Source organism: Schistocerca gregaria, chromosome 9 (genome assembly GCF_023897955.1).
Source record: "Schistocerca gregaria isolate iqSchGreg1 chromosome 9, iqSchGreg1.2, whole genome shotgun sequence".
In the NCBI taxonomy this organism is placed as follows: domain Eukaryota; kingdom Metazoa; phylum Arthropoda; class Insecta; order Orthoptera; family Acrididae; genus Schistocerca; species Schistocerca gregaria.
In genome coordinates, this window is record NC_064928.1 from 214503718 (window position 1) to 214647896 (window position 144179).

Consider the following 144179-nt stretch of genomic DNA (forward strand, 5'->3'; position numbering starts at 1 on the left):
GGGGACAACTCTCTCATATTTCACTGGGTTTCCCAAGTTTTCCTCTCATGTTTTGTTCTATAGGATAGGTTGGAAAAATTGAAGTTATGGAGAGAGCACTTGAACTTTTTCTGCATTTGAAGAAGTGTGTTAATGATGTATGTAAAAGACAAACAGAAAGTAGAAAATTTGAAAAAATTAAACATCACTTAGAAGACAAATTCTTTGCAGAAAACTTGTGTTTCTTATGTCATTATCAATTGAACTTTAGGAGTTTTTTACTGAGTATCAGTCAAATAACACTCTATTCCCCTTTGTGTGCAAAGATTTGTCCAGTTTAATATAGCATTGCTTGGTTCATAAAGAAAACTGTTCCAGAAATAGCAACAAATTCTAGCAAATGTTACCAAATCATGTAATCATAAAACAAGTCATTATAGTGTTTTGAATGAAGACCAGAAAAACAATAAGTCTCCATGGTAAGAAGTGATCAATATTTATCAGTTTTCCACCAGAATATCCAGCCCATAAGAAATAAAGTGAAACAACAAGAAGTGGAACTACAGACTATTGACAGCTCACTGTTTACAAAACGGAACATTGGTGTAGGGGATCTGAAATCACACATGTAGCTCTAAGCTCATGTAATCTGCATGCTATTATAGTATAACCACTATGAGAGACGGTGAATCACATATATACACGGTAAGCACATAGTCTTGCCTGGATTATAACATTTTATTACAGAATAGCCATTTTGACAATAATTTACATTTGATGCCGTTACATAGGTTAGTGTTACTAGTTTTTTTAAGGCCACTTACGTTAGTAAACCTCAACAGCAGCTCGCAGAATGTTGAGGCAGAATGATAAAATTATAGAAAATGCAGAAACCATAACAAAAGTAGCCTGGAAAGTCATCAAACAAGAAACACATAGAAAAAAAGACCAAACAGGTAAACATACAATTATAGCACAATGGTACCACAATAAAATTGCGAACCAATATTTCTACAATATAGCTACCAAGCTACAGTGCAAATTTGACAAAATAGAGCAGGTACAATCACTGAACTATGTTCCAAACACAATGACGCTATGACCCACCACTTCAGAAAAAATAAGAAAATGTTGTTCGGAATCTAAAAAATAAAACATCAGCAGCTATAGGTGAAGTACTCGTGTGCTTGCTGAAGGACTGTATTGACAGTATCAAAGAACCTTTAGCACAAATCATAAATGAATCATTCACTATATGTTGTTTCACAGAGGCACTGAAGCATGCAAAGGTCCTGTCCCTACATAAGGAATGGGACCCCAAAAATATAGAAAATTATAGGCCCATCTCGTTACTGTAATAATTTTCAAACGTAATGGAAGCCATAATGAAAATTGGATTCATGACGTCCTAACAAAGTACAATTTCTGAGTAAAGAACAGTTTGGGTTCAGGCTTGGTAAAAGCACACAATCAGCTATATCTCATTTTACATATATTGTTCCGGAAGCGCTAGGTAAAGGAGATCATGTAACAGGCATCTTCCTTGACTTCAGCAAAGCCTTTGATATAGTAGACTGCACAGCTCTGTTAAATAACCTCGAGGCTCTTATATATAAGAGGTGTAGCAAATAGTGGTTTCATACATACCTAAAAAACGAGTGCAACAGGCAGAGATCCCTCAAACTAACTCTAGTCATGCCATAAAACATCTTTCTGACCCAGAATACTTAATATTGGAGTCTCCTAAGGAAGTGTGCTTTGCCCAACACTCTCCTTGATATGTATCCAAAAATAATTCGTTAAAAGTGAAAGATGAACTCAGAATGTGTATCACAAACAAAATTTCTATGCTTGCTTGTCACAACTAAAATGGAATGCGTGTGTTACTGCCCTTGGGAAACGAATAGCTTCATCATGCTTTGTACATAAGAGTAATAAGTTCTGAACGTAGTAGCTCGTGCACCAGAACAACATATTTTGCATATGTTTATTCTGTGATGATTTGTGGAATAATGGTCTGGGGTAAAAATGAGCAGAATGGTCTGGGGTACAAATGAGCAGAACAGACAATCAGTCTTTAAGCTACAAAAATGGGCTGTATGAATTACAACAAAAAGTAGCAAGAGACTCATTGCACTGAGTTGTTTGAATATATGGAAAACTTGACTGCTGCATGTTAATACATGTTGAAAACAGTGATCCATATTAAAAAATCCATTGATCAGCACTCAACAAACAGATCTCTACACCAACATGTAATATATTATTCATTGTACAACCTATTATTATAAACAAATGTCTCAAATCTATATAAATGACACGTTCTACACCCAAGCGATTTATCGCTAATGGGTCTACAGAACACGAATGAAATAAATAAGTAAAATAAATTAAATTTACAGATGATTAAAGACCAAGAAAAAAAGGCTAGTGTTATGTCGCTTCTGAAAATAATTTGAATAAAAATTGGAGGTGTGTTGCCCAGAGCGTCAGGCATTAGATAAAAAGTGTCCGATCATATTTCTGTAAACAATAGGACACCTTAGGGAATATAATAATCCAAAAATTTATTAAGTGTGAGTATGAAAACTGTGGACGCATGTGCTATGGCGATTTAAAAGCATAAATGAGGAGCCTGACATCTGAACAAAAGAAGTTGTGGGTATGTGTAGCTGCTCAACGAACTACTAAAGGTAGAAATAAAGAACACTGATGATGCAAAAAATACGAAATTAAAAAAAAAACTCTGTTCTAGTGGATTCTGATTTCCATGAAATTCCCAAATTCGTCTAATCCGAGGCTGCTAATCTACATATATTTCATAATTAAATACATGACAAATTGAAAGTAAATTAACCGTCACGTAGCGACTAAGAATCTCCATTAAAAGTATTTCTCAGTTTCAGGAATGAACACTTTTATTTTTATTTATGTATTCGTCATTCGTTGGTCCAGTGTGCAAGAGGAATGAATGGACATGAAACGAGTCGTAATTACACATGAGAACAGTACTTTATATGTGTTAATAGATACAAATTGTATTATTGTACAGGAACAAAATATGCTCATAATTACAAGCTTTGGCATTTCCTACAATGAAAAGAGGTACAAAACAATCAAACAATAAATTACAAATATTCCACATTACAAGTTACAAATTTGATAGAATTGAAATACATCGTTCGAAATTAGGAATAGATAATTCAAAGGAGTATATAACAAAATTTTATTGCCAGCCTCAACGCTGCAGAAAAACTAAAATCTCGTCGTGACCTGAAATCTGAGACAAAACGTTGTCATCACTTTGTCTTTCTCGTACCTCTGTTGTTCATATACTTTTTTTATTACAGTCGCTCTTGCATTTTGTTTTCTGTCGCCTTTTTATCACAATAAACGCAACACAGACTCACAAGCAATAGATGCAGTTTCGTCGTACACTGCTTACGCAATGACGCAATGTGTGGATAGAACGCCCAAGCGTACTTGTTCTTTCCAACAACTTCATTCCCGTGCGTCTGCGATTGCGCATGACGAAAGAGGCATCGTGCGAACATGGCTTAATGGCATCAAAGCTAAAACAATTCAGTTACGGTAGTCGTGTAGCAAGACAAAACTGAAAGAAAAGATATGAAATTGATAAATAGCATTGTGAGTCATTTGAACGTTAACGCTCGGAAATTATTGTTCGGATTGAGAACATCAAAATGCAAGAATTGTGTCAGAATGCAACTGGTACGATACTACTACATGGTTATAGCCTGACAATAATCACTGTTTCTAATTAAAGAACGGAAACTGACAATTTTTGAAGTCTCGGAATCGTCCTATGAGAAAGAATTAATACCCCTGAGCTTGTTTATTTTTCTCAATGTTGGACGCCCTGACAGAGCGCACAGCCTTGAAGAACAAAAAAGGAATTATACGTATTGTTGAGTTGGGCAATGTGGTGGAGAGTAAAAATGGGTCCGATCAGAACAAAGAGTTGCGTTTTGGTTTAATAGTGATGTGAAGATCGAGGAGTAACATCGTATTGCTTTTGCTTAGTGTTCTGTGCGGCCAAGGTACAGTCTGAAAATACTAAAAAAAAAATTCTTATCTGTAGTCATTTAGGTTGTAGTTAGAGTAATCAGTAGTTCGTTATTTAAATGCATTCATCGACCTTAAGAAAGCACGAATCGTGGTAGGTTCGCTATATGTTTATAATTGTTTTGGTCAGTGATTATATGTAAATCTACCGTACCTTGTTGTGAAAGAAATTATGATAGCATGTAGAAGTTGCGTTTGTTGTTAACTTAGCCGAGCGGTTCTAGGCGTTACAGTCTGGAACCGCGCGATCTCTACGGTCGTAGGTTCGTATCCTGCCTCGGGCATGGATGTGTGTGATGTCCTTAGGCTAGTTAGGTTTAAGTAGTTTTAAGTTCTAGGGTACTGATGACCTCAAAAGTTAAGTCCCATAGAGGTCAGAGCCATTTGTTGCGACTTAGTGTGGTACAGGGACAGTGAATGGTCATATGATTGCAGTTGATTTGAAATAAATTGTGGGTTGAGGTTGAACCTTGTGAACATTTGGGTTTCTGAAATAATTTACTAGTTGAGCCAGTCAAGATTTTGTGTTGCGACTCGTAAATGATGCAATGAGAGCAGCTTAATTACTTGGCCTTACGTATTGTAAACCATGCATACTGAATAGCCTTTCAGGAACTACTGGAAGTTGGGGTAGCCGAATTCCACTTACGCTGTATGTCCAAATAAGTACGGATATATGCTTTATTTAAAATATTACTGACGGCAGTTGAGCTATTTTTGTAGGATGTCAAAAGAAAAACGTAAGTCTCAGCTTGAAATCAGTGAAAATTTGGCAACAGTGCAGCGCAGAAAGCTGTGTGCTATTTTTCTCTGTAATTACGTAAGTTGAGATTGGAAGGTTTTTTTTTTTTTTTTAAAAAAAGAAAACCTTCAGTCCGCTGTTTATTCAACTAGTACGCCGTACGCTGTGTAATACCACTTGAACCACTTGAAGTCTTGGTTGTGATGACGACCCTATATACAACTGTGAACATACACTGCAGGCTTTAGATGATGTAGTACTAAGTGCCCATGTGAAGCTTGAAGATAATAAAATAAATGAAATCTTATATATCATAAGAATTGTAGCAGTCATCCATGTTTGTTGTGTAACAAGTACACAGATAACTAGAAATGCTTGGACATCTACTAAACAATTTTTTGTAGTTCCTGTAATAACAATATATTATTATTATTTATATTATTATTGTTGTTTTAAAGCATGTTATATAATTTGTTTAACTCAGTGAGACCTTGAAAACGCTGTACTGATCCGTTTGCTGATGGAAACGCTCATATAAGCCACCGTGCTTAGCTTCCCACGAATAGCATTTCAGGTAAACACATCGTCAAAACGTATTTGCCCAAAATACTGCCATGCAGTTGTTTTAAACAGCTATAACAGTAATAAACTTAACAACATTATAAAATCGAAGTGTGCGCGCACAGTTACCTCCCATTAGCTCTACGACCTTGGATCTGCAGGCTAGTGCTAATGCGCAATAGCATAAATGGAGGGATTGCTGTATTTCTTGCTCTCTCTACATCGTTCTGCTTTTTTTAAGTGGAATTCTTGTCGTGCTTTTCCTCGCCTTGCTGTGATTTGCCTCATTTTCCACAATACTGTATTCTCCGAAAGCTAGCTGAAAATTTTTAAGATGTACTTGTATAAAAAAAGACTAGTCGCTTTTAGTAAATTATGGATTGAGAGGGATGAATTCTGGGTTTGTCGTTTACCCCTTTCTATCTTTTGATAGACGAGTGAGACGTAATAAGAGAGGATACCAAACCAGCTCTATAACACTCGTTACGAAGTTGATCTGTGGCGACTAATTCCTTTGTAGATACCAAGAATATCTTGCTTTTTCTCCACATTATCAATTTACGTAGTACAAGTGCCGTAGTTAATAAGCAGCAAAGGTTTCTTAACCTCTCGTTCATTAAAAAGCAAAGAAGAATGATTTTAGCAATAAGAAACTAGTGCCAGACATTTGTTCAGTTCATATTTCGAGTTTTTTTCGCACTAGAAGCTACAATATTTAGTAGACACTTTGGATACAATTTATTTATTCATTTCTAAGACCCCCAAGCAAGTGCTTATCCAACATTTGATAACTTCTATAACAGTGAAGTGTGCGGTGTTTGCTGCAGTGCAGAGTGATACAGGTACGAAGCTTTCATTGCGAACGTGTAAGAAATTTTCGTACCAGCTGAACAAAATACAACACAGCATGGAGCTTACGAGAGAGAGAGAGAGAGAATGAACGAACCACGTATTGCGGGGAGGGGGAGAGCAACTACGAGCGAATGCGCTGTATGTGCGATATGGGTGACATCTGCCGTGGGGCACGAAGAGTTTTGTTGACGCAGTTCGTTTGAACTCGGCACTACGAGATTACTGTTTTGGCAGATGGAGCCGACTGTCCGTTCGGAGCACGATAGAGTAGTACCGTAGGAAGACCAGTGCAGTTCTCACTCGTTTCACGTAGTTTTTGTGGTGGGATAGATCACATGTAATGTGACCATTGATCCGCACTCGATTCGTATAATGCGTAGTATAAGAGATAAAATATCGGATCTTTGCTAGTGAAAGCATACTTACCTGGCACAGGGGATACCGTGATCATGAAGGCGGTTCCTCCAGGACGAGGCTCTTCCATTGCACTTCGGTTAGGCTGACCCCTGCCATTACCCCTAATGTGGGTAACTCGGGTGCATAATTTTTGGTAGTCGGGACTGCGTTCGCGCAGACCCGGTCTAATCATAACCGAAACTTAATGTGCGGTAGTTTTTATTTCTTTGCGTTTCTTTAAATTTCAAAATTATGTTGTAATACCGCATATTCCTTCATATTTTTAATTTAATTTGGACCTCGTTTGTGATAACAGTGCATTCATTTCAGGTATTTACAAATTCCTTCAGGCGTTTGTTAACGTTATGTATTTCCTCAAGCAGGGTCGATGCCATTGTGAGTGATCTGTGTTTTAAGATACAGTTAGTGCATTGCAAATATGGAATGTTTTGTTGTACCCCCACCCCCAGGATACAAGAGAATTTATTTATTTTTAATAGAGGTATAGATCCAATGTAAACAGATATTTCAGTTAAAATATAGGTTGATAAAGCCCCAATTATCGATGAAAATTTAACAGTGCAAATGTGCATGTTATCACGGTTTTCATTATAGAACAATAAGTATTCTATATCTTGCATTTATTTTAATTTAGAATTTAGGTATAATACACAGTTATAACATTTTCTAGAATCATCAAAGTTGTCATTGTGTAAATGTTTTTATTAAAAAGTAATATATAAACAGCTTTTCGTTAAAAATATACAACAATAAAAAAATCATAAATCATTCATTTTTCTTCAGATCATGGTATAATGAGTGTTCACAGAAAATTAGAAGATAGTATGAGCATTACATGAACCGAGAAAATCAACTGTGAAGTTTGAAAATCTTTTTACTGTACCTTAATATAAGTTTTTTTGAACTAAAACTGCCCAGATGAATAAAACACTTCTTGCTCCTCTTCTTTCCTAGCTTCATTTTGTAACTGAGCCTCTTCATTGCTTTTCTTGATTCCTTTGTGGACCGTTTTTTAATCTGCCATCCATACCATCATTGTAAGTAACCACAGCATCATAAGTCCCAAATTGTCCTATTCTCCTTCCATAAAAGCCAGTCTTTGGGCGAACTTTCCAAATTTTTTAGTGGAATGGCTCATTGGGATTTTGAGTGAATCCACCCACACACCTTTTTAACAATTTTGGGTTACAAAGATCCTGAAAGATGGGCTTAATTGCTTCCATTACTGCAACTGGAAGGTTGTTTTAATGCTTATACATTTTCAAATATTTTCAATTAAAGAATCTGGCATGAACACCAGCTGTCAGCTCCTTTTGGGCAAAGTGAGTGCATTGGACTGTCATCTGTAGAAGATTTGTGAAACCAAACAGCCCATACAGTCCGTTTCATATTTTCAACAGATGAGCTATTAGCTCTGATTCATTGCTATAATAGCTGGTTAATGTTGCTATGGCACTATCAGTCAAGTGGCCTTTGACTGCAATTTTCCATCTGACAGTTTTGTTGCTTTACAGTCTGCCTTCAACTTTCTTAATCTTGTACCCATTCTCTTCTGTATGTGACCAACACATTCATACTTTACCACAGGAGTATCTGGACCATATGGTTGCATTTCAGAAATTGATTTAAAAGTTTTCGGATCACCATCTCCAATGAATTTACAATATTTTACACTATGCTTATTTTCAGGTCGCATGAAAATTGATTTCATCCCTTCTGCTTCCATACTGCCAGATGTTCCTGAATGATTAATGCTGCATTTACCTTCATGCTTCTCCATCCATTCAGCATATTCTACAGTGATCTTTTTATTTTTCAAATACTGACAAGATTTACAACTCAGAGACAGTACCTCTGTGTCAAGAACTTTACCACATTTTACCCCGATAACTGTCGACACTCTATGTTGTGATGTGTGTCCCTTTGTTAGCCATGAACTGTCACAACTAACAGCAGTCACCATTCCACAAAACAAGCTGATTCCTGTCAAACCTTGTCCTAAGCACCTCATAGCGTAAACAATTTCTTGATTGCATACGCTCTTTTCTTCTGTCCAATGATGGCACCGTTTCGGAATTTATCGCACATTATTGAGACTTTGCAGCCTAAACCTAAAAAACCGGCATTTAGTTTCACTTGTTCACCACACATACAATGTAGGCATCTCTCTCTTTCTTTAAACATTAGATCAATATTAAAAATTGGATTTCCAATCTTCTCTGGAGTTTACGAAGGCCTACAGTTGCTTTTCACTTTCTTCTTAGAAGCACTTGCTGTGTTACTGTGATTACCAGGGTTACTGTATGTATTCCATGAAAATACACATATTTTGTTTTCCTATTTGGTAGTGAAAAGGGTTACATCAGAAATCACTCTGTAGAAAATACTTGGTATCGATCCACACATACAATAATGCAAAACAAAAACCGTCGACTATCATTCCTTTGGCCCAAACGAAAGTTAAATATCACTTAACACGTATGAGAAACTTAGAGTGGCATTCTATGTCACAGAAGTATGAGAAAGTTGTGTCGAAGATAAAATTAGAAGTCACAAAAGTCATTTACCAACAAACAGCTGAGGTGGGCATGGAATTACCAAATGTCACCCATACATCTCTATACATATTAATCAATAACTCTGCAGCCAATCTAGATATTTTGATGAAATTTTCACATATGTAAAGGTAAAGAAATGACTAATATTATGGGTCTATTTCTGAACATTGTGATTTTTTGGCCATGATTAATGTATCTACCCCCTTAAATGTTCTTGAGCCAGCATTTCTTACGCCCCAAGATTTCTGGTCCTAGTAGGATACTGCTGTGTGTGAAGGAGCTATAACACATTGTCAATTAGAAAATGACATTAAAGACGCATGACACATGCCATTTCATCCAGCTCCAGTGATTTCTCGTGAATGGCAATCTTTCTCATTCTTCACATGCCTCTAAATGGAGAAGCTGCTTAGTATCAGTGAAGGTACATTTTCATTAAAAAAAAGTGTTTCTTAGTGTAAAAACGTTTCTTGCTGTTGACTCATTCAGCAATTGTACACTTGGTAAAATATGAGTAAATTATTTGAGCCTAGATCAGGCGAAAGAGGCAGACAATGAAAGTTCGAATATGAATGGAAGCAGTTTCGCTATTGTGATTTCTTTGTTGATTGGTGTTGTCAGATAGGACCCACCTAGCATGCCAGCCCTGGTCGTTCTTTGCTCAACTTCTGTTTGAATTTGTTTTATAATGGAACACAATAGGGCCTAGTTCATTGTCCATTTGTCCGAGGAATCTTACGACAACTACACTGTAGGAATCCCCAAAATACAGCATGCAACTTTTTTTTTCTCCCCCCCCCCCCCTGCTAAAAGTAAGAAATGTAACGATAGGTAAATGTTTGTGTCACAAATTTGCATATAAAGTCACGAGTTGTGTGCATAAACATTGCTTCGAAATGTTCTGCCACATTCCTTTTCGGCAAAAGCCAGTCAGGTTTCATGAGCTATAGGAATTTCTCCCGTTCAGTTTTTTCCGAGAAGAATGCAGTGCATTCGCCCAGCTGAACTGCCTATGATGTCAGCATTCTCACTCACTCTGATCTTCCATTATCATTCAGTGAACTTCCCACATTCTGGGGCATGCCTAACTTCTCATTGTGTGTGTGTGTGTGTGCATGTTTTAATTCATCAATTCGAAGATAAATTTAGTCTTCAGTGCAATACCAGAAACCACATGAATGTATTCCAGTTTGTTTTCATCTGTTCAGCTGTCGAACCCTTCAAATTCACATAAATAAAAAATAATAATTCTTGCGTGTTTGCCTAGCAACAACTCATTGTTACTACTTACGGCGTGATACCAAAATAATTGTACTTCGCATGTATATATTCTAAACGTTAGACACAGTCGTTACAAGACTCATGCCTTCCCCAGCACTGGCGTGATCAGTAGCTTCCCGCCCTTTCACACAAAGACCTCTAAACCTACACTCTCACATTCCTAGCGACGAAATTGAGCCTCTCCCTGGGCCAAAATAATGGCAAGGAAAATTACCTAAGCGTAAAATTTTCCATCACATTACCTCACACTGCCTGGCAGTATCATCAGATAAGTATAAGAGTGCACTAGAAACATAGCTTCAGTGTAGTGCAGTGCAAATTTGTGTGAAATTAATAATTAAAAATAATTTGCATATGCAATAAATTCGTTTTCAATTGTTATGTAAATAGGTTTGTTGTGTTAATGCAATTATGGTACAGATATGTGTGATTATGTTACAAAGCATAACTAGACTGCATACTTAAACTAGGATAATTCTATGAAAATGCTGATGGGTCAATAAATATTCTATTCTAATTGAGCTGCAATTTATTATCGAAGTTGATAATAACAGTCTTCTAAACATCAGTTAATGTCTATAAAACATAAAATTCATCTTCATTATCAGTTATTATTTCCAGTGATTCTGGAGCAGGTGGGTACAGTACCTTTAATACAGCCTTAGCTCTCTGTCAATGAAATGTTATAAGTCTTGAACACTGTTTATCTTGTTTTCATTTACCATCACAGGAAGAAAATCATCAGGGTGAAATTATTGGAGTGTTTGTATGTCAGATACACATAAAAGTCTGAAAGGAATTTAGCTTTGTGTGTAAGCTCCTGAAGCAAGTGATGTTCTGTCTGGTTTGTACTGTAGTTGTTCATATCCCTGAATTTAGAACGCATCATTTAGACAAAGGGGCCTGGCAAAAGAACTTGCTCATTAACCCACTCCAGTCTGTGATTATCTCAGCATCAAAGCAGACACTGAGTGGTGATTGGCATAAAATGATAGCCTGGAGGTATGGCTTAGCTGTAGGGATAATGGTTTGCTTCTTTCAAGCCGATTTCACTATGCCAAAATTTCTATCGCAATTGGAAAAAGTGTTCCATATACTGGGAAGAGAAGAGGTATAGTGATATTCTTTATATGTGAGAGGTATAAGCAAAAAGCAACAATGGCCTTATTCTTGTTTTGCACATGTACAGCATCAGAAAGAAAGAAATCGACTGGTAACATTAAGCTTTGGTACTGGAAAATTTTTGGCAGAATTGAATTGTGTGACAATAGGCCCCTCATTATCTTGAGCTTTCTCTAAAATTTCCCCCCCCCTCCCCCCCCCCCCCCCAGAGTATTGGCGAAACTTTTTCTTGTGAAGTAAATATTCAACACTGCAGCTATCAGTAGGAATACTTGCAAGTTTTGTTTCACATCGTGTACAGTAGTCACCTACATCACTTTTAGGGTTTCGGTTTGAGATTCGACATTTCTATGTTAACAGTTTGAAGCAGTATGTGCAATGTTTCACAGTATGGTAAGAGGTTTCCAAACTGGCCCTTAAAAATCCTCAGTGTCTTAAAGTGTTTTAACATTTAAATCTGGGTAATGAAAATGCTAATAGCTAGATTTAATTTGTCAGTAACAACTTTTTTGTGCAGTATCCACAGCATGTGATTTATCACCAGTTCCCAAACATTATGACTGAACTTAGATAACCTGTTAGTATGAGTACCTCTTCTTTCCACAAAAGATTTATTTAGAACAACTTTCGCCTGACTACTGTGCACTCTCATAACACTGAACTTAACTTCTGTCCCTTGCAGACATAACCCACAAGCCAGGTATGTCAGAGTCCTTGCAGCATTTAGAGCAATAGTTTTTGATTCATTAGCTGTCATAAATCAACCAGCATTGTATCTTGGATTTTTTTAAGCTCATTTAACCAAAAGTTATCGAATAACTCTTCTTCGTAATTATCATTTAAATGCTCCCGCATGTATCGTAACAATCCTTCTGCCAACAGCCCTGCATGCATTCTGACATTTTAGCTTGTTTTGCATCATTTGAAGCAGTAACATATTGTTTGCCCGTATATAGCAAAGCATTAAATTTTAAATTAAAAGCTACTGTAGATTACGCAACGTCGTTACGCAGCAGTAATCAACTCAAAGAGTTAATTGATTGAAACAGAAATTGCTGGCATTACAGATGAAAGTATGGCAGATGAATTAAACCAATGAGTGTAAAAAATACACGTATGCCCATGTGCTGTTTTTGCAGCCACAACCTCAACTGCAGATTGTCTACCATAACTCTGAGAGAAGTTGTATTTCAGACATTCTGCTTCACAGCTGTTTTTTTGGCAAGGAAATCTATCATGAGCAGGTTGCTTGAAATATGGGCCAAAGACACCAGCAGGAAACAAACTTAGTACAGCAATAGAAAACAACTTTGGTAAACAAACAAAACATCAGCAACCTTTTACACCTCCTGAATGTTTGTATAGAAATAAACTGAGCGAGGTGGCGCAGTGGTTAGCACACTAGACTCGCATTCGGGAGGACGACGGTTCAATCCCGTCTCTGGCCATCCTGATTTAGGTTTTCCGTGATTTCCCTCAATCGTTTCAGGCAAATGCCGGGATGGTTCCTTTGGAAGGGCACGGCCGATATCCTTCCCAATCCTTCCCTAACCCGAGCTTGCGCTCCGTCCCTAATGACCTCGTTGTCGACGGGACGTTAAACACTAACCACCACCTATAGAAATAAATCTGCAATATGTTGTTTTAACTTTTCAATATATGGAAATTTCTGAAGGGGTTATCTTTGTAATTGACATTACCAAATTAGAATACACTCCTTCAGCAACTTTTGCCATTGGCGTTTAATTGTGAACAGTAAAAAGCTGACACAGTCGAAGCTAGAGTTTACGAAGCACACATGCTGACAGAGGAACCGAAAACAAACTTTTCAAATTGTTTTGTTAAGTCACATCACACACCACACCACCATTACATCACGAGGCAAGGAAGACAGATGGAATGTGACGCTTCCATTGACCCAAGACGAGTTGTTTCAGTTTCATTTCTTCTCCTATTTTCATTCTGGGTACCCATGTGATTTTTCAGTATGAATGTGTAAACCACTTGTGACAATTACTACTAGCAGGTTCACTCGAAGTAATTCAACTTTTAAAACTGTTAATCTCTTCCTGAAACAAAATTAAATCAATCCGTCAGTAATATTTACCAGCAGACAGACTGCATAGGGCTTGTATGTAACAGTAAATGGAACCAGTTACTAGTTAAGTAATGAGTCTTAGCTCGTGTTGTGATCTCCCTAAACAATTTCTTTAATTTTCTGTTGTAACGAAATACATCGAGAACAGTGTTGTCTGCAAGAGGTGTACAAAAGGTCATAAAATGTTGTAGCTCATCAAAAATGAAGCTTCATTTGGAGTGAGCTTGTTTTCAGAATCAGTGTGCGCAGCTGAGAAAAATTTACGATTTCAATCTTCATTGGATCACTATTTATGTTTTTCGTCTTTCTTACATTGTGTAGTGTAGGCATACTACTCAAAATTCTCTTGTAGAAATAAACCCATTAATGAAAGGCAGTGGCTCAGTGGCTAAAAGATGACAATCAAACCTTTGTGATAACTGCTCCACAGACAATGTATGTTCTAATTAATAACTTAAAGTAGAGAGGACTTCTGCCTTTACCATTTTATAGTTTTGTTTTTGCGGAAACACATTTCAGCACGTTACATGCTGTCTTCGGTGGGATTTTATGTCTTTTTCTTTCTGAAAAACTATGACATGTTAACCTCTTGCGCTGGTTACAAGAATTTTTGACTCAAAATTATTTACATTTGCAAAGGAGCGATTGTTGTGTGTCTTTTTTTATTTTTTTAGCATTAATTTACATAAGGTACACAGTTAAGACAAATGTCACCGAGCTGAGGCTTTAACTTATATGTTATTCACTTACACAATGCTTAAAGGATGCTAAATATCGAACTGCTAGTTGTATATGCTGGTAGCTTTTTATGTCCCATGTATTCTACAGATTGACATTTGCAAAATATTGTGGTCTTGCTTCTCGTGTTTGTGACATCTTAAAACACCTACTCCATTTGCTGTTGTAAATTCCCGCTCTTACACATGGATTTGTTATAATTAATCAGTAAAGTGACGGGTTATGCAGCCGCAACACGTCTTGTGATTTAGCCTCATGTTTACTGTTTGGTGGGGTCAGGGAAGCGGACAGACAGCGCATGCGTAAGATCCACTATTTGAGTGACATCTACTGCCAGCACTCGGAGTTCGTTAGTCCAATTAGACTGAAGTTGGCACTCCCAGAATACTATATCTGTCAAATGTAGGCAGACTCCATGTTCGAGTATGCAATAGCTCAATACCATGGGATAGCCAATTTCGTTCTCTTCCGCTTCAGGTAGTGTGTATGGTGGGACAGATCGCAGGCAATGTGAACAACGATAAGCGCTCGCTTTGTATGATGTGCACAGTACGAAATAAAGTAGCGAGTTTTTCCAGCCAAAGGCATACTTACCTGGCACAGGGGATACCGTGATCATGAAAGCGGTTCCTCCAGGACGAGGCTCTTCCATTGCACTTCGGTTGGGCTGACATCTGCTATTACCCCTAATGTGGATAACTCGGGTGTATAATTTTTGGTAGTCGGGACTGCGTTCTAGCAGACCCGATGGAACTAATGCAGATACAGTACACATTACATATACGTTTCAGATCCACAAAAGCGGTCAGTAATGTTACAATATCTTTTCCACTAAATTTCATTAGAATTTTTCTTAATGTTACAGGAGAAGGAGGCACAAATTTTTTATCAAAACACAGAAATTGTTGCTTTTCAACCTATTTTATTGGAAAAAAACCAGTTGAATTTGCGGCCATTTTTAGTATTATATGCATTCATTTTTGTACTTTCATCGCGGGTTTTGAATCCTGACAGTCAGCTGTGTAATTCTCACACAGTTTAATTTCATAGGATCACAAGTAGTTGATATCAGTCCATGTGAGCATATATTTTCGATAGCTTTAATTCATTAATAATTTTAAGCTCCCAGCCAAGGTCGTGTTGTTGTCGGGGTTTGAGAGGAAGCAAGTATGAGTGATCCTGCAAAACTGTGGGGCGTTAACCTTCACACGGTATCACATCTGGAAGAAACATGTATGCTGTCTTTTTTTTGCCCCAAAGTGATTCTAGCAACTATATGGCGATAAAATGTAAAATATTTCCACAATAGTAATGACTTATTGTAAGACCCATGCACGTTGTAATTACAAACCAATTGCTGCATGCTGTAATTAAGTTGCAAACTTTAAAAAAAATCATAAGTGGAAATGTTCCTAGCACTGATCAACTAAATTAAATATCACAAGTTTCCCTTCATTTATTTACCTTCATTCAGCAGATTTTTCTGTGTACAGTTTGTGGTTAGATTAGATTAAATTAATACTTGTTCCATAGATCATGAATACGACACTTCGTAATCATGTGGAACGTGTCAGGTTAATAAAAGATGTCTGTACAAGATATTACATTACACAAAATATTGCAAGACACGAATGTTTAAGTTGGTTTTTTTTGCCCTCTCTTAAATTATATCTAAAAATTCAGCCAATGAGTAGGAGGAGTTGTCATCTAGAAATTCTTTTAATTTATTTTTAAATGTTTGATGCTGTTTGGTAGGTGACCAAAGACTTTTGTGGCAGCATAATTTACCCCCTACTGTGCCAAAGTCAGATTTAACCCTGCATAGTGAAGATCATCCTTTCTCCTGGTGTTATAGCAATGCACATTGCTATTACTTTTGAACTGGGCTGGATTATTAACAACACATTTCATAAGTGAATATATATACTGTGAGGATCCCTAGATCCTTAAATAGATGTCTGCAGGATGACCGTGGGTGGGCTCCAGCAATTATTCTGATTACACGTTTTTTAGCAATGAATACTTTTCTACTCAACGATGAATTACCCCAGAACATACCATACGAAAGCAGTGAATGAAAGTAGGCATAGTAAGCTAATTTACTGAGATTCTTATCACCAAAATTTGCAATAACCCTAATAGCATACAGACGTTTCAGCAGACCATCAATGTGTTGCTTCCAGTTTAACCTCTCATCAATGGACACACCTAAAAATTTTGAAAATTCTATCTTAGCTACAGACTTCTGTTCAAAGTCTATATTTATTACTGGAGTTGGGCCATATACTGTGTTTTATCAAAATTTAAAGAGAGTCCGTTTGCTGAGAACCACTTAATAATTTTGTGAAAAACATCATTTACAATTACATCACTTAGTTCTTGGTTTTTGGATGTTATTACTATACTTGTATCATCAGCAAAAAGAACTAACTTTGCATCTTCATCAATATGGAATGGTAAGTCATTAATGTATATCAAGAACAGTAAAGGACCTAAGACCGAACCCTGTGGGACCCCGTGCTTGATTAGCCCCCCCCCCCCAGTTTGAGGACTCAGCTGTTGTATTAACATTGCATGAACCACTTATTTCAACTTTCTGCATTCTGCCAGTTAAGTATGAATTAAACCATTTGTGCACTGCCCCCCTCAAACCATAATGATTTAGCTTGTCTAAAAGAATTCCATGATTTACATAGTCAAAGGCCTTTGAGAGATCACAAAAAATACCAATGGGTGATGTCCGGTTATTCAGAGCATTTCATATTTGATCAGTGAAAGCGTATATAGCATTTTCTGTTGAAAAGCCTTTCTGAAAACCAAACTGACATTTTGTTAGTACTTTATTTTTACACATGTGGGAGGCTACTCTTGAATACATTACTTTCTCAAAAATTTTTGATAGAGCTGTCAGAAGAGAGATTGGGCAATAGTTGTTGACATCCGACGTATCCCCCTTTTTATGCAATGGTTTTACAATGGCATATTTCAGTCTATCGGGGAAAACACCCTGCTCCAAAGAGGTATTACATACGTGGCTGAGAATCCTACTTATCTGTGGGGAACAAGCTTTAAGTATCTTGCTGGAAATGCCATCAATTCCGTAAGAGCTTTTACTTTTCAGTGAGTTTCTTATTTTACTGATTTCAGAGGGAGAGGTTCATGGAAATACAGTTGTTTCAAACTGCACAGGTATGGCCTCTTCTATTAGAAGCCTTGCCTCTTCTAGTGAAGATCTAGATCCTACTTTCTCTGTTATATGAGATAGTTGGTCTCACAATCTACAGCAGTGCATCACACTTTTATTGTGTACTGTCCAGATTTTGGAGGAATGTACACATTGAATGGGCACCGTCGCCTGGAAGTACACAGGCACCCATCAACTGTAATATAAGGCCCAGATATATAAGAGCAAGTGCATGCCTCAATATTTCAAACACAATCTGCTTTTCTTTCTTCCCGTGTAAGTTTTCATCAAACCAGAGGCGCATCAGGATATCATGAAACCTTGAAAAATCGTAGTGGGTCGAAAAATGAGTAAGCTATACTCACATGATCGAATTTCGCCCAAGAGTTTTCCACGTGCCTTGTTTAAACCAACTATTATTAATAGACCAAGGAATGCCTGTAGTTCTGTTGAGTCAAGTTCAGTCCAGCATTCAAGATACGGATGTAGAACTTTGCTGTCACTGCGTGAGTATTTGGTATGCATTACTATTACACCCTCCGTGTGACTGGTGATGAGAAATGTCTATCTTCACTTGTCTGTATTTTTGGTCTAAGGTGACTTGGAAAATGTGCAGTTTCACCGATTATACTCATGGAAGCCTGCTTGCACAAATCAGGTGGACTATGTCATATGTTATCTGTCTGTTTCTAGACAGAATAGTAGGTACATTATCTTCCTGAATTCATATTCATTTATATCCACTATATCTAAGACATGTATACCTTCCTGTCACATCAGCATCAGTCGCATACCCACTTCCAAAAATTGCTTCATTATCACTATCACTAGCTGCTAAAAACAGCTCAAGCCTGTAGTCCCTTTCAAATTGTATGTCATGATCCTTTGTGAATATAGTATAATACCACACCATTGTTTGTTTTTTATTTGGTCCTGTTGATTACATATTGTACAACCAGTGTTCAAGTAATATAGGACAAGTCAATTCATATATACAGTAGTACATGAACGCTTATGCATCACATTGCACAGACATTTGTTTATTTACCAAGAACAGTTCAGGTGACTGTTTAAAATAGGAGAATAAGTGATAGTGCATATTTTTATGCTACTGACATATATAAACAGGTAAATTTGCTACATGGTCACGGCTTGGATTAAATACAAATTTTGACTGCATTCCTTAAGAAGAGATTTTAGTGAATGCTCAAGACTGTGGGGTACATGGAAGTTCACATTTTCTTGTAATGAAATAAATAAATTTACATTTTATCACCATAATTTCAGTTTAACTAAAAGTAACAGCATCACACTTTATCTTTAAGGGAGTTTTTTCTTAGGCACTTTCCCCCACTCTTATACTTTATAACGCTAAAGTATTCATACATTTTATAGAAAGTTTGTTCGATGAGGAATAATTTTAGTTTTCTTTTGAAAACCTGTACATTGTTTACTCCTTTTTTTATATTGATAGAGAACTTATTGAAGACCTTCGTACCTGGCTCGGTAACTCCACTGTGTACTTTAGTGAGAGTTGCAGAGCCTTGGTGGAAGTTTTTCACCTGTCTTGTGTCATGGATCTGGATGTCACAATTTTTCTGAAACAATTCCCTGTTGTTGGCTACAAATAGCAACAGTGCGTATATATACTGACCTGTGATGGTAATTATGCTGAGGGATTTGAAGAGACCTCTACAAGATGCCCCATTTGGCACCCCACATATTAGTCGCACTTAAAGGGTCACAGTTTTTTGCTCGCCGTGCAGTCCAAGTGGCTTCTGAACTTCCTCTCTCACTACCTGACGAAGAACACTTGTGAAATCAGTTGCTGCCTCCATCACAGACATCAATACATTTGGACGCCGTTTAAACTTCTTGCGTGTAATTCTGTTTTCTACATCTACATCCATACTCCGCAAGCCACCTGACGGTGTGTGACGGAGGGTACCCTGAGTACCTCTATTGGTTCTCCCTTCTATTCCAGTCTCGTATTGTTCGTGGAAAGAAGGATTGTCGGTATGCCTCTGTGTGGGCTCTAATCTCTCTGATTTTATCCTCATGGTCTCTTCGCGAGATATACGTAGGAGGGATCAATATACTGCTCGAGTCTTCGATGAAGGTATGTTCTCGAAACTTTAACAAAAGCCCGTTCCGAGCTACTGAGCGTCTCTCCTGCAGAGTCTACCACTGGAGTTCATCTATCATCTCCGTAACGCTTTCGTGATTACTAAATGATCCTGTAACGAAGCGCACTGCTCTCCGTTGGATCTTCTCTATCTCTTATATCAACCCTATCTGGTACGGATCCCACACTGCTGAGCAGTATTCAAGCAGTGGGCGAACAAGTGTACTGTAACCTACTTCTTTTGTTTTCGGATTGCATTTCCTTAGGATTCTTCCAATGAATCTCAGTCTGGCATCTGCTTTACCGACGATCAACTTTATATGATCATTCCATTTTAAATCATTCCTAATGCATACTCCCAGGTAATTTATGGAATTAACTGCTTCCAGTTGCTGACCTGCTATTTTGTAGCTAAATGATAAGGGACCAATCTTTCTATGTATTCGCAGCACATTACACTTGTCTACTTGAGATTCAATTGCTATTCCCTGCACCATGCGTCAATTCGCTGCAGATCCTCCTGCATTTCAGTACAATTTTCCATTGTTACAACCTCTCGATACACCACAGCAACATCTGCAAAAAGCCTCAGTGAACTTCCGATGTCATCCACCTGGTCATTTATTTATATTGTGAATAGCAACGGTCCTATTACACTCCCCTGCGGCACACCTGAAATCACTCTTACTTCGGAAGACTTCTCTCCATTGAGAATGACATGCTGCGTTTTGTTATCTAGGAACTCCTCAATCCAATCACAAAATTGGTCTGATAGTCCATATGCTCTTACTTTGTTCATTAAACGACTGTGGGGAACTGTATCGAACGCCTTGCGGAAGTCAAGAAACACGGCATCTACCTGGGAACCCGTGTCTAAGGCCCTCTGAGTCTCGTGGACGAATAGCGCGAGCTGGGTTTCACACAACCGTCTTTTTCGAAACCCATGCTGATTCGTACAGAGTAGATTTCTAGTCTCCAGAAAAGTCATTATACTCGAACATAATGTGTTCCAACATTCTACAACTGATCGACGTTAGAGATACAGGTCTATAGTTATGCACATCTGTTCGGCGTCCCTTCTTGAAAACGGGGATGCATTGTCTCGGTATACTGGGACCATTTTATGAAGTCGTCTGCTGTCAAAACGTCTTTCAGGAGTAGGGCTTGATACATGTCCTCAGCAACACCTTTCATGAGATGTGCAACCTTATCCTCCTCCTTCATTCAGCTCCAAGACGTCTTCAATGTAGGATACTGTAGTTTCTCCTGGAGTGTTGTGCCCTGCACTTTAATTTACCTTCAGTCTTGCATTTCTGTCCTCGTGTGTGTCACCGAATACTTGCGCTGTTCCGCCTGGAATATTTCCCAGTTTGTGAACTTCTCCTTGTTGTTCTCATATCGTTGCTTGGCAGCACCTTCCAAGTAGAAAAATACGTTAGCCACGGTATCATCCCATTTGATAAATTTGGCTGTACGCTCGTATACTTTCAGCCACTTGTTTGCATCTAGGCCATCGTCACCAGAGAACCTGGAAGTATGTCTCATGTTGTGGCGCACAGTTGCTGTCATCGTAACGCCCTCTTCTTCTGTCTCGGGTTGATTGCGATCTGTTGAATGTGGCTCGAACTCGGGTTTCTCGCCACGTAAACGGCGGCACTGTCGTTGCCTGATGGGAGTCACAGTGTCGTCGAAAATGTGCGCTACGCTTTCAGCCGTTCCAATACCCAGCGTCTCCACCAGAATAATGTGACGTAGAAGAAGGTGTCATTAGATGAATGACGAACGCTAACTTCACTTAACGAAGGTTTATTCAGCACATGCACATAAAAGAACGCGGAGCGAACTGCCTCTGGGCATAACATATACAGTATACTGGGTGATCAAAAAGTCAGTATAAATTTGAAAACTTGATAAACCACGGAATAATGTAGATAGAGAGGTAAAAATTGACACACATGCTTGGGAGGACATGGAGTTTTATTGGGAAAAAAAAAAAAAAAACTAGACGCGTGAAAGATCTCTTGCGCGCGTCGTTTAGTGGTGATCGTGTGCTCAGCCGCCACTTTCGTCATGCTTAGCCTCCCATATCTCAGTCCGTGCAATTATTGGCTTCGGGATTACCTGAAGTCGCAAATGTATCGTGATCGGCCGACATCTCTAGGGATGCTGAAAGACAACATCCGACGCCAATGCCTCACCATAACTCCGGACATACTTTACAGTGCTGTTCACAACATTATTCCTCGACTACAGCTATTGTTTAGGAATGATGGTGGACATATTGAGCATCTTTGCTTTGTCATGCTAATTATTGCTATTCTGATCAGATGAAGCAGTATCTGTCGGGCATTTTTTGAACGTTTGTATTTTTTTGGTTCTAATAAAACCCATGTCATTCCAAGCATGTATGTCAATTTGTACCTCTCTATCTACAGTATTCCGTGATTTATTCAGTTTTCAAATTTATACCGACTTTTTGATCAGCCGGTGTATACAGCTATAGAACATTCCAGTACAATGAGTCCTGACATTTGTGGACGCTTCTATAATGTACTCGAACCGTATAGAAATTAAAATGGTACGGTCCATGTGAGTTCTGAACTCACGGCCCTCCATTCCACAGTTTAGTATGATAACCACTAACTACACCACACTACTACTCTGCTTCCTCTGCGACAATATTAATGGTTAATATTACACGGCTCCAGCACGCCTGCAGATCATACAGAATGTAGAAAGTGCTACATATCATAAGCAATGCTCCATAAAACACACACACAGACACACACACCGCGGACCTTCAGACTCTCATGGAGGTATTCAAAGAAACTTGCCACACGACTGTACAGGAATCGAGACACTCGAACAACCTCTTCATCCTTAACTTGGTAAACTACGAGCACAACCGTAGGTGGAAACACAACCCGCCCAAAAGCACTCCTAGCTAGGGACAGTTAGCCAACCTTTGAACAGCACAAGCTCACAGGCGTAGCAAATACTGGTGAACACCTCCATTACAGCAGAACTAACCGGCATTGTCAACTGCAAATAAGTAACCCACTAACCGGCAACGGAGTCGTATTGCACACTAAACGCAAACAACTCCAACCAAACCTGTTACACCGTGCTATCGATTTTTGGCCAATCGATCACTCGTGTACAGGTACGGACGTTGCAGCTGGTACAGTAGTCTCCCAGGTGCCCAACCCAGCAGTACCCCTTCTCAATAGCACTGTCACTCTTCGTGATGATCTAAACTATGACATCGGTACACGAAATTCACAACCTTGCACGAACTGTAGCCGGTAGCAAAAAACCGCTACTGCTCTTACTCCCGCCCAGTCTCTCGCAGTTTTTTTTTTTTTTTCTTGGCGTTTGCCTTGGTACTTCTTCATTTTTTTCCACCTCGGCCCTTAAATCGCTACCCTTCGTTCGCTCTCTGACCACTTCCGTCACCTCGATGTGACGTATTAGTGGGTCATCCTCTCCAGACTTACAGACATCACAGCTCCACATCCCGCGAACTCCTCGCTTGTAACTAACCAAACGGAGGTGACGGTAGAACTTTGGTGATGGGCACCACGTCGATATGAATGTGGAGGGGGATCCTCAAGTACGCCACCGCTGTAACAGGCAGGAATGCGGCTTGCGAAGTCCCTACCACGGGTTGAAGGTTGTGGTTTTGCAGCAGTAGACACCTAGAGTTGGCGGCAGCTTGTAGACACTTATTAAATTCACCATAGCTTCTTCAGTTTAATTTAACTGGTCTTCCATCGGTATGCTTAATGTAGGTGGAAAGGCCTAATTCTGACAATGAGTGTGAGGGCAGAGGTTTTATAGCAAGCGATGACGTGCCCGTTCACCCTGTATGGCCGTCAGGTATTGTGAACAAGTGTTTTGTGTTGGTGTTGCATTAATAACAACGGAGCAGTACCTCTGAATACGAGATTTTCAATAAAAGTGTCTTTCTTGGGCTGGGAAGATAACGTCCTGCTGCAAAACATTCCTCGGAATTCGACATTAGTAATGGACAAAACGCATTACCACTCTGTTGTGGTGCATAAAGCTGCGACAGTGCAGTGAAGGAAAGCGGATATTTTGCGGGTATAAAGAAATGTTCTATGAGAGAAAGGTGAACATAGCATGGATAAGGCGGTTGTAATGGAACTTGTAGCGCCGTATAGGCCAAACCTTCACGCTACCTAGTCGACGAACTGGCTAACGGTAAAGGAACAGTTTAATTATGCTTCCTCCGTATCGTGCTCATCTAAATTCGACAGAGTGTATGGGCCTAAGTGAAAAGTAATATGGAAAAAAAAACAAGAAATTTACGGTCAGTAAGGTTGAAATGCTGACCAAAGAAGACACTGGAAGTGTTGCACGACAGAACTGATCTTGATTTGTCAGTCACATCAAGAAGACAGTTCAGGAGACATTGATTCATGAAGGACTGGCGAGTTTTGATGAACGCGTAACTTATGTTGTTGCCTCGTTAAAACCTGCTTCTTTTGCTAAAACACAGAATAGTTCACACATATTCATCTTACTAAATTCGAATACAGTTGAAACTGCGACAGAAACGTGGAATAGTCTATTGTTGAACTAACAAACTGGGTGCTAGTCAGGTGAATAGTTATGAAACAGCCCATTTTTAGTACAAAAATAAATTGTACTTTCTTCACTTATTTTGTCACAAAACCCACAGCAGTTCTCGTTTCACCAGCTGTCGACGGCACTCGGTAATTACATAATTTCGTTGAAGAAATCGTAGCAGTTTGATTATAGCGGTAGATATGAAAGCTTCGCTTATTGATCGTATGGCAAAACACTCTCGTCTTTGAGTGCTATCATTTGACAAAATCGTGTTTCGTTATTACAAACCACTTATGAGATGAGAGGAATTTGTGAATATTTTATTCTAGATTTTTCACTGCCGCACTAGTTCGTGACAGAGCGCTTTAAAAACATTAAATTTTCTCGAAATTGGAAATAGACGGCGATATCATTACAAGTTTAAAGAATAATTCAATATATATCATCTACACTTAATACGCAGTAGCATGTAACCTATCACGCACCAAACAAATTCATTGTGATACGTATTTTTCACTACAAACTAAGAATTTCTTGCAGCGATTTACATACTATCGAAATATCACAACAACTTTGGCCATTAACGAAATGATAACCGGTTCAGAGTTTATTGCCGAATAATTTGTTTAAAAACGTAACTACGCTTCCCTTCAATCGCTTCGTACTGAACTGTCAAAAACTCGCAACTTATTTTAAATGCACTATAGTTTAAAATTTTTAGCGATACTAGCAGTTTATCATTCTATCTCAGTAGACTGCAGCTTTATTTCTGTGATAGCGTGAGGTTTTTAGCGGTCTACGAAAAACCAAATATTCGACATCAAGTGCAAGAATGAAAGAGATGAGTTAACATGCACTGCTCGAACGTTCATTAAATTATTCTACCTACTTGAATCATTAGCCATCTTGACCGGTAACAGTGTTGTCTAGAGAAACGTCTATCACGCTTTAAAATATACTTGATTTTAATATATTATAACAAACAAACAATGGCGCGTTTATTTACCAGAAGCTGTTCGTACCGTAAACATCAGCATAATGTTAAAAGAATCAACCATAAAATTTTTATTCTTAGTATTTAATTTATAACCAGTAATACGCTTCTATCATTTCCCTCGTGAAAATATACTATGTGATGAAAGGTATCCGGACACCCCCAAAAACATACGTTCTTCACATTAGGTGCATTGTGCTGCCAGGTACTCCGTAGCAGCGACCTCAGTAGTCAGTAGACATCGTGAGAGAGCAGAATGGGGCGCTCCGTGGAATTCACGGACTTCGAACATGGTCAGGCGATTGGGTCACTTGTGTCATACGTCTGTACACGAGATCACTCCGATACATCCCTAGGTCCACTGTTTCCGATGTGATAGTGAAGTGTAAACGTGTATGGACTCGTACAGCACGAAATCGTACAGGCAGATTTCGTCTATTTGACTGACAGTGACTGACATCTATCCAAACCATCACGGAGGAATTCTAGATTGCATTCAGGATCCCCTGCAAGTACTGTGATATTTAGGTGGGAGGTGAAAAAAACTTGGGATTTCATAGTCGAACGGCTGGCTCATTAGATCACGCCGGTAAATGCCAAGCGACGCCTCGCTTGGTGTAAGGAGCGTAAACATTAGACGATTGAACAATGGAAAAGCTTTGTTGGGGTGACGAATCACGGTACGCAATGTGGCAATTCGATGGCAAAGTGTGGGTGTGGCGAAAGCCCGGTGAACATCATCTGCCAGCGTGTGTAGTACCAACAATAAAATTCAGAGGCGGTGGCGTTATGGTATGGTCATGACTTTCATGGAGGGTGGCTTGCACCCCATGATGTTTTGCATGGCACTAATCACAGAACATACCTACACTGATGTTTTAAGCACCTTCTTGCTTCCCACTGTTTAAGAGCAATTCGGGGATGGCGATTACATGTTTCAAAACGATCGAGCACCTGTTCATAATGCACGCCCTGTGGCGAAGTGGTTACACGACAATAACATCCCTATAATGGACTGGGCTGCACAGAATCCTGACCACCACACTATAGAACACCTTTGGGATGTTTTGGAACGCCGACTTCGTGCCAGGCCTCGCCGACCGACATCGATACTTCTCCTCAGTGCAGCACTCCGTGAAGAATGGGCTGCCATTCCCCCCAAGAAATCTACCAGCACCTGATTGAACGTATGCCTGCGAGAGCGGGAGCTGTCATCAATGCTAAGGGTGGGCTAACTCATATTGAATTCCAGCATTACCGGTGGCGGGCGCCACGAACTTGTAAGTCATTCTCAGATAGGTGTATGGATACTTTTCATCACATATTGTGTATGGCGCCTTTTCCGAACAACTTTTCGACGTTTTCTCGAAAAATTTTATTGATGCGTATACTAAAAATATCATTCTAATCCTAGAAGAGTAATGGTGTAAAGTGTTTTCGTGTGTTGCAGTTTTAGACAGAACCAGTGAACCATCGATTTGTTAAAGAAGCGAGCTCTCGGCCTCTCACGTATAAAACAATTTCAAACATCTGATTACCTTACAGATGAATCAGTTCAGATGGTTCAAATTGCTCTGAGCACCATGCGACTTAACTTCTGAGGTCATCAGTCGCCTAGAACTTAGAACTAATTAAACCTAACTAACCTAAGGACATCACAGACATCCATGCCCGAGGCAGGATTCGAACCTGCGACCGTAGCGGTCGCTCGGCTCCAGATTGTAGCGCCTAGAACCGCATGGCCACTCCGGCTGGCGATGAATGAGTGTTAACGATATGACTTTAAGCGTGTAGGCGAAAAAAAGTTTGGTAAATGTTTGAAATTACGTTTAAAGTTTGTTGGAAGTTGCTACATGCACCGTCTGTGGTACGCATTTCAATATTTGTGATGCCTTATCTCGTGAACTGTAATATAATTTTGTAGGTAAATTTAGTGGTGTATGCGGATACTGTATGTAAAATGTGTTGCGAATAGAGTTAGTAGTAAAGACGTAATGAATTAAAACTTCATGCCCAATTCTTACGTTTCTCTGCAAGAACAGTCAAAATGTAGTAAACGATAAACTGCTTTCCTGCCATCATTTTGTGGGGTGTGTGTAGGAGAAAAGTTACATAACAGTGTGAAATTATGTTTAAAGTTCTGTGGAACTCACGAAGTATTCCCATTCTCCAATAGTGGATGATATAGTTGGGGTAATTGGTGCGTAGCGAGCTTCGCTGCCCCAAGACGTACTTCGTGTGTTGCAGTTTTAGACAGAACCAGTGAACCATCGAATTGTTAAAGAAGCGAGCTGTCGGGGCTCTCACGTATAAAACAATTTCAAACATCTGATTACTTTGCAGAGGAATCCGTGTTAACCCTATGACTTTAAGCGTGTAGTATGTATAGTGTGCCATCAATTTTAAAATTTTAAATTCGGTCAATAATTAAATCAAATATTGAAAATGATATTTTTGTTGCCCCTGAAAGTTATTCCATAGGCAATCTGTAACTGGACATTGTGATCAGTAAACTACTAAACTGGTTAGTCAGTGATTAGTGATATAGATGTTTTGTTTATTGAAATAGTTATGTATTTTGCGTTTAGTAAATTGAATGTTTCAAGAAAAATCTGTGCTGTGAAATTGTAGTAGCCCAGAACACTCGTGTCAGTACACTTTTTTAATCATAAAATACGGGTTCTTCGAACTTGGTTACTATGGTTTATTTATATAAAATCGGTAAAAGTATTTGTATATGAGTTTATGCCATTGGTCTCCTGCTTTTGGCATGAAAATAACTTTCGTGTTAATTTTAACTCATTTGCCTTCATTTCTTCTGCCAAAGCTTCTCCTCCCGTACTGTTGTCAGAGCTCAGCAGTGTGTTAATCGCACTGAAGTTAAGCCGCTTTTACCCAAGAACTATTTCTGCAAGTAGCCCGTCAGCAAAGCCTTAAGTTTGCATTTGCGAGTTTTGGATATAATATGTATCAGTGAAATCTATAGTTAACAAAGTAACATCCCCGAGAATTAATGGAATAGTACATCAGAAGATTTCAACGAAGATGTACCGAATATAAAGAAAAGAATAAATTATTTTTGCCCATCCTCCACAGCTGAAGTTTCGTGCGGCACAAACGTTTCGTACATACTTACCAGACGTTACGAAGAATTTAAGAGTGGGGGGAGGGGTATTTTCAAGATTTGTGTTCTGTGTTATCGTACCTTCGAAATTCGTCGTGATGGTGTGGCAGAATTTACAGTTGTCTGAACATAACGTAGTACTTTTGCAAATGAAATGATGTTCAGACTAATTTATCTCTTACATTTTAAACCTGCTGCATTTGCCCTTTTCTCACGCTACAAGGGCAAAGTGTGCTGCATTAGCTGTTGTGCAGAGTTGTACAGGTTTTACAGATGCGACACTTCCATTACAAGTTCACGTTAAAAAGATTTTAGAAATTTTATTAACTGAACAGTCTAAGCCAGGACGTAGAGCTTACGAGAGAGAGAGAGAGAGAGAGAGAGAGGGAGAGAGAGAGAGAGATATCGAAATACGTGTTTCGTGCGTCGAGGAAAAACGAGCGCTAGGCCAGAGAGAGAGAGAGAGAGAGAGATCGTAGTACGTATGTTGTGCGTCGCGGAAAAGAAGGGGGGGACTAACAACGCATGCGCTGGCTGTGCGTTATGGGTGACATCTACCGTCGGCACACACAGTTTAGTGGTCCAATTCGACTCAACTTGACGGGCCCACATTTTTATTTTTGTCAGATGAAGCCGACTGTCTGGAACACCACAGAGTAGTTTCTTGTTAATGCGAATGCAGTTCTCTCTCGTTTCATGTTGTGTGTGCCGTGGGGTAGATCACATGTAATGTAAACATTGATACGCACTCGATTCGTATAATGCGTACTATAAGAGATAAAGTATCGGATATTTGCTAGTGCAAGCATACTTACCTGGCACAGGGGATACCGTGATCACGAAGGCGGTTCCTCCAGGACGAGGCTCTTCCATTGCACTTCGGTTGGGCTGACCCCTGCGATTACCCCTAATGTGGGTAACTCGGGTGCATAATTTTTGGTAGTCGGGACTGCGTTCGCGCAGACCCGGTCTAATTTTAAAGAAGCATGATTTAAGAGGCTGTTTGCACTGATTCTTGACAATTGTGTTTCTATGTGTGTGTGTAGCACTCCAATGAAAGTAATAGGGTCTACTTCGCGCTTGCAGTATTTTAAATTCATACTATTTTGAACGTAGAGACAAACCTTAGTACGTACGCGATAGGTGCCATATCCGTGCTTGAAGCAAAATGCTTACGAAAAAGGCATGACCGACTTATTTTTATTTTCCTGTTGCAGTACTCGCTTTGCTCTCATGACTGGGTAACACACAGACACTGACTTATAGTATTAAAAATGTAAAACAAAATTTTGCTATCTCTACATACTCCCGTACAGACTGTTCACTAGATCAAGATTTCAATTATTTTATTCCATTGGACAAATCGTTTGTGTTGTATTCTGAAAATTACTTATGTGTATGGTGATCACATTGATACATTTTTCAAAGCATTGTTCATCATAAGGGACACAACACCAAGAAGAAAAAAATATTGGGTGTACATGAAGTCCGGGAACACTGTCAGACATTACAGATATAATACATTTGTCATTTTGTAGAGAAACCTTGAAAGTTTTCTTTTTCATGTATACCGCCACAGCGTAGTTTGGTAATTTGCCGATAGTCAGCGCTAGCCGCAAACCTGGCGAGTTCAGGTGCTGAGCGAGCTTCCTGTGTCTTGAAGTTCGACAAAAACAAGTGTGCTACAGCTGTTCGACGGATGTTAGAACCAAGTAAGAAGCCACCAAGAAGGAAGGCCATTTACCACTAGCACAACAAATTCGTTACGACGGGTTGCTTGTGCCCGGCAAAGAGAAACGGACGCCCGAGTGTGAGTCCCATAGTGCTCAGAGCCATTTTGAACCAGTGTGAGTGAAGTGAAGTGAATGTGGAGCCATTCATGAGGAGTCCAAAGAAATCGGTGCGTCGTGCATACCGTGAACTTTAAATGGCTCTAGTGACCGTGTAGAAAGACCTGCGACAGAAGCTGTCTATGAAACTATTCAAATTAGAACTAGTGCAGAAGCTCGGTGACGACAAGAAAAGTGGCAAGAATTCGATTACGCTATTGACGTTTGCCGGGTCACTCGTGGTTGTAAAAAAAAAAAAAAAAAAAAAAAAAAAAAAAAAAAAAAAAAAAAAAAAACACTTTAACAGTTTCTCTTCAAAATGCAATATGTACGACATCTGTGCTATGCTTAGTTCTTATGCAATAAATAATTGAAAGTGTTCCTGGCTTAATCTATACACTGTATAAAACAAATTGTGGCAACATTTGTTGCTGTAGTAGGAAAAAAAAAGTTTGTATCTGTTCGTGAAAAGTAGAACATAAAAGACAAGTTACAGGCCATTAGATTTAAACTGAGGGCAGTGGCTGTAGTGCACATGAAGAAGAAAAGTTAAACATAACGGAACATAAATTATGAAGACATGGAAAGGAAGTGGCATGGGTGACGGAAACAGAAAAAGGGAGAATGAAAGTAGGAGACAATGGAAGTGTGAACCTCATTCTTTGACACAGAGGATACGGCCATATATATTAAGGTTTTAGAGAAAAGCTTGGAGGTTGACAAAAGGATTTGCTTCATATTTCTCTTAAATACAAGAGGGCAATGAGTTTTGCAGAAAGTGCAGGCTAGCTTGTTCCAGAGGCAGACAACAGTGGTAAATAAGGAGTTTGTTAAAGCTTTTGTACTATGCCTGGGTGCAGCTGGCATACTGAATATGTGAGACTTTGTGTTAGTGATTACAATTACATGGCATGTACTTTATCCTCAATGAAAGGTGCTGGGGTGCGTGTGGGCTGATGAACTGATGAAGAGGGCATGGTGGGTGATGTTTGCGTAACATGTATGGCCGCAACCAACCTAAATCACACGGGCAAATGGGCTGACATTGTAGATGGGCAGTAGAACGAGTGATTACACAAGTTTACATTTCACATCCTGTGGAAACATGTCCAGATTCACTCATGGACATACATAAAGCTTGAGACAGCATTGAAATGATATTTATAGGACACCAGAATTGACAAGATGTCATTAACTTTCAAAGGGAACAATAGGGGTCCCTGGACTTGATCTGTTTGGTATTCCTGCAGAAGATGCGTCCAAGAAGACTTCAGTCTGTAGGCGTACTCTTAATCAGTTATATAAATGAACTGAAATCTTCATCGAAACATCACAGAACGTGGCAATCAGATTAAAAAGGAGACACTTTCCTTATGTTCTGCAAGTGTTTGCAGAATGGCAGGAAAGTGTTTCCTTTTTAATGATAATGGTATAAATGTTACCCAGTCACAAATGGCCCCTCTGACTATGATGCACAAACTTGCTGCTCACAGTAAAGTGGTACTGTGTGAAACAGAGTGCTAAATGAAAAGACAACTGTAAATGTAATGAATTCTGTCAGCCCTTAACAAATGCTTCCCCCCCCCCCCCCCCCACACACACACACACTATACAAAGGAGTATGATAAAAATAAAATGTCTAAAAAGCAAATTGATTACAAAAGGAATCAAAACTCCGTGTGTAAAGGAAAGGAAATGGCATGAGATACTCAGGAGAAGCAAAGAGGGGGATCTGATTTCATATTACCAACCGAGGTAGTGCAGTATTTAGCACACTGGACTTGGCATTCGGGAGGACTGTGACTCAGATTCTCGTCTCAGGTTCGCCACAATTTCCCTAAATCACTTTGGGCATATGTCGGGGTGGTTCCTTTAAAAGGGAATGGCTGATTTCCCTTGCCATCCTTCTCCTTAACTGTGTTTGTACTCCGTGTCTTTGACCCAATTGCCAGCAGGATGTGAAACACTAGTTTTCCTATTTTTATTTCATATTATGAGAAATACCCAGCTATCTTAAGGGATGTAATTGAAAAGTCAAAACGCCTCTGCTTAAGAGGCCTCGCCCCTGAACAGGCTGCATTTTTAGCGTCATCTTCACCCTCACAGTGCAGCTGCTCTATAAATGAGAGAGAGAGAGAGAGAGAGAGAGAGAGAGAGAGAGAGAGAGAGAGAGAGAGAGATCAAATGTCTTACACACAGTTAGGTTCATTTGTTACAGCATTTCCCAAAAAAAATCATTGAGATATTTATTATACTTTGGCACTGACAACAATATAATAGTATAAGAAACTGAATACTATTTCACTGTGGTACCATTTTCTTTGGAACCACTGACTGCACAGCTTGGAGAAAGAGTCAGAGTTCAGACAACATTCACATAAATGTTTTATGCCTGCAATTTCAATCTGTGATGCTGATCTGTGAAAAAGACGAGTAATTTATTTTACTACAACAAAAATATTTAAAAATATAGCTCAGATATTACCATCGTGTCATAATTTTCTCAGGAAATAGTAGGCAAGGGAGGTAGAGTAGGTCATTCTAAATATCTGTACCAATTTTTGTGAGTTTAACTTTACTCATTTAGCAGAAAAGTGTACCTGAATGGCGAAAATTCAGGTTTTCAGTAAATTGCATCCATTACACCCCCTGTCAGCCCAACAAATACGTATCCAGCTGTTGGAACTTTCATTTGAATTCTGAGAGAGACCATGCATACATTTCATAAGTAGACTTTTATTTGGCAGATCCCTATATATAGGCCTCCTAATTGCCTCCATTGTAGCAAGTGGTAAGGAGTGCTTGTGGGTATATTGTATGCCTGTAGCATTGTTCAACCAGTACTTGCACCACGAATCTTCACTTTTTGGACACAAATCATGCTGTGGGGTTTCATCTGTTGACACTCTGTGAAACCATGTTGCCCAAACAGCTCGTCTCATGTTCTTCAAATCTCCTACATTCCTCCTTATTGCTTGTCCACAATATTGTGTCAAAGAATCAATTTCACTTTTTGTAAGACGACCTGTACCATCCATGTGCTTCCCATCTGACAGTATTTTTCGAAATTTTTACGAAGTCCTTACATAATTTTCTCAGCCGAGTCCCATTCTTTTTTGTACATGCCCAACACATTCAAGCTTTTCTATCAGTGTGTCCCCATATGGTGAGTCATTAAAAAGAGTAGTGTGTCCTTTTACAGTCTCCATCCTGCAGGTAGCCTACATACCTCACACCACATCTGATCTCTGATCGTCTAAAAATGTTTAGAACGCCTTTCGTTTCCATATTTCCACTTGGGCCATCAAAGTTCTTTGCACAAACATGGGTGCCAATAATTTTACTTGAACAACCCTGGCAGTAATTTGTTAGACATTCATAATCTAGTATCTTACCAGTTTCAGTAAACGTAGCAGTTACAAACCCATTCAGAAGAGTATGGCCCCTCTTCTGCCAAGATCCATCAAATGCTGCTACAATGTCTGTATTCACAGACGAGGCTACTGCTTCTTCTGCTGCTCTTTTCAGTGAATGTTCACTTAAACCACATAAAGCGTTACATACTGATTTATTGCATGTCAAACCTCAGTGGAGGTGGAAGCAAATCCATCAGTAGACAAAAAGTCTGGGTAGCTCTCCTTCCCCTTTAATACATCGCATTGGATAACCAAGCTGAATATTTACACTGTAATGTCGACTGTCAGTTACTGGCGATGTCATAGTATCACTGTGCATCTTACGCGAGTTACAGGCAATCACTAACCGACTTGAAAGACCCTTCCTTGCTGAACTGTCCTCAGAAACGTCAATACTGTCTTCACAATTGCAGTATTGACATTTTACATTACTCTTCAAAAGTCTTGACAGCATATTTATGCTCACAATACTTTTAGGCTTGTTCTTATTACATTCAGAAAGCGAAAGTTTATGTTTAGAAGTGCTGCCTGTAGACACAGTTTCCGAAGGCGACTTTTGAAGCAACTGATGTGTATTATATGATTGTGTTTGGAACTGGTTGCCGTAAAACTTTCATTTGGGGCTAAATTTCTTTATTCTCGGCATTTGTACCACAGGAAACACACATGCAGAAACACAGTAACTACAAAACCATGTGCGTATGAAATTCCGAAATCATATATTTTCAGATCTTTGTTTACATTTGACCATAGCCTTATAGACGAGCCTGTACTTTGTAGCCTTGTAGACATGCCTGTACTTTGGTTCCAGGAGAAATTGCCTTCTAGAATACACCTGTGTTAACAATCTGTAACTAACGACAGAAAAAACAGAACAGCAAAATAATGCATCACGTATTTTGACTCACTTCAAACTGAGATATGGATGTGGCCCCTGTGCAACATTACGTTCAACCTCAATTTTTGAACAAACGGAAAATGATAATGCACATAAACTATACATTTTTGAAATCAGCATGACGTGCTCTTTTCTATAGACCAATTTTTTTTCCCGAATTTTTGGTCATTTTCGCGAGCATATCCCTTAATGTCTGAAAATAATCATTCACGTAATCAGACTTAATTCAGAAGAAGAATAGCAAACAAGAGAAACCAAAAATTTAGTTAAGGAAAAAAGATTTGGTTATTCAAGGAAACAATAAAATAATTAGTGATGGCAGTCTGGTAGACAACACACTTGATGGTCACATCCTAAAAGTAGCTGAGAAGCTTTATGCAGTCATTTCAAGGGATAAAGCAGTGGAATATAGGTAAAAAGCAATGCCATATAAACAAAACAAAACCTTGGTGACTTCATGGTCTGCTGAGAAAACTAAGAATGAAATTAACTCAAAAGCAAAAACACTTAGGCCTATAGGATTCTAGTAAAGTACTAAAATCCTGTTCTTCAGTATGTGACCTGTGTTTGAGTGATGTATGCAATACATCACCATCAAGGGCTATGTCTCCAGTCCTGCTCGATTACCAACCAGTGCCACCACTTGAAGCTGTTTGAAAAGAATATATACATGCAACAACAATAACACGCATGTCCCAAAATAAGATAACTTTATGACTAAATTTGCATTTTGAAAGTGTATTTAGCTAAAACATTCAATTTTTTCTTTCACATTTAAGGTTACACTGAATTTAAATGCAAAGTATAGCAAGCTTATGTTCACTGAGAGACTTGTCAAAAGCGTTTGACTGTACAGTAAGATTTTGTCCTCTATGAATTCTGTAATGAATGAAAGCTCTGTACTCTAGATTCTGGGAAGGGAGGGAGCAAGAGCACAGAAGTGTTGTTAGTACATCAGGTACTTAATTTTACTAGTCTGTATTTATGTTGCTCTGGGATGGGTGAATCAAGAAGTGTCTAGTGAGCTTAATTCAAACCTAGGAATTAAAGAAGTACAATTTGAAGACATTTCTGTTCACAAAATTCATATAAATTGTGTAAAATAAAGGTGGTCAGTGTTAAGATGTACAGCGCATTACCAACATTCCTGTTATAAAATTACATGGTATCACAGCTGAATAAGTATAACCATCTGTCTGTTCGCACAGAAAAGATGGTCGCACAGAAAAGATGGTTTGATTGTGCATATTGACATTTGAATTTTTAATAATTTTTTATTTATTTCATGTGTGGGTGACAGACTGAGAACCAATTGGCAACACATTTTTTCCCAACAAAAATGTCCTCTTTGTAGGCAGGTGCAGTTTAACAAAACATGGAAGTATTTATATTTAAATGTTCTAGTTTAAATATTTGATATTGAAGGTGAGCCTCCACTTGATAGTAAGCTCAGATATGTCAGCATTAGTATGCAGTCGTGAGTTTCCCAGTGTGAAATGGTTTAAATGCACTGACAAAACTAATAGGCTACATGCACTGCACCATTACACTCAGATGACACTGTGTATCTGCACTAAAAGACCATCTAATACATGTTGTTTCTATTTGTGTTTTTCAAGGTTAAGTTTCTTGAATTTTGACCAGTAGTAAACATCCCAGACATTCTGATTTCCTGCAGTTTGTCTGTCACAAGTGCCATCAAAATGAATGTTCCCTAGTTTTGCGGTGTTGTACATAAAATTATTGTTGCTTATAAGACAGTGTAGTCATCATGTGCTAACCACACAAACACAATTTTTGTTCTGTTAAATGATGTGAAATGTTTCATTTGATGTGTGTAGTCTGTTGTATCCATGTTACCACATAGGATTAGCAGCAATGTAATAACTACCATTATGCATACTGCTCTTCTTTAGAAGAATCAAAAGTGTTCGAGAGATCTAAGACTATGGCTGACAAAGCCGCCTCGATCAAAAGCATCACATTTATTACCTTTCATAGACTAGACAGTGACAGTTGTACTTCTCAAACCAGAGTATACTTCATTAGGTAGGTAGCAAGAAACAGCTCACATTTTGCAGTGTTTCCTAATTGGTTCTATAGTATTCTAGGATGTTTGCTACTGATAAGTAGGCCTGCATACTCTTCTTTAGTGTGGGACAATTCTTACTTGCTGCATACTTGGGGGGGGGGGGGGAGGGGGAGGGGGGGCTGAAGAGATCAGATTTGTTAACAGAGTTTGGGCACTGTATTTGAATAGCTTCCGTAAGTCGAATATGATTACTTCTTATAACATACAGTCATGAAGGAATAGTCAATGAAGTAATGTAGCACCCAAAATCCTCAATAAATAAGAACATTCTGAACTTAAAATTGAGTCATCAAGTATTTCAGATCTAATATATTTTTTTCTGCTGAACAGTCGCTCTCTAGAACTTCGTGGTAGATTAAAGCTGTATGCTGGACCAGGACTTGAATCTTGCCTTTGGCAGGCAGTGGTCTTAGCAACTAACCTACTTAAACGCATTGACTCTCTCGCTGCTCTATTCTGTCAGTACCTTATGCCTACTTTTCTTTCCATTTCATTGGTGTCTTCTTTTGTCCAGGACTAAAAACCCTGGAATCTAAGCATGAGAGCTTCTGTTAAGTTTAGAAAAGAGCGCACTTCGCCTCATGTACTTCACTATGAAATCAGACTCTTATACTCTGTATGGTTTATTGTTACCGTACTCCAGACATTACGTGTTAGGTACTGTAATAGTACTGTTGCTACATCTGTTTAAGAGACATTTCTTGTAAATACTGGAGTGAGTCATTTACACTGTTTGCTAATTTTAGCAGAATCTAGATTCACCTAACTGTCTCATCAATTCTTGTTTCTTGTCTTCGGCTGCTTTTCATGGTTTCATGATATTCAGAACTAACTACTGTCACCCTGTGAATCTTTTTGTAACTTTTCTACAAATGTTGGAAGGTAGTACTTCCCTAAGGAATTGAGATATGGGCAGGTTCAGGAGTAATACTTTCGTAAGGTTTTTGAAGATTTCATGCACTGCATGTTAAATTATTGCGTGAAACAAGGCAGGGTTAGAAAAAAGTATTCCATATTTTGAGAGTTGGTAGTATGAAATCAATCAAACAATGGTCCAGGAAACATGGATACTGAAATGCATACCTTATGATCTATGAGCATGTGTACTGTGTGTGTGTGTGTGTGTGTGTGTGTGTGTGTGTGTGTGTGTGTGTGGGTTGAGCAAACCAAAGACTGCAATTCATTGGCAGAAAACTTAGAAGGTGCAACAGCTCTACTAAAGAGACTGCTTACACTACACTTGTAGTATTGCTGTGCAGTGTGGGACCTGCATCATTTGGGACTGACGGATGACATCGAAAAAGTTCAAAGAAGAGCAGCTCGTTTTGTATTATCGCGAAATAGGGGGGATAGTGTCACAGACATGATACGTGAATTAGTGGCAATCATTAAAACAAAGGCGTTTTTCGTTGCAACGGGATCTTCTCATGAAATTTCGATCACTAGTTTTCTCCTCTAATTGTGAAAACATTCCGTTGGCACCCACCTACATAGGGAGAAATGATCATCACCATAAAATTAGAGAAATTAGGTATCGCACAGAAAAATTTAAGTGCTCATTTTTCCCATGTGCCATTCGAGAGTGGAACGGTAGAGAGGTGGTGGTTCATTGAACTCTCTGCCAGGCACTTTATTGTGAATAGCAGAGTAATCACGTAGGTGTGGGCAAAGTCCCATTATTGCATTGCAGCACATATGCAAGTTCCCAGCATTTGTTGATCTTATTGTGTACAGCTTTACCTCTCCCGGAGGCCCACATTGTATACATAAACATTAACAAAAAGTGGTCTCACCAATTTCTGTGGTATTCACTCCTATATGAGCCTGACGTTGGTGTGCTGTAGGCCCTTATTGTTCTCAAACCTCGTAGGAACACCATTTACTGCATTGTGTACTGTGTACTGTGTACAGTAGAGGAATAGGCCAAGGATGAGGATTTATTGTATCAGCATGATGTTGCTCCATGTCATAAAGCAGTGTCTGGAGGCAATTGTTTGTGAACAATAACATTACTGAAATGACCTGGCCTGCTCAGAGTCCCAACCTGATCCCAGTGGAACACCTCAGGATGCATTACAACTTCAGCTAGGCTCCAAACCCCAGCATCTTAAGTCACTACCTTCTCTGGATTAATCCATGCAGGGAGAGTTGGCTGCTGTTCCTCCACAGATATTCAGACACCTCACTGAAAGTGTCCTCAACACAGTTGAAGCCACCGTAAAAAGTGAAGGGCAGACACACCCCGTGTAAGTGTCCACTGGGCACCCTGATACTTTTGATCAGATAGTATACATGGGGATGTAAATGTATGAATTCCTATGTCCTGCAAGATGCTCCTGCAATGAACTTTTCTCGGTATTCTTAATGGACACTTTCATGGAATAAATACTTTCTTTGTCTTAGCTGCAATGCCCCTAGAAGGTTAAATCACAAAGATGTGGGATGAGTCAGACTTACAAGCATAGAGATGTAATAAACATATTTACAGTGACAAAAATATAGTTAGTGGTCAAAATGATGTAGTTCAAGTAACATGACATAATTACTGAAAATAGTTTTACAGAAGAAAAAAGAAATATTCATACACTGTCCATCTTACACAAGTAAGACAAATTTTGGCTAACACATTAAAAATAGGAAGCTTCAGAAACATAAAAAATGACAATACAAATTTACAAATCACTGATTTATTTGCTGGTATTCATCAAGAGGTAGGAGCCTCATCCATTGTATGGGCATTGATCTCTGGTTGTGGCACCTGTTTGTAATATTTATTGATTTGGAATTGTATAATTTGAGATTTCACAATACAGAGGATTAAGATGTTGGCTCTGAACCAGTTGTAAGTTGACCCATTATTCTCCTTGCTATATACCTGATATGGATGTGTGTGGACCTTTTGCCAATATATACTAGTGTTCCCAGAAAGGATTATAGTTTCTGAAGAGTCTTCAAACCACATGTGGTTTTATTCTAAATTTTGTAGAAGTGACAAGGGTATAAATTTTGTAAAAGTGACAAGGGTAACTGCTTCGTCTGCATCCTGCGTAGATAACATTGTTAATAGCTTAAATTATGGAGTAACAGAAAAATGTATAGTAAACTTAGGTATCTCAGACCACAGTGCTGTTAGTGCCATTACTTTGTGTTAGCCCAAAGAACACAAATAGGAAAGTCAGAAATTTTAGACAAGAATATATAGAAATATTAGTCAATAAAATCAGTCTCATCTCATAAGCATTTACTGCTCAGGTCTCAGTAAATGAAAATTTCGATAACTTCCTGGAGGCCTTCTTGATGGTGTTCAATGAATGCTGTCCTTTTATAATGTAAGATCTGACACACCTAAGAGGGTATCATGGATAACAAAGGATATTCAGATTTCAAGCAGAGGAAAAGAGAACTTCATGTGGAGGTAAAAGTCAGTAGACTCAGAATTCTTCAATTATGTAAGGCAATATATATTTAAAAAAAGCTTTGATAAAGCAGTCAGACAGACCAAAAAATTGGCAAATAATAATTACCTTTCAAGTGCTCAAAATCTGCCTAAGGCAATATGATTCATTGTGAAGAGTGAAATAGGTATCAGAAAAGAAAGACAACTAAAACTTGAACTAATAGTTGCAGGTGAGACTGTTTCAGACCCTGCACAGATTTGTGGCGCTTTTAACAGCTACTTCACAAATCCATATAAAAATGATGAGATTTCATCTCTAAACGTGTATCCTGTTTCCACTTTATGTAACTCCATTGAATTCAAATTCACCCATATATCCTATTCTGAAGTCGCTGAGATCATAAAGTCCTTGGAAGAAAATAAATTCTGTAGGGTGGGATGAAATATCCACAAAAATAATAAAGGCAGTCACCCACAGTATTGCATACCTTTTGTCCCTTTTAATCAGTCAGTCTTTTGAGGAAAGATGTTTTCAAATAGACTGAAGTATGACCCATTTATAAAAAAGGAAGACACGATGAAGTGGGATGAAATTCCTACAAAAATAATAAAGGCAGTCACCCACAGTATTGCTTACCCTCTGTCGCTTATCAGTCAATCTTTCAAGGAAAGATGTTTCCACGATAGACTGAAGTACTAACCGTTTATTAAAAAAAAGGCAGACACGATGAAGTGGATAATTATCGACCAATCTCATTGTTATCAATATTTGAAAGAGTAACTTGTAACCAGATAGTGAATTATAATAATCTGCATAATAATATTCAGAACAATGAGCATGGTTTCCAAAGAGGACACAGCACTGTGCAAGCCATCAATGAACTTATTTCTTAAATTAATAGTAGTTTAGATAATAAAATGAATGTATAGGCCACCTTTTGTGACTTAACCAAAGCCTTTGACACAATAGACCACAAAGTACTACTTCATAAGCTACAAGCATATGGTTCTAGTGAAAATTTGTCGAGTTGTATTTCATCTTGCCTGTTAAATGGGCAAAAAAAAGAGTAGTAATGGAAGAAATTGGTAAGAGACTTTTCTCAAGTTGGAAAAAGACAGAACAAGGTGTGCCACAAGGAGCTGTCCTTGGGTCACGACTGTTCTTGTATTATATAACTGTCATGCTGATTAACATATGTTCAAATACGATACTTTATGCAGATGTCTAGACAGTGATAGTCTGGTGCAAGAAAAGTGAAAATTTAATTAACCGTCTTCAGTAGACTCTTGCTAAAATCGAGACCTAGGTGAGAAATAATGGTCTGGAACGAAATCTAACAAAAACACAAATCATTCACTTTACCACGAACAAGCTGTACTGGATATTCTTGAAATATGATATGAGAACAATCACCTTGCCACCACAAACTGTACCAAATTTCTTGGTGTAAAACTGAACAAGAATTTAATGTGGTCAGACCATGTAGATGCCATGTGTCGCTGTCTAAATAGTGTAAAATTTGCAGTGAACGTTACTCGTAATATAATAAAAACATGAGTCAAAAAAGTTATATCATATATATTTTGTGTCTGTGATAAGATAGGGTGTAAGTTTCTGGGGATCAGAGAAAACACACATACAGAGAGTCTTTAGGCTACAAAAAAGGACAATCATGCAGACCTCTGTTCAAGGCATTTGATTTACGACTGTTCCTGGCCTCTTATATCTATGAGAGAATTAAGTTTTCTAACAAAACCCACAACTTTTTGAGAGTAACCTGTTTAAGCACGACTATGAAACAAGAAACACATTTCAGTATAGGTTATTAACTCATACACTGAAACTGCTGGAGAAGATGCCTTATTATATGGGTACGAGGTTGGGAAATAAAATTGGTGAAGAATTTAAAAATTATGAACTAGAAGAATTTGGACTTCATTTAAAAAAGTACCTAGCAAGTAAATACTACTTCAGTGTAGAAGAATTTAGGACTGATTATCACAAATAATAACTATGCCCAAAGTTTAATTATATTCTATTTCATGCTAAAAAAAGTACTTTAAGTAAAAATTTATTCTTAATTTTACTTTATTTTCAACATGTGTTGAAACATTTTGTGGTACTTAAAATTACAAAACAGCTGCATTTTTTTAATTTACAAAACAGATGTAACTTTTTCTGTATACTCACAATTAGAAAGTAGTTTTAACTGACGTGTTAACTATGTTCCAATCATTTGATTTTATGTGACTGTGACAATAAAGTTTCTATTCTATTCTGCTGCTTAAATTGGAGAGTTTAGCATATACACGGTCACATCCTATAGTGACAGTTTCTGTGCAAGAGGAAATCTGTTATTCCTATAGTTTGAGAATCAGGTGGTGTTGATAATCTGTGTTTATTATTGGCACTTGCTTTTTTTCTGCTCTTCCTTTTCTTATTGTCTGAGGATTTTGCCTTAGTTAAATGAAAAGTGTTAATCATGTTCATAAAAAGTGTTAACAAAGTTCATTGCTAACAGTTGCATACAGAATAATTACAGTTCTTTTTTATGCACTGATTAGATGGAGGAAACATTCTTTTGTAACACACCACTTTCAACAACTCTAGCCAATAGTGGAAATGTAAATGGGGTGAAATAAATGTTTATTAATTTTATTAATAACACTGGTAACGAAAATGAAAATTAAAAACTCGAATTAGCACACTCATTTCAAAGTTAAAGCAGGATGCAATTTTTTTTTTTTTAAGCGTTCACTGTCAGTCTCTTCCCACACAGGCTTCGAAAACATGCTGATGGTGGGCAGTGATGAAATTTCAGGCAACAATAGCTGTGTGTATTTTGTCGCTATTTTGGGCCCTGGCTTTTAGCAACCAGGGAAAGGGGAAGAGGAAAGAGGAAGCAGAGCTGTTTCATTTCAGTGTAGCTTCAGTTTGTTACAATCTTTGGTGGAAGAACGTGTTGATGAAGTGTAGTTAGTGCATGTGATCATTGTAATTTCTGTGATTCAATATGCCTCGTTAATGCGTAAACAGTGTTGACAGTTTTTGCTACATTAGCTGGCAAGCCACATTGAAATTGCAGTGGAAGCCAGTAATGGCATATATTAGGAAGGCGTACAGACTGGCCTTTTTCTATGAAATTGGAGACCAGGAGAAACCCTGGGCTTCTCGTGTATAATGTGTACCTTGCATGTCAAGTAAGAATCATAAAAGATCTTACACAGTTGTGGCTATGCCCATTATCTGGTGAGAATCACCAAACTATGTGAATGATGGTTAGTTTTGTGTGACAACTCCGTTAATACATGATATTACCAAGAAGAAAAAGTCTTCGTAGACATATCCCAACGTTCTGTCGGTCGTGCGACCAGTGCCTTGAGGAGAGAGGCTGCCTATACCTGTCCCATCTGATTGTGATAGTGATGAGGGTGGTAGTGAAATTAGTGCTGCACCATCACCTTCAAAACCCGTTCCTTCGAAAGATCCTGATTTTGTGTGTAACAACGACTGTACAGAAATTAACAGAATAACACAGCGTGAAGTTACTGACTTCATGAGAGACTCTGAATTGCCAACAGGTAAACCTGAATTGCTGGCGTCAAGACTATAACAATGGCACTGTCTTAATAAGATGGTAAGTGTGACAGCACCCTGTAATCCCCATATGCCATTCCTTCCATTTTTTGAATGTGAAAAGAACTTGGTATCTTGTGGCGATGTAGAGGGACTATGGCAGCTAAGGGCATTGACTAAAAAAGTGTTTGGTGGAGGTTGTTCATGGACTCCTCCAAAGAAAGTGTCTGCTACTGTATAATGGTTGTGTCTTGCTGTTGTTGTTGTTGTGGTCTTCAGTCCTGAGACTGGTTTGATGCAGCTCCCCATGCTACTCTATCCTGTGCAAACTTCTTCATCTCCCAGTACCTACTGCAAGCTACATCCTTCTGAATCTGCTTAGTGTATTCATCTCTTGGTCTCCCTCTACGATTTTTACCCTACACGCTGCCCTCCAATGCAAAATTTGTGATCCCTTGATGCCTCAGAACATGTCCTACCAACCGATCCCTTCTTCTTGTCAAGTTGTGCCACAAACTCCTCCTCTCCCCAATTCTATTCAATACCTCCTCATTAGTTATGTGATCTACCCATCTAATCTTGTCCCTGTTTCGCTTCCATACATGGCTACACTTCATACAAATACTTTCGGAAATGACTTCCTGACACTTAAATCTATACTCGATGTTAACAAATTTTTCTTCTTCAGAAACGCTTTCCTTGCCATTGCCAGTCTACATTTTATATCCTCTCTACTTCGACCATCATCAGTTATTTTGCTCCCCAAATAGCAAAACTCCTTTACCACTTTAAGTGTCTCATTTCCTAATCTAATTCTCTCAGCATCACCCGACTTAATTCGACTACATTCCATTATCCTCGTTTTGCTTTTGTCAATGTTCATCTTATATCCTCCTTTCAAGACACTATTCATTCCATTCAACTGCTCTTCCAAGTCCTTTGCTGTCTCTGACAGAATTACGATGTCATTGGCGAACCTCAAAAGTTTTTATTTCTTCTCCATGGATTTTAATACCTACTCTGAATTTTTCTTTTGTTTCCTTCGCTGCTTGCTCAATATACAGATTGAATAACATCGGGAAGAGACTACAACCCTGTCTCACTCCCTTCCCAACCACTGCCTCCCTTTCATGTCCCTCGACTTATTAAACTGCCATCTGGTTTCTATACAAATTGTAAATAGCCTATCGCTCCCTGCATTTTACCCCTGCCGCCTTCAGAATTTGAAAGAGAGTATTCCAGTCAACATTGTCAAAAGCTTTCTCTAAGTCTACAAATGCTAGAAACGTTGGTTTGCCCTTCCTTAATCTAGCTTCTAACAAAAGTCGTAGGATCAGTATTGCCTCAGGTGTTCCAACATTCCTACGGAATCCAAACTCGTCTTCCCCAAGGTCGGCTTCTACTAGTTTTTCCATTCGTCTGTAAAGAATTCGCATTAGTATTTTGCAGCTGTGACTTATTAACTGATAGTTCGGTAATTTTCACATCTGTCAACACCTGCTTTCTTTGGGATTGGAATTATTATATTCTTCTTGAAGTCTGAGGGTATTTCGCCTGTCTCATACATCTTGTCTTACTATAGTTTCCAATTGGGTATGTTTTACATGAAAGTAACATCTGATACATAAAACAGTTGATATAGCGATTAATGTGTGACAAGTTTTAGTAGCATATCTCTGGGGATACGAAAGTCATAGGCATATTACCCCGGCTAAAAATTCTGTAACTTTCTGTGACTCTGGGATAGCCACACCAAAGCACTTCATTATAAAAAGAAAGATTGACCTTCACATCAGTCACTTGAACCAGTGTGTCACAATGTCATGCACAAAGCACTTGTCAAATCCAAAAACATTATTCTTTCATGTAAAACTAGTCGTAGTGAAGAACTTTGTTAAGGTTATGAACGAAACTGAGGAAGCATTTCCCTATTTGTGTGAGAGTCTTCTACATCTTAGTGAGGTGAAAATAAAAGAGGGGATTGTTTTGATCTCCACTTACATGTACACCATCCTTGACAGGTGATGAAAACTTAGCTTGGGATTCCTTTGTTCAAATGTGAACAAACTCTAGGAAATTGGAGAGCAGAAAACTATAAGGATCTTGTGGCAAAACTTCTGCACTGCTACAATAGACTTGGGTGAATACGGCCTTAAAAGTTACATTTCCTAGATTCACACTAAGACTTCTTTCCTGGCAACTGTGATGCTGTAATCAATGAGCATGGAGAATGCTTACACCAGCAAATTTTGGACCTGGAAGTGAGATACCAGGAAATACGGAGTGTGTCACTGTTAGCTAATTACTGTTGGACACTAATCAGGGAGGCAATCAGAAAACAACGAACACCAGGCAAAGCCGTTGCATCTTCAGAAACAATCCTCCAAGGAGTAACACCAAAGCAAACAATAATATAAAGTTATCATAACTTCAAAACAAGAGCTAATCTTGCGTATTCATTACCATTTTTGCTATCACGACACCCGAAAACACAAAAATTATCTATTTTCCTGCCAGTTACAGAAAGAAAGCAAAATTTTGTTGGCTAGTGTAGTAGATCAGTCAGTCATTGAGAAATCAAATTACAGGCATCAATATGAGGAATTTTGAAAGTGGACATGTTCACACTAAATAGTTTTGATTATGGTGTGTAGCTGGTTTTGCATGTTGGCTTCATTGTCTTTCTCTTTGGGCATGGTTGCATGGGTGTTTTCCTGCATGGAAAAATCTGAAATTTTCCAGGATTGTTAAAATTTGGTATATTACTGCCTGCGAGATAAAAAAAAAATTCATTGTTTTAAGCTCTTGTATTTTAAATGCAAATTAAAACATCTGGTTGACAAAAATCATCTGCCTGTTCCCAAACTTCAACATGGCTATTCTTTACAATCATCTACACTCAGCCTTCTCTTATATCGCTAAAACATGTTCCTCACAACAACGACAACATAACTGCCATACCTCTTCTCATGTTGTATGAGCAAGAACAGAGAGAATAATACATGTGTAGGTGTTTAAACGGTCTTAACATAAAGTGACACAACTTCATAAAATTTATGTCTTTGTTAATGTAACTCCTTGAATGTTGAAATATATAAATTAAGTGGTAAATCAGAAGCAGAGTAATTCCAATACAGCACCTGTAAATTACTTTGAAAGCAACTTTAGATGAAAAGGACAAGACAGCAATCCCTGTGTTCATAATCATGTTAAAGCATCTGCTTTGAGGACACGTGGAGGCATGCTGGATCTATATCAATTCTGACCAGTGGGTTGGATTGTTTGGAGAAGGAGACCAGACAGCGCGGTCATCGGTTATGACCAGTGGATTAACAGTGTGAGGCAAGTGTGCCAGTCAGTCTGGACATGATTTTTAGGCAGTTTCCCTTATCCACATAGGTAAGTACCAGAGTGGCCATAGCTATAGGATATGCAAATGTTTAGAAAACAAGTGTCACATTTGAACATGAGATTTACTCAGATTCAATCCCAGAGGGATTGGCAACGCCAGAAAAGCATCTGGCCACCACTAACATTGCCACAAACCATACAACATTTTGTTTGAAGAAATGCGAATACTTGCTCACTCATTGACATGTTGGGACTTTGTGGTCTAGGAAACAGTTGCAATTGGACTTCTGGAAATGCACACTTAAAGAAAAAAACATGAGGAAGACTTCTTGCAGTTTACTGTCTGACGTGAGGGATAGTGTTGCAAGCAATGCTGGATACAGTGTGCAAACAAAATTGATGGGAGTGGATCGCACCACCTCAATATACACTATTTCTGTGTTGTCATCATGACATAATCCAACCAATCAGATGCTGTCCTGATGGTATAGAAGTGGGTGCCTCACCACTTGATGACAGTCAGTTCCCCCCCCCCCCCCCCCCCTGATGATGATGATGGAGGCAGTCATCAAAAGTTTGGAATTTTATCTGAATTTGATGCCGCAAGTAAACTGGACGTCTTATGTAAAGCCTTTGTCAAGAAAAATTTTAATAGACATGTAACATGTTGATCCTGTGGAGAAATGGAACAAGACAAAGCAGGTACACAAATCATACTCTGTGCATAATACCTCAGAAAAGACAATTTATGATAAGCATTTTAATGAAACTGTTAATATGAACAACACATGCTCACACTCATTTTACACTGTGCAGTTGATTGATTTGATTTGCACAGGGAGGTAAAACCAAAAGTGGTCCTAGCCCACTACTGCCTGTACAGAAACAGGTTTTTTGTTGGATTTTGCTCCCTAGGCAATTTGCTACTTCGTTATTAGACACAGTTACTGCAGGACTGAATGACCTGAATATTCTGTCTTTTTTTATCTTTTTGATGCATTTGAAGATATGATGTTTAGTTTAGTCACCATCACCACACAACCTACACATTGGGGCTTTTTTGCATATACCCACTGTGTGTAGGCATGTCTTAAAAGATCCCTTGGCCTGTCATTAGTCCTACCATGTGTCTTGTCTGTCTCCTGTTTAAGCACAGGATTTCATAACTTCTCTTAAAACATGGCTTTGGTGTTATGTGCTTTCCATGTTTTTGTTTTTGGATCATAACGTAATATTCTACATACTGCCTTCTGATCTAGCTGCATAGATTTGATTTATCCATCACATTAGTGATAGTTAGGGCAGGTTCCAGTCCCATAAATGGAGTTGTCATACCTGTCCTTGTCAGCCTATCAGCGTGTTTGTTGCTACAGAGTATAGAGTGACCAGGGACCCACAGCAGGTTTACCCTGTTGTTTTCCCTTAGTCTCACAAGGACTTTGTAGCATTCTGCTATTGTCTTTGAACTCTTTGTGAGGGCTGATACAGATTTCAGAGCTGCTTGACTTTCTGAATAAATGCAGATTTTCCAGTGTTTGTAGCACCTACGCAAATTCTCCTCTGTGCACACCCTGGAATACTGTGTCCAGTTTCCCTAGAGACACTACCACTATTGACTAGGCTGTACCCCAGCCCTAGTGACTTCGTTGGTTTTTGTTCCATTAGTAAACCAGCACAGGGTGTTGTGGTTTGCACTTCCACTGCTCCCTACTTTCAACTGTTACATGGAAAGGTTTATAGAACCAACTGGAAATTGTTATATAGTCAGCTGGCTTTCTCCAACCATTCCTGTATTTTCCTATGTTTTCCAAAGTCCCTGTATTGTTGTGGGAATCAGGAAATCCTAATAGCATCTGGTATTCAGAGTTTATAGCCTGCATGCACGAGACACTGCCTCCATTTTAACCCACTAGTTCAATGGTGGCATATCCAGCATGGTTATCACAGGCTGTATTACATTGATACATACACTTGGCATTTGGATCCCAGTTTTTTCAAAGTTTCTTCTAGTGCTCATAAGAGTACCTTTCACCTTGCAACACATATTCTTTATGTGAGGGGTGTGTGACAGTTTCGCATCCAGGGTTACCCGTAGATACTTCACTACCACCTCTCCAGGCAGAGTTTCATCAAAAAGCTTAAGCTTCCAGCACACGCTCTGGATATGCTACCTGGTAAATAGTATTACAACTGTTTTCTTGGGCCTGACCCTTAGATCCTGTTTCCTGCACCAGTTTTGCACGATGTTCAATGTGAATTGTGCCATAGTTCCAACAGTACTAGAAAATTTACCAAGCATTACTGTGACTTAAATCATCTGCGTATCCTGGGCAAAAGTAGCCTCTAGTGTTTAGCCCTTCAATTAGTTCATTCGCCACTATGTTCTGCAGTAGTGGGCCAAAATCCCTCCTTGCAGATACCTTCTGGTGGTGTTGATCACTTTTTTTTCCGTCATGGTGGCTTCTACCATTCTTCTGTTTGACAAGGTCTTAATCCATTTACAGATGATGGGCTCCATGCCATGCTCGTTTGCAGTTCTAACCATGGATTGGGAGGTTTTATTTCTAAAATCCCACTCGTGATTCAGGAAAATGCAGAGAGCAATTTCCTGAAAGTGTGGTGCTTTTTCCACCTTCCCAACAAGTTGATGAAGTGCTGTTATACAGGATTTGCCTGGTTGATTTGCATGTTCCTTTACATGTAGAAGTACCATAGTTACCCGCTTTACCCTAACATGCACAATTTTTTTTACTGTTTTTAAAAGAAAGGGGGACATGCTGATAGGTCTCATATCCCCTATCCTTGGTATGATCAGTTTTCCCTGGCTTTGGAATGAAAACAACCCTCACTATTGTGCCAGCATTAGGGATGATTCTTGAAGTGAGACTAACCCTGAACAGCCTACAGAGGAGTCCAATTAACCTCTCTACTCCTTGTTGCAGAAGAGCTGGGAAGATTTCATCGGCACCTGGTTAATTGAATGGCTGAAACATCCACAGCATCCACTGGATTTGTTTTTAGAAATCAGCCCATCACTGGCAGATTCACAGTTCTCCCCTTTGATTACCTATAAATCGGTTTCTGTTTTAGGGGCTAAATCTTTGTCTGTGTTATCTGCCAGAGTGCATTGAGGGAGTCTTGAGGAGCACTTCCAGCACCTCATTCACTATCCTTGTGTACTCACCACCTTCTTCCTTAGATAACTTCCTGGATTAATCGGTATTCTGGTTGTGGTTTTGTGAAGTCTGCTACAAGTAATGATGCCTTCCGCTTCCTCACAGAAAACCTTCCAATATGATAGTTTTGCTTGTTTAATTGCAAGGTTTTATTTATTTTGTCCATTGTCCTTTCCTTCTTGCAAGGTTGAATGTTTTCTTACCTGCCTCCTTTGCAGTTCCAGGTTATTGCTCCACCAAGATACATTCTGCATTCCTGTGTGTGCGCTTCTTGATGACATTGTAGTTTTCTAAATATAAGATCATAATGGCAGATGTCACTGCATTTGACATTTCCTCAAAATCTACTGCTCTACTACTAGATTTCGCACCCCGCATCCCCTCCCTCCCCGGCACTTTTTTATTTTACATGCTTAAATAAAACTGAAACTGTCGTAAGAAATCTTGCACTTTCTCATCAAATTATGTATTTTAAAACATAAATTGGAAAATATGTAGCCATGAAGAAATTGTTTACAAAAATGCTTTATATGATGGCTCAAGGACTGCTATGATGGGGATGCTTAATCCAAGTAGTGGGGATACTTGAGCTGGAAAAGAACTCATTTAAACCACCATTTGATTCTCAAAACACTTTTGTTTAGGACTTACACTCTCATGTTAATAACATTATGATGTCAAAAACAAACTCTTGAGAAACAGTCCTTCATAACCCATTATGAAAGTGAAGCTAGTCACACTATCGTTTTCAGTTATTGATAGTAGGAGATTGGAGAATCGTTTCTATTTTATCTTTGTTGACAAGAGTGGTGTCATCAATTGGAGGCCATTTAAACGTAGTCTGCAGTTCTTCTTGCAAACTTAACTTTCATTCCTTCCTCTCCTATGTTAATAACGTTTCCAACAAATTATGTAACACATTTCCCCCTCTAATTTTACCAACAACCAATCATTGGTGCTTGGCTTCCTGTCCACTACTGCAACTTCATAGTCACTCTGATCACTCTTTGCTTTTTGTGGAATAATAGTCAGATAGCAGAGTAGATGTTTCTGATGAAGGGCTTTAGTTTGGATTTCTGTGGGAGATGTTGTGCTTTGACTTTTTCTGTTTTGTGTAGGCCGGAGATTTTTCATTGACTTTTTCTGTTTGTTTTTATTTTTCTGCTGTTTCCACAGAGATTTCTCTATTTGTAACTTTTATGGAGTACATGTCAAATTTAGCAGTTTAGTTCATTTTCTGCTTTCATTCATCAAATGATTTTCTGACAAAATAATAGTTTCCACTTGTTGAGGGCTCTGGACAGATCATCAGCAAACATAGGACTTAGGTGACGTAGGCATAAGCCCACCCACACCAGTTTCAATTTACTCAGTATTGTTTGATTATTTGAAGAAGCCCAGTACTTTCCACAGGGACATGTGACTCCATAGTGCCCTATCAGTTACATATAAACTCAAATTCATCATCAATAAAAATATTTTCATTCAGAGCGAAAGTACCACAAATTTTTAAGCCTTTACAAATACTCAGACTCGTGAAAGCTAGTGTATAAGCCGTATCTGCTAACAGATTATACTATTTTATAACACGTAATCGCATAATGGCATTTATAAACATGTTTTTGTAATAACAGTTTATGTGTGGAAATTTCTTGTCTACAAAACGGGCCCACGACTGTAATTTTAGCTTAGGTATAGTTGAGCCGTGACTCAACTGTCACCAACCTGAGTGTCACGAGCATTTCTATATTCGACATTTATATTCAAGTGGCTACTTCTAGGTTATGTAAACAACTATTCAAGAATGAGTGGCTTAAGTATCCCACATGCTCAAGTATCCCCCCCTCTTCCTACAATAGGTCTGTTTCTCTCTTTCCTTCCTTGTCTTTTCCTGGGTGTAATTATCATGAGGAGTTGGAGTAATAAAACCCCTTCATTAGAGGTGGAAGAGTCTGTTTACCTCCTTCACTCTGAGAGAGCCATTTTTGGAGGTCTTAGGTTGTGAGAAGTCATTCTTTACCTTCCATTTGTTTCTGTTCTTCAAGAAACTTTCACTCTGAGCACCAGACAAGGATTTTATTGTGATCTGGTCCAACTTCCGTGTGAGGTATGGCTGTGGAAGTGGATAGGGGAGAGGGGAGAGATGGGGTGGGACACTTCTCGTCTGCTGAGGCATGTCTGGCATGGGAGACCCTGCCATTAGTTGTGCTACCAACTGCATAGCCCTTAGCTTCTTGCAAACATGCAGACATCTCTGACTGCACAGATAATGTGTTGTCAAGGTGGCATCTTCAGGAGAGGGCAAAATTGATACTGCAGTATTTTCCTTACACTCCAACTATGCATTTTCATGTGGCCTGGTAACCAAGGAAACCTAAAAGCCTTTGTTGGAAGAAGGAGATTTTAACTATTTTAATTTATTTCTGCAACAATAATATCCATTGTCCGTGTCAGGAATAAAAATAATGCTCATTTATAAGTACATGCAAAACAGAACAAATAAACGTCTGACGTGTTTGAAATGGCTGCAGATGTGGCAAACGGCATTGGAGATTGTCATTGCCTGATAGCATAGAAAGTGTGTCTTACTTTCCCACAGATAAATTTCTGATGGCAGTAGAACGTGTCCGAGCTCATAAAAAGTCCTGTTTCTCATGATGTCTGAGATATAGGATGTAATAATTTAGAACAGTCGTATCAGTGGGGTATTGAAAGATTTGAATATCACATTTTTCAGCCAGTCAGGAAGTAAGACTTCACAGTCCATCACATCAAGAAGTAACTGAATCACATTCAGTGTTTTCTGGCAATGTGGTATCTAATACTGTATGTGTCATTTGCATTTTCCATTAGAACCATTTTCCAGAAGGTCTAAAGTGAAAATGTATTTGTGAGTTGATGCCACTTAAAGCACTGCTTTATGTATCATCAAACTGGGTTTGTCATGGTAGTGTATATTGGTTACAGTCTGCCAATGTACTATCCCATAGAAAAAAAAGTGGGCTTGTGATTAACATATACCATTTTTGTAAAGAATATCTCTGCATATTAAGTAAATGAGTTGGTGCATCCATTGTGGCTAGATTGTGATAGTATAACCTATCCCCAAATTGAAATCTGGGCTGTGATGACAGACTAATATGAGTGTAAGTCACACCAGTGGAACAATGATCCTGTTGGAGCACCTCTTCAAAAGACTGACAGAAAAATGAGGAACCAGCTGCCCCGATCCTCATTCTGCCTTCCTCACCAAAAATTTTGGTATACTAAAATATTCATGTTCCTTTAACTCGAACATTCTAAATCCTTTTCATGGTCTCTCTTTGTAGTTACGCCTTCATACGCGGCATCTCTCTCTAACTGCCACTGTCTCATTGTCTATATATGTCTCTCTGCCACTGTGTCTCACTGAAAAGCAATATTTTCTTTACATCTTCATCTATACTCTGCAAACCACCATGAGGTGCAAGGCAGAGGATTCGTCCCATTGTACCGGATATTAGGGTTTTTGCCTGTTCCATTCTGAATGGAACGATTCACGTATGGAGTGTGGGAAGAATGATTGTTTGCATGCCTTTGTGCGTGCAGTAATTATTCTTATCTTCACAGTCCTTGCGTGAGTGATATGTAGGGGGTTGTAGTATATCCGTTGAGTAATCATTCAAAGCCTGGTTTTGAAAATTTGTTAATAGATACTCTCAGGTTAGTTCACATTTGTCTTCATGAGACTGCTATTCAGTTCCTTCAGTATCTTCGTGACACTCTCCCATGGATTAAACAAACCTGTGACTGTTCATGCTGCCTTCTTTGTACATGTTGAATATCCCCTGTTAGTCCTACCTGGTACGGGTCCCAGACACTTCAGCAATATTCTAGAGTGGGTCACATGATTGATTTGTAAGCAATCTCTTTAGTAGACTGGTTACATTTCCCCAGTATTCTGCAAATATACCGAAGTCTACACTTGCTTCACCCATGGCTGAACCTATTATTGAGCATTCCATTTCGTATTTCTACAAAGTATTAGACCCAGTTATTTGTATGAGTTCCTTTTTTTTTTTTTGTGCAGTACTCAGTTATACATTTAGAGCAAGTTGGCAATATCTGCATTATGTTAAAATCTTACCAAGATCTGACTGAATATCTATGCAGCTTCTCTCAGATAGTACTTCATTATAGATAACTACATTTATTTTACTATTAATATGTCTGTAAGGTCATATACAACATGAGCATCAAGGGTCCCAACATACTATCTTGGGGCACACCCGAGGTTACTTCTACATCCGACAATTACTCTCTATCTAAGATAACATGCTGTGTCCTCCCTACCAAAAAGTCCTCAATCTAGTCACAAATTTCAATTGATACCTCATACAATCATACTTTTTTCTCTCCCACCGTTACTGTTTCCTTTCCCTTTCACTCCCATCGGCACTGTCTACCCCATCTTTCACCGTCACTGTATCCCAGATACTGTCTTTCTGCACAAGAAAGTACAAATATGTTCACATGTGCCAAAATTTTTGGTGAAGAAGGCAGAATTAAGATTGAGGCAATTGGTTTATTACTTTTCTGTAATTCTTGTAAAGTGGAATATTAGCATTTTCTGAGCTCCAACAGAAGTGGGTTCCCTTTTTTCTACATCTGCATCTACATTCACACTCCGCAATCCACCATATGGTATGTGGCAGAGGGTATTCAATACTACTACTAGTCATTTCCTTTCCTGTTCACTCGCAGATAGAGGGGGGGGGGGGGGGGTATAATTTCTTGCGTCTATGTCCTTACATAAAATGTATGTTTGCGGTAGTCAGCTTCAAATGCTGGTTCTCTAAATTTTCTCAATAATGTTCTTCCCAAAGAATGTTGCATTGATTCCCATTTGTATGGCTGAAGTTTCTTCATAACACTTAATGTGTTGTTCGAACATACTGATAGCAAATCTAGCAGCCTTCTCTGAATTTCTTCGATGTCTTCCTTCAATCCAACGTGGTGCAGATCTCAAACACTTGAGCAGTACTCAAGAATGGATCACACTGTTGTTCTATATGCAATTTCTGTCACAGATTAACCACACTTCTCAAAAATCTCCCAATAAACTGAAGTCGTCCATTTGCCTTTCTTACTGCAATTCTCATATGCTCATTCCATTTCATATGAGTTTGCAACACTATGCTGAGATATTTAAACAATGTGACTGTGTCAAACAGCACACTGCTAATATTGTATCCAAACATTACAGGTTTGTTTTTCCTCCTCATCCGCATTAACGTACATTTTTCTATGTTTAGAGATAGCTGCCATTCATCCCATCAGTTTGTCTAAGTCATCCTGTATTGTCCTAAAGTCACTAAATTTTGTCACCTTCCTACACACCTGGCAACCAAGTCATTTATGTGTATGGAAAATAATAGTGGTCCCATCACACTTCCCTGTAGCACTCGCGACTATGCCTTTGTGACAAGCTCTCACTGTCGAGGAAAACGTACTAGGTTATATTACTTAGGAAGCCTTTGAGCCACTCAAATATCTGGGAACTTATTTTTTATGCCTGTAGCTCCATTAACAGTCTGCAGTGGGGCAACTTTTCACATGCTTCTTGGTTTTAGGAAATTTATTATATTCGAACTCAAGAATATGTTCTAGAATTCCACAGCAAACCAATTTTAAGGATTTTTTTTTGTAATTTGTGGTTCTGTTCTTTTACCTTTCTTATACACAGTAGTCACCTGTGCATTTTTCCCTTGCTTGTAGAGTACTATGTGTAAAACAGAATTGGGATACCATCTTGGAGCTGGTGACTTAATTGTTTTCAACACTTTCAGTTGTTTTTCTGTGCCAGGGATACTTATTACTGTGTCACCCATAGAGGAGTGTTCCGTGGTCAAACAGTGCTATGTTTTTACTATTCTTGTGTGTGAATGATTTCTTAAATGCAAAATTTACAACTCTGGCTTTTCCCTGCCACAGCAGGATGTGCTGTTTATGTAAAACAAATTCCGTAGGTCAATGAAGTTTAGACTATACATATACTTTGACGCACTAAAACTACAAACAACGACATGTAATATAAGGTTAACACAAAATCATTTGCTTAACATTTTAACTATATACTTTGCCCATCAACCACAATCAGAAACACCTGGCTTATGATTAGCATCTTAAAAGAGTAAAAATGTAATTAGAAATATGTTTGCCATCCTTTCACTTTTACATCATTTTTGACAGTCATTTTAAGTTCTTTTCAGGCAATTGAATCCTTTTTTGGCCCATTTTTTGTCACTGCAGTACCACTTTGGGCGTATTGGTATAGGCATGAAGTGTCCATTACACAGAGACAGCACTTCATAAAGTGGTCTAGACGCTCAGTGACATCAGAGACTGGAGAAGGTCTGTCCAGTCAGCTAACATGAAGATGGTTAACTCAAAGTTTGAAGGAGTTACAGAACTTGGTTGGGAAATAATCGAACAAACAAACTACAATCTTTAATAGCTTGTGTGAGCAAGAATTGGATAATGACTGGAATGAATGTACACTATTCCTGATTGCAACATCCCATGGAGGGAAGTGTATGGCTAAGTGTGAGCACAAGCAGAGCCACAGTAAATACCAAGTCCGAGCCACGGGCCTGGCCTACACAGACTTTCCTCCTGGACTGCTGTCTGTACTAAACTCCCTCACAGGCTTTGCTGCCTCCGCATTTATACTGTGCGGCAGGCCACACCGTCCCTTCCATGTTGGGACATCCAGACACCACCCCATGGGGCCTCAGGTATGACCATACAAAGTTGCCGCCAACACTTTTCCACACCTCACAGCTTGAAATGTGAGCTCACGTGATACTTACGTGAGTGTATGTAACATTCCTGGCCAACAACCTAGCTAACGCCCATCCTGTGGCATTTCTGTCGTATGTTTCTCATGATTAACTGTTTCCACTCCAGTGGCGAGTGGCACTAGACATCGCAAATTTTGTTTTCCATTCTGATGTCTGGTCTGATTCGACAATATTTTTCATAGCTCTCACCTGCTCCATTCTCGAATCTGACAGTGCTAGGCATCAGTGTGGCGTATTACTGCTATCTAGGGAAAACTGTTCATTCAAACTATTGCAGTTTTGTTGAGAGTAATTATTACATTCAAATTAGCAGGCACAAAATGGCTAGTTCTTCACGTACAATTCTTTCTGAGGAAGATATTTTAGAGCTATTAGAGGAACCTCTAAGTGAAAACGATTTTGATGACTACAGTGATTCATTTGTAAACATTACAGGGAAGGGTGTTTTAAAAAATGTCACACTATGAAAATTTTTTTATTCCAAGCCTTATGTGAATATATTTGAATGAAAACACACTTCTGTTTTTTCTTCTTCTATGTATGAGGAATGTTTCCTGAAAGTTTGGCCACTTTTTATTATCCCGTTTAAATAGTTACAGAGGTCAATTTAAAATACACTACTACTTGGTATGGAGCTACACAGTGAACATAGCTACTTGCCAAGTTGCTGACAGGAATTTTAAATGCTTGCACCAAGATAATAAAATGTTTTGTGAAAGGAGTGGCTAATGTATATTTTTAATTTTCTTTTGAATTGAATGGGTTTCTATTAAATGGGGATTTGTTGATTACATTTGCACCAAACTATATCTCTGCTCTGAATGGTGTACGAGAAGGCAAAGCCTATCTCAAAATTATTTCATGTGTGGTATTGTGACAGCACAAATTATAGTTCAGCAGAATCTGACTTTTAAAGAGGTATCTGTGAGATATGTAGTTATCTATTGCACAAAATATTCTTATTGCTAACTTCTGCCAGAATAAATTATTTACATAAGGTGCACAACCCTCGAAGATAGTTCTGTAAGACAGCAAGGGGTGAAAATAAGCTAATACCCTTGCACCTTTAGGTCAATGTGATGGGAAGTATTTCTAAGGGGGAAAAAATCTAAACAGAGGTAATTTACTATTGACTCCATTTCGAGTCTTTCAGGAAATAAGCTCCACCCACTGGCTGATAGCCACATAGGATAATCCTTCCAAATCAACACAAGATTTTCATACTATACAGGAATCATCATCATCATCATAGTCAGAAGAATGACTACTTTTTAGTGACCTGACTGCTAATGTAAATTACTTAGGGATTACATTTGTGAAACTAATGTCAGTTCGTGCATGCAGTGTGTGCTTAAGTAAATCTAATGAGTCTGTATGTGGGTTTAGTGGGTGCAATATTTATTGTTACTGTGGTGTCACTGCCAGACACCACAATTGCTAGGTGGTAGCCTTTAAATCGGCCGCAGTCCGTTAGTATACATCAGACCCGCGTGTCGCCACTATCAGTGATATGCAGACCAAGTGCTGCCACACGGCAGGTCTAGAGGGACTTCCTAGCACTCGCCCCAGTTGTACAGCTGACTTTGCTAGTGATGGTTCACTGACTTCTACGCTCTCATTTGCCGAGACGATAGTTAGCATAGCCTTCAGCTACGTCATTTGCTACGACCTAGGGTGTTTATAAATTAGCTATACATAAGTAATCTTTAATTGTGAAAAAGGTAATGACTTACAGAAATGTTCAATACAGCACCAAATGCAGTATATTTGGAAGTTATTTGCTAATGTTCAATGTGGCTGCCTTTCAAATGTTGTATCTGTAATCAGTTTCCTGACAAATCCTATGAAGCAGGCCCTGATTATCTGTTGTCACAACCATTGACATTTCCCAGAAGTAGGGTTAAACCAGCTGATTGTGGTGGCCAGGATATTATTTATTGTTCTACCATGTCTAACCCAAGTTGACACATTCCTATGGAGATACATGGCAACTTCATGATGATAATGCAGTGGCACGACATCTTGCTGAAAAATAAATTCTGTTCCCATATCCTTCTGTAATTGAGGCATTAAACAGTGTGCAAGTATATCCAGGTACAAAATGCCAGTTGCAGTTGATTCAGCAAAAAAGAAATGACAGTAATCTTGTTGCAGTTTACAGTGCAAAAACCTGTACCTTAGGCAAATCCTCTAGATGTTCAATTACTTGACGTGGTTTAGTCTTACCCCATATCCAAACATTGTGCTGATTCACTTTACCACAGGTACAGAAGGTGGATTTCTCACTAACATAATTTTATTAAGGAAATTGTCTTCAGTCTTTTTTTGCTAAACATTCCTACATAATCTCATCTTGTTTTTCTTTGTCACTTTCTCTTAAAGCTTGCAATAATTCTAATTTATAGGGTTTGAATGACAGGCATACTCATTTCTAAGCCAGCACATCTCATTGATTTACGACTGCTGTATATGTAAGACTGCTGAACTTAGCCAATTGCTGCATCAGAAACTGCTCAGTGACCCTGATCCGGTGTTCTGTGTGGTACACAGCCAGGTTTGGTGAAATGATTGTCCCAATTAATAACAGTTTGTCTTTGAAGTGGTTGCCTGTGATATTGAATTGACTCTGAGCTTTAGTAGTGGATGTGGATTCATGAAATCATAAACAACACTACACTCAATTTGCACCATTGTATGACTCCATGATAGCTGGTGCTGTATCAAACATTTCGGTAAGTTATTTACTTTTTTCACAATTAAAAGTTACTTTTGTGTAACTAATTTATAAACACCCTGTACTGTTCCTAATTCAGTTCAAACTCTTGGATGCAGCTTGTCCACATGAGTTATGTCGAGCTCTCTCTTCCTAGCAAAATGGTGTAGCTGCTTGATGAAGGCCCCAGACGTTGTTGATGGAAGCCTGTAACTACTGGTACTACTAGCTCGATTCAGAAACTCCGCACTGGTAGTTTGTTCACATACAGTTGTGTATATGCCTAATTTCTGTAAATGTGTTTTCTTGTGTACTGGTAATTTAACTGACTTAGTCTTATTAAAGCATTAATCATGAGTGAAAAATGCCTGACTTTTGTAGGATTGTTAAATCCAGGCTTTGGTGTGATGGGTGCCATAGTTTCTTCCATGTGGGTGGTTGTTGTGGGGGTGCGAATTAGGGAAGTAAATACAGCTCTTCAGTGGTTTTGTAGGATGTGTGGTAGAGGTAGAAGATTGTGGAACAGCAGGGGAAAATTGCTGCCCACCACACATGAATTAGACAAGTCTAGGAAAGATCTGTACAGGTTAAGCAGGATTGGGGTTGTTTGGGGGAAGAGACCAAACAGCGAGGTCATCGGTCTCGGGAAGGATGGGGAAGGAAGTGAGCCGTGCCCTTTCCGAGAAACCATCCTGGCATTTACCTGGAGCAATTTAGGGAAATCACGGAAAACCTAAATCGGGATGGCCATATGTGGGATTGAACCATCGTCCTCCCGAATGCGAGTCCAGTGAGCTAACCACTGCGCCACCATGCTTGGTATTAAGCAGGGTAAAGTGAAGAGGAAAGTGGCAATGGAAGGAACAGGCTTAAAACTTCATCTCGTGATTGTGAAACTGATGAGCCTCAAGCAGTTGCAAGTTTGCGAGAATACAACAGACTTTCAGCAGGAAATTGAAAGGTAAGAATGTACGGAAGCCAGTAATGAAAAAGAAAGATGTGTTGCTAGGTAGTTGTCATGATAGAGCTATTGGCCAACTTTTATGAGTTGAACTGTGATCTACCAGGTTTTCTTAGAACCTAGTGCTGGTCTGGAGCTAGTGACAGAGGATTTAGGGTCACTTCACAACACTTTACCAAGGAAGACATCTTGGTTGAAGTGGGTAGGCCAGGTAATAGCATTAACAGAGATCCTGGCTGACCCAGCAAAGGTTGCATCAAGACATACCAATGTTGGATTTGTATCTACTCTCAGGTGCTATGACAGTCTTCATTTCAATTTGGAGTTGGAATGGCTGCCTATTTATGGTACACGGCCTTATATTGCTGTGGTTCCTGTTGATTCTCTCAGTAGATGGGAGTAAACAAGTCATGACCTTCACCAAAAGGGAAGGATAAACTGGGTGGGCTAATAGCAGAAAATTTAAGGAGTGATTAAATACTAGTGGTTATAGGGTTCAGAACAGCATCTTTTTGAGGGTAGGGAGAACAGAAAGAAACGAAGTTTTTAGTGTGGTTAAGATTGAATTAAACCTTCAGTTTGAAAAAGCAATCAAACAGCATAACACTGGTAAAACAGCTGTTGGTTAAAAATTTTCAGCAATCAGCTGAAAATTTATTTCCACTCAGTTTTAATTCTGCCCCAATGTGGAATGCTAGCTATCTTTATTTCATTAAAATATTTGAGTACTAAGAAGTAATAGTCATCAAACCAAGTTGGCATTACTCGCCTTTCGAAACGTCATGTGATCACTGGTACAGGTGTGTTAGATGTCGCAGGATTTAAGCTAGCATCTCATTTTTGTAGAACAGAAATGGAGAAAGGAGGAGTTGCTCTCCATTCATCAGGAATTGTCATCAATTTTAAAATGTAAATTTTGCCTAGAGAAGCATATAGAAGCATGTTTGACAAGTGTAATTTCGTAATAAATCCTTCATAAAAGCACCTGCAAATAACGTTAATTTGTTCATACACGACCTTGAAGCCCTACTGGCCTATTTGAAAACAAAAAACAAAGAAATAATGAGTGCTGATGACTATAATTCACATTTTCTAAAAACTCCTGCAGTAAGAATTTATTAGTCAGTAACAGTATCATTCAACTGAATTCCTACCATAAACTAGGGTGACTAATTGCTGACAAGGAGCCATTGATAATTTCTTTGTAGAAAGGTCTAATGGACAAAACTATATTACAAAACCAATAGACAGTGGCCTCTTGGACCCTGACATGTAGTTCCTTTTTTAAATTTTCATACCAAACAGGATATGAAATCTGTTAAACCTATATTCAAGAGGATATTCAGTAAGCCAAAAATTAATTAATTTAAGTGACTCCTCAAAAACATGAACAAGGGTGATGTATACAGCATTCATGGCTCGAAAGAAAAATATAGCACTTTTATTGTTGGAGTATTAACCTTATTTGAATACTGTTTTCCCCCCAAAACTGACCCAGATTAGATAAAAGGCTTCGAAAAGGCCATGGGTTACTGGAGGAATAAAAGATTGGACCAGAGGCTACAAAAAAGGCATGTGTTACTCAAGGAATAAAAGATTGGACCAATGGCTACAAAAAGGCTGGGTTACTCGAGGAATAAAAGATTGAGCCAAAGGCTATGGGTTACCCGAGGAATAAAGGTATCTTGTGAAACAAAAAGAAGTGCATCTGTCTGTCAGAAACAGCTCTGATGTAGGTGCTATAGCAAATTATAAGATGTAATGCAAAATATTAAAGATGGTAATATGGATGTCAAAGCAAATACATTACAAGAGAAAGATAATCACTTCAGATAAGAAAATAAAGATACGGGATATAGTGAAGGAGACTGGTAGAACCAGAGATGAAGAGGGGCAGTTGGCATTAAGAGTAAATGATACACTGGTAGCATATGTGTGCAGCATTGCAAAACTTTTTAACAAGCATTTCATAACTTTCACTGAAAAGATAGGTTTTTCTGGTTCAGTAGATGGTGCCAGGGACTACTTCAGACAAGTCATTACACATTACTTAACTAATATGAATATGACCCTCAGTACCTCAATAGAAATAACATCACCATAAAATTTTTACAATAAAAAAAGATTCTATTAGTTATGATTAAAACAATGTAAGATAATTAAAGAGCGTGCTGTCGTGTTTAGTGTATTGAACTATCTGTGTAATCTGTTGTTTATCAGTGGAAGATTTCCGAAATGGTTGAAATATACTGAAGTTAAGCCTTTGTTTGTGTGTTTTTCTTAAAGAAATACTGTCATATTTCACTTTTGTCACCATTCTCAAAATTTGTAGATAAGGTAACATACAATTGGCTTCTTAATCATACGACAATGTGTATTCAGATTTCTTAAGGATTCTGATTATGAAAATGCTGTCCACACCTACAGTGGAAGTGTGCTTAATGCATTAGACAATAAGTTACAGGCTATTGGTATATTTCATGTTCTTTCAAAGAAATTTGACTGTGTAGATCACAATATCCATTGTTAAGTAAATCAGAATGTAATCGGTGTAAAGGGAAATGTTACAAAATGGTTGAGATCCTATATTTGTGACCAGAAACAGTGTGTGCCATTAGGAAAGACACATTATTAAGCCATCAGGCATCATCCAAGTGGCAACTAATTGCATGTGGTTTCTCACAATGTTGCATTTTAGGCCCTTTACATTTTTTTTGTGTGCGTCTATGACCTTTCATCATCATTATCACTACCAAGATTGTTTTGTTTGCAGATTATACGAACATTGCAATAAATATCTAATCAAGTGTAGTCTTTGAAAGATCAGTTGATGAAATTTTCATGGAAATTAATAAATGGTTCTGATTTCTTTGTCTCTGACTCCGAAAAAAACATACTACGTGCAGTTCATAAATTGTAAGAAGTTTCCCACCAGTAATTGTATAAGATACCACAAACAAACAGAAGAAATGGACAGTGTTAGATTCGTGAGATTACAGCTTGATAATAAATTTAACTGGAGCAGCACACCGCAGAACTGCTTAAGTGCCTAAACAAAGTTCTGTTTGTAATGTGAATGGTGTCATGCAGAGGGGATACAAAAATGAAAAAGCTGGGATGCTATGCTTACTGACATTCCATTATATTGTGTGGTTTTTATTTATTTATTTACTGTGATTCCATAATGTTGTATGGTTTTTATTTATTTGTTCATTTTTAATCATCAAGCCAAGTTAAAATTTTCTGGGTCCAAAAACAAGTAATAAGAATCGTTTGTGGTGTAAACTGAAGAACATCCTGCAGAGTCCTGCTTCAGGGACTATAAATATTAACTATTGCTTCATGTTATATTTATTCCTTAGTGAAATTTGCCCTTAAAAATACATCTTTTTTTCCAAACCAATGGCTCAATTCATGGAATCAGTACTAGAAATAAGAATAAACTTACTTTGGTCCAAAAAGGGTGTCCATTATGGGACACACATTTTCAATAACTTGCCAGTAGCCTAAAAAAGTTGAACCAGTAATAAAGTTCAGTTTAAGAGGAACCTGACGAATTTATTGATGGTAAAGTCATCCTATTCCATTCATTAATTTCTTAGCAGAAACAACTGTTGTCAGTTTGTTATCAGAAATATCAAATATGCGGAGATTAGTCCAATCTGATTCCTGTACAAATTCAGTGCAGTAATGTGATCACTGTAAATAAGTGTTTGTAGAATGATTTTTGTATTTAGTGTTTATTATTTGATAAATGAAAATACGTTTTTCGCCCCCACAAGAAACTGAACTGGAAGACTTCTGAATATCTCTCACATAGGAATCACGAAGATTAGAATGATCAATGCATGCACAGAGGCATTCAGTCAGTCATTCTTCCCAAGCTTTGTACATGAATGGAAGAGGAAGAAACCCCAATACCTGGTACAGTGGGACATACCCTCTGCCATGCACCTCATGATGATTTGCAGAGTGTGGATGTAGAGGTAGATGTAGATTCGTGATGATCATTGCACTGGGGATCTGTGGAATGTACATCAACATATTTGTTTTTCATTGTAAATCTTTATTGTGTTCTTTTGTGTGTTCTACACTTCTACATCCTGGAAGATCTCTTCACTATGAATGAATCAGTTGGAACAAAAAGACTCTCTAACACAACCTAATCTTAAGTGTTTCCCAATCCTCTACTGCAGCACAGCATTCAAATAGCTGTTCAACATAAAATTTGTTAACGTGAAAGTCATGTGACTTACAGTTTTTTTTCTTCATATATAGCCCGCCCCCCCTGTTCTGTAAAAATGTGGTACCTCCAGTGGTACTATGTATAAGCACAGACAAATTTGTGCTTGTACTAGGACATGCCAAAAAGTAATACCTCCGAATTTTATATATGAAAACTCTTAAGGATTTTTAAATTAATATGCGAGTGTCATTCAAATAAACCTGAACTTTGTTCATCTGACACATATAGTGACACGAACAGCTTGGTGCAGTACAGAACTGCTTACAAGAGAAAGGAGGGGGGGATAGCCATGCATATGACTTGACACTCACCATGAGTGATCAGAAGGCCCCACTGTCTATTGGGAAACTCATTACTATTTGTTTTCTCTCCAACAAAGGTGTGAAATCAAGTGCCATTTTGGAGGGACTCTAAGCATAGTTCATGCAAACAAGAAAGCTTTTATCACAAGTGGTGATACGGTTTGGAAGTTCCCATACCATTTTATTGGATACATTTGAATACGGAGTAATATTGACAAGGTGGGTTGCACGGCTTCCCACTGAGGCACAAAAGGCTGTACAGAAAAATATTTGCCAATGACTTCTGAATCACTATGAAGAAGAAGAAGAAGAAGAAGAAAGAGAAGCTGTTCTGGGCCATATCATGCCCTGCAATGATATATGGGTCACTGCTATACTTCAGATAGCAAGAGGATGAGTATGGAGTGGAAAAAAGTGGACAAATGCATTGAAAGTATTGACTTTTTGCTAGGCTAGTTTCTGTAGTTTTGTTTTGGGACTCAAAAGGTGTATATATGTTTGATTACCTGTGTGGTCGAAGGACAGTGAGTGTGGACTAACACTGCAAGCCGCTGGTTGATGATAAGGCAGCCTACGGCAACTGATGATGCCAGCAGCCAATTCTCTATGTCCTCTTCCTGCATGACAACACGTGGCGTGTACAGTAGCTCTAACTCATAATAAACTCACAAAGCTACATAGGAAACTCTTGAACACTCCCTTACACTGTAGAATTGCCCCATTTTAGTAGCACATATTTTGTTCATTGAGAAAGGAATTATGTTGGGAACACTGGGTAATGTCATTGGGGTTGAACAGTATGTGCTCAGGTGGATACAGGGGTATCCACTTTTTTCATTCCATGAAAGTATCATAAAAAGCATTGTCACGACATTGTGATTAAAATTTTATATGGCACTTGTAATATTTTCGTTGAATCATGATCTGATCATCATTGTGTTAGGATGGACAGAAGAGTCACAGAAATTCGAAAACAACTTTAACAGAAAGGGAAGAAGACTGAAATTAAAGACACTCCTGGCCTTAATGCTAAATAAACCAAACAGTGACAACTCTCCTGCAGTACAGGCAGCATAACATGCAGGCATGACTCCACAATCTTAGTCAGCAGTTGAATGATGACAGAACTCAACGATTGTTTCGTGTAGGAGCCAGGTATTCTAAAACCTGCAGTCACTTGGGATTTTGTACTGGGCAAAGGATTCATGATAAATGCAAGCTAGGTCAGGGACCAGTAATATAGAGAACTCCTTGTAAAACCTAATTAGGCTTCCATGTGGACCTTGTGGTTGCTAACTTCAACTGCCACATCACACTGGTGAACTAGGTACTTAATGAGAGACTTAGACCAGCTTAGCGATTATTTTACATAGGACCGCATGCCATAGTAACTTTACATTCAAGCAGCATAACATTTCCGACCGTTGTTTACAGATGTATAGCATCAACAAAAAAATGATATCTCCACAGTCACTCCAGCTGGATGTCGTTTCTCACTGACCAGCAGCAAACCCCACCTCCCAATACACTGTCATCATCTATTTGTCAAGGAGTAAAGGGTGTAATTACAATTGAAAAAAGCCCTCGCTTCTTTTATTTTCTCGATTTCACCACTTCCTCGAAACCATTTCGCATATTTGATACTTGTAAATCCAGCCAATACAGTGGTGTCATACCTGTATATATTCAGACAGCAAAGTTGCAAGTTTGTTTTTGTGCATTTGAGCCTTATGCCACGTTTACACCCAGGTCATACAAAGTTCTCGACTAAGACATCACTGCGAGTGTAAAATACACTCCTGGAAATTGAAATCAGAACACCGTGAATTCATTGTCCCAGGAAGGGGAAACTTTATTGACACATTCCTGGGGTCAGATACATCACATGATCACACTGACAGAACCACAGGCACATAGACACGGGTAACAGAGCATGCACAATGTCGGCACTAGTAGAGTGTATATCCACCTTTCGCAGCAATGCAGGCTGCTATTCTCCCATGGAGACGATCGTAGAGATGCTGGATGTAGTCCTGTGGAACGGCTTGCCATGCCATTTCCACCTGGCGCCTCAGTTGGACCAGCGTTCGTGCTGGACATTCAGACCGCGTGAGGCGACGCTTCATCCAGTCCCAAATATGCTCAATGGGGGACAGATCCGGAGATCTTGCTGGCCAGGGTAGTTGACTTACACCTTGTAGAGCACGTTGGGTGGCACGGGATACATGCGGACGTGCATTGTCCTGTTGGAACAGCAAGTTCCCTTGCTGGTCTAGGAATGGTAGAACGATGGATTCGATGACGGTTTGGATGTACCGTGCACTACTCAGTGTCCCCTCGACGATCACCAGAGGTGTACGGCCAGTGTAGGAGATCGCTCCCCACACCATGATGCCGGGTGTTGGCCCTGTGTGCCTCGGTCGTATGCAGTCCTGATTGTGGCGCTCACCTGCACGGCGCCAAACACGCATACGACCATCATTGGCACCAAGGCAGAAGCGACTCTCATCGCTGAAGACGACACGTCTCCATTCGTCCCTCCATTCACGCCTGTCGCGACACCACTGGAGGCGGGCTGCACGATGTTGGGGCATGAGCGGAAGACGGCCCAACGGTGTGCGGGACCGTAGCCCAGCTTCATGGAGACGGTTGCAAATGGTCCTCGCCGATACCCCAGGAGCAATAGTGTCCCTAATTTGCTGGGAAGTGGCGGTGCGGTCCCCTACGGTCTTGGCGTGCATCCGTGCGTCGCTGCGGTCCGGTCCCAGGTCGACGGGCACGTGCACCTTCCGCCGACCACTGGCGACAACATCGATGTACTGTGGAGACCTCACGCCCCCTGTGTTGAGCAATTCGGCGGTACGTCCACCCGGCCTCCCGCATGCCCACTATACGCAGTCGCTCAAAGTCCGTCAACTGCATATACGGTTCACGTCCACGCTGTCGCGGCATGCTATCAGTGTTAAAGACTGCGATGGAGCTCCGTATGCCACGGCAAACTGGCCAACACTGACGGCGGCGGTGCACAAATGCTGCGCAGCTAGCGCCATTCGACGGCCAACACCGCGGTTCCTGGTGTGTCCGCTGTGCCGTGCGTGTGATCATTGCTTGTACAGCCCTCTCGCAGTGTCCGGAGCAAGTATGGTGGGTCTGACACACCGGTGTCAATGTGTTCTTTTTTCCATTTCCGGGAGTGTAGATGAGTACGTCCATTCGGGGTTAATTTTCAAGGGCCAAGCAATCGAGCAGCGAAATTTTTGGACATCATAATGTTATCCCGGAACTGTTCTGTATCAAGTCTAAGCACATTTTAAGTTCTTCTCACTACCTGTTTAACACTTTGGAGGAGGAACACCCCACGACGTATCTGTTGCAGCTGGCGAAATGAATTTATTACGGGAAAAAAAGAACCTGTTAGAGCGTCATACAAAGATTTTGGTGACTCAGTGATTCATATTAAACGTGGGTGTTTGGATCCTACAATATACGAGTGGAAGCTGAATTTTCAAAAGGAATATTACATTATGTAAAAACCTCCTTGGGACTTGAATGCAAAACATGCTTTATTCCAAGCGAACAATGTATTTCTGTTTGTCCCTTCAGTGTACCAACTGTATGTATCTGAAGAACCACTACGACTCCATCATCATTCACTTATTCAACATCAAGTGTGCATGATGTCTGTGAATAAGGTGATGTTTTTGCAGGCTAGGAGGAACAGTAGTAGTGTCGTAAATCTAGCAGTGACATTTGAGAAGTGTTAGTGAGTGTATTGTGCAAAAATGTGGTCGTGGATATTGAGCTTCATGCTTTAGTTATCGCTATTTCAAAGCTATCTAAGGAAAATAGTGAGTGCACGATTCTGCTTTATTCAAGAACACAGCAGTGCCCACACATCAGAAAAAAATATTCTAGAGCTCTTACTTCCTCAGTATGTTACAAAAATTAGCTTTGAGGACTATGCATTCACTGAGAAAGAGAATGGTACTCCTTACAACATGTTTAAGTGGGTGAAACAAAGAAATGTGCATAATGTGCTCTGGGATGTTTACATAAAACTGTTTATGAGTAGTCACATCTTGAATGATCTTGATTAATATACGTTACCCACACAACTTAAATCATTACTGTGTGATGTATCGTGCAGATTCAATTTGGTATCTGACATGTTTAAGAGGGAACCACTCCTTTCAAAGTAGGAGCCCTACTTTAACCACTATGGCTCGAATGCCCGCCGGCCGTTGTGGTCGAGTAGTTCTAGGCGCTTCAGTCCGGAACCGTGCAGCTGCTCAGGTCGCAGGTTCAAATCGTGCCTTGGGCATGGATGTGTGTTATGTAGTTAGTAGTTCTAAGTCTAGGGGCTGATGACCTCAGATGTTAGGTCCCATAGTGCTTAGAGCCATTTTAACATTTTCTTTTTTTTTTTTTTTTTTTTTTTTTTTTTTTTTTTTTTTTTTTTTTTTTTTTTTAAATGCTTGATGGGAGACTGTTGGACCACCATCAATTAAGATGTATTGTGATGAATGTATGGCTGAAATGATCAATATTGAATCATAATGTCTGTTCCATAGTCACAACAGCCAAGAAAGCTGCCACTACTTTTTTATTAACCTATTGCCTTACTTCATGGTTTCTATGATGATGAACATAGACAGTTCATATTTAAAAGTATTGCATTCACAGAAGATATGTGTATAGTAGAGACATTCTCAGTGACCATTGAATCATCGAGGTCTTTCAAGGATGTGAAGTGTGTTAAAATACGGAGGACGGCAAAATGATTAATACATTTTTTCCATGGAATTCACTGGGGTTATCCTGGCGTACCCTATAAAGATATGGTGATGTGGCTTCGATTATTCGACCATCTTCTGCGTCAAGACGAAGGAGGAGATCGCACGGATGTTTCAAATCTTCAAGTATGCTACTATTCAAGACTTGGCTTTCTACGGCTGCCTGCTCTCCACCGACTCAAGAAGATGTGTCAAAGTAGTGTTGCTCCATCTGCTTATGAAAATTACAGCAAGCTGTGTGTGTGTGTGTGTGTGTGTGTGTGTGTGTGTGTGTGTGTGAGAGAGAGAGAGAGAGAGAGAGAGAGAGAGAGAGAGAGAGAGAGAGAGAGATCTATGTGTGTATAAGAAACCCCTTCACAAGAAAATTTCTCTCCTTCATACCTGTTCTTTGTTACCACAGATGACGTGTCCCTATTCTCATTTGTACTAACACTGAAGTACACAAGAGGTGCCTATTTGCTTCCACCACCCTGAGTTACATGTATAAGGTCTAATTAATGTTCACCAACTTGCGGTCTTTTATAACTGGTGTCCCCTGCGCAGAAAACAACTCGTAGTTGTGAATCCGTTATCTTGTGAAACTGATATTCTATAAATAATTAAATTTTGTATTAATGCCACTCGCTTTTTATTAGGAGAATACGAGACTTTATGAATCACAAATAATTTGCATTCTTCACATGTTCATAAAAGAATAGACGAAACGGTGAACTGCGTATTTGCTTAATTACTATTAAGTATGTGTCCAAATAACCATAGACTGCTAATTAAGTTCTTAACCAATGTCGACAAATTCAGACAACATGTCTGTCTTCCGACACTGACGAACCAGCTCTGATCTTTCAATCGAACTATTTCGCTCGTTATTCAAGTCAGGCACGATCCGAAGATCCCTGAAGTGCTTCGTCTTCCTTTTCGTTTAGCAGCTGTTCACTATTCTGCTGATAATTAACACTTTTGAAATAATGGAATGAGAGCCTGCTACTGAGAGATGCTTTAACATTAAATGCAAATAAATACACAGTTCAATTCTTCTAATATTAATAACAGAAGATTATCATTTTGGCGCAGAACCTCCTAACTCAGCAGCCAATTGTGGAGAAGAATCCCAGTGTAGGCGATTTTTCTCACAATACCCACACCGAACAAACCATCTGTCATCGGTACCCCACACCACATTACGTCATTTTGCCACTGCTGCTTTCTCAGCTGCTCTAAGAAGAGCTTTTTGTAGCCGAATATGATGGCCGTAAAGCCATTGAATATTGCACATCATCCTCCTTCCAAGATTTCCAAAAACTGGAAAGTTCTCGCAGACCACAATCAATTTGGGAAATAAGCAATTTTTTTTAATTAAAAAAAAAGTCAGCTATCATCTCTGCAGAGCCATACCATTCCACTATAATTGTGATTCATTATAGTTTTTCAAAACTTTGAATCTGTTTTATATTTTTCATTCTCAAATTATAAATTAATTTATACAATCATAGACTTAATTACTTAGTGATTCTCCCTGGGACGGGAGTGATATTTATGTCAATAGATCACTCTCGAAAATACATAACTGCGGACCAGTGTGCAGTGATTAGCCCCATGATGTCAGGCAGACGTATGAAATCCACATTAAAATGACAGTCTGTTTAGTCATGGATGAGCCCTCAACCCAACACCAGCTGTTCAATCACGGAACCTAATCAAGTATAGAAGCAACAAACTGAAAAACACTTGATTTTCTTTGCAGTTAGCGTGTGCTGCTTGATAATCTCATCATAGCTTATGAGATAGTGTCTGGTCCTGAGTCTCCCGCCAGCAACTATTCACTCACCAGTGCAGGATTTGATATACTCAAAAGCACAAGAGATGGCTATCAACTCCGCTGTGAAACACTAGAATGATCTGGTAGGGAGTGCAATTCAATAAGTGCAGTGTGAGAATAAGCAAAGCCTAAATGACCAGTAACCATCAAGCCAACAGTATAGACTACTTCTCAAACCTAGGATGCACCAAGGACGGACAAAAATTGGTGGCGGAGGGCCTCAAGATGAACCAAGACTTTTGGACCTTGTAATAGGTAAAGACGAGGCTGTTGCTGAAGGATGCACCATGCAGATGAGAGGTGGTAGACGAAACAACTTGGGACCAGGAGGTGGATTACAATCATAATCGCTCGCAGCTGTGGCCGAGCCGTTCTAGGCGCTTCAATCTGGAACCGCGCTGCTGCTGCTACAGTCGCAGGTTCAAATCCTGCCTCGGGCATGGATGTGTGTGATGTCCCTAGTTTAGTTAGGTTTAAGTAGTTCAAAGTCTAGGGGACTGATGACCTCAGCTATTAAGTCCCATAGTGCTTAGAGCATCGAAGACCAGTCCTAAAAAGTGGTAAGAGGATAAGTGTCCACCACATTGAGTAGTTGGTTGTCAAGGTAAAGTTCTGATTGTGGGTGAATGGTATGGCGTTGGCATAAACACATGGCACGAGTCTTGGCAGCGGAAAACCTTAAGCCATGGGTGAGGGCCCATGCCTGTGCCTTTCGTATGATGACTTGGAGCTAATGTTAGGCAACGCCTTACTAAAAGAGCAATAATAGAGGCAAAAGTCATCAGCATACAAGAAGGGTGATACTGAGGACTCCACAACTGCTGCTAGACCATTGGTGGTTGCTACAAAGAGGGACACTCAGTACAGAGCTCTGCAAGATACCAGTCTCTTGGATATGGGGAGAATTGTGGGAGGCACTAATTTCAACCGGAAAATACGAGGAGACAAGAATTCCTGGATAACAATCGGGAGCGGACTCTGGAGACTCCATTTGTGCGTGGATGTGGTGTCGCAAGCTGTTTTACGCGAAAGAAGACTGCTACAAGTTGCTGACGATGGGCAAAAGCTGATCGGATGGCAGACTCCAGGTAAATCAGATTATCAGTAGTGGAACGGCCTTTATGAAAACCATTCTGGGACAGAGCCTGAACACTTTGAGACTCAAGGAGCCAACACAGGTACTGGCTCACCATGCATTCAAGCAACTTCCAGAGAACAATGTTGAGCCTAACTAAGCGATAACTGTCCATGTCTGGAATTTGCTTACTCGGTTTCAGTACTGGGGCAATGACGTTTTCCCCCCATTTCCACTGGAACAGGCCCTTGCTCCAGATACAGTTAAAGACGGAAAGGATACGGCGCAGACAGTCCACAGACAGTTAATTGGGCATTTGTTTTAGGATGTGGTCTGCTCCTGGGGCTTAATCAGGGCTGTGGGCTAGGACACTGATGAATTCCCACTCTCTAATCTGGATAAAATGTGGTGTACAATCTGGCAACTAATCTGAGCCCACCTGAAACTAGTGTATGAAGATGGTATCTGTTCTTTCGGACATGACCAAAAGAACAGATACCATCTTCGTATAGATAAGGCTTACCGGCCAGTGATCTTCTCCATTCCGGATGCATTCACATTGCCCGAACTCTTACGAGAATCGGTAGATTGACTGCCGTGGGTATTGAGTATAGTGCGTGGACATTAAGTTGGGAATGTGGGTCTCACGAGGGGTGTGGCAGAGATAAGTCCCTGCATTTGCACTATCTTCTGTTTCCTCGGTGGCTCAGAAGGATACAGCATCAGCCAAGTAAGCAGGATATCCTGGGTTCGAGTCCCGGTCGGGGCACACTTTTTCAGCTGTTGTCATTGATATTTATTAACATCTGTAAACAGCTAAAGGTCTGAATATCATTGTAATTTCATGAAACTAGTGTGTCTCAAATCAGGTAAGCCTATGTTGTCTGAAGTACCTTCAGAATTATTGTCATATGTTCTTGAGGCAGCAGATTTTCCATTACTTGTATAGTTGTTTAAGTTATTATGTACCCCCGGTGAGAATGGAGTTACTTGTGTGGTTCTGTGTTTCCCTGGTATGGTGTTTACTACCTTCCAGGTTGCTCTGCATTAGTTGTAAGACTTTTCAGTAGATATATCCTGTATATTTTTTTATTGCTCTATATTTCTGCATCATTACAGGATCACCAGCTTTTGTCATTGTGTATCTGAGTATTTTCAGATAAGATGCATAATATATTCTCTTTGCTTAATGTATAATCGGTTTTGACCCTTTCAGCTGCCTGTGGGTATTAGGTAAGTTTGTGAGAGGATCAATAAACATATTAAAGGCACTGTCATTGTTGCCATAGTCACTAAAATTTTCCCACTTAACATTTGATAACTTGGCTCTTAAATGTATGTAATATATGTACCATTCTTACCTACTTGTTGTTTTACATTACAATAAACACTTTCAATAGTCCTCCATTAGGCTAGATGTTTTGATAAGATACTAGTAAACACTTCAAAAAACACACAACAGTTTGAGTTTTACAACTAACTGTTAGGCTCTTCACATTTAATATTGGCAGTCAGCCCCACTCAACAGTTTTAGACCAAATGAGATGGCACAGTGGTTAACACACTGGACTCACACTAAGAAGGATGATGAGTCAAATCAGCATCTGGGCATCTTGATTCAGATTTTCTGCAATTTCCCTAAATAACTCCAGACAAATTCCAGGATGTTTCCTCAGAAAGGGCATGGCTGATATCCCCTTTCTTGAATTAGTCAGGGCGTGTGTCCTATCTCTAATGACCTCACTGTCAACTGGACGTTAAACCATCAGCTCACTTCATTCAATAGCTTTTGAGTCATCTTTTACCCAGTCTTCTCATTTTCCTACAATCTAGTCACAGTTGGCGTACAACTGACCATCTTATTATTTGCATTTCACTCTTATGTGCATTGGTGTCTGTGCTATACACATTGGAAGTGCCTGGCTGGAACTGTGGGTGTATGTAACTGTTATAAAAAGACATTGTTGTAACTGAGAGGGGAAATGTCACAGACACAGTTGTGGCACTTGCAAATCTTCACATTTACATGCAATTGAGTAATTTTCAAAATACAGACATTGTTTTCCATCTTGTGCACTTTGCTCTAACCATGATTTTTGCATGAGTGTAGAACTGAGCAAGAGATGATAGTTGAGCATTTTGCAGAGCATTTCTTATGATATCTTGCAAGAACAAAATGTCCATGAGAGAGCAGCTACTGTGTAAAATCCGGCTGCAAATATAACCAGACGTTGCTCAATGTGCTAAGGAAAACTGTGGCATAATCCCAAAAGTTGTCAAATTATTTGCAATAGCAGTATGTCACTTGACATACAGGCAAACACACTACTGAAACTTTTTAGTGATTCACGCAGTTTTTTCTCACGACTTCGATTTGTTGGCTGTGCCCAGTCTGATGAATGCATCACTACAGCCTTCATTCCAAAGACAGTGTAGGGGAAACTGTAGATGCTGTGGTACTGGAAATTGTACCAACTTTTCATGAACCAATGGAACCACAAATAATCTGTGAAGAATCTGGAGAATGGTTTCAATTATGGCACTCAGTCACCTCACTATGTTTGCCAGCCTATGTGGCATATAGGAAAAGAGTGCTGGCTAGCACTTCTCCTGTCCTAGATTTTAGCCAACGAACCTACAAAACTGAGGCCACTTTTTTGTTTCTCTCTTCTGTGGCATATAAATTCCTGTTAGCACTTTTAGTGTCATTATATTAGTCACAATATTGGAATGCTGACTTAATCAAACCTGTATCATATGCTAAATAACTATTGTTCTGAATGATTTGTAGAAACTTCATACATCAGTAAGCATTTCCAAGAGTGACTGCACAAGACAACTTCAAATGATCTGTGTCCTTCAGTGACATTATAAAATATTTACCCAGATGTTGCTTTAAGGCACTTCTGCACTGATTCAGTAAATGTTACTGTTCATCCCTTTGGCTGTGAACTCTTCAGCATGATAATGAAGTGATTTACATTTATCACATCCTGAATATTGGAAAAAAAGAGACATGTAACCCAGTACACATATTAGTAAGCTTTCGTGATTCTGAGAGGTTGCTACTTTATTTGCATGTCTAAGATTGTTCTCTAAATGTGTAACAGACTCTTGTTCATCAGGAGTAGAAAGACCTCAATGCCAGGTCACAGAAGTTGACAAACAACACAGTAGTACAGTATACACAAAAACACTACAGTGTGATAAACTGAAACAACATCAAGTTACAATGAGTTAGTTTCCATGGAAACAGCTATGTTTCTGTAGCTGTTATTTAACTATAAACAGCATAAATATTCTATTACTGGTTCTGCACTGTTTCAAGGTATATATAAATGGTTGTTGTGTGGCTGCAGCCTTTCAATTTGATGCCACCTTGGTACTTTGTGTGTCAATTCTGCTACTTATTTTAAATGTAACTGTGTCAGTGCATGAGAAACATTGTAACCGAAGAGTTCATCCACATGTTGAGTATGCTCTCCTTCAGCATGAAAATACCAGATCACACACAATAACTACAATGTCTGCAACACTCTGATGATTAGCACTCATTATCATCGATCATCCTCGACACATTCCCATACTGGCCCGATCTGATTTTCATCTCTTTCCAAAAATTAAAGAACACCTTCGTCAACTTCATTTTTGTTGATATTGTGAGAACAATATATTTTGTGTGTGACGGCACAAAGTGCACTGCATAAAATAGACCTCTTTGGCATTGTCTAACACTCTTTGTGTGTGCTAATTATTCTGTTGTGTTCGCTGTAAATTTTTTTTGTTCTTGAATGTACAAATGTAGTTATTAGTAAAATGTCCTTTTTTCTCCTTAATACTTATTCAACTGCGCAAATTCCAATAGGTTATGGGCCCAGACAGCAGATGGAATAAATATATCAATAAAATAGTTGGGAGAAAGTATTGGAAAAGTTCCAATTTACGTGAAGTGCGGGTTATCCTTACAAGACGATCGCAATTCCCCCCCCCCCCCTCCCCCGCATTATTTTTCGGTATTCTTTACAGCAGTAAAAAGCAAGTTACCGTTAAGAATGTGTGCGGCACAAATTCCACAGATTGAAAGACTTATAGGTCGCGAAAACTACGCAACCTGGAAGTTCGCCGTAGAAGGGTATTTACGTTTAGATGACCTATGGGACGTGGTAGATGGGACAATGAAATACACAGATCAGAATTATTCATGCAAGGATAGGAAAGCAAAATCAAAATTGATATTACTGATTGATTCGGTGAATTATGTTCACGTTGAAAAAGTTGCTACAGCGAAAGAAGTCTGGGACAATTTACAAAGTGCATTCGAGGATGGTGGTCTTACGAGAAAAGTAGGATTATTACGCGAGTTAATTACCACTCGTCTGGACAAATGTATGAGTGTAGACGAATACATTAACTAAATAATAACCACGTCAAACCAACTGGGAAAAATCAGATTCGAGATCGCTGACGAATGGATAGGATCATTGCTGTTGGCAGGACTGCCCGAAAGGTATGCACCTATGATTATGGAACTTGAAAGCTCAGGTATACCAATCACAGGCGACAGTGTTAAGGTGAAAATCCTGCTGGACGTAAAGAGTGTGCAAGCTGTTGTACATTGGAGAAGGAAGGTGCATCTGCTCTCTACTCAAAAAACAAAAAGAAGAAATTGGTCAGGTGCTATAAATGCCAGAAGATGGGACATATGCACCTCAGTGCAAAGAAAAAGTAAGCCCAAGATGAGACACTCAGCAAAAGAGGTATGTTACTGATAGCCCAGAGAGAAGGACCAATAACAAAGGTAAGGCACTTTCATGCCTTTATACTTTTGGTGGGATGAGTAATCGTGATGTGGAATGGATTTTAGACTCAGATGCATCTGTGCATATTGTTAAAGATAAATCACTTCTTTATGACATCAAAGATAAGACTCATATGGGAATATCTACTGTTAATGGCAACAAGCTCCAGTGTCACCTGGCTGGGAAACTAGATCTACATGTAAGTGTAAATGGTGAATCAGATATGGTTACGGCACACAATGTTCATTATGTGAAAAATGTGGCAACTAACCTGCTGTCTGTAGGGGAAGTTGTCAAGAAAGGAAATACAGTCACTTTTGACATGCAGGGTGCAAGAGTAATCAGTGAAAGTGGTGACGTTATAGCTACAGCAAGTAACGAAAGGGGTATTTTTAAGTTGGATACCATTGACAGTAAACATAAAAATGTTAGTGATTCAGTATATTCAGCAGAAGGTTTTTTATGGCACCGGTGGCTTGGACATCTAAGTTGAAAGAGTATGTCTATAATAAAGGATATGGTAAAGGGAATACAGAATTTTAGTGTGTCCAAGGATCCTTGTGAGACATGTATAAAGGGAAAACAAGCAAGGTTACCCTTCAAGACTAGTAAGAGTAAATCCACAGAAGTCTTACAGATCAATCCACAGGTGGGAGTAATTATTTTCTTACGTTTATTGATGATTACTCACGATATACTCATGTTTATTTTCTTAGTTCTAAAGACCAAGTGAGTGATATCTTTGAGGAATATTGCAATATGGTTGAAAGGTGGACGGGAAAGAAGATCAAGACCGTCAGGTCTGATAATGGGAGAGAATATATTAACCAGAAATTGAAGAAGCTTCTGGCAGTAAAGGGAATCAGGTATCAAACTACCATAAGGTACAGCCCATCTCAAAATGGGGTTGTTGAGAGGGCTAATAGGACCATTGTTGAGAAAGCAAGGAGCATGATGACTGATGCTGAATTATCCAAAGGTTTTTGGGCAGAGGTAGTGTCAACAGCTGTATATTTGAACAATAGATCACCTACAAAAGCATTAAAGAATAGAACCCCTTATGAGACATGGGTAAGAAAGAAACCTGTGTTTGGGTGTGATGCAATGGCACATATTCCAAAACAGCTAAGAGGAAAATGGGATCCAAAAGCTAAAAAGTATATTTTTGTAGGCTATTGTGAAAATTCAAAGGGCTACAGATTAATCGATCCATTGACTAAAAAGATTGTCACAAGTAGAGATGTAATATTCTTTGAAAATAGAAAGGACTCTAAAGAGAGCAAAACCACTAAGTCAACTGCACCTAGTTCAGAGGGTGAAACCTTGTATGAGGAAATAGAAAGTGAAGAAGAGGAAGACGACAGCCAAGTACAAATGGATACAATTTATGATGACAATGAGTTAGAGGATGAAAACAATGTAAGGCGTTCTTCTCGTGTACCAAAACCGAAGGAATATCCGGATTTTGAGATGTATACAGCACAGTCTTTTAATGATAAGCCAAGAACAGCAGAAGAAGCAATGAGTGGCCCAAACTCTCAAGAACGGAAAGAAGCGATGAAGAGAGAATTAGAATCATTATATCAGAACGAAACCTGTGAATGGGTAGATAAGCCAGGAGATAAGAAACCACTGCAGGCAAGATCGGTATTCAATTTGAAGAACCCTGAAAGCTCATCATCAAAATACAAAGCAAGACTTGTGGTAAAAGGATATTCACAAAAATAAGGGGTAGATTACGAAGAAACTTTTTCACCTGTAGTCAAGTATGCATCATTGAGATAGCTTTTAGCCTTGGCAGTAAAACGAAATTCAATAATTCATCATATGGATGTTAAAACGGCATATTTAAATTGGAAATTGGAGGAAGAGATATATGTCATTCCACCAAGGGAAGCCATAAAAACCAGATCAGAAAGTAAAAATATTTGGCGTTTGAGAAAAAGTATTTATGGACTTAAGCAAAGTGGACGTTGCTGGAATCGATGTCTACATGAAACTCTAATAAATATGAATATGAAGCAATCAAAGGCAGATCCCAGCATTTACTATAAAGGGAGAAAAGAAGAAATAATAATAATGGCGATATGGGTGGACGATTTCTTTATCCTGACTGAAAGTGAAGTCCAAATGAGAACAAGAAACAGCTGCAAACCAAGTTTAAGGTGCATGATTTGGGAGAAGTCAAACGTTATTTAGGTATGCAGATTACTAAGAATGAAGAAAGACAAGAATTGAGCATAAGTCAATCATCATACACGGAAAAAATATTAAAAAAATTTGGCATGAGTGATTGCAAACCCACAAGTACTCCAATGGAAGTAGGAGTGAAGTTAAGTGTAAATGAGACTGATGTGGAATGTGACAAGAATATTCCTTATTTAGAAGCAGTAGGGAGTCTTATATTTGTCTCAAACATCACGGCCCGACATTGCTTTTGCCACCAATGCAGTGAGCAGATATTGCATAGACCCAAAGGAAAAGCACTGGAAAGCTGTAAAGAGGATATTCCGATACCTAAGAGGAATCTCAAACTATGAGTTAAAGCACCATAAAGATGGTAATGCAAAACTAGAGGGATATAGCGATGCGGACTGGGGGAGTGAATTGGGAGACAGATACTCCACCACTTGCTGCTGTTTTAAATTAATGGGGGCCTCACATCATGGTCCTGTCAAAAGCAAAAAACTGTTGCATTGAGCACCGTAGAGGCCAAGTATATGGCAGTATCTCACACCACACAGGAAGCATTATGGCTACGAACATTAATAAGTGAAATAGAACCCAATTTAATTGAGGAACCTCCAACCATTTTCTGTGACAATAAGGAAGCCATAAATCTAGCTAAAAATGATGTTACTAGTGCTAGGACAAAGCATATTGATATACGGCACCATTTCATTCGTGACCACATAGAGCGACAGGACATTGCCGTGGACTATCTGCGCAGAGAAGACATGTTAGCTGACCTTCTGACCAAACCCTTGGAAAGGGAGAAGTTTGAAGATTGTGGGACTATTTATTTGGTTTAGCTTGTGGAAGCAACACAAAATATAAGTTCAAGGAGGGGTGTTCGAATTGTGTGAACAATATATTTCATGTGAGACGGCGCAATGTGCACTGTGTAAAATAGACCTCTTTGGCATTGTCTAACACTCTTTGTGTGCGCTAATTATTCTGTTGTGTTCGCCGTAATTTTTTTTGTTCTTGAATCTGCAAATATAGTTATTAGTAAAATGTCCTTTTTTTCTCCTTAATACTTGTTCAGCTGTGCTAATTCCAATAAGTTTGATAGTGATGAAGCAGTGCAAGCAAAAGTGAGACTGTGGCTCCATCAACAAAAAAACATTCTGCAGTGCTGGTATCAACAAAGTGGTCACTCATTTTGAGAAACGTGTTTGTCACCAGGGTGACTATGTTGCGAAATAATTATGTACACATGAAAAACAAAGATGGAGAATGTTAATGATGTTTTTATTTTTATTTTAAAAGGTTTAAGAGTTTTCACATGAAAAATTCAGTGGCATTGCTGTACAGCATGGCCTCAAATATTTCAATGATCAAGTAAACTCCATTCCCGTTATTACGAATTAGCTTTTTTATTTATTACTTCTACTAAATATTTTTTTAAATATTAGTTTCAAAGAATTCTTTAATTGAATAGAAGTCATTGTGCTGAAGCCATTTTTCTAGGGCACTGATATTTATTTGATTACATTAACAAGCGGAATGTTACAATATGTCCTAAAATTATGTTGTCTTCAGTCCTGAGACTGGTTTGATACAGCTCTCCATGCTAATCTATCCTGTGCAAGCTCCTTCATCTCCCAGTACCTACTGCAACCCAGTGATGGGATGGCGAGGCGCGGCGCGGCGACTCGCGCGCACCGAGAATTTCTCGAGCCTCTAGTTCTCAAGCAATTCTCGAGAAGCTCACGAGAAACGGCTCTGCGGCGTGTGCCGCTGCGCGCCAGTTGGCTGCGACAACATACGGCGCGCCGCTGTTTTCTGAATTGAATGCCGCCGCTAGACAAACACGCTCGCTGTGCTCGTAACTAGTACGTCTCAGGTTTCATTCGAGTGAAGTTGTTATTCAAATCAATATGGACACTCGAAAACGAACGTCATGGTACTGGCAATACTTTACGGAGGATGGAGATAACGTTACTTGCAACATTTGTCGTAAAAATCTCCGTAATGTATCAAAAAATACAACGTGCATGATTAGACATCTTAAAGTGCACAATTTATCTAGCAATAAAATAGCGACGTCCGTGGATAGAGAGGCTCATTCTTCCAATAGTGCAGGCAGACAAAACATCCAGGTACGTATGGTACAAAAAGTGAATTCCGTGCAAAAGTTCGGATTGTATCCGAAGCGGTCCGCCACGCTTAAAGAAGATTGTTTTTTTAATCGTACTCCGATAACATACAACAAACCCCAAAATCAAACCTTAACTATACTGGCTTTTGCACGATGCGATATATAATTTTATTGGACTAGTTTCGAGCATAACGTATCCCCTCGCAGAGGCACTGATCTAAATCTTACGTTTCTCTTCATAGAGGTAAGTAAACAACAGCTACATGAAGCACTAGTGGCCATAACAGATGATTTTCAACCGCTTTCAATCGTCGAGGACACTGGTTTTCGACGTTTTGTTTCACTGTTGGATCCACAATACTCGATACCAAATCGAAAAAAGTTGCGCTTCATGATTGAGGACGATTACCATAAACAGAAAGAGGCTGTAAACTTGGCCGTGGAAGACTCTACTTGTGTTTCTTTAACGACCTATATTTGAACCTCACTCAATAGTGAGGTATATATTGCTGTAACTGGTCATTTCATTAACACTAATTGGTACCTGAAAACTTTAGCTCTCGAGACATTCCGTTTCCCGGAAAAGCATACAGCGCTAAATATTAGTGAGGCGTTAGATAACGTGATTTCAAAATGGAACATTGGAAACAAAGTTGTAGGCATCACAACTAACAACGCCAGTACCGGTAACATGACGGCAGCCGTACAACTTATTCACAGTGGCAACATATATATGCAACATGTGCGTTGTTTAGCACACACCATCAATTTAGTTGTGAAAAGTTCTTTGAACAGCAACAGTGATCTCTGCATATGGCGGGAAAAGACCAGAAAATTGTTAGCTATTATCAAACAAGTTGCAATGCTAATGAAAAACTCCATGCTATCCAGGATCTAATGAAAAAACCTGTTTATAAATGGATTCAGGAAACCGAAACCCGATGGAACAGTACGTTTTATATGCTACAACGTCTAGCGGAGCAAAAGGAATGCAGTGCAGCCTGTTTATCAACTTTGTATTCAGGTGTAGTGAACCTCACAGCTGACGAGTGGCGAATTTTGAGCGAATGTTTATGTGTACTAGAGCCATTTGAAGTGGTAACAAGTGAAATCTCAACTGAAAACTATACCTCTCTTTCAAAAGCTATTCCAATAATCAGACAGCTAATCATAGCCGTATGCAATGGGAAGTGGGATACCACGACAGCGCAAGAGCTACAACATATGCACAACTCACTAATAGCCCGGCCGTTGCCACAGTTCTTGACCCAAGATTAAAAACGTTACCATTTACGAATCCCATTCATTCAAAACATGCCGTTGCAAGCCTAATTGCAGAGTGCACAAACGTGGTAGAGACCGTACGATCTATTCATTCGGCTGCTAACGACACTAGCCACGAGTACAATTTCGTACAAAACGCCAATAGTTCCTTATGGGCTTCTTTCGATGAAGAGTTTTCCAATACAAATCTAATGAAAAGCAGTTGCGATAGCATAGACCTGGAGGTACCACGATATTTGTAAGAACCGTACCTACAACGCACGGATAATCCTTTACACTACTGGAAAAAAAAAAAAAAAAAAAAAAAAAAAAAAAAAAAAAAAAAGTTACCCACGTCTAGCTGTCGTGGCAAAAAAATATCTTGCAATACCTGTAACTTCTTCCCAGTGAAAGAATATTTTCGAAAACAGGTCTACTTATAAACAAAGAAGCAGACTAAACGGCAAATTGGTTAATAAAATCACATTTCTAAACAAAAAACGACGGCAGTGTAGCAATGGGATGTAAAAATGTCTTCTGCTATGCAACTTTTGTTTCCTTTATTTCTTCAGTAAGTAAACGCACGTACGCAGTTTCTGTATATAACAGGCTATAGCATTTCTCTTTTAAGTTTAAGCATGCATGCATGCATACATACATGCAGAACGTACAAGGTAATTTATTTTGTAAGAATAAAGCTGTTTTATGCGTATTCTGTGCTTTATTTTAAACAACAATTCTATGATTTTTGTCTCATGAGGTATACTAATACTTCAGTACACATTAATAACGGTAGTACAGTTGATATCAATCATAGAATTTCAAAGTTTTCCGAGCACGTACGTACGACGAGTACGACCGCTGCGCCTCAGTGCTTCGCGTACTGAAGGTTTACGCAATTTCTCAGAGAGCGCAGCACTGTCAACTTCTCGAGCGCGATCATAGCCCATCCCTACTGCAACCTACATCCTTCTGAATCTGCTTAGTGTATTCATCTCTTGGTCTCCCTCTACGATTTTTACCTTCCACGCTGCCCTCCAATGCTAAATTTGTGATCCCTTGATGCCTCAGGACATGTCCTACCAATCGATCCCTTCTTCTAGTCAAGTTGTGCTACAAACTTCTCCCCAATCCTATTCAATACCTCCTCATTAGATACGTGATCAACCCATCTAATCTTCAGCATTCTTCTGTAGCACCACATTTCGAAAGCTTCTATTCTCTTCTTGTCCAAACTATTTATTGTCCATGTTTCACTTCCATACATGGCTACACTCCATACAAATACTTTCAGAAACGACTTCCTGACATTTAAATCTATACTCGATGTTAACAAATTTCTCTTCTTCAGAAACGCTTTCCTTGCCATTGCCAGACTACATTTTATATCCTCTCTACTTCGTCCATCATCAGTTATTTTGCTCCCCAAATAACAAAACTCCTTTTCTAATTTAAGTGTCTCATTTCCTAATCTAATTCCCTCAGCATCACCCGACTTAGTTCGACTACATTCCATTATCCTCGTTTTGCTTTTCTTGATGTTCATCTTATACCCTCCTTTCAAGACACTGTCCATTCCGTTCAACTGCTCTTCCAAGTCCTTCGCTGTCCCTGACAGAATTACAATGTCATCGGCGAACCTCAAAGTTTTTATTTCTTCTCCCTGGATTTTAATACCTACCTTTTGTTTCCTTTACTGCTTGCTCAAAATACAGATTGAATAGCATCGGGGAGGGGCTACAACCCTGTCTTACTCCCTTCCCGACCACTGCTTCCCTTTCATGTCCCTCGACTCCTATAACTGCCATCTGGTTTCTGTACAAATTGTAAATAGCCTTTTGCTCCCTGTATTTTACCCCTGCCATCTTTAGAATTTGAAAGAGAATATTCCAGTCAACATTGTCAAAAGCTTTCTCTAAGTCTACAAATGCTAGAAACGTAGGTTTGCCTTTCCGTAATCTTTCTTCTAAGATAAGTCGTAAGGTCAGTATTGCCTCACGTGTTCCAACATTTCTACGGAATCCAAACTGATCTTCCCCGAGGTCGCCTTCTACCCGTTTTTCCATTCGTCTGTAAATAATTCGCATTAATATTTTGCAGCAGTGACTTATTAAACTGATAGCTCAGTAATTTTCACATCTGTCAGTACCTGCTTTCTTTGAGATTGGAATTATTATATTCTTCTTGAAGTCTGAGGGTATTTTGCCTGTCTCGTACATCTTGCTCACCAGATGGTAGAGTTTTGTCAGGACTGGCTCTCCCAAGGCCGTCAGTAGTTCTAATGGAATGTTGTCTACTCCCGGAACCTTGTTTCGACTCAGGTCTTTCAGTGCTCTATGAAACTCTTCACGCAGTATCGTATATCCCATTTCATCTTCATCTACGTCCTCTTCCATTTCCATAATATTGTCCTCAAGTACATCACCCTTGTATAGACCCTCTATATACTCCTTCCACCTTTCTGCTTTCCCCTCTTTGCTTAGAACTGGGTTTCCATGTGAGCTCTTGATATTCATACAAGTGGTTCTCTTTTCTCCAAAGGTCTCTGTAATTTTCCAATAGGCAGTATCTATCTTACCCCTAGTGAGATAAGCCTCTACATCCTTATATTTGTCCTCTCGCCATGCCTGCTTAGCCATTTTGCACTTCCTGTCGATCTCATTTTTGAGACGTTTGTATTCCTTTTTGCCTGCTTCATTTACTGCATTTTTATATTTTCTCCTTTCATCAATTAAATTCAATATTTCTTCTGTTAGCCAAGGATTTCTACTAGCCCTCATCTTTTTACCTACTTGATCCTCTGCTGCCATCACTACTTCATCCCTCAAAGCTACCCATTCTTCTTCTACTGTATTTCTTTCCCCCATACCTGTCAATTGTTCCCTTATGCTCTCCCTGAAACTCTGTAAAACCTCTGGTTCTTTCAGTTTATCCAGGTCCCATCTCCTTAAATTCCCACCTTTTTGCAGTTTCTTCAGTTTTAATCTACAGTTCATAACCAATAGATTGTGTTCAGAATCCACATCTGCCCCCTGGAAATGTTCTACAATTTAAAACCTGGTTCCTAAATCTCTGTCTTAACATTATATGATCTATCTGATACCTTTTAGTATCTTATATGCTTAGATAATTTTACTTGCAGTTGTTATGGACCAGGGAGAATGTCAGTGCAATCAAATCCAGACAGCAGCTGTTTCTACTACTGTATTCATGCACATCACATCTCGTGTTAAATATTTACATATTTTCTCGAGCATACATTAAACAATATAGTTGCAAACTAGGTGATGTTTTTACATTAAGAGATCTGAGTGGTTTCTAAAGGGCTCCATGGGTGCTAATTCTAATGTGCAATTGATATCTTTCACCATCTAAAAATACACTTAGCGCCTGAGTAATTTTCCCCTACAGTGTTGCCTACTGCAAATAAGAGTGAAAAGTAGAGCTTTTATAACAGTTTCCTCACAGTTTCATAATTTATATAATAAAAGAGAGCATAGGAAAGTTTGCTATACAGATTGTGTGTGTGTGTGTGTGTGTGTGTGTGTGTGTGTGTGTGTGTGTGTGTGTGTGTGTGTGTGTGTGTTGCAAGAGCGGTTTTTTTGACCAGTAATCAATCCCATTAATTTCAATGTTTCATTTTCATTTTTGGTTTACTGTTTTGCATGGGGGTTAAAACACACTTTGTAGGACTGAAATCAATGTCTAGTGTCTTGCATTTTTTATATTATTTTCTAAGACATCTTAAATATTGTCCTGTTGTTGTGTCATATCATCAGCAGTACTGGGAGTAGCACAACTGACCAATTATTCATTGAGATTATTAGTCTGGGACTGTATTTTCTTGATTGCAGTTAATCTCTTTTAATCCCAGGCTGCTTTGCAAATTACTTTCAGAATTTGAAATAAAATCATTTAATTAGGATGGATCTGTAAGTTATGACTTGTTCAGTTTCTCATTACCAGCTAAAATGTGCCTTTATTGGACACAATAAATTTAAGCTAGGTGAGTAAAGCAATATTTCTTCAGTTTGGGGAAACTAAGTACTGTGGCAATACTGTCTCTGATAGGCTGCTTGAATTTGTGCACTGAATGACCTGATTGGCTAGCTTCAACTCTACATAATGTGGAAATGGCACAACAAGTAGACTATTTTTCTTAACAACTGTTTCCCTTCATAACCTTCCCTGAAACATGCTTGCAAGCTTATCAAATGTTTCTGACCAGCATATATATAAATCTTTTCCCACTTTCATAGGCTTTGCCAGCTAACAACAAAACTGTGAATATGCACACTAAAAGGTGACATCACAGCAGCCATTAAACATTTTGTCACTGGTATGATTAACATGAATTTGTGAGTGCCACCTAGACATCGCTCTTATCGTAACATTTACTGAATCAGTGCAGAAGTGCCTTAAAGCAACATCTGGGTAAATGTTTTATAATGTCATTGAAGGACACAGATCATTTGAAATTGTCTTGGAAATGCTTACTGATGTATGAAGTTTCTACAAATCATTCAGAACAATAGTTATTTAGCATATGATACAGGTTTGATTAAGTCAGCATTCCAATATTGTGACTAATATAATGACACTAAAAGTGCTAACAGGAATTTATATGCCACAGAAGAGAGAAACAAAAAAGTGGCCTCAGTTTTGTAGGTTCGTTGGCTAAAATCTAGGACAGGAGAAGTGCTAGCCAGCACTCTTTTCCTATATGCCACATAGGCTGGCAAACATAGTGAGGTGACTGAGTGCCATAATTGAAACCATTCTCCAGATTCTTCACAGATTATTTGTGGTTCCATTGGTTCATGAAAAGTTGGTACAATTTCCAGTACCACAGCATCTACAGTTTCCCCTACACTGTCTTTGGAATGAAGGCTGTAGTGATGCATTCATCAGACTGGGCACAGCCAACAAATCGAAGTCGTGAGAAAAAACTGCGTGAATCACTAAAAAGTTTCAGTAGTGTGTTTGCCTGTATGTCAAGTGACATACTGCTATTGCAAATAATTTGACAACTTTTGGGATTATGCCACAGTTTTCCTTAGCACATTGAGCAACGTCTGGTTATATTTGCAACCGGATTTTACACAGTAGCTGCTCTCTCATGGACATTTTGTTCTTGCAAGATACCATAAGAAATGCTCTGCAAAATGCTCAACTATCATCTCTTGCTCAGTTCTACACTCATGCAAAAATCATGGTTAGAGCAAAGTGCACAAGATGGAAAACAATGTCTGTATTTTGAAAATTACTCAATTGCATGTAAATGTGAAGATTTGCAAGTGCCACAACTGTGTCTGTGACATTTCCCCTCTCAGTTACAACAATGTCTTTTTATAACAGTTACATACACCCACAGTTCCAGCCAGGCACTTCCAATGTGTATAGCACAGACACCAATGCACATAAGAGTGAAATGCAAATAATAAGATGGTCAGTTGTACGCCAACTGTGACTAGATTGTAGGAAAATGAGAAGACTGGGTAAAAGATGACTCAAAAGCTATTGAATGAAGTGAGCTGATGGTTTAACGTCCAGTTGACAGTGAGGTCATTAGAGATAGGACACACGCCCTGACTAATTCAAGAAAGGGGATATCAGCCATGCCCTTTCTGAGGAAACATCCTGGAATTTGTCTGGAGTTATTTAGGGAAATTGCAGAAAATCTGAATCAAGATGCCCAGATGCTGATTTGACTCATCATCCTTCTTAGTGTGAGTCCAGTGTGTTAACCACTGTGCCATCTCATTTGGTCTAAAACTGTTGAGTGGGGCTGACTGCCAATATTAAATGTGAAGAGCCTAACAGTTAGTTGTAAAACTCAAACTGCTGTGTGTTTTTTGAAGTGTTTACAAGTATCTTATCAACACATCTAGCCTAATGAATGACTATTGAAAGTGTTTATTGTAATGTAAAACACGTAGTTCAGAATGTCGACCACAAGATTCTATTAAATAAATTAGAAGCATTAGGAATAAGAGGGGTAGCTAATGACTGGTTTCGATCATACCTAACAGATAGGGTACAAAGAGTAGAGATAACACATACTTCAAATAGATCTAAACATTTAGTAAAATACTTATCAGAACCAAAACATATTAATATAGGGGTTCCACAAGGTAGCATATTAGGACCAATACTATTCCTGATATACATCAATGACTTTCCCAGTAGTGTTACTCATGGTGAGAAAATTCTCTTCGCTGATGACAGCAATATTATAGTCACTGAGAGAACAAGAGAACTCCTTACCGAGAAAGCAAATGAAACTCTCAAGGAAGTTTACGATTGGTCAATAAGCAACAAATTGACATTAAACATAAAGAAAACTAATGCCATGAACTTCAGTTTGAAGAGGAAAAATGACAATGTTAAATTAAATGTAGATGGCACCTCTATAGACTGTGTAACAAATTCAAAATTTCTAGGAATGAATATTGACTCTCAGCTGAAGTGGTGCGAACACACAAAGGTACTTGCAAACAGAATGTCATCAGCATGTTATGCCCTTAGAATTCTATCATCTGTGTGTAACATGCAGTGTCTTTTAGTTACATATTATTCATATGTACACTCAATTCTTAGCTATGGCATTCTTTTTTGGGGAACAAATCCACAAAATATGAACACAATTTTCAAACTCCAGAAAAGAGCCATAAGAATAATAACCAGAAATAGTAGTCGAGCTCATTGTAAAGATCTGTTCAAAACACTGGGAATTTTAACTGCTCCATGTGAACACATTTACCAGTCAGTTGTACACATCAAAAGTAACATTGGCAATTACTGCACAAACAGCTCTGTCCATGACCATGCAACAAGAGATAGACTCAACTTACATTTACCAAGAAAAAATAAACATAAAACTCAAAACAGCATTTTCTACCATGGAATAAAACTGTACAATAAATTACCAAAAGAGATTAAAGAAATTTCAAAAATACACTTATTTAAGAAGGCAGCAATACATTTTATACATTGAATGGATTACTTAGATAAAGCAGAGTAGGGGTTTGATAAAAAAATGTTATACAAACAAATAATAATAATAATAATGATGATTATAAAACATCCAATATTCCACATAACACCTTCACTTTATTATTTTTCTTCTTTTTTCCTTTCTAGAGACACTCTCCCCTCAAGCTATGCATAGCACAATACTAACACCTCTTCCTCTTTCTGAGCTCAACATCTCACTCATTATGAAGGGATGCTGACTCAGTTTTTCAGGATAGCAAATGGGAACTTGCAGTACAGAAAATGGCCCAAGGATCACCTGTGTGTGTGTGTGTGTGTGTGTGTGTGTGTGTGTGTGTAGTGAGTGAAGTGTTATGAAACAATGTGTGTATAGTGTGTGCAGTGACTGATAGTGAAATATGAGTGAATAGTGTGGCATTACATTATTTAATGAGTTATTTGTAAATAAATTATTGTATACCAGGAGTAAAATCTAATGATTGTCTCTAACTAGAAGTCTGTAAATATATGTGTATACGAATTAGCTTATTGTAAATTGATCTAAGCTTGTCAATACTTTGACATGTCCTATATCCTTGTAAAAAGAGATCTACGGATGAATAAAACTACTACTACTACTACATATTACATATATTTTAGGGCCAAGTTATCAAAAGTTAAGTGGGAAAATTTTAGTGACTATGACAACATTGACAGTGCCTTTGATATGTTTATTGATCCTCTCAGTAACTTACCTAAAACCCACAGGCAACTGAAAGTGTCAAAACTGATTATACATTAAGCAAAGAGAATATATTATGCATCTTATCTGAAAATACTCAGATACACAATGACAAAAGCTGGTGATCCTGTAATGATGCAGAAATATAGAGCAATAAAAAAATATATAGGACAAAAATGCGATTATCAAAGAGCAGAGCTAATGATGTATCTGCTGAAAAATCTCAGCTAATGCAGAGCAACCTGGAAGGTAGTAAACCCTATAGCAGGGAAACACAGAACCACACAAGTAACTCCATTCTCACATGAGGGACAAAATAACTTAGTGAACTATGAAAGTAATAGAAAATCTGCTACCTCAAGCACATATGACAATAATTGTGAAGATACTTCAGACAACATAGGCTTACCTGATTTGAGACACATTAGTTCCATGAAATTACAATGAAATCCAGACCTTTAGCTGCTTACAGACGTTAATAAATATCAATGACAACAGCTGAAAAAGTGTGCCCCAACCGGGACTCGATCCCAGGATCTCCTGCTTACATGGCTGATGCTGTATCCTCCGTCTGAGCCACCAAGGACACAGAAGATAGTGCAACTGCAGAGACTTATCTCTGCCATGCTCCTCGTGAGACCCACATTCCCAACTTACTGTCCACACACCACATTTGCAGTGCCCCTGCCCACTATACGAATGGCAGTCAATCTTCCTATTCTCATAAGAGTTCGGGCAATGTGAGTGCATCCGCAGTGGAGATGATCACTGGCCGGTAAGCCTTATCTATACGAAGATGGTATCTGTTCTTTTGGTCATGTCCAAAATAACAGATACCATCTTCATACACTAGTTTCAGGTGGGCTCAGATTAGTTGCCAGTTTGTACACCACATTTTATCCAGATTAGAGAGTGGGAATTCATCAGTGTCCTAGCCCTAAACCAAATGTCCAATTAACTGTCTTGGACTGTCTGTGCCATATCCTTTCCATCTCTAACTGCATGTGGACCGAGGGCGTGTTACAGTGGAAACGGCAGGAAAACGTCATTGTCCCAGTACTGAAACCGGGTAAGCAAATTCCAGACATGGACAGTTATCGCTTAATTAGGCTCACAAATGTTCTCTTGGAAGTTGCTTGAATGCATGGTGAGCCAGTACCTGTGTTGGCTCCTTGAGTCTCAAAGTGTTCAGGCTTTGTCCCAGAATGGTTTTCATAAAGGCCGTTCCACTACTGATAATCTGATTTACCTGGAGTCTGCCATCCGATCAGCTTTTATCCATCGTCAGCAACTTGTAGCCGTCTTCTTTCACCTAAAAAAGCTTGCGACACCACATCCACGCACAAATGAGGTCTCCATAAGTGCCTTAAAGGAACATCAGAGTAAATATTTTATAATGTCATTGAAGGACACATTATTTGAAATTGTGTTGTGCAGTCACTCTTGGAAATGCTTACTGATATATAAAGTTTCTACAAATCATTCAGAACAATAGTTATTTATCATGTGATACAGGTTTGATTAAGTCAGCATTCGAATATTGTTACTAAAATAATATTACTAAAAGTGCTGACAGGAACACACATGCTACTGAAGAGAGAAACAAAACAGTGGCCTCAGGTTTGTAGGTTTATTGGCTAAAATCTAGGACTAGAGCAATTTCCATTGTTCCCCTATATTGTCTTTGGAATGAAGGCCGCAGTGATGCTTTCACCAGAATGTGCCAAGCCAACAAATCTGAAGTCATGAGAAAAAACTGCATCAGTTAGTAAAAAGTTTCAGTAGTGTGTTTCCCTGTATGTCAAATAACATACTGCTATTGCAAATAATTTGACAACTTCTGGGATTATGCCACAGTTGTCCTTAGCACATTGAGCAACATGTGGTTATATTTGCAGCAGGATTTAACACAGTAGCTGCTCTCTCATGTACATTTTGTTCTTTCAAGATACCATAAGAAATGCTCTGCAAAACGCTCAACTATTATCTCTTGCTCAGTTCTACACTCTTACAGGATTAATTAACGTTAAGAATCTTTCAGTAACACTATGTCATAATAGAGACTAGTTTTTGGGCCTCTTTTTGCGTTATCAACAGAATATTGTATGTTGAGATGTTGCACAAATCGTGGTTAGGGTGAAGTGCACAATGTGGAAAAGAATATCTGTATTTTGAAAATTACTGAATTGCATGTAAGTGTGACGAATTGCAAGTGCCATAACTAATCGTGCCTGTGACATCACCCCTCTCAGGTACAACAATGTGTTTTTATAACAGTTAAATCCACCCACAGTTTCCACCTTGGCAGTTTCAGAGTGTATAACAGAGAAACCAATGCACACATGAGTAAAACACAAATAATGAGATGATCAGTGGTAGGCCAACTGTGGCTAGACACTATGAAAACCAGAAGACTAGGTTACAGCTGACGTCTAAAGCTATTGAATGAAGTGGAAAGAGGGTTTAACATCCAGTTGACAGTGAGGTCATTAGAGATAGGACACACGCCCTGACTAATTCAAGAAAGGGGATATCAGCCATGCCCTTTCTGAGGAAACATCCTGGCATTTGTCCGGAGTGATTTAGGGAAATTGCAGAAAATCTGAATCAAGATGCCCAGATGCCGATTTGAATCATCATCCCCCTTTGTGCGAGTCCAGTGTGTTAACCACTGCACCATCTCATTCGGTCTAAAACTGTTGAGTGGGGCTCACTGCCAATACTAAATGTGAAGAGCCTAACAGTTAGTTGTAAAACTCAAACTGTTGTGTGTTTTTTGAAGTGTTTACAAGCTCTAAGTTCGCATTTTATTAATGAACATCCAACAAGACAGTATCTTATCAAAACATCTAGCCTAATGGATGACTATTGAAAGTGTTTACTGTAATATAAAACAACAAGTAGTTCAGAATTGTACACATATTTCATACATTTAGGGACCAAGTTACCAAAAGTTAAGTGGGAAAATTTTTGTGACAATGGCAACATTGACAGTGCCTTTGATACGTTTATTGACCCTCTCACTAACTTAAACCTAATACCCACAAGCAACTGAAAGGGTCAAAACTGATTATACATTAAGCAAAGAGAATACACTACACACCTTACCTGAAAATACTCAGATACAAAATGAAAAAAGCTGGTGATCCTGTAATGAAGCAGCTATAAAAAAATATATACTGCACAAATATGCAAGTATCAAAGAGAAGAGCCAATGATATATCTACTGAAAAGTCTCAGAAATAACACAGAGCAGCCTGGAAGGTAGACAACATAGGCCTACCTAATTTGAGATGCACTAGTCCAAAAATGCCAAGAGATGAATGATGGTCACTTGCAACATCTGCTAGACAGGTACCGGTACCTCCTTTCCTATGCTGTTTATCTTTATACCCTGGAAGTCTGTTCTCTAAGCCACTTTTATTTGCCCCGCCCACAAATAAGAACTGGCAGTACTTGGGTCCCCTGCATTACATCCAGTCTCATGATCCTTGTTGCTTGGGACTCTGAATTCCTAGTCTGCACAAAGCCAGTTGAACTTCCGTGAAAACTAATTAAAGTTTTACCTGTCACCTCCTTGTCGTTGCTCTCTTCTTCACAGGAAATATCCGGTCATGCTCTGCTCTCTGCTGGTGCTAAGACTTTGGGACTGGAAAAAAATCCTGTAAGTTGTGGTCTATCATTTTGGTCATTAATTAATAAAACCATTGTACAATCAACTTCTTTATTAGAAGGACACTAACACCTATGTCACAATATTAACGTATGCCTAGTGCTAGAGCACACAGATGCATCCATCTGCTACAATAATCAGAATGCTAGAAAGCAATAGTCTGTAAGCATCCTTGTTCATACACAAAACAGTCCAAGTGGGAGAAGTTCTTCAGTTTCATTGGTAAATACTAACATGACAGCTGAAGGGTCTTGCACACGTTTTTCGGAAATATCACTGAATAAACATTGTATTAATCGAGGAAGATATGTAACCAGTTTGAAGAAGTTTCTGCAATATTTCACAGTATGGTAAGAGGTTTCCCAAACTGACCCTTAAAAATCCTGTGTCTTAAAGTGTTTTAACATTTAAATCTGGGTAATGAAAATGCTAATAGCTAGATTTAATTTGTCAGTAACTACTTTTTTGTGAGGTATCCACAGCATGTGATTTATCACCAGTTCCCTAACATTATGACTGAACTTAGATGACCTGTTAGTATGAGTACCTCTTCTTTCCACGAAAGATTTATTTAGAACAACTTTCTCCTGACTACTGTGCACTCTCATAACACTGAACTTAAGTGATGTTAATAAAAATTTCTGACAAACTTCGACTTCTGTCCCTTGCAGACATAACCCACAAGCCAGGTATGAGTCCTTGCAGCATTTAGAGCAATAGTTTTTGATTCATTAAATATCATAAATTAGTTTGCATTGTATCTTGAATTTTTTAGGCTCATTTAACCAAAAATTACTGAATAACTCTTCTTGGTAATTTTCATTTAAATGCTCCCGCATGTACCGTAACAAGCCTTTTGCCAACAGCCCTGCATGCATTCCAATATTTTAGCTTGTATTGCATTATTTGAAGCACTAACTTATTGTTTGCATGTATATAGTAAAGTATTAAATTTTAAATTAAAAGTTACTGTAGATTACATAACAATGTTATGCAGCAGTAATCAACGTGCACTGATTTCAGCAGACTGCTGTCCTAATGTCAAAGAGTTAATTGATTGAAACAGAAATTGCTGGGATTAGAGATGAAAGTATGGTGGGTGACATAAACCAATGAGTATACAGGTGTGCCCATGTGCCCTTTTTGTTTCCACCGCCTCTTCTGTAGACTGTCTAACTCTGAGAAGTTGTATTTCAAACGTTCAGCTTCACAGTTGTTTTTATTTTTTTTTTTTTTTATTTTTTTTTTTTAAGCAAGGAAAGTGTTGTATGTTGGATCTAATGTGAAGCACAACTCTATCATGAGCAGGTTGCTAGAAATATGGGACCAAATATCACAAAAACACCAGCAGAAAACGAGTTTAGTACAGCAGCAAAAATAGCTTTAGTAAACAAACAAAACAACAATAACCTTTTACACCTTTTGAATGTTTATATAGAAATAAATCGGCAATAAGTTATTTTAACTTTTCAGTATGTGGAAATTTCTGAAGCGATTATCTTTGTAAATAGACATTACCAATTTAGAATACACTACTCCAGTTTCGCCATTTAATTCTGAACAGTAAAATGCTGACACAGTAGAAGCTCAAGTTTATGAAGCACACAAGCCGACAGAGGAACTGTAAACTAATATTTCAAATTGTTTTGCTATTACAACATGGGTCAAAGAAGACGGGTGGGACCGGACACTTCTGTTGACCCAAAACGAGTTGCTTAAGTTTCATTTCTTCTCTTATTTCCGTCCTGAGGGCCATAATTCAATGCTATATTTCATTACAAATATGTAAACCACTTTGACGATTACTACCAGCAGGTTTACACGAAGTAATTGCACTTTTAACGCTATTAATCTATACCTGAAACAAATAAAATCAATCCGTCGGTATGCAGGCAAACTGCATAGAGCTTATACGTTAAGAGAAAATTAAACCAGTTGCTAGTTAAATTATGAGTCTTAGCTTGTGTTGTGATCTCCCCAAACAATTTCCTTAATTTTCTGTTGTAACTAAATAAATCGAGAACAGTGTCGTCTGCAAGAGCTGTACAAAAGGTCGTAAAATGTTGTAGCTCATCAAAAATGAAGGTTCATTTAGAGTGATCTTGTCGTCAGAATCAGTGTGTGCGGCTGAGAAAAATTTACGATTTCACACGTCCTTGGATCACTGTTTGTTTTCCCTCTTTCTCGCATTGTGTAGTGTAGGGCTACTACTCAAAATTCTCTCGTAGAAATAAACCCGTTAACGAAAGGCAGTGGCTAAAAGATGTGACAATCAAACCTTCGCGATATCTGCCCCACAGACAACGTATGTTCTAATTAACAACTTAAAGGAGGGAGGAATTCCGCCTTTACCGTTTTATAGTTTTGTTTTTCCGGAAACACGTTTCAGTACGTTACGTACTTTTTTCGGTGGGATTTTATGTCTTTTTCTTTCTGAAAAACTATGACATGTTAACCTCTTATGTTGGTTACAGGAATTTTTGATTCTAAATTATTTACATTTGCAACGGAGCGATTGTTTTAACATTAGTTCACATAAGATACACGGTTAAGAGAAATGTCACCGAGCTGAGGCATGAACTTACATGTCATTCACTTACGCCATGCATAAAGGATGCTAAATATCGAAATAATACGGATCCACATTTGTTCACATACCTCACACGAAACTATTAGTTGTATATGCTGGTAGCTTTATATGTCACATGCATTCTACAGATTGACATTTGCAAAATATTGTGGTCTTGCTTCTCGTGTTTATGACATCATAAAACACCTACTCCATTTGCTGTTAATTCATGCTCTTCATGTGGATTTGTTATAATTAATCAGCAAAGCGACGGGTTATGCGGCCACAACACGTATTGTGATTCAACCTCGTGTTTACTGCTTGATGTGGTCTGGAAAGAGGACAGACAGCGCATGCGGAAGATCCACTATTTGAGTGACATCTACCGCCGGCACTCTGAGTTCGTTGGTGCAATTAGACTGAAGTTGGCACTCCCAGAATACTGTACCTGTCAAATGTGGGCAGACTGCATGTTCGAGTATGCAATAGATCAATATCATGGGATGGCCAATTTCGTTCTCTTCCGCTACAGGTAGTGTGTATGGTGGGACAGATCACAGGAAATGTGAACAATGATAAGCGCTCGCTTCGTATGATGCTCACAGTACGAGATAAAGTAGCGAGTTTTTCCGGTCCAAGGCATACTTACCTGGCACAGGGGATACCGTGATCATGAAGGCGGTTCCTCCAGGACGAGGCTCTTCCATTGCACTTCGGTTGGGCTGACCCCTGCGATTACCCCTAATGTGGGTAACTCGGGTGCATAATTTTTGGTAGTCGGGACTGCGTTCGCGCAGACCCGGTCTAATCATAATTGAATCTCAATTTGTGGGGGGTAATAGTTTTTTGTGGTTGTTTAAATTCAAATTTCGGTTGTGATACCACATAAAAAATTAACTTCGTTCCTGATATATGTTATGATATATTCTACTGCTTCTGGCATTCAAATAATATTTGTGTTCAAATTAACTCATTTGCTTGCATTTATTCTGCCAAAGATGACATTCCGTTTTCAGAGCTCAGCAGTGTGTTCATCGCACCTGAAGCTACGCCGATGAAATAGTGTGGGGCGTTTTACCACAGAACTATTTCTGCAAGTAACCTATCAGCAAAGCCTTAAGCAACACTATACGATAATGTTTTCATTTGCAAGTTTTGCATAAAATGCGTATCAGTGAAATTCTGTAGTTAACAAAGTAACATCGTCCGATAATTAATGGAATAGTACTTCAGAAGAAGGTTCGGTGAAGATGTACTGGATATAAAGATAAGGATAAATTATTTTTGCCCATCTTCACAGCTGAAGTTTCGTGTGGCACAAAGCCAGCTCTGAACGTTTCCTACTTACTTACCAGACTTTACGAAAAATTTAGGAGGGGGGGGGGGGGTATTTTCAAGATTTGTGTTCTATGTTATCGTACCTTCGAGATTCGTCGTGATGGTGTGGTAGAATTTACAGTTGTCTGAACATAACGTAGTAGTTTTGCAAATGAAATGATACTCAGACTAATTTTTCGTACATTTTATACCTGCTGCATGTGTCCTTTTCCCGCGGAACAACGGCACAGTGTGCTGCATATGCTATTGCGCAGAGTTGTACAGGTTGTACATATGCGACATTTGCATTATAGGGCCAACTTAGAACATTTCAGAAAATTTAGAAACTGAACAGTCTACGCCAGGACGTAGAGCTAACGAGAGAGAGAAATCGAAATACGTATTTCGTGCGTCGAGGGAAACGAGCTCTAGGCCCTAGAGCTTACGAGAGAGAGAGAGAGAGAGAGAGAGATCGAAACACGTGTTTCATTCGTTGTAGAAAAGAAATGGAAGGGGGACGGGGGGAGGATCTTACAGCACATGTGCAGGCTGGTGGTCCAATTCGACTCAACTTGGCGGTCTCACATTTCTATTTTTGTGCTATGGAGCCGACTGTCCGTTTGGAACACCATAGAGTAGTTTCTTATTAATGTGAATGCAGTTCTCTCTTGTTTCATGTTGTGTGTGTCGTGGGGTAGATCACATGTAATGTTAACTTAGATACGCACTTGATTCGTATAATGTCTACTGTCTGAGATAAAGTATGGGGTTTCTACCGGTGTACTTACCTGGCACAGGGGATACCGTGATCATGAAGGCGGTTCCCCCAGGACGAGGGTTTTCCATTGCACTTCGGTTGGGCTGACCCCTGCGATTACCCCTAATGTGGGTAACTCGGGTGCATAATTTTTGGTAGTTGGGATTGCGTTGGCGCAGACCCGGTCTAATTATAATCGAAAATAATTTTGTGGTAGTACATATCCATATGAAGATAATAACTGTTCTCGAAGGAACAGATACAATTGACGACCGTGCGGCTTCTCTAGAATAAATGATAATTAATTGAAACCCTCAGCTGCTGACAGGTGTTGTTGACATACCTCGATGGCGACAGCTGAAAATGTGTGGCCCGACCTGTACTCGAACCCGGGATCTATTGCTTACATGGCAGACGCTCTATTCATCTGAGCCACCGAGGACGAATAGCTCGGCCCACATTCATGGGGGCCTCACGGGAAGCGTGCGACCCACATTCATGGGGGTCTCACGAGAAGCGTGTAAGTCCCTGCAGTCGCGCTATTCATCTGTGTCTTCGGTGGCTCAGATGGATAGGGCGTCTGTCATGTAAGCAGGAGATGCTGGGTTCGAGTCCCGGTTTGGTCACACATTTTCAGCTCTCCCCATCGAAGTATATATTTCTTCGCGTTTCTTTAAATTTATAAACTTGGGTTGTGATGACACATATTCCTAAAAATTATTTAATTAAATGTTCTTGAGCCAGCATTCCTTACGTCCCGAGATTTCTGGTCCTAATAGGATACTGTTGGGTATGAGGGAAATATAACACATTGTCAGTTTGAAGGCGACATTAAAGAGCCATGACACTTGCCACTTCATCCAGCTCCAGTGTGTGTTGGTTATATGGCACTTACCTATCATGCCAGCCCTGGTCGTTCTTTGCTCAACTTCTGTTTGAATTTGTCTTATAATGGAACACAATAGGGCATAGTCAAGTGTACATTTGTCCGAGGAATCTTACGGCAAATACACTCTAGGAATCCCCAAAAAAACAGCATGTAACACGTTTCCATCTGATGCAACTGCCTTAGTTTTCTTCTGGTGTACTCTGATTTGGACGTTGTGTTTTTTTGCTAAGAGTAAGAAATGTAACGATAGGTAAATGTTTGTGTCACAAAATTGCGTATAAAGTCAAGAGTTGTGTGTATAAACATTTCTTCGAAATGTTCTGGCGCATTCCTTTTCGGCAAAAGCCAGTCAGTATTCGTGACCTATAGGAATTTCCCCCGTTCAGTTTTCTTCCCGAAAAGAATGCAGTGCATTCGCCCAGCTGAACTGCCTGTGATGTCAGCGTCCTCGCTCACTCTGATCTTCCATGATCATTCATTGAACTTCCCGCAGTCTGGGGCGTGCCTAACTTCTCATTGTGTGTGCGCATGTTTTAATACATCAGTTCGAAAATAAATAGTCTTCAGTGCAATACCAGAAACCACATGAATGTATTCCAGTTTGTTTTCATCTGTTCAGCTGTCGAACTCTTCAAATGCACATAAATAAATAATAATAATAATAATTCTTGCGCGTTCGCCATGCAACAACTCATTGTTACTACTTACGGCGTGATACCAAAATAATTGTACTTCGCATGTATATATTCGAAACGTTAGACACAGTCGTTGCAAGAATCATGTCTCCCCAGCACTGGCGTGATCATTAGCTTCTCACCCTTTCACACACAGACCTCTCAACCTACACTCGCACTTTCCTAGCCACTCTTGTACTATTTTGTTAATTCCTCTTATCACCCGCATATAACCCAAGGAGAGCAACAAATAAAGTTACATATTAACAGGCGAATGGAGTACAGTGCACTGATAACCAGTTACGACCATTGCGCTAATCGGTGATAAACCCACAATGTTAACTAAGAGCAGTGCTGAGAGATTACGCTGTGCGTATAAATTAGTAGGAAAGCAGATACAAGGGAACGCACTATAGGTCGCTTTCTGACACAGTCTACAATTCGTAGAATGAAAGAAGGGTGAAAATATGGAGACAACTGTTTTGGCTCAAATGCCAACACCCAATAATTATCGAGAAAATGTCAAAGTTTCTGCATTTCATAAGCCAGCATTGCGCAGTGTCGGTAGAGCAGTCTGTAAGAGTGTCTCTTCGAATGTTTGCTCCATGTTTCCAAGTACAGTCTGACGTTTCTCTATTTATTTTTTGCTGTCGCCGAAGTACGCGACAAAACTACTTTTTGTCACATTGCGAAATACAATGAAACTGTTGGCGAAAGAAATAAACATTGCAGATCTTATTAAAAAAATACATAAATCGGGAGGGAGACGGTCCACATCTGCGCCCGACCATCCAGATATACTTTTTTAGTTATTTCCAAACGGCTCCAGATAGTGTCGGGATGGCTCATTTGAAAAGAAACGGCCGAATTCCGAGCTTTTGCATCGTCTGTAATCTGTTTGTCGACGGGACGTTAAATCCTAATTTTTCTCCTCTCCTTATTAATCATGTAACATGAACAGTAATTGAAAATCAAAACGTATAAATCCTAGTATTTAAAACTTTTGCTTTGAGCAATCACATTTTTTAGAATAAATATTATTAGAAAAAGCGATTTCGTTAACGTTGCTTAATACCTTGCGTCCTGGCAATAATTTCGCGGCGTACTATATGCATATCGGAGCATTTTCTTGGAAGCCGGAGCTTGCATTGGCTGATGAATAAAGGTGTATGTTGTAATCGCGTCACTTCTTGCGATTTCTCTTCACTGTGCGATGAGAATAGGCACTTAAGTGATCGACGAATGCAATCCTTCATCTGTCGGTAAAAGTGACGTCTCATGGTTAACAGAACGGCGTATACTTTAGCGTAATTACTTTTCATGTACACACCAAAGAGCTTATAGAGACCGACGTGTTCCCAGTGTTTCTTGAAGAGAATTAGATTGCGCCATTGGAGACATGCGCACTGAAATGGTCACTATATTAAACTAGCTGATATTAAGACTGATAATATTAATAGTATAACATTAAACGTAGCATACACAAACATTATTTTGCAAGTCTTCGAACACAATAAAACGAAGTATATGACACATTTATTGTTGTTTTACAGATGGTAGTAAAACTATTTGAAGTTGTGTTCCCTGAACCTGCCTTTACTTCGCAATCCAAATAATTTTTAGAAGATCTGCCCTTCATTTAATTACCTTTCTGGGGAGGGGGGAGGCGAATCGTAAATTATATTTCACGAGAAGCAAGGGTGGATCTTACACGTTGTAGGTGTACAACAGGCTTCAATTACGACTGAAACATCAGTGTGTGTAATGCATTGTAAATCATAAACGGTGGCGTATTGCGTGTAATTGACTTGATGCGTGTCGCAGCGTTACATAGTCGCTCTTCACACACTGCTCTTACATCCCTCGTTTCTTTGCTGAGCTCTCGCGGTTTTTTCTCGTCGCTTCCGCCACTGGTGAGGTTTTATAAATTTATAAGCTGATTCCGCTGCACATCGGTTGGAGTCGGGTGTCGTGACTGCGCTCGCCCAGACCCGGTCTAATATAATAAAGTCAAATTTATTACACTCTGTTATTGTATAACCTCAGGTTATAAACGTAAATAAATTATAAATGTTGTCATTTACCAATTACCGCGCTTATGTGGTGATTCAAAATTAATGTCCAGGGATAACATCAACCGTTAGTTGTATTTATTAAAAAATGCCTATGTTTCAAATTTTGAACCAATGTTCAAATGTATGTGAAATCTTATGGGACTTAACTGCTAAGGTCATCAGTCCCTAAGCTTACACACTACTTAACCTAAAGTGTCCTAAGGACAAACACACACACACATGAGAGGACTCGAACCTCCGCCGGGACTAGCCGCACAGTCCATGACAGCAGCGCCCAAGACCACTCAGGTTAATCCTGCGCGGCATTCTCATTAATCGTATGTCGCTTACGTAGTGCCAATTCGATGGTTTCATCTGTTTTCAACTACACTGAAAGTAGACTCCTAGGCAGGGCACTCACCTTACGAGGTGTGCCAAGTCGTAATCTTATTTATTCGAAACACAGTCCGTGATACTACTCACTTCCAGGGAATACGCTATAGTGTCACATTTCGTTGTCTGTTTCCACATGATGCTCGGTAGATTTTCTTTCCACGAAGTTATTGCAGAAAAGGTACATGCAAGTTTAGTGTTGTTTTGGGTGACCCGTGCTTCTTTGCACTAGATATTTTTAGGGTTCCGCACCACAATCGGTAAAAACGGAACCCATACAGGATCACTTCGTTGTCTGTCCAACTGTTAAAAACTGTACTTCTCAGGAACGGATAGATTTATGAAGTTGAGATGTAGGTCACATACTAAGGCCTACAGTCCCCTGCCAGGATAAAAAAGTTAAAGCTTGTGTAAGTCAGTGCAGTCGAAAGATACGGCCATATATGACACATATTTTGAGACTCTCAAACTTACTCATCAAAACCAATGGGATACTTCTTGTTTGCCTAGAATCTCGAAATTTGGCAAGAAACAAAGTTTCGCAGTACAGCTAAAGGGAATAAATCGAAAACTTTAATTTTATAAATACATCCCAAAAAAAAGTTTTGGTCATTTGTTATCTTACGGTTCCTTGGTGGGTAAAAGATTAAAGCTTCAAAACCAATGGGATATTTCTTATCTCGAAATTTGGCAAGAAACAAAGTTTCGCAGTACAGCTAAAGGGAATAAATCGAAAACTTTAATTTTATAAATACATCCCAAAAAAAAGTTTTGGTCATTTGTTATCTTACGGTTCCTTGGTGGGTAAAAGATTAAAGCTTCTCAATCAAAATATATGGCCATTTACGTCACATATTTTGATATTCGCAAACTCGTTCGTCAAAACCAATAGAGTACTCCACGTTGACCTACAATAATGAAGTTTGGCAAGAAGCAAGGTTTCATAGTGCAAGTATAGGAAAAAAATCCGAATATAGTGAATCTGTAATTATATCACGCAATAAAACCATACCATTCTTGAAAATCTTGGAATCCCTGGGACCCATATCTTGACAGTATCAGTGCCGAAAACCGGCAAAAATGGAGATTCTCGATTCCCAGCATAGAAATACTGTCTTTATATGTAATGAAGTTTGTATGGAACCCATAGTACGTTTTTAGTCATAAGAAGTTTTGGTTATTTTTTTTTATTTAGATAGGGTTCTTTGAAAAGTGGCTTTTCGTCTCACAAAATATCGTTGTTTATTCGGATAGAATACAAATAGCTGGGAATGGCATCCAAGAAAAATCCCAATGAAAAAGGAGTGATCGTAGGACAATGAAACTTTTGTAAGGACATGCGAAAAAGAAACAACGAATAAACCTTTGAAAGAAACTTTCAATTTCCACATGAGACGGTAAGATTTGTTAATTGCGTACAAGGTTACAAAAGTTGCTCAGTGTGACGCCCATCTGCACTCGTGACAGCCTGGAACCCCATTGGAAATTGCTCTACGGCTGTTAGAATCAATCAGAAGACAGGGAAAATTACTTTGTAATATGTGTATCGACCTATAACTGGCAACACGAGGTAATTGCAGCTGCCACGAAAATCTTTACAGTTCCGTTACCTATACAAGAGGAACGCAAAGCCACTAAGCTGGGTCTATGTTATTGATGATGGAAGTAGAAATGGTGTGTTAGGATATTCCTACCCTTTTATGTTTGAATTTAATTATGACTCCCGTAGGAGTTTGCAAAAATTGCCGTAGCGGACGGTATTTCACGTCCACTAGGCGGGGTATTGGTAAAAGTTTTCAACTAGCAATAATCGCACCTCGGATAAACCTCATTGGTTACGATATTGCCACTGCGCAAAGGTACCGGAGTGTATGTTCTGGGAGAACTTATGCCGTAACGCAGTCACGACTGTGTATGAGAACTTTCACAATATGGCTTCAAAAATCGCTATCTTTTCTCCGTGATGACTCTTGTAGTACAGAGACTAAATAAATAAATACGGTCGTTATGTTAATGTGCAAACAAATAGGTTTTGCTGCAAACAGAGTCATAGTTACGTATGTCATGAGATGGACAAAATTTGTATCGTAGTGCCATCTACACGTGACAACATGAGACCTCTTCCCTATTCACTGCCACTACGACGCAGCGCGTATCCCCGTAAACACGAAACAAAAACATCGCGGCATCCGCGCTGGTGGTTAGAACTCTTTACTCTAGTGTACATCTTAATTTCTGATTGCATAGTATATAATTTATCATGTCAGTTTTTTGGGTCATTGTTGTTTCTTCTTTGCGAGACTCGCTGGTTGTGGAAGGAGTTCATACACAAGTTTTGCAAATGCTGTTACGTGATCTCAAAACGATATTTAATATTCATATTTTTTTGGTAATTAAAACTAATTCATCTGTCGTGCATAGCGATATTTAAAATTCTTTTCGTTGATTAAGTTTTTATATGTGAAATGCTATGCCGAAAAATAAAAAAAAATATGGTAATGCAAATCGTTTTCTTGTATTGCCCGTAATAATTTATCTCCGTAGAACAAGTAGATAAAAAATCCAAGAAAAGTCACGGTTATTTTGAAGTAATATGTTCGTATATTGTTTTTCTGATACGTTGAGTGAAGCGTCATTTACTGAGAACTTGATATTTCGATGCGTAGAAGTGGTTTCACGTCGTAGTGTACAATTCATTACGACTTTGTCTTTGGGCAATAGTTACATTACGTACTGTTGCCAAAAATGTGAAACACAGAGTACCAAGCACTGCTATTGCTTCCATGTTTTAATTTGAATATTTGTAACGGAGTGATAGTAATTTGTGTATAACGATGTAATGTTGCCACACATTATCAAACATCGTAAGCTGTAGAAAAATGTTAGTAACACCTTCAGTTTAGTTGGTTGAAAATTGTAGTTTTTATTTTTTTTAAATAACTGTCTAGATCATGTGTACAATTGTCAAGGACTGATTTTTCTTTTCAGCTTTGATGCAACATGTAAATCAAAAAGTGTAATTAGCGCTCTATAAACATTACTAGTGTTGTATTTGAAGTGTATGTAACTCCAGGTATATAAAATTGGGTGGAAACTGCAGGTTAGTTAGAATATTGTGCATGCTCAACCCAGTGACTCCCACTTAGTTACTGAACACAATAGTGTAATCAAAAAGGGGGAGGGGGGACTATTTTAATTTAACAGAACATGTAAATGTTGCTAGAATTACAATTACGCTGTATCGACTATTAGGCTATGTAATGCATTGAGAAGATTGACATCTCATGTAAGTGGCATTGGGATCTGTGTCCTCCTTGGCTCTGGTACAACAGTGGAAAAATGTAACACATTAAACACTACCAGGTGTCACAATAGTCGTCATTTATTATGGCATGGGTTAAGTGCACATGGCCCATTTCCTTTGCCTCCCTTTGACGAATGTGTACTAACATGTTAGACAGCAGTGGTGTATGGAATGGATGAATCCAGTTTCTGTTTGTTTCAAAATGATGGCCACATTTTGGTTCGCCACAGACAGGGAGAGCAGTGTCAACAGTGACCACATTCACACAAGACATACAATGCCAACTCGATGCCTTATGGTGCGGAGTGCTATTGGGTACAACAACACATCACAGTTGGTGTTTGTCCAGAGCACTGCGACCTATGTGAATGACATCCTGAGACCTGTAACCATATCCTTTCTGCACAACACACCACCTCAGACACCATTTTTTAGCAAAACAATGCATGACCACTAGTTGCTGCACCAACACATGCCTTCTTGGTGTAACAGGATGTCAGCATTTTGCCCTGGCCCATCGGATCACATGAATTGTTGCCAGTTGAAAATGTGTGGGATATGAGCAAACGAAGGGTGCATCAATGTGACCCGATGCCAACCACCACAGATGAACTTTGGAACCTGATGAATGCTGCATGGATGGCTATATCACAGGATGCTATTCGCACCATATTTGTGTTCATGCCGTCATGAATGGAATTAGTTATCAGGACCTATGGCGGACCTTGTGCCTACTAGGCAATGGAACCTATGCTAAATCAAGATAACTGAAGTGTTAATTGTTTCTGCAGAACATACTAATGTACATGTCCTGTGAATATGAACGCCCTATCTATAGTCATTTAAGGTGTTTTTTTTGGTACATGAGTGTACTTTAACTTCACACTTAGTTATAAAAAAAATTGAATTAATCAATCAAAAGTTTTGTTATAACTTATTTTTTAAATGCTATTGCTTAAGCCAGTTTGTTTTGTAAGTTTGTCATTTTAGTTTTGTCATTAACATATGGTCCAAAACTGCTGTCACTGTCTTGGTTCTTAAATAAAATATTTCTTATGAAGAGGAATAACATCGAAAACAAAAAATGACAAATGTTGGGATAATAACAGATTTCATAAGATGATCAAATGAATACCAACTTGAAATTACCATTATAACAGGAAAAATACCATACAGAAACAAAAACTCCACTAATTTTACTTTCCCATCTCATAGCCCAGGCATTGAGGCAAAAATATTGTAAGGATTATCCTTTTCCATTTGTGATGTTACAATGAACGTCATTTATTACAAAGCGAAAGACATAAATGTAAATACAGCTTTTTGATACTTGATGAGTTTAGTGAGAAGTATTTTGTAATTTTGTTTACAATTCTAATATTTCAGAAAATGCTAAAATTTGGTACAAGTACTTATCCCTGTAGGGACAGCAAATAGTAACATTTATTCCAAATCAGAGATAGAGGGTTAGATGGTTTGATTGAGTTGACATGAAATTGCCCATAGACTAAATAAAACAAAATGTTCAGTGCTTAAAAGTAAGACATATGCCAAACTAAGTAAATAAGGCGGTGTTTATTGGATGTAAAAGGTTATGAAGTTGGCTTAAAGTGCAAAATTGGAAACCATGACTTATTTTATTTAGTATAAATGTTGTGTTTAAAATTAAATAGGATGCTGTATGCCAAACAGAGTGAAAGCTTATCTAAATAAATATCCATTTTCACATTTTCAGTTGGGAAAACTGTACCTTTATAGTTTTATAATGATTTGAGATGATGTGTAACAATAAAATGTTCATATTTACTTCTTCTTTAAATAAGAACATTTTAGTTCCTTTAATTGACAATGGATTCATCTGTTCTCAGCATTATGTTGTTGCTAGTAAAGATACAACTGATTAGTTTTGTAATGTACATTTGAAATAATAGAAGCACAATTCCCAATAGTTGTCACTTTATCTCATGGTTGGTCACATAATGGAGCAATGACTAAAATATTATTAAGTGAAGCAACCTAGGCTGTGATACTAATTTATCAAAGTCAAATTTTATTCCCTGACACTGAGTGTCACTGTTTCTCCATTCTGTAGGACAACATAAACTCTAATTTTAATAGTCATTCTGCAGCTGTGTAGGATGAGGATTTTGTTGAGAAAATAGTAATATTGTATGAAATGTTTTACACTAAACCCTCATTTCAAAGTGAGCTTGGGGTATATTCTACAGAATGAGCTCCAGGCCAACCTGCATATGTTTTGGAAACATTGATAGTGCAAAACCCAGCGTATGCCTTTCTCATGATATCGTGAAAGGCTTGGATCAAGGCAGTCAGGTAGATTTCTGAAAAGCATTTAAGCTCAAGAGTACAGTAGCTTCACTTACTATCGAAATTATGATCATATGGTTTATCAAGCAGTGTTTGTGACTAGATTGAGGATTTGTTGTTAGGGAGGGACACAACATGTTACCTTATTTTGGGAGTCATCAGCGAATGTGGAAGTAACTTCAGATGTGTTCCAGAGAAGTGTGCTCCTTAATATTGACCTCGTATATTAATGACCTTGTTGACAATATTAGTAGTAACCCCCAGACTTCCAGCTGATTCAGTTATTTATAATGAAGTAGTGTCTTCCAAAAGCTGCACAAATACTCTCTTTGATCTTGAAGAGTGGGATTTATCAAATGCTCAGAAATTTAAAATAATACACTTAACTAAAAATGAAAACATTAATGTCTTAGACTGCAAAATAACTGTTTCAATATTGTAATCAGTCATTTAATACAAATACCCAATTGTAACAATCTTTAGGCTGAGTGGTAAGTAGGCACGTGACAGAATTTATTTCATTGTCAGGTGAGAAATAGCAGTCAGTTTACAGAGGAGGCATTTGTAAATGTCAGGGTACATCCTATTTAAGAATACTTCTTAGGTGTGTGGGACCTGTAGCAGACAAGAATAACGAGGATATTGAACATGTACAAAGAAGGGTTGCATAAATGGTCACAGGTTTGTTTGAGTTAAGGAAATGTTGAAAAGCATGAATTGACAGATTCCTGACAATAGATACAAATTAACCCATGAAAGCCTTGTCCCAAGAATCCGTATCAAGATAAGAATGTTGAACTCTTCTTTAGCCAGCTATGCATTGCTCCCGTACCGACTGCAGAGACAAAATTGGACTAATTGCAACATACATAGATGCATTTAAGCGGTCATATGTCCCACACTCTGTACACAATTCGAGTGAGAAGAAACTTTAACATACAAAACGGTTTATTATCCTCTTGCCATGTAACTGACTGTTGTTTCCAGAGAATGCATGTTGATCTGTGTGCACAGTGCGGTGTTTGGTGGTGGGTGCATTATTGTGAATAAAGCAAAAATAGATTCTCCTTGGAGTGCCATTTGATATTATTTCCTGCTTAACCTGTTCACAGGCCACAGGAAGTATACTTTCCACCATCTGTATTTATTTACTGCATTCATAGGAATACATCTTACTACCTCTGTACGCTGGCATCTAGTGGTAGTTTGCTGCACCAGCTGTAATGAGTGTTCATTGTTCATTATAGCTTGTAGGGCTGAGTGGGGTACGCATCCCACCAAATAATGCCAGTGGGGAGTATGCATACTATCAAAGCAACTTTTCTATGAAATGGGGGAAGTATACTTACCCTCAAAATTAATATTTCTGTTTCTGGACTGTGTGAAGCGTACTTAACAGCGACATCTACATCTACATGGATACTCTGCATATCACATTTAAGTGCCTGGCAGAGAGTTCATCAAACCACCTTTACAATTCTCTGTTATTCCAATCTCGTATAGCACGCGGAAAGAACAAACACTTGTATCTTTCCTTATGAGCTCTGATTTCCCTTTATCATGGTGATTGTTTCTCCCTCTGTAGGTTGGTGTCAACAAAATGTTTTCGCATTCGTAGGAGAAAGTTGGTGAATGGATGAGAAACGTCTTTCTCTTAATGATGTCCAGCCCAAATCCTGTATCATTTCTGTGACGCACTCTCCCATATTTTGCCCTTCTTGGAACTTTTTCAATGTGCTCCTTCAGTCCTATTTGGTAAGGATCCCACACTGCGAAGTAGTATTTTAAAAGAGATAGACAAGCGTAGTGTAGGCAGTCTTCTTAGTAGGTCTGTTACATTTTCTAAGTTGTTGTTGTGGTCTTCAGTCCTGAGACTGGTTGATGCAGCTCTCCATGCTACTCTATCCTGTGCAAGCTTCATCATCTCCCAGTACCTACTGCAACCTACATCTTTTTGAATCTGCTTAATGTATTCATCTCTTGGTCTCCCTCCACGATTTTTACTCTCCACGCTGTCCTCCAAAACTAAATTGGTGATCCCTTGATGCCTCCGAACATGTACTACCAACCGATCCCTTCTTTTAGTCAAGTTGTGCCACAAACTTCTCTTCTCCCCAATCCTATTCAATACTTCCTCATTAGTTATGTGATCTACCCACCTAATCTTCAACATTCCTCTGTAGTACCACATTTCGAAAGCTTCTATTCTTTTATTGTCCAAACTATTTATCGTCCATGTTTCACTTCCATACATGGCTACACTCCATACAAATACTTTCAGAAATGAAATACTCGATGTTAACAAATTTCTCTTCTTCAGAAACGCTTTCCTTGCCATTGCCAGACTACATTTTATATCCTCTACTTCGACTATTATCAGTTATTTTGCTCCCCAAATAGCAAAACTCCTTTACTACTTTAAGTGTCTCATTTCCTAATCTAATTCCCTCAGCATCACCCGACTTAATTCGACTACATTCCATTATCCTCGTTTTGCTTCTATTGATATTCATCTTATATCCTCCTTTCAGGACACTATCCATTCCATTCAAGTGCTCTTGCAAGTCCTTTGCTGTCTCTGACAGAATTACAATGTCACCGGCAAACCTCAAAGTTTTTGTTACTTCTCCACGAATTTTAATACCTACTCCAAATTTTTCTTTCATTTCCTTCACTGCTTGCTCAATATAAAAATTGAATAACATCGGAGAAAGGCTACAACCCTGTCTCACTCCCTTCCCAACCACTGCTTACCTTTCATGTCCCTCGACTCTTATAACTGCCATCTGATTTCTGTACAAATTGTAAGTAGCCTTTCGCTTCCTGTATTTTACCCCTACCACCTTCAGAATTTGAAAGAGAAAATTCCAGTCAACATTGTCAAAAGCTTTCTCTATGTCTACAAATGCTAGAAACATAGGTTTTCCTTTCCTTAATCTTTTTTCTAAGATAAGTCGTAGGGTCAGTATTATCTCACGTGTTCCAACATTTCTACGAAATCCAAACTGATCTTCCCCGAGGTCGGCTTCTACTAGTTTTTCTATTCGTCTGTAAAGAATTCGCACTAGTATTTTGCAGCTGTGTCTTATTAAACTGATTGTTCGGTAATTTTCACATCTGTCAACACCTGCTTTCTTTGGGATTGGAATTATTATATTCTTCTTGAATTCTGAGAGTATTTCGCCTGTCTGATACATCTTGCTCACCTGATGGTTGAGTTTTGGGAGGACTTGCTCTCCCAAGGCCGTCACTAGCTGTAATGGAATGTTGTCTACTCCCAGGCCCTTGTTTCGATTCAGATCTTTCAGTGCTCTGTCAAACTCTTCACGCAGTATCGTATCTCTCATTTCATCTTCATCTACATCCTCTTCCATTTTCATAATATTGTCCTCAAGTACATCGCCCTTGTATAGACCCTCTATATACTCATCCACCTTTCTGCTTTCCCTTCTTTGCTTAGAACAGGGTTTCCATCTGAGCTCTTGGTATTCATACAAGTAAGTGTCCTGCCAATAAAACTCAGTCTTTGGTTAGCTTTCTCCACAACATTTTCTATGTCTTCCTTTCAATTTAAGTTGTTCATAATTGTAATACCTAGGTATTTAGTTGAATTTACAGCTTTTAGATTAGACTGATTAATAGTGTAACCAAAGTTTAGTGAATTCCTCTCAGCACTCATGTGGATGACCTCACATTTTTCGTTATGTATGGTGAACTGCCAATTTTCGCACCATTCAGATATCTTTTCTAAATCGTTTTGTGATTTTGTTTTGCTCTTCTGGTGATTTTATTGGTCGATAAACGACAGCATCATCAGCAAACAACCAAAGACGGCTGCTCAGATTGTATCCCAAATCGTTTATATAGATAAGGAACAGCAAAGTGCCTAGCTTCTGTTTTACTCAATGACATTCTGTCATTTGCTACGAACTGTGACCTCTGTGACAGGAAATCACAAATCCAGTCACATAACTGAGACAATATTCCATAAGCATGTAATTTCACTACAAGCTGCTTGTGTGGTACAGTACCAAAAGCCTTCCAGAAATCAAGAAATACCAAATCAATCTGAAATCCCTTGTAAGTAGCACTCAACACTTTATGTGAATAAAGAGCTAGTTGTGTTTCCTGTTTTCTAAACCCATGTTTACTGTGTGTCAGTAGACAGTTTTCCTTGAGGTAATTCATAATGTTTGAACACAATATATGTTCCAAAATCCTGCTGCATATCGATGTTAATGATATGCTCCTGTAATTTAGTGGATTATTCCTACTACCTCTCTTGAATATTGGTGTGACCTGTGCAACTTTCCAGTCTGTGGGTACTGATCTTTCATCAAGCGAACGGTTGTATATGATTGTTAAGTATGGAGCTAATGCGTCAGCATACTCCGAAAGGTATGTGATTGGTTAGTTGTTTTACTATGCTTATGGGAATACATGTCGTCACCTCTGAATGTGCCCAACATCTTGTGGTAGAACACTGTACCAGGTGTGTAAAAGCTGCTATGACAATCAATTTTTGTTTGTCATGAGATCGCTACTGTTGTCACTTGTGAAGCCATGAATGCATTGCTTTATTTCTGCATTACACTCTGATCTATCAATCTTCAGTAAATTTTGTTTTTCTACAGTATTATTGCTGTTAATTTTTTTTATAAATGTAAACAAAATGGGATCTAGAATTTGTATGTGCTATGTGACTGTATTATATCGTATATATAAAATGATGGACCCATAGCATAGAATCATTGCAATTAAATGTTCTGTAATTTAGGTACATAGATTATGTATGCCTCGTAAAATCTATTCAGTTTACAGTATCTAAAATTTTGTTTTGATGTTAATTTTCAGAAATGTTGTGGGTAAAATTTATTAGCTTAGCAAAACTGTAGTTAGAATTAGTAAAAGTAATGTATTTTATTGGAAAACTGACAAAGCAAATATGTACTTGGACTTACTCCATTGATGTACATAATAAGCTGCTAAATAAATAAATAAAATAAAAAAAATAAAAGTTACAGTGATTAAATATCTAAGTGTAACGTTGCAAAGTAATAAGAAACGGAATGGAATGAGCACGTAAGGTCAGTATTAGGAAGCTGAATGTTTGACTTTGGTTTATTGGGATAATTTTAGGAAAATGTAGGTCATATATAAAAGAAGCTGCAAAATAGCATGCTTGTGCAGCCCATTCTCAGAGTTGTATGCAAGTGTTTGGGATCCGTCACCAGGTCTCTCTCTCTCTCTCTCTCTCTCTCTCTCTCTCTCTCTCTCTCTCTCTCTCTCTCTTTTAAAAGACACATGAGCAGTTCAGAGTTGAGCTGCTAGATTTGTTACTGGTAAGTTCAATTAATGTGTAAGTATTACAGACATGCATTGTGAAGTTAAATGAGAATACCTCGAAGGAAGAGAAAGTTCTCTTCGTGAAACACTTTTGATAAAATTTAGAGAACTGGCATTTGCAGCTGACTGTAGAACTATTCTATCACCACCAACATACTTTTCTCGTAAGGACCGCAAAGACAAGATAAGAGAAATTAAGGATTGTATGGAGGTATATAGAAGATGTAGTTTCCCTTGCTCCATTTGCAACTGGAACAGAAGGAAGTGACTAGTATTGGTACAAGGGTTGTTTGTGGATTGTGTGTGCAGATACAGATAGCCTATCCCTTCTTTTAGTGATTATGCCACAAATTTGGTCTTCCAAATTCCATTCAGTACCACTTAGTTACCCAAACTACCCATCTATTATAGGGTATCTCAAGACAAGTATACACCTTTTACAGTCCATAATTACAATTATTTTTTCCTTTTTTCAGGTGCGATGGCTTGAAAAATGGTTCAAGACATGCTGAAAATTAAACAAAGAGAGTTCATTCTGAAGTGCTACTGGAAGACTGAGAATTGAAGTGGAATGCAAAGTTTCAACAAAATGCACCAACTTGACTCACAATGACTCATTTGTGAGATAAATTTGGGGAAGCAGGAACTGTCCAGAGTGCCAACAAGAACTATTCTGGAAGACTATGATCATCCACAGTTCCACAAGAGTAAGAGAAGTCATTGAAAGGTTTCAATAATCTTCTAGAAAGTCTGTGTGGCAAGGGGAATTCCAAAGACAAGTGTCCATCGCATTTGGAAGCATACCCAATGGAAAAGTTTTATTCCTAGATTACTCCAGGCTCTGAATGAGAATGATCATGACTGGAAAATTGAATTTTGTGAGTGGTATCAAGCAAGATGCCCAGAGCACAAAAAATTCCCATACAAGGATTTTTGGAGCGATGATGCCACTTTTAAGTTAAATCATTCAGTTAATCATCACAATTATACCTACTGGCCAGCTGAGAATCCTCATGTGAAACTTAACAGTGGAACACCTTGTGAATCTACCAGGAGTTAGTGTGGTGTGGTTTATCAGTATGAGATGTTTCAAGATGGAGAACGGTATTTTCAGTTCAATTTGAGCACCTCCTCACTACCTTCGTGAACACTTATGGACAGATCAACAGGAGAAAGAGGCAGTGCCGGGTACCCTCCACGCTCACCAGATTTGACCTCTATAGATTTATTTTTTCAGTGAGGCGGCATATGAAGCACAATGCTTATAGCACGAGACAAGTTACAATCAGTGTGTTGAAAGTAGCCAGGTAAACTAATGTGCCAAAGTACAGGGTGATTCAAAAAGAATACCACAACTTTAAAAATGTGTATTTAATGAAAGAAACATAATATAACCTTCTGTTATACATCATTACAAAGAGTATTTAAAAAGGTTTTTTTTTTTCACTCAAAAACAAGTTCAGAGATGTTCAATATGGCCCCCTCCAGACACTGGAGCAATATCAACCCGATACTCCAACTCGTTCCACACTCTCTGTAGCATATCAGGCGTAACAGTTTGGATAGCTGCTGTTATTTCTCGTTTCAAATCATCAATGGTGGCTGGGAGAGGTGGCCGAAACACCATATCCTTAACATACCCCCATAAGAAAAAATCGCAGGGGGTAAGATCAGGGCTTCTTGGAGGCCAGTGATGAAGTGCTCTGTCACGGGCTGCCTGGCAGCCGATCCATCGCCTCGGGTAGTTGACGTTCAGGTTTCATAACTAACCTTTTTCGTAGGACTCTCCATACAGTTGATTGTGGAATTTGCAGCCGTCTGCTAGCTCTACGAGTTGATTTTCCTGGGCTGCGAACAAATGCTTGCTGGATGCGTGCTACATTTTCATCACTCGTTCTCGGCCATCCAGAACTTTTCCCTTTGCACAAACACCCACTCTCTGTAAACTGTTTATACCAACATTTAATACACCACCTATCAGGAGGTTTAACACCATACTTTGTTCAAACACGCTGAACAACTGTCGTTGATTCACTTCTGCCGTACTCAATAACACAAAAAGCTTTCTGTTGAGCGGTCGCCATCTTAGCATCAACTGACGCTGACGCCTAGTCACCAGCGCCTCAAGCGAACAAATGTACAACTAAATGAAACTTTAGAGCTCCCTTAATTCGCCGACAGTTTGAACACTGCTGACAAATAACTAGTTTCTACATTTTCTCACGTTATTCTTAGTTTTGAAATTTTTTCTGTTCCTTAATAAATATTGGTGTTACAGTCTTAAAAATAGTGAAAACATTTTTTTTCTTGTCTGTTCTGTTTATAGCCAACATTTCACTTCAACACAAGGATACTTCCAGCAAAGATGTCTTAACACTTTGCTAGATATTAATATCTTCTCTTTTTCAATGAAGGTTTTCTTGATGTTGCAAGTCTGCATTTTACACTCTCTTTATTTCTGCCATTGTCAGTTGTTTGCCGACCAAACAGTAAAGTTCACCAACTGCCTTAAGTATCTCATTTTCAAATCTAATTCCCACTGTATCATCTAACATGACGACACTCCTTTTCCCTGTTTTACTGTTATAATATGACAATCAGTAATCTCTTTTGTCTTTGACAGAATTACAGTGTCATCGACTAACCTTATTTTTAGTGAACTTTTAATTCAACTTTCAGATTTTTCATTGGTTTGCTCTATTGATTTCACAGTGTGCAGATTGAGAAATCTGAGGATAACCTACAACCCTGTCTCACTCCCTTCTCAACTATTGCCTTCCTTTCATGTCCTACAACTCATAACTGCAGTCTGTTTCATGTTGAAGTTGTGGATAATCTAGTGTAAACGTACTAAGTACTGTGTAGGAAAGGGAGGGTATAGCAAGCGTAGTTCCAATTTCTAAGTTTCTTAAAACTTAATTAGGCTAATTCCTTTATCTCTTTGAGGTAGAAAGATTAAAAACTAACAAGAGGACGTCATGGAATGGTCCTCTCCAGTTCATTTCAAACTCACAGGAAGGTTGGTGCTGGGCATCAGTTACAAAAATCAGTGCAACATCATTCTAAAAAAAATGAATATTAGAGGATTTCTGAGTGTCATGAAGTACAAACATTTTCACAAAATTAAAATCACTGAAGGTGTAGTTTATAAATCTTACATTTTTCCCTGGTAGTATCACCATCCTGTTTTTCTTACATTCTGCATTTGTTATCAGATCAAAATGTTAATAAATGTTGAATCCTATTTTTATTAAAAAAATAACGTGTTTTTAATTTTTATCACTAAAAGTAAATTAGAATTGGTACTACAAAGGAAAATATTAAATACAGAGTGGGGAAATAAAAGTGGCCTAGACAAGTGGATATGATTGGACATGAATTTGTGACACGCACACCACGTGTACAACTAGCACGTGATCCACACTGATTCAGAGCATAGTGCAGGCTGTGTCAGTGTGAGCGGGGCAGTGCGAAGGAGATGATGGTACTCACAGTGGAGCAGCGGGTGTTTGTTGTGGAAAATTATGTGACAACAGCATTGTGGAAACGATGATGTCAGTTGTTTGCTGAGAAATTTAATGCTGGCAAAGTTCCAGTAAAGAGTGCCATATAACGCTTAATCTGAAAATTGCGTCAGAGAGGACCTCTTTTGACCAAGTCAAAAAACATTCCGAAACATGGCTGCACACCAGAAAATGTGGCTGCAGTTCACCTGGAAATGCTTCAGAGTCCTACCATATTAATCCAAAGCGTGTCTCAAGAGACCAGCGTATCACATTGGCTCATGCAGATGAGTATCGCACCTGGACCTGCGCATACATCCCTACCGAGTGTGTGTTGTTTATGCATTAAAATTAACAGATTCCCCTTAGCACATCCAGTTTTGTGAGTGGCTGTTCACTGAAGTACCAATGAATGGCTTGGACATGGTTCTGTTCTTTATGTCTGATGAAGGCTGGTTTCATCTGAGTGGTTATGCCAGCTCACAGAGTCACAGGTTCTGGCAGGAGAATCCATATAATTTCCACGAAACACCATTGCATAACCAGAAGGTTGGGATTTGGTATACAGTGTCTGCACACCACATTATTGGTCCCATCATCTTTCATCAGATGCTGACTTTGGCATGTTACATGACCAACATTTTGAAACCATTTGTGGCAGCATTGACAGAGGTGGAAAACACCTACATTACTTCCAACAGGACTGAGCAACTGTCCATATAGCCAACCTGACCTTAGAGTACATTTACACAATCTTCATATCTGACAAAGTTGTTGGCAGAGGTCACCTGATATGTCAGTGTGCAATTATTTTGTGAGGGGAGCCCTCAAGTCTAAGGGATATCTCAATGATCCTCATGGTCTTCAAGGACTGCAGCAGGACATTGTGAATGGGATTGCAGCAATTCAAGCAGTCCATCTTCGATCCGCTTTCAGCAGCTTGTTGACGTTCAAAAGCGCCAAGAATTAAATGATAGTAACTTTCAACATGTGCTATAGTCAAGGTAGTACTGAATTTCCTTTCCTCTGCTGTGTTCCTTTGTACCCAGAACTCTGTTCTCTAGACCACTTTTATTTGCTCACTCTGTAGAGAATAAAGTGCTTCTAGTGATTGAACCATATGATTGGTGTATATAATACAATGGTGACACAGTAAGTAGCTGCTGTTCTAGCTGCTCGGAGCACTACCATTGTCATATCTGCATGTCCTCTTATTCAGTACTCAGCTGCGTGGTTAGAGGCGCCATGTCACGTACACTGCCGACACTCCAGCGGAGTTCAGAGTCCTCTCTTGTGTGTGTGTGTGTGTGTGTGTGTGTGTGTGTGTGTGTGTGTGTGTGTGTGTGTGTGTGTGTTGTTCATAGCGTGAGTTTGTTTAAGTAGTGTAAGTCTAGGGACCGATGACCTAAGCAGTTTGGTACTCCTTAGGAATGCACACGCGCGCGCGCGCGCGCGCACACACACACACACACACACACACACACACACACACACACACACACACACACCGCTATTACCGGCCCCACCCTCTCCCCTCCATCAGTAACTGTCTAGCTGTGAAAGTATGAACCTTGTTCTTTCACTTATTGTGAGCACTTCAATAAAAAAAAAATAAGAATAAAAAAACGTAAAATGTGAAGTGCAATCAATAATAAGATATAATTTTTTTTCCCAACACACAATGTTTCAACAGCAGACATTCGTCATCAGTATTGTCCTGGATGTGATTCAAAAGTTATATGAGTGAAGGTATTTTGTGGTAACACGTCCGATTTTTTAGAAGTGGTAGAACAAACATTCATGATAAAGAGAGGAGTGGTGGACCTTTTTGCATTGACTAACATTATCATTACATTAGATGTTCAAAGAGATAACCCTGGGCATTGATGCATTGTTGTGCTTGACTGATTATATTGAGAGTTGTTAGGTGCAAAATGCTCATGTCAAGTTATGTTAACTTCTCATTAAATGTTCACGTTCAGTTTATCAATGTAGCAGGAATCAGATGCATCTACATGTAAACAACTCTGGAGAATGCTGACAACTTGTTTGTTCATTGAAGCAGGGGGTATGCGTCCCAAGATAACTGGGAAATCCAGGAAAAATGTGGGAAATTTTTCATACGGAAAATACCTAGAAATTTTTTTGTATTCTGGGGATTTTTAGTTTTCAGTTAAATTTCAGTAACTTTGATCAGTAAGAACTGGTATTTTTAACAAAGAATTTGACCTTAACCTGCTAATGCAGAATATTGCTGTAGTAATAAAATTTTAAAAAGAGAGTAACACCAAAATAAAACTTCAGTTCCAAAGAAAATGTGCTATTTACAACAACAAAACACAGTCTGCTGACAGCAAAATTTGTGCAACATATTTCAGTATTACAAAAATATAAATACAAATTCACCAAATACAGTACCATAGTTTTTGGACACAGAATACTAAAATATAACCAGTGCGATGCCCACACTATGATTTGGAAACAGGGGCCGTAGTAGCACCCAGATTGACTTGACAGTGAACTTCAAATTCGGGAAGATGCAGCACTATAATCTGTATTCTTGCAATGCTATATACAACTGCTAGATGATGTTTCTCATTGGAAAGGCTAAGCTTTCACATATAATACAGCTCATTAAAAAAAACTGTCCAGAATGCCTTTTTTCTTTTTCTGGCGATTGTCAGGAACTTCTTCTTTGTTGTATAAAACCTGTAGCATTCATTTTACATATCCTAGGGAAAGTATTTTGTCACTTAACATGGAAAAAATTTACTTTCTCCCAGGTACAGTGTATTTTCACATTGGAGAAAAGTGCATTTTCAACCAGAAATCTGGGATTTTTTGTGCTTGTTTGTGTACACACCTGGAAATGTTTGATGTGTGAATGTTACTCTGTCATGTTAGCAGGACCTATATTTTTTTCATTAGTTACTGGAAATGGTAAATTAAACATCTATTTTCTTGCTGTTAAGTGCATGCTCTGCAAATTAATATGGCTGGGTAAATGAAACAAACTTCATTTGACATGAAGTATGACGTAAGCTCTATGTCCCCCAATAGTGCTTTCAGGAAGCTAATTGCAATAATCATTTTGTTCCAGTTTGTCTTCTTCAGCTGTAACACAAACATGGTGTCAGTTCTCCATTGCTTTTAATCGGTTGTTTGTACACTTACCACTCTTTTTTTCTGTGAACTGTTGACATGTTTATTCTAATGATTGGGAAATAATGTAGGCCTCAACTATAGCTATCCATTTATATTAATCGAATAAGGCATTTTACACTAACACAACTGCACTCACAACACTACTGCAATGCAATGAAGTGAATACAGCATTGACACATGACCATCCAAGAAATTATAGCAGCAGTCAATAGTAGCATCCAGGGTGTGTCAAACCTTTGGGCCAAATTGAAACATAAAAGTAGGTGCACAACCGATTATATTGAGATAGGGAACCAATACTTGAAAATGTGTATTTACAATGTAGCTCATAGTAATTGTTCAAAGTGATGATCACAAGTCTCGGAGCATTTATTGCAACGGCACATATAGTTCTGCCACACACTCGCAAAGATTCTGGGTGTATGTTCTACGCTGAAACGGATGATAAACAGCATACTCTTCCGACTCCAAACAGACATACTGTACGCAACTTAGATTACAGCACATGTGCCATGTGACGACATGTATTGCACCGGCGCGCTAGCTCACCACTATCCCTGTTTTCAGTTTTCCACTGCATCAGACAGATTATGCTGTGTCCATGGTGAGGTGGGTTACTGTGTTCAGTGCATGACATGTAATCAAAGATGGAATGTTACTCGTCACAGAATTGGGAGACATGAATTTAATGTACGGTACGGCAGAATGTATTGCCCCTAAAGCAGAACAAATGTAGAGAGATCACATCCCAACGGGCATCATGCTGATTGGAAGCAGTTTATCTCAGTGGGTACCATCTTACAAGAGGCAGGGTGTTTCACACCACCGAGAGCCGGCCAAGGTTCCCGCCAAAGACGTGACTGAACACCAGACTTTGAGAAATTGGTGTTGGATCATGTGGCAGACACATAATTGTAAGCACATTGCTCATGAAATACACACTTCGAAGGATACCAACTGATTTTGAGCCCTGCATTCACTTCTGTCAATTTATAATCCACAGTAGTGCTCTAGTGCCTAACTTCATACATTTTGTAGTGTTCAGGGATGAGGTCTCATTCATCTGTGGTGGTGTTTTATGCAACCATGTCTGGAGTGAGTGCAGTTCCCATGCCAACCACATTGGTGGCCACCAAAGATGATTCTCTGTGAACATATGGGAAGGCATTCTCAAGACCATGTAATAGGACCTTATTTGCTGCCTCCCTATTTGACTCGTCCACATTGCCTGGTGTCCTGCAGGATGTGTTGCCATAGTTCTTTTTGTCTGCAAAGGACATGGTTTTTACACAATGGTGCACCAGTCCACTTCAGTGTTAATGTCTGTGAGCACCCCATCAACAACAACAACAACGTACTTTCATCGTTGGATGGTAAGGGGAGGTTTTTCCCATGGCCGGCACAATTGTGGCATCTCGCATCTCTGGACATTTTGCTTTGGGGGTTATGTCAAGACATTGGTGTACGAAACACCTGTAGAAGTTTGGTTTACAAAACCCCCACAGAAATGGATGAAGACCCACTTGCCTGTTTTCTGGTACAACAGACACCAGGTACCTTTGAGAACGAGTGGCAGAACTTCATGTGCCATTGCCATGTATGCATTGAGACTGGTAGTGGCCACTTTGAAGAATTATTGTGATTACTATGAGCTATGTTGTTATGGTTGTACACTGTGTATGTCCATAACACAGAAATATGCATTTCCAACCATTGGTTCCTTATCTCAATATAACCAGTTCTGGACCCAGTGTCACTTGTTTCAGTTAAACTCACAATATTCGAGACAAGCTTTATACATACACTAGGTGCATGAGAGTCTTCCATTAATAGCGTCAGTTTTGTGGTGTGTTTAGTTGTATTTTGTTCATTGCATTCCTCTTCTACCAGGTCTAATATTCTGGAAGTGTTTTGTACTTAATCATGTCCCTGAAATCATCCAATTTTCAAAGGCGATTTTTGTGAGTATCGCATGATGCAGATTTTTGGAAACCTGATGTCTGGTAACTGAACTCCAATATAGAAAATTAAAGGAGGCCATTCGGGAAGGTACCTTTCCCAAGAGTCTTAATGTCACAAAACTTATAAAACTTAGTATTAATTGCAGTAACTATGCAGTCACAAATGCATTACATAAGTATGGGGCATGTGAGCTGACACCTGTAACACTCAATGTACACGAGAACATACAAATTTATGCTGCCAGTGTCTTGTATTAACTGTCCTTATCCATTATTAGTAAGTCTTGTAGCCATTTGCTGCAGTATCCAAAGTGGTAATGTATTGATGTTCATAGTTAAAAAACTTTTTCCGTTTGGATGAGATTATGTTATTTCCTTTTTATAATTTTACTACATCACAATGTTTACCTGTGTGTAACCACTGTTTCATTCAGTCTTCTTAAATATTGAGAAATAAGCTTTCCTATTGGTTCACTTACAAAGACCTTTGATGCACGTGGAACTAGTCCTTCACAAATATTTTTTAGGGTGAATTTCTCTGGAAAACATGGGGAATCAATAATATTGGGATTTCACTTGTTGGTCAGCTAGAAATCAAATTGAGAGCTTCTGTTGTTAACACTTATTTGTCCAGTTGGCTTGTAATGGAAGGAAAACCCTACAGTGAGTTTGTTTTTCTGTTTGCTGCTTAGTCACTGCCACCTCTGATACTTTCGTCCAGACAGCTACTCCTATTGCCTGCAGGTTCTCATACTCTCAAATGTTTTGCATTGTGATGTAGATGGTACTACATGTGTGTATCATAATTTGTAACATGGTTGTAATTTTCTGATTTTTGCAAAAGCAAAGTTTCCATTTTTTAAATGAATTTAGATTGTTTTGAAATTAATTTCCATACCCCCCCCCCCCCCCTCCATACCAACTTGATCATTTCTGTCACTGTATTTTAGTGTTGATTGTTCTACTGATGCTCAATATGTTTTAAGCCTTTGGGATTTACCATTATGAAGCTTCACTACAATTTGCTGGAAGCAATTGTTTATTCCTCTGTTATTATCAGTCAGATGTGGGTGAGGTGTGTGTCACTGTAGATAAGCCTGTGTGAGAGAGGGGCAGTGGACTTATCTTCTCTTTGGTCTGTAGACTGTCCCAGCCTATTTTCATGAAGCAGCAAAAACATCTGACTGTTTGAAAGAATAAATAACAAAAATGTTAAGAGCGATAAATGTTTTATTGGTTATTACAGGATGGTGTTAATGGAAATTAAAGAAAAATAACATTGAAACAACTGATTCCAACAGTTTAAGATTTGAAGATGACTTCCTTCGAATGGTGCCCTTCTGTGATGAAGCACCCTTCCAGTCTCGCACCAAAGCTGTCAAACTCCTTCCCTAACATTGCAGGAGACGGGTTAGCGATTTCTTGAGTTATGGTCACTTTAGGTTCACCCAATGTGGGGGGCTAGTTTGTGTAGACTCTTGAAGGGAAGAAAAAAGAAAAAAAAAAAAAAAATCACAAACACTTAGATCAGGGGAGTGCTCTGGTCATGCAATAAGCTTGAAATGCAAGATTACTTGGCCACGAAACTTACTTTAAAATAAAAAATAAAAAAAAATCCATCACCTCATTGGCTGTATGTGCAGTTGCCCCATCCTGCTGCAACTACATTGTAGTGCGCACTAAGCACCTTCTCTGAAATTCAGGAAGTTTTGTATCATCAACAGATAATGTTGTGAATTGATCATCCTCTTCGAAGTATGGTCCAATGACAAGTTTTTGTTACACCACACCACACCACACATTAACCTTAGGACTAAGCAGAGGATATTCATGCAGTTCTTCAGGATTTGTAGTTGACCAATAACAAAAGTTCTGTTTATTTACATAACCATCCAGATGAAAATGCGCCTCATCACGTGTCATGAAAATTTTTCATCTGTTATAAAATCAATCATTTGCTCTGAAAATGCTTTTCGCTTTGCATAGTCATTGGGCTTTAACTACTGAACAATAGCTATTTTATACAGATGGAAATGCAGAATGAACTGCAAAATTCGTCTCACCGAGCAGTCAGACATATGCAAAACACCAACTTGTTTATGGGTCGGCTGCTGATGACTGGCTTCCACAGCTGCTCTTACTGTATCAATATTCTCCGGTGTCTGGGCTGACCTCGGTTGGCCTGTTGAATCCCATTTCAATGCTGAACCAGTAGCTGTGAAGCTACTCACCAATAGCATAATTGTGTTGCTTATCAGTAAACTGGGTAATAACTCAAGAATGGTAACCAATGTTGGCAGTGGGGGTGGGGGGTGCACAAAAGATATGCTGCTTGTATGTGGAAAAGTTTTCAAACCAGCCCATATTGTAAGGTAATGGTAGTTCAAGAATTTACTTGTTGCAAATTTCATACACTTACCTAGTTGCTCACTGAAGCAGTACTAGTATGGCACAAAATAATACAAACTATAGTATGGTTCCCCCTTTTTGGTTTCCAGCTAATGATTCAGTCACCAAAATCTGCCATCAACATACTTACATAAATTTTTACACATTGGAATAATTTTCTCTAAGTGCACTAAATGGATTAATGGGGATGAAATGACATAAGTGCAAACTGTTCAGAAATATTGAACCTGTACATCGAAGTTAGAATCTAGGTATGGCCCAGCGGCAAAGCTCTTTAGAGGATTTTGAGGCTTAAACTACCCAAAAATTTCAGGAACATTTACAGTTAGAGTTAAAGTATAAGAATGTATTAGCTATCCAGTTTAATGGCACTGGAGGGTTCTAGCCTCATTTCTATCCAGTTGCTGGCAGCTGTATATCATATGAGTGTGGCAGTAAGGCTTACCTCAGTTGTGAAGTGTTATTTCATGTGCTGTTCAGTACTAGTTTAAACAAAACTTGTTTTATTAGAATCATTTGTGAGTGGACATGATTGACTGTATTATGGCTTGTGTAGAGGAACACTGATGTCTTTATTTTGCAAATTAGATGACAAACCATTTTCAAGCTGGGCTTAAAAAACAAAGTGCACTTATCTCTGCAAGTGATTCACACCACACTTGGGCATTAAAATAATTGATGGGAAACATAATTTCAGTTTCCCTGTTATAAAAAGTGTCCTTGGTTTACAGGTTGCTCTGTGACAAATAAATTGTATTGTTACACATATATTTTGCTTCATGGGTCTGGGATTGAAAAAGAATTATTGTCAGCTTCTTTTGGAGTGTGTGTGAAAATTTCGACAGGAAAGCTGAGAAATGCGAGGATTTAAGATTACACTTCGGCTGTTGAGTCATTGGACAAATTAAACGTCCAATTTTTGAAGGAGCCAACTGTAGCCATAAAATGTAATGCAGTTGTGAACAAAAGAGTTACTGAGGTTTGTTTCTTGTGTAAGCAAGAGGTTGGATACACAGAACACTTTGAAGATAAAAGTTCTGATAACAAACAATTCATGGGCTGTTCTGAGTTATTGGAACTTTTTCCTTGAAAGGAACAGTTTATTTGAGATCACTTACAGAGCAATTCTGCATTCAAAGAAATATCAAGCACAATTCAAAACAAATTGGTTGAATTGGTCACCAATGTCATTAATGATTGCATTAAAAAAGAGTTGCAGTCACATGAATTTGTTGGAGTACAAACAGATGAAACCCTAGATGATTCTCGTAAGTCACAAATTTATATTATTGTGGGGTTTTGTATACAAGATAGTCCCATAGAAAGATATGTTGGTTTTCACAGTGTTTCTAGAGACAAAACTATTCAGGGTTTATCAGAAACCGTACACAATGCACTTGATATTTGGGAGTTACTGACAAAATAGTGAGCCAAATTTAAGATGGAGCCCCAGTAATGGCAGGTAAACATGCAAAAATGTCCACAAGCCATATTTTTACACTGGTATGCTCATAAACTTAATATAGTGCTGTTACGTTGGTCTACAAATATCAAAGCAGGTAGGTACGTTTTTCATTTACAATCTTGTGTCGTTCCATATTTTTTAATTGTGTCCTCAGAGAGAACACGTCTCTTAGAGAATAAATGGTTCAGTTTATTTCAAACATGTAATACATGCTGGAATTTCAGTAGCTGTTCAGATGATATGTCTTAATACCATGTGTTCAAAGACATTTTCCAAAATATCATAACATACAATGAAAATTGGGATGCAGAGTTGTTCAACAGTGCTTCTGGCTTGCTTAGCATTCTTAATAAAACTCAAATCCTTCTCCTGCTTTACCTTTACATAGAAATACTTGTATATGTTGACCATCTCCATAAAATTACATTTGATGTTAATGCTGAAATGAAGATGTCTTACTGTTTGTTAAAGGACGAGAGACCAGCAAAAACTGCGACCTCATATATTGAAAACTGTAACAAGAAATTCATATTAGTGAGTGTGACTTCCAGTCCCTTAAGAGGTCTTACATAACGTCATTGTGCAAATGGAAACGTGTTTTGGAAATCTTCATAATATTCAATTTACAGAATTTCTAGAAAAAAATCAGTCTGAAAATTATATTTGCCACCTGAATACCTTCTTAGATTCATAATAGACAGTAATTGTCAAAATATTTGTAATGAAGTAGTAGATCTCATCACATTGATTTTTACATTCTCTTTCACTACAGTTTCTTTCGAAAGAAGGATGAGCACCCTTAAAAGAACAAAAAATTGCGTTCACAGCTTAGTGAGTAATGGTGGGTTAAGTTATTTCTGCACAATTACCATAGGAAAAAACATGGTAAACAACTTACAAGTGATCAGAAATTTAAAGGCATTGCTACCAAGAAGAATCAATGTATGGAACACATGGTTCACCTGTACACAAAAAGATACATGTTAAGCCTACCTACAGTTAATCCATTAACTTCGCCACTGGTTTGGACCAAATTTTCAATTATTTTGCCATTAATTTGTACAAGTTCTTTTTGGTATTTTCATCAGCCACAGTGGAAAAACTCTTATGGCTTAGTTAGAAGCAGCTAATGTATTTTGCAAAAATTTTCTTGTGCCTCAAAGTTTGCCATTATTGCTGTAGGTTTATAAGTGCAATGTCTTGTTTTGATATCTCTCTGTATAATCTCTAGAACGATTCCCCATTTGTCTCTACTCCATTAATGTACTTTCCTTACTGGATAAAGTGCCTTGTATGCCATCACTTAGCATTTAGTCATGTGGAGGGCTCTTTTTGCCCCTGTGTTTATGTAGAGATTGATTGCAACAGGTGGAGGCTTCATGCCTGTCAGAGTCACTTATGTACAAGTCCGTAAAAATAGTCATTTGTATACTAACCTGATGTGATTTGTTTGCATTTCATTTCAAGCACACCTTATCCCCTCAGTAGTTATTTTCATGATCGGTTATGGCAGTATCACTTTCGATGTCAGATGCATTTACCAGAACATGAGACAACTTGATAGAATATAAAGGGGGGGGGGGGGGGAGGCAGGCAAAGATTTTAAGTTTAAAATCCCACCCATAAATTATTAAAAACATATTTGAATTTCCAGTTTACAAAACCCTGCCAACAATAGATCACATGTATGTTGTAAAGCAAGTACTTGTAGGACTCTGCTTGTTTCATTGTTTGAGGAGGAGCCAAATAGTACCTTTAAAATTCTTAACAAGAAGTAGTAGTAGTAGTAGTAGTAGTAGTATGTTTCATTTGTGTAGATGCTAATTTAAGTGGAGAGTGAAGAAAGGAAGTACATCTGACAAATAACACATGCCAATTATGATTGTTGATTTGCATGATTTCTAGAAGTAAAGTAGTCATCAATCCAAAGATTGTTTTGAACAGCACAGTCCTTTAACAGACACGGGCCCGAGGTGGTATGGCTTTGGCTTTCTGTGACCTTTGAATAGACTTTCCCAGCAAGTTACAGGAGGACCTGCATTTTATTGTCACTACGGCAAACAGCACTGATTGGTCTCCATACAAATGGTGAAAGCAGTGACTAATTACTTTTTTTAATTTCAGGAATGTGAACCAATTAAAAGGAAGTACCACTAAAAAAAAAAAAAAAAAGGAACAACAGATTGGCACATAGCATGTTTTTCCACTGCAGTGCAAAGAATTCAGGTAACCCATGACATTGTGGCAATACTTATCAGTTAATATTCCACAGGACTGGTTCCGCTGCCAATGCAAGCAGATCTAGAAGACTAAATATGGTAATGGAGGAAGCTATGTCAACACAGTTGCTTGCAGTGATGGCCAGGAATCGGACAAACTGGATTCGACACACGTGCTGCATCTATTGCACCTGACCAGAGGATAGAATTCTGCAACAAGTGGACACTGAAGGTTGATGAGAACAAACAGGTTTAGTTTGTAGGTTCCATCCCCCCAAAACACACACACACACCTCCCGAGGAAGCTTGGTAGAGAGGATTGTTGATCCTTTTCCCATTGAGGGAAAGCTCACCATGTTGAAAGATTTCTTCACATCAGTCCTGTATGAAAGTTGTGACTCCCCTGCGTTGTTCAAAGAAGATGAGGCACTGGTACGTTACGGCATAGAAGCATGCCAGTCACTGAACCAGTCTTCTGGACATTAGATCAGTCAACTTGGCCTGATGGAGTAGCCACCCAGGTCACCAATCTCATTCGAGTGGACTTTCCTGTGAATCCTCTTAAAATTGTTTCCCAGTGGAAAAAAAATCTATAACATGGATTATTTTGAATGGAGACTCACCTTATTGTGCCCTTCTTTGACTAAAGAGTCACCGACATTGTGTGTTGACATTTAAGTAGTGTAACTGCAGCGTTGTACGATATCCCTTGTATGAATAAAATAAAAGTTAGTCACCACTTTTACAATTTCTGTAAACAATTTTGACCCTAGGTATATTTCTTTATAATAGTTTTTCTTTGTCTCATTTGGCATGGTTTATCCTGTATAACACAATCTTATGAATACAGATTTATTTTAGGCTGCTAACTAGTGTGGTACTACCTTACTGCATTCAGGATGTGTAAGATTAGTACAGAACTGTAACATTTTCCTTTGCATTTTCCATGAGAACTTATTTGGCAGGATGTCAGCTGTAATGTCTTTATTATTTTTCAATTATTTTTGTAACAATGTTAAATATCTCTGCTGCAGTGGTATGGGTCTGTCTCTCAATTTCAAACAATATGGAGGGGGGGGGGGGGGGGGGGAGAACACATTTTGTTGATTGTATTTTCTATTCAATGATTTATAAAACATGTTTGGGAGTTTACAACAATCTTTACATTAACCATGAAACTAAATACATCATTACATTGTACAACCCAGATTCACATTAATTTTATAAAATTACATTTTAAATACATAACTTTTTTTTAAAAAAAAGTCAATTATATTTTAATACCACAGAACACAAGGCCTTTTGCATTAAACATTGACAATTTTTCAATCCTAATTGTGATTGGTGTTTATTGGTGGGCCAGTATTTGGAATGTGAACAATTCACAAATCTCACTTTTATACCAGTCCTGTCACTGTGATTGGTAGAAGTGACAAAATGAGATAATAAATAAAATTCACTTAAAAATACATTCTCAATATTTACAGGTTATATATGTAAGTGATATCCCTGCCACACAGAATTCAGAGTTCCGTGTGATGTTTCATAGTCTGAATTTTTCTCTGTACAAAAATGTTTGTCCACATGTATATAATGTGCAAATGGATGACAGGTACTTCATGCTCTACAGAAAGTAGAGAAGCTTCTGATAAGTGGATTTTGGAGCTGACAATCAGTTTCAAGTAGTGACTAAAAACAAATTTACATTGCATTCCACAGTTTCTGTATGATGTCAAGTGCAATTAATGGTATTTTACTGACTATACAGAACCGTGTAGAAATAGATGTCAGTATGTTCGTCCCCTTCTACATGCTTTCTTTGATTGTGAGATATATTTACATCAAGTACTACCACCTCCATGTCACTGCTCCGCAGTAGTTTCCTGCAGTTATTGTACAGACCAGGAAATGGCAGATACTCTATTTACATTCATATTTTTAATTTTCTTTGGAACTGTTATAAGATGTCCTCTAATAAAAAGAAACCTTCTGCACATTTAAGCCTGGAAATTGTTGATACTAAATGTATCCTGCTTGTCTCTCCAACTCTCTTGTGGATTACTGAAGTTAACATGTAACTGGATGTAATTAGTGACAATGCACTTGATGAACTATAAAATGAAAACTTTGAATAAAACATATTTTTAACAATATAAAAATATAAACAATAGAAACCACAATTTACTTGTACATCACCATTGTATATAGTTATTGTTATATGGCTTCAGTACGATGTAATTTTAATTTATTGATTGACAACAAAATTATAAATGTGATGAACAAAATTTGTGATTACCACTGTAGAAAATGAATTTAGTATAAAATAAAAGTCATATAGAACTGGTTAATTCTTCAGTGTTTTATTGCACAACACTATCTTCTTGGGTGTATCAGCACGTACCGTGTTTCTTTGCTTCCACAGTTGTTATTGGACCTTCATCATGTGCTTAAGTGGTATACATTACATTTTACTCCGTTGGCCAGTTCATGTATCCAGTCTGTTACCCCCTTTGGAAATTGAAACTTTAAGTTGCATCAGCTGCGAAGTATTTTGCGGTAATCTTGCCTGTTTGCTAGATTTAGGCATCGCTATGACTGGAACTGTACACTGTACAGACACTTTAGGGTAAATTGCACAACCACAATATTGGCAAAAGACTGTTTCCATAACATGCCTATCATCCACAACAGTTTCTTTGTTTGTCCTTTGTCTGTCCTGTGCTGGCCGAGAGAATGATAGTATCAGCCGCAGCCTCTTGAGTTTTCACATACATGACCTTGTTTACCAGGAATGCCATAGCTTCATCTGTAAGATAAAATAAATGCTACTCTAATGGTTTTATTATTATTATATCATGATTATGTGAATTGCTTTATTAACATGTAAGTATTTTTACACATGTGGTGCCATACAATAAATAATTAAAACATTATAGAAATGACAGCAATTATATATAAAAAAATAGACACACAGAATGAATTATGGGACTAAAAGGGTCAGAGAAGGTTTTAATATCACCTGGGGGGGGGGGGGGGGGGGGGGGTAATATAACTAATGTTTCAACTCATTTTGCAGCAGTTCTCTTAAGGGTGTTGTAACTGCTTGATTCTGGTAATGGTTTCTTCTGTATACTACCTTATTTTGGTTCTCATGTGGCTGCTGATGTCACATTCTGGTATGCCACTGGATAGTTTGAAGAAAAGATTTTTATGGTTCAAATGGCTCTGAAACTGCTGTGGTCATCAGTCCCCTAGAACTTAGAACTACTTAAACCTAACTAACCTAAGGACATCACACACATCCATGCCCGAGGCAGGATTCAAACCTGCGACCGTAGCGGTCTCGCGGTTCCAGACTGTAGCGCCTAGAACCGCTCGGCCACTCCGGGCGGCAAGATTTTTATGGAGTGATGGCAATACAGAAAGCTAGCGACTATGCTACTCTGGCAGGTGATTCACTTTTGCCTACGAACTGGCAAGCCTGTGCCGTGCCCAGCGGTAGTGTTCTGCAGTGAGACATCAATCCCACATGGCAGGTTTTTAAAAGGCCCCTGTAAATGATCAAACATTTTCTTAAATGTAAGTATGCTTGCCAGATATTTGGCTGTGTTCAGTACTCGTTGGCATGTTTGTCACACATAGATAGGTCTTTTATGACGTGTTAGTGAGAAATTTTGATTGATGGAAAGTTTGACAAGATGGCAGATGACGTTTGAGTTAATTTTTCACCACACACATATAGTGAAAATTTCTTTTATTACAATTTTATCTCACTGTATGGCGATTTTCTACAATTATGGAAACTATGATCAAGGGTGAAAACAAAATAGCACTGACAATTACCAAAACGGTAGAGGCGTCATGTCTTTTCCAACCATATGTTTCGCAGGGAGAATGTATGAACAAAATCTGTCTGTTATGCATGACCTACAAGCGGAAGTGCATTGAAATAAAAGAAATCTTAAGTTCTTCAGTTCTTCTACAGGCAATGTGGGATGTATGTTCCCATATTGTGGTATTTTAATGAACTGTCATTAGAGGACCAAGAAGAAGAGTGTAAATTTTTGCATACAAATAATGAACATTTTACTATCCATGTGCAATATTCAAAATGTTTGAGAGATCTTATGGATTTAACTGCTAAGGTCATCAGTCCCTAAGCTTACACACTACTTAAACTAAATTATCCTAAGGACACACACACACACACACACACACACACACACACACACACACACACACACACACACACACACCTGATGGAGGACTCGAACCTCCGCCGGAACCAGCCACACAGTCCACGACTGCAGCGTCTTTAGACTGCTCGGCTAATCCCGCATGGCACAGAAAACACGTTTTCGTGTGTATATTTCACCTTCATTTTAAACAATTCTCTGGTGGGGTGCCTTGTTTTCTTCTTTAAATGTTAGAAATGCTAAATCTCATCTACATTTGTAGCCATTCCAACTAATGCCAAAATAGTTTATACATGAAAAGCATCTGCTCCAGAAGTAAGGTTAACATTACAGGCTTTCGTGGTATATGTACAGCTTGTTTGATACATCCGTAGCCAATTTGACAGACATGTTTGCTCTTTTACAAGGGCCTTAACAAGTTCTTAAAATTTTCATTGTCCATTGGAAGAAAGATTATGTAACTATGTCTTCTTTAAATACACTGTCGCAGTCAATGCCAGGACTGCATTCGTGGCCATCTTCTCTACTGTCAAAACACACACCAACACCAACTGCATCTGGTTCAGAGTGAGGTTAAACTGACAAATTTTGTAAATGTATGGGTTTGTTTGACAGGACTCTGGTCACGCGGGGCTGTTGGATGGTGAATACAAGTGGCCTGCTGATCCAGTTCATGTTGTTAGGGTGCTTAATTATTTTGAGAGCCTTTCTAATTTTTTGCTGTTGTGTCCATGGCTGCTGAGCAGGAACATGAGGTTCTTCATAAGTAAGAGTTTAGCCACAGCCCTGGCAGTTTTGTCAGCTACAGCTGATTTATTGCGTTACTCCAGTCGTACACAGTATTTGTGCTCCAATATGCAAGTGGTAATAGGTCTCCCAGTTTCATCAATGTAGACTCTGCCACATTCACATCAAAGTTTATAGACAACTACACTGTGCAGAGCATATGTGGAATCCTTCGAGGATCTTGAGAGATCTCTGATCCTCAAACTGCTCTGGAATATGATATTAATTCCTCATTAGCGAGCAACAGGAAGTAGTTCTCCCGTTCTTTTGTTTGTTTTATCCTCACTGTATCTTGTAACTCTCATGTTGTCACTATATCCATCCACACAGATGCTGTCCAGAGCTTGTCCAGTTTCTGCTGAAAGTTGTCAGCATCCCAGATTCTGTCGGCACCTCAACACCTTACCTAAAAATATATGGTTTACATAAGAAATAGAAAACAACAGACAATTCCCTTCCTGTATGTAGAACCGCACAGAACATCTGATGGCAAATTTTGACAAAACCTACAGGAAATCTGTGAATACCAACATACATGTGCATGAAAGAATGCTATGTATGCTGAAAGCCCAAGACGACCTGTTAATGACATGGAACACCTTCAACGCAAAGTGAAAGAGCTCCAGACAACATTGCGTGCAAATGGATAGCGTAACTAGAATGTACAATGAAATTTTGAGGTACAGTGAAGATATAACAACAGACAAAATAACAGAAGATCCTCTTCTTGTTGCTCACTTGTCTAATGTGAGAGGTGTCAGCAACTGTGAGGCAAAAGTAGCTGTGTCATGGAGGAATTAAACTGTATTCCGTAGCAGCCACAGGACCTGAAATCTGTTGAGAAGCATGAATGTTTTTTATGGTTGTAGTTTCTAAAGTTTCTGACCTAACAAAGAAATAAGATGTTTTGTCTTCAAATGTATTTTTACTTTTTAGCGTAATCTCTTTGTTAATCTGTACACTTCTTCCAGCAATGCCCATCTCTTTAACCCATTGAAATAATAGTTAGCGTCTTTCTCCTTTAAAACAGTTGGTTATGAAGGTGCTGACCTCTTCATTCAAAGAAAATTTCAGTCCTCAAATTTCAGCTGAAGGGACAAAAAAATTTACTTGGGGGCTGGATCTGTTGAGTAAGGAGGATGAGTAAGCAGTTTAAAATGCAATTTGTGGATTTTTGCCATAGTTACTGCTGAGGTATGAGCTGGCACAGAGTGAGCAATTGTGGCAACCAGCATGTGGTCAGTTTTCTCATCCATAAATGTTCAATGAATCTGTGACAAACATGTTCTTCAGATATGCTCATAGCTTCTGTTATCTTTCTCATCAAATGCATTCTTGAAAAATGAACCAGGAACAACTGTTGTACGATTCTTTAAGAGTACTGCCAGTTTTGCAGTGTTACAGGGTTGAATCTTCTGGTGCATATAAATAAACAAGAATAGCACATGGGAGAATTATAAAACTTTTTATAAATTATTATGAAGATGCATTATTGTTAAAGTGGTAGTAATATTAAAGGATCATACAAAGGGTATTAGGAAAGTTTTGCAGTACGACACAACAATAGGTTGCAGGAGGCTGATTGTAGCTGTGTTCTGACAACACTTCATACTTTCATTGTAGCCGCTGTACCAAGTCTGTGGATGCAGTTGTTCATTAGAAGGTTTAATGTGAAGTGCTTGCTGTGGCATCGTGGAGATTCGGGCAGTTTTGCCGCACAGCTTCACCCATGGCTTCAACATAGACTAGCACTTTGAAGAAATGGCTCTTGCACTTGGTGAGGTGTCCACATCGTTCAACCATATTCAGTTGGTACAGGACCAAACTGGTAATTTCCCTCTGGAGGATGCTGAGTGGATGGGAAGGCCACAATCATCAGTTGGGAAGGGAAAAATTGATGCTGCGAGAAAAATGCTAGAAGAAGACAGACGATTGACCTATAAGCAGACAGAGTATACCTTAGAGCTAAGATGCTGCATGATCATTTGTAAGTAAATGAACTTCGTTGTCTCTGGGTGCTGCATAGACTGATGGAAGAGCAGATGACACGAGTGACTTGGTGCTGGTAGATGTTGAAGATGTTTTGTAAGGGACATTCTCAGTGCGTGAATAATATTATGACAGGTGGTGAGACTTTGCTGTGCTATTATGATGTGCTGACTGAGAATCAAAAAAAAATTTGGGTCTTTGAAGATAACAACAAGCCCGTATCTGTCAGAAAATCTTTATCAGTAAAGAAGAAAAGGATAGCTGTTTGTTTACAAATCAAGTGGAATTGTGGAGCATGTTGTTTTGGACACCCAGAGGACGGGCACAGCTAAGTGGTACACTGAGCAGTGTGTGTCCTAAAGTCATCGAATCTTTGAAGAACCTGCGACTGAAGTGATGAATGGACATTTGGTTCCTCCCATCACGAAAACACACCAACTCACTGCGCCAAAGCATGCACCAAATATTTGCGGGGTACAGGGCTGCAACTTCTTGAGCACCGTCCTTACAGTCCAGACCTTACTTCTTGCGACTTTGCACTGTTTCCACATATGAAAATGAAGCTGAAAGGAGTGCAGTTTTCAAGTGATGAGGATGTCCTTAGTGTTTGGGACAGTGAGCATGCCTTACTCCTTACAGAAACATGGGAGAACTGGTTTAGGGATTGGTTTTGAAGGATGGAAAGTTGTATTCAGTGTCGGAGAACTTACTTCGGGGGGGGGGGAAAGAAGATGTGTTGCAAAACTTTCCTAGTCCCGTTTATATAACAGCTGTTTGTGGTTTATTTTTGAAGAATTCATACCTTCAGCTGCGGATGCCGTACAATAAATTTTGCTGTCTCTCACCTTTATTTGAGATTTCTCTAGCACCATTTGGTGAACCTGTGCAATGTTATCAGTGGTTGCAGTTTTATGCTGTCCCAAACATGCATTGTTACCGGAGCTGGCATGGGCACATTAAAATTAAGCTGCCCAAAATACCGTGGTCAAACAACTATGCATACAAAATGCCTTAAATGTTAAGAATCTTTGTAGATGCTCTCCACATTGTAGGCATCTACAAACTTGGATGCCTATGTGGCAAAGTCTACGATAGTGAAATCCGGAGTAGCAATTGCATGTCTAAACACGAATGCTACTTACGACTGGGGCAACACAGTTAATCAGCTGTTGCTGAACCCCTTATGACTGTGGCCAAGCTATTAATTTTCAAGAGCACAATGTGCTTGATCATCAGCTGTGAATACAGCAGCAAAAAATGAAAGGCTTTATATAGCCTGATGGGACATGCAGGGAAGATGGCCACAAGTTACCAGTGACCTGTCTGCCAGCAGGCCCCATGTGTTCATCAGTCAACAGCTTCATTTTATATGGGTCCAACAGCATAAAAAAGTGGTCACAAGTGAACTGCTGCGCGGCAGGAATGTCTCGCTGCAGGAGAAATGTTACCCTTGTATAAGCTATAGTTTCATTATTGCTTGGCAGTCACCTACCAGATCTGTGGAGCCACCCCTCCATAGCAATTTTTACTTTTTATTGTCCAGTGGCATACCAGAATGTGATGTCAGTAGCCACCTGACAACCAAAACAAGGCAGTGATAGTAGAAACCCATCACCAGAAACCAACAGTTAGTCAGCCTGAAGAGGATCACTGCAAAACCGGTCAAATAATTGGCAATTTAATTGTTTTGATGTTTTATAATGACTTGGTCTAAAACAAATTCATTTTGTGTATGCAGGTACACATCCACACCATTGGTACACACTTAAATACTTGCATCACATTATCCTATCATTCTGTCAGAGCTACCAAAACAAAATATTGCAGCCCAGCAAAAAGGGTCTGACATCTCGTGGAAATCGGGTTTTCTGCCGGATATCAGCGTCTTCCAAACACGATATTTCGACGTCATTACTTGACGTCTTCATCAGGTGTTCCCTGAGACTGGCTGCTTGCTGGACCGGGTCGCATATTTATGCCTGGCATTTACAATATTCCTTGTGAATGCGGTATGTCCTACATTGGCCAAACGACTAGAACGGTGGAAATCAGATGTAAGGAACACCAGCGACATACCAGGCTAAGGCAGGCCACAAAATCAGCAGTAGCAGAACACTGCCTAGAATCGGAACATTCCATGGATTATGAGAACACCAAGGTCATGGTCCAGACACCCCCAGGTTCTGGGATAGTGTCATCACTGAATCTATAGAGATAAAGATGGCACAAAACTTGATTAACCGGGAAGCAGGATACCAGCTAAGCACTGCATGGAACCCGGCATTTGAACTGCTGAAGCAATGCCGGAGAAAATATGTTTCCAACACCAACAACGAGCCTCAGACATCCGCACACTGCGGGCATGAACCAAGAAGGGAACACCAGGAAGCCTCAGCCACAGTCGGAGACGGCCAGAGCGGGAGCGGACGGAATAGGGAACGTCCAGAGCCGCATTGGAGCGCCACTCGCGGGTGCGGACACTAGGAGGCCACGACCGCAGTCGGAGATGGCCAGAGTGGGCGCGGACGGAATAGAGAACACCTAGAGCGGCAGGATAGCGCGACTAGCGGGCGCGGACCGACTAGGGAACACCAGGCACCGGGCAGGCATAAATATGGGACCCGGTTCAGCAAGCAGCCAGTCTCAGGGAACACCTGATGAAGACGTCAAGTAATGACGTCGAAATATCGTGTTTGGAAGACGCTGATATCCAGCAGAAAACCCGATTTCCACGAGATGTCATCAAATCGCCGGGAAAGTCTAAAATTACAAAAAGGGTCTGATTTGGACATGGAGTCAGACAGCAGTTCACATCTTCACCTGCTCATCCAGATTTAGGTTTTCTGAGGTTTCCCTAGATTGCTTAAGGCAAACTCCACAATGATGCCTTTAAAAAGAATACAACTGATTTCTTTTCAAATCCTTCTTTCAATCTGAGCTTGTGCTCTGTGTTTTGTCACCTCTTCTGTGACTGCACATTAAACCCTAGCAGCTGCAAACAGCTTTATCTTGGAAGACACAGAATAAAGCATATTATGTTTTTGCAGTTATTTCTCTGTGGATTGGTTCATTCTATAAGCTCACTATATGGCTGTCTCATCAAACAACTTGTGATTTCGTGACGAACACCTTTACTTGTTCAAAGGATCGGTTTCCACATGATTAGTGCTTAACTGACTGATAATGTAGTTAAAGGACCCAGTGTCAGGAAAATGGTGTCCAGTTGCTCTTCACAACTAATCTTACATGCTTAATAGCACTTATTAAAGTTGTACTGTGCACACAAAATAGTAAGCAATTCGCACAACAGGTGTTGGGAACAGATTATGTGATTCATGATATTGAACACGGCATGAGGTAAACATCACTGGAATAATTTTGTGCAATCTAAACTGAAATCTTATTGCTGCAAATTACAAAACACTGCCGCATGACTCTGTACTGTTTGCTGATATTGGCGATGACCTAAAAAAGGTCTATGTTGGTCAACTTATACACATTCCTTCAGTCCTAGGAGTCCCCTCCCCCCACCCCACCCTCTCTTCCCAAGTGAGAAACAAAGTTACAGAACATGTACAGTATGATGCTTTCTGTAATATGATTTGCTAATATGTAATTGCTTGAGTGTGCATTCATTCATAGTGGTGGGCACAACATAGAATTCTATTTCCTCACCTATATTGATATTCTCCTTTGCTGATGTAGAGAACCAATTCGTGATACCATTATCACGACAGAATCGAGCTATGGTCTCGGTAGAAGGCCCGGAAGACCCTTGGATGTCACACTTGTTTGCCAGCAACACTGTGGGGATGGGAGTGCCATCCTGTTGCGTTACTTTTTCCCTGATGTCATTGAGCCACTGTGAACATACATATATGGAGTTTAGAATCATCCATAAAAACTGTAAATTTCATCAACAAGGGTGCACACCAAGTCACAACATACATCAACAAATGGCAAGCAACTCACGAAACTTATTCTAAACACCTCATTAACAATACTTTTCAAAGGCTGCCAGTTTCTCAGCTACATTAAATAGCTGTTATCTCCTATTCATATCTTAATATTTACAGATAGATAAGCAGTGGCAGGAGAAAACACTTGTAATCCTTGAAGAAATGCGCAAGCTTTCGGAACCTGTGGCACAACCTCCTAGCAGAATCGTTGGAGGGGAATGAAGGAGGAAGTATAAAAAGGATGGGCGAGGCTTAGGAAGTGGGAAGAATCTGCAAAAGTCACCCAGAACCTGAGGTCAGGGCAGACTTAACAGATGCGATGAGCAGCAAAGATAAAGACAACATTGGGGTTTTGCCACTGGCTAGCAAAGAGGTGTGTGCTCATGATTTCGTAAGGAATAGTGAGAGTCATTGTCAAGAAAACAGGACATCCACTATTCACTATAGAATAATAGGACATGATGTGTGTTTATTATTGTAAGCATACTTAAATACTTGATTTTTTGTATCATGGTAAAAGTTGGAATTACACCTTCTGTTACGACTTCAATTCCTGTTAGTAACAATTTTTGTCCCCTTTGTTTATTCCCAAATTTTGTATGTAATATATACATAGGAGATGTATAAATATATCAAAACATCAATTAAAATGTTTCCCATTTTGATTCATTATTCAAGGTAATATTTTTGATGTGCTTGCCCTAATGCTGCACTTAGTGTTCCTGGAAATTAGTTACATGTCTAATCGAAAATTCCACCTTATTATGTAACGAAAGAACTTTGTGAGCTAATACATATTTCTGGGCATAGTGGCACCACTATTTATAAATATGTGTTATGACGCCATTTTTTTTATTATTATAGTGATGTATTATGTTTTTACTCAAAATGTTAATGTAGAGGAGATACTAGCATCATAATTATTTTAATATTCATAGTAAATGCGTTAATACAGGCCTTCATGGGCAACCTCTGTAAGAAGGTATTGTATTTTGAGCCTACCTCGGAGATACGACCAATAACGTGTAAAAATTACTGCATATGTAAAATTTTGCCTTCAGAATGTGAGCTGTAATTTTCAGCTTTAGACCAGATTTTATTTGCTATAAATAATTAATTGTATTAGGAATACTGTCATCGTTTCCCCAATTTTTTTACTATTTATGGTGCAAACTTCTTGGTGTGAGGTGCCTTAGTGCTGTGTAATTTACGAATAAATGCTTTATGGAGTTCTCATCATGTCAGATATGCCAGTCCTTAAGTTTATTGAACTTAACTTTTTTAAACTGTAAAGGGTTCTAGAATGCTGTCCTTCGTGGTTTTGTTAATAGTTTTTGAACTGTAAAAACTTGTAATGAGAGAGCAGTGCTTGCTAAATATTTGTTTGAAGGAATTAACAAAAATGTGGCTGACTGTAAATGCATCTTTAATTCCCACAATGCAGTTATTTATTATGATTGTAAGCAATATAAAAACAGTGTTTTAATGAAAAGATTGAACTGTTGTTCATAACCAACTCAATTATGAGCAGGTTGCCATTGGATCAAGTGAACTACAGTAGAACCTCAATCTTCACTTCTGGGACCAGGTGATGGTTGGAACACTAAAAAGGTCAGCCATTTGGAGGAGAGTGAAACAAGTCAATCACAGAGCTCAAAATGATGAATAAATCAAAATTAAGTTGTAAAAATACATTTATAGTAAACAGCAAGGAAAACAGGAAATTTTAGACACTGAATTAAAAAAACTGTAAACCTTTTTTGTTTCAGTTTTGTAAACCTTGTCTTTGTGGCTGCATCACGGCAGGCCTGTGGTCATAGCAGAAACATCACGTGTATGGAATTCATCTTCTTCATCCCGGTTTTTGGTGCAACTGAATAGCTTTTTGTTTTATGATAGGACGTTCAACGTAGGGTCTCCTTATGTCTTTCCTAACAAAACCAAAGCACACTAAAGTTTTGGTTTTTCAATGCTTTTCTAGTTCCTGAAGCATTTTCGCCCTCTACAATTAATGAAAAAGCTTCAAGATATTTTTGGTTCTTTTTGCAGTTTTTAATGGTTGTCACTCCACCACCCATTACAGAGGCTTATTTAGTAACTGACTCACCTTTTCCATTTCTTTGTAGAACACAGTTTCTGTTTCGATGTGCATACAACATGTTTCCATTTCTAATTTGTAGCCATTCTTATTCTTCCAGAAACCCTTACCTTCTTGATCACAACTTAAAAAAAAAACTGTATAAAATTACACTACAATTTTGAAATTAAAATGAGAAGCACAATAATCTTAAAAAGCTCACTGGTGAAGCAGCAGATTGAGGAGTACAGTAAAGCAATCTTGTAATGCAATACCCCTTTAAACTGAGGCAGCGTAAATACTGTCACTGATCACTTGTTGTGACAAGAAAAAAAAAAAAAAAAAAAAAAAAAATCGATCGATAACGTTGGCACATTGATGTGCGCAGAGCGTAGATGAATGGTTGTAACCATGGTTGGATAATTTGAGGATTTGGTTAATTGTAGGTCAGATAATCGAGGGTCTGCTGCATTGCTTATTTAAGAGAGGCTGATGCAGTCAGAAACAAAGACTGAGCAGGTTGTTGAAGTGAGTTGGGCAAGTTTTCAAGTGGAGGAGATGATGTGTGAACAGATATTATCAAACACAGACGATATATATATTAAAAAAAAAAAAAAAAAAAAAAGTGATGTAACTTACCAAACGAAAGTGTTGTATGTTGATAGACACACAAATAAACACACACACAAAATTCAAGCTTCCACAACCCATGGTTACTTCATCAGGAAAGAGGGAAAGACGAAAGGATGTGGGTTTTAAGGGAGAGTGTAAGGATTCATTCCAATCCCGGGAGTGGAAAGACTTACCTTAGGGGGGAAAAAAGGACAGGTATACACTTGCGCGCACACACACACATCCATCCGCACATATACAGACACAAGCAGTTCCTTAGCCAGCTTCATCCTAACCCACAACTTCTTCACTTTTGAAGGCCAGACATACCATGGGTACCAGGATGGCCCCCTCGTATGCCAACCTATTTATGGGTCGATTAGAGGAAGCCTTCTTGGTTACCCAAGCCTGCCAACCCAAAGTTTGGTACAGATTTATTGATGACATCTTCATGATCTGGACTCACAGTGAAGAAGAACTCCAGAATTTCCTCTCCAATCTCAACTCCTTTGGTTCCATCAGATTCACCTGGTCCTACACCAAACCCCATGCCACTTTTTTCGACATTGACCTCCATCTGTCCAGTGGCCAGCTTCACACATCCGTCCACATCAAACCCACCAACAAGCAACAGTACCTCCATTATGACAGCTGCCACCCATTCCATATCAAACGGTCCCTTACCTACAGCTTAGGTCTTCATGGCAAACGAACCTGCTCGAGTCGTGAATCCCTGAACCATTACACCAATAACCTGAAACAGCTTTCGCATCCCTCAACTACCCTCCCGACCTGGTACAGAAGCAAATAACCAGAGCCACTTCCTCATCCCCTCAAACCCAGAACCTCCCACGGAAGAACCCCAAAAGTGCCCCACTTGTGACAGGATACTTTCCGGGACTGGATCAGACTCTGAATGTGGCTCTCCAGCAGGGATACGACTTCCTCAAATCCTGCCCTGAAATGAGATCCATCCTTCATGAAATCCTCCCCACTCCACCAAGAGTGTCTTTCCTCCGTCCACCTAGCCTTCGTAACCTCTTGGTTCATCCCTATGAAATCCCCAAACCACCTTCCCTACCGTCTGGCTCCTACCATTGTAACCGCCCCGGTGTAAAATCTGCCCCATGCTCCCTCCCACCACCACCACCTACTCCAGTCCTATAACCTGGAAGGTGTACACGATCAAAGGCAGAGCCACATGTGAAAGCACCCACGTGATTTATCAACTGACATGCCTACACTGTGAAGCCTTCTCTGTGGGAATGACCAGCAACAAACTGTCCATTCGCATGAATGGACACAGGAAGACAGTGTTTGTTGGTAATGAAGATCACCCTGTGGCTAAACATGCCTTGGTGCATGGCCAGCACAACTTGGCCCACTGTTACACCAAATCATACGGGTTTTCTGGATACTTCCCACTGACACCAACCTGTCAGAACTCTGGAGATGGGAACTTGCCCTTCAATATATTCTCTCTTCCCGTTACC

General features: G+C 38.9%; 1 protein-coding gene, 1 long non-coding RNA gene and 6 other non-coding genes across 11 annotated transcripts in view; 6 read left to right on the forward strand and 2 right to left on the reverse strand.

Moving 5' to 3' along the window:
* Positions 1 to 3902: 3902 nt before the first annotated feature.
* On the forward strand, positions 3903 to 115763 carry LOC126291964 (uncharacterized). 4 transcript variants are annotated; one of them, XR_007551962.1, is made up of 2 exons: positions 3903 to 4040; positions 114822 to 115763. It is a non-coding gene; the product is annotated as an uncharacterized LOC126291964 (long non-coding RNA). The 4 variants fall into 4 exon arrangements; XR_007551961.1 differs by lacking the exon at positions 3903 to 4040 and adding an exon at positions 105479 to 105567; XR_007551960.1 differs by lacking the exon at positions 3903 to 4040 and adding an exon at positions 105510 to 106248.
* Positions 6639 to 6801, forward strand: LOC126292371 (U1 spliceosomal RNA). The gene has a single exon (XR_007552108.1). It is a non-coding gene; the product is annotated as a U1 spliceosomal RNA (small nuclear RNA).
* On the forward strand, positions 15021 to 15183 carry LOC126292373 (U1 spliceosomal RNA). The gene has a single exon (XR_007552110.1). It is a non-coding gene; the product is annotated as a U1 spliceosomal RNA (small nuclear RNA).
* Positions 29262 to 29424, forward strand: LOC126292369 (U1 spliceosomal RNA). Its single transcript, XR_007552105.1, has one exon. It is a non-coding gene; the product is annotated as a U1 spliceosomal RNA (small nuclear RNA).
* On the forward strand, positions 97925 to 98087 carry LOC126292367 (U1 spliceosomal RNA). Its single transcript, XR_007552103.1, has one exon. It is a non-coding gene; the product is annotated as a U1 spliceosomal RNA (small nuclear RNA).
* Positions 99381 to 99543, forward strand: LOC126292370 (U1 spliceosomal RNA). Its single transcript, XR_007552106.1, has one exon. It is a non-coding gene; the product is annotated as a U1 spliceosomal RNA (small nuclear RNA).
* LOC126292375 (U4 spliceosomal RNA) lies at positions 105088 to 105228 on the reverse strand. Its single transcript, XR_007552112.1, has one exon. It is a non-coding gene; the product is annotated as a U4 spliceosomal RNA (small nuclear RNA).
* Positions 115764 to 130324: 14561 nt separating the features above from the next.
* Positions 130325 to 144179, reverse strand: part of LOC126291963 (ras-related protein Rab-32-like) — a 384077-nt gene continuing 370222 nt past the window's right edge. The window contains exons 7-8 of the mRNA XM_049985719.1: positions 139714 to 139900; positions 130325 to 131873 (exon numbers count right to left, since the gene is read on the reverse strand). Coding sequence (XP_049841676.1) covers positions 131746 to 131873; positions 139714 to 139900 — 315 coding nt within the window. The 3' untranslated portion in view covers positions 130325 to 131745. The remainder of the gene's footprint in view (positions 131874 to 139713; positions 139901 to 144179) is intronic.